The sequence below is a fragment of the Littorina saxatilis genome, linkage group LG6 (assembly GCF_037325665.1).
Source record: "Littorina saxatilis isolate snail1 linkage group LG6, US_GU_Lsax_2.0, whole genome shotgun sequence".
In the NCBI taxonomy this organism is placed as follows: domain Eukaryota; kingdom Metazoa; phylum Mollusca; class Gastropoda; order Littorinimorpha; family Littorinidae; genus Littorina; species Littorina saxatilis.
The window spans coordinates 27229187-27356352 of record NC_090250.1 but is presented as its reverse complement, the minus strand read 5'-3'; the positions used below and the strand labels follow the sequence as shown (position 1 = coordinate 27356352).

The following is a 127166-nucleotide window of genomic DNA, read 5'->3' as shown; positions in this document are numbered from 1 at the left end:
ATTGAGAATGGACATTGTTTTGCATTCAGTGACATTCGACTAACAATCAGGGGGAGGAATACCCGAATGAGAGAGCCTCGTTTTCGCAACGATTTCAAAGACACTATGTATGACTGATAATACATAACATGCTTTGGGTGATTTTTGGCTCACGTAAGTGTAGCCCGCTATGCGATGCTAACTTTTGTCTGTCTGTGCGTGCGTGCGTGCGTGCGTGCGTGCGTATGTATGTATGTATGTATGTCTGTGGTAGAAACTTTAACATTTGAAGACGTCACAACATTTGAAGACGTCACATTATGACGTAAGAGGGTTAGACGTCACGCGAAGGAATTACTGAAAGACTCGGTCATTGTTATCATGAGCGGGCCGAGACTAGTTTTTTCTTCGAAATCGGCCATTCAGATCTAGATCTAGTGTCTCGCTTTCTTGCACAGTGTCACCTATGCCGCTTACTGTGTGTGTGTGTGTGTGTGTGTGTGTGTGTGTGTGTGTGTGCAGGGCCGGACTAGGCGAAGAGGAGGGGGGGGGTTGCCAGTGGTGGCCCAGGGGGATGTCCCCCCTGGCGGCAGGGGCGGATCAGTTCATTGGCTCACGTAAGTGTAGCCTATGCGATCGTAACTTTGTCTGTCTGTGCGTGTGTGCGTGTGTGCGTGTGTGTGTATGTCTGTGGTAGAAACTTTAACATTTCCGAGTCTATGTGTGAGTGGTTATCCAAGACTATGGATAAAGCCAAACACTGTACATAAGGTCCCATTGTAGTTTCTTTGATAAAGCTCGCAAAAGATTACGTCACGGTCAAAAGTGTTTGACGTCAATTAATGCATCATGACGGCATGCCTCCCTGTAGTCTTTCTCTCTCGCGTGGTGTGTGTGGTCTCGGTCAGTGTTATTTTGAGCGGGCCGAGACTATTTGGCAGTCGTGTCCCTGTAAGTAGGCTACATGCAGACACAGACAGATCTAGATCTAGTGTCTCTCTTTCTTGCACAGTCGTCACCTAAGCTTACTGTGTGTGTGGGTGTGTATGTTATGGAACGCCAAAAGGCCCACAGTATCGAGACTGAGTCTCGATACTCCGAGTATCGAGACTCGTTCATTTCATTGGTCTTCCCTCGATACTGCGAGTATCGAGTATGGAAATGAACCAATCCGTGGTATCGAGTATGGTTGCCATGCCGCCCTAGTTCAGTATCGAGTGTCTACAAAACGATTGGTTAAATTCTGATCTCGAGTGTGAACAGCACCCTGGTGCGCCAAAAGGCCCACAGTATCGAGACTGAGTATCGATACTCAAAGTCTCGATACTCAAAGTCTCGATACTCCGAGTATCGAGACTCGTTCATTTCATTGGTCTTCCCTCGATACTGCGAGTATCGAGACTTTGAGTATCGATACTCTGTAATTTCATTGGTCGGACTCGAATTTCAAGAGTATCGCTACTGCGCATCTCGATACTGGTTGCTATGCCAATCGATCTGATCAAGAACGTAACAAGACAAGCGATTGGTTCAGTATATACTGACTTGAACTCCAAAAGGAACTGGTAAATTAAAAAGTGAAACCAATTTTTTCTGCTTTTATTGCCTTCAGTGGAATAAGGTTAGTTCATGCTTTGCCGGCAAGGTTATTTCTTTTATTTCCTGTGTGTGTTTGCGTGCGCGACAGATCATCGAGTATTTTCTATGGCATCAGTATTACAAAAATGAAATTGACGTTCATCGGCGCTTCAGTTTCTTTCATCGGCATGGCCCCTGATGTCATGTTTGAAGAGATCGAACCTGAACTTGATTATTGTATTGAGTGAAAATGCAACCAGAAGTATTCAACTGGTAGGTAAAATACGATGTTCCATAATGACTAACATAAGCTTACCCTTCTCTTCTCCCAATGCCACCCAGCCAGGTCAAGTTGTTGCATTGTTGATCTGTTCGGTATTTTAAAGCCAAGTTGTATCCCAACACTCACTAGATCTACCTCTTCTGTATTTTGGGGGGTATTCATCGTGCTCCTTCGGGTACTATATAGGAGATATTTCTTTAGCCTATAAGTCTCATGCTTTTGGTATTAGATCTAATCAGCATTTTCAAAATCTTCAAGCCACAAACAATTGTCCTCCTGTTGATACACTTGTTTAGATTTTTTCATTTTAAATTCCGATCTGGATTGCTTGCTTTCGAAGATGACAACTGTTGGACGTCAGCCAGGCTTCTGACAAAATTAACTCTAGACTCACGTACTGCTTCCCTGACAATTTCAAGGGGCACAATGATTTGAGGTAGAAAAGATCGAATGTCAAGTTCATATATATGTCAAGCGGATTTGGAATAAATTCGACCCAAAAAATTCGATTTATTCGAACACGCTGAGCTAGATTACGTCCCTTGAATGAAAAAAAAGAAGATTTTGCGACGAAGCGCTTACCTAAGTCAAAATACATTTGTTCACCACAAATTAGATAAATGAGTGGAATACATGGTCCAAAGTTCGATTGGCAGTACTTTGGCGGGTAAGGGGATAGTCAGTATGGAGTTTATGCGACAATGTTCAACTAAAATGTATAAATTTGTTTTTGTAGCCCCACTCCAACAAAGAAGCAAAATAGTGTTTGCAGATCTGTGTGTGTGTGTGTGTGTTTGTGTGTGTGTGTGCGAGTGTCTTAGGGTTGTTGTGGTTAGCTTAGCTTCTTTGGTTGATCGATCGGTACTTTGTGCTCCGATTTATTCTTCAGGAAAATGAGTTTTCAACTGTCCAGCACACCAGTGATATCTGGAAGGATGCGAGCGACATTGTTAAAAAAAAGGTCAGACGTAACTCATACAGTTGGGCCCTTCTGAGTTGTTTCACCAATCCATGTGAAGTAATCTTTATTTTCCAAATCAAAGAACATGTACATGAATTTACAACGATAAGTCCATTATTGTACGCCAGCTAATCATAAATGGGTATTTGAAATACGACTCACATATTTGTTAGATTCAGCTGTATATTTTCAAAACTCTATGAACAACAATAAAAGACAGATGAAGTCTGGCAGGAATGTCAAAAGTTGAAAACTAATGTTCAACAGTGCCTCAACTGTAACCATGCGTGCGCCTGTGCACGGACCAGACATAATCATGTTCTGTACTAGTGCCAGTCATGCAACACTGCAGCAAGACTGGTTCTGTGCAGAATTAAAGTCGTAATCCCACCCCTCCTGTTTAATACTTGCTTCTTGGTATTTTACTTTTTATTGTACACTTATTATTTTGGGTGGTTGTAAGCTTTGAACGTTTACGTTTTATGATGGATTGAATTTGATGAATAAACATTTGGTGCTGGTAGGTCTGTTTGGTTGTTAATCGCGTGCTTGTGTTCGAAATGTTGTGTCCAATGCAGCGCTATGAGACCACAGTCTGGTGGGGAACAGGGCTAGAGAACATTTTTAGTATCACTTTTACAAGGCTGCTAACAGAATAATACTGAGTGTCTCTTGCATGACACCCAAAAAACAAAACAAAAAAGCATACCAACTAACATGTATAGCAGACTGGCACAAATCATCAGATGACCTTTTTGGGGGCGTTGGTTCAGGTAATAAAAGAATTATTTATTTAAGTAAGTGAATTAAATGTATTTAACGCATTGCCATAGAAACTGATTTTACAAACACAATGCAGACACACACAGAGACAACCAGGCAAACAAATATTAGGTTTATTCCATGACATTTTTGTTAAAGACTACACATACAAATTATACATTTGCCCACCATCTCACTAAACAGATACATGTAAAAATAGGTACACATTAAAAAAATAATACTAAGTCGTGTGAATCATGATAGTTCAATGATAATAAATGTGAATATTTGCCCAGATTTGCTCAAGAGGTGTGCAACCTGACCATGGAGAGTGCAGCCATGGAGAACTGATGGCAGAACAGCTGAAACCTTCGCTGAAGTATACCAATCCTGCCCTACATGTTCCTTATGCTGCCTTGCTGAACACATTGATTTTTGGGTAAACACACACAAAAATTGAGAGTCCATGAGTGATAATCTGCAGTCTGAAATGATTCGCTTTGCTTTTTTATCAGACGCGTATCATTGTGATGGTTTAATATATATAATATATATAAGATATATTTCAGCGAACAAAACATAAACTGAAACAGTAAGTTCAGACTTGATCCAAACACACATTTTCCTTAACAATAGTCCAATGCAAATATGTTGTGGATGTGTCCTTAAATCATTTATAGAATCAAAGAGACACAGGAATTGCTTGCTCGAATGGTTGAAACTGTAAATTTAGACAAATAAAGAGTCTGATCAAAAATACTGTGTGGAAATGTTTAGGTAATTCTGTTATGGTCATATATGTAACTAATCAGTTGATCAATTTGCAGACGATTTGTCTTCAGTCAAAGGTAAGTAGCAAAGGGCTTTATGTTGCCTGAATGGCGGGGTAAAAATAGTCATACAGGTAAAAACCCACTCGTGCTAAAAACATGAGAGAACGTGGGAGTCTAAGCCCAAGAACGAAGAAGAAGAAGAACAAGTCGCGTAAGGCGAAAATACAATATTTAGTCAAGTAGCTGTCGAACTCACAGAATGAAACTGAACGCAATGCAACGCAGCAAGACCGTATACTCGTGGTCCACCGCTCACGGCATAGGCAGTGAAATTGACAAGAAGAGCGGGGTAGTGGTTACGCTATGCTGCATAGCACGCTTTTCTGTACCTCTCTTCGTTTTAACTTTCTGAGCGTGTTTTTAATCCAAACATATCATATCTATATATGTTTTTGGAATCAGGAACCGACAAGGAATAAGATGAAAGTGTTTTTAAAACGATTTCGAAAAAAAAAATTTGATAATAATTTTTATATATTTAATTTTCAGAGCTTGTTTTTAATCCGAATATAACATATTTATATGTTTTTGGAATCAGCAAATGATGGAGAATAAGATAAACGTAAATTTGGATCGTTTTATAAATTTTTATTTTTTTTTACAATTTTCAGATTTTTAATGACCAAAGTCATTAATTAATTTTTAAGCCACCAAGCTGAAATGCAATACCGAAGTCCGGGCTTCGTCGAAGATTACTTGACCAAAATTTCAACCAATTTGGTTGAAAAATGAGGGCGTGACAGTGCCGCCTCAACTTTCACGAAAAGCCGGATATGACGTCATCAAAGACATTTATCAAAAAAATGAAAAAAAAGTATGGGGATTTCATACCCAGGAACTCTCATGTCAAATTTCATAAAGATCGGTCCAGTAGTTTAGTCTGAATCGCTCTACACACACACACAGACACACACACACACGCACACACGCACATACACCACGACCCTCGTTTCGATTCCCCCTCGATGTTAAAATATTTAGTCAAAACTTGACTAAATATAACAAACATTTTAAAGTAACTTAAAACAACTGAGTCAAATTAGCAGGAAAACATAAAATACTCACACAGATAATCAAACTTTATTTCCTCGATTATAATGATCCTGTGAATTATGAGTCAGTCACACACACACATACTTGTACAGAGTGCAACACATACATCACAATTAATTCACATTCACACGCATAAAGTGACAAGTGTGTGGAACTTTACTAGTTGTACATGCCTTGACCTTGTGACACTGACACCATCGGCAAGGGCCACTGCCAACAGCACACCGTATTCAGTTGCCTTTAGAAGCTATGCATACTTACGTTGTGAAATATGATGAATACTTACCATTCTGGTCACTGACAATTCCAAGCAAAATGTTCCCATGGTGATACTGGTCGTCATTTGCGAACATCCGCAGTTTGCATGTAGCTGGCGTCCAAAAGACTTTTACAGCGCAAGGAATAAGGGAAAAGACATAGAAGTACTTGTCGAATCCACATTACCAGATATAATCATCGGTACCGAGACATGGCTACACGACGGAATAAACTCAGAGGAACTATTTCCAGCAAAATTAGGCTACAAAGTAGACAGAAGAGACCGGCCAACACAAGCTTATGGAGGAGTCCTAATAGCATCCAAAGTTGAATTAGAACTACACAACATCTACAAAGCAAAAGACGTAGAACTCATTACTGGAACTTTCAAGACCTCCGGCCGACACAAAAAAGTAACAGTGGCAGCGTATTACCGACCACCAAATAGAACAGACACTGAGTACATGAAATCAAGTGAAGACGAATTCAAAAAATTAAAGAAAGCTAACAAAAACAATGTCCTCCTCGTCGCCGGCGATTTCAACGCTCCTGATATTAACTGGTCCTCCAACACCATCGAAGGACACCGATACCCATCAAGAGTAAACAAGAGCATTCTTGACATTGCCGCAGACAATGATCTTGAACAAATAGTAAATTTTCCCACAAGAGAAAACAACACCCTGGATATACTGATGACATCACATCCCACATTTTCAATACGCTGCAAACCCCTACCACCAATAGGCAAAAGTGATCACGACATCGTACTGTACGACACCCTACTTCGCCCAATAAGAAAGAGACCCCCACGACGCAAGATCTACCAGTGGAAGAAGGCGAACGTTGACGCAATTAGAAAGGACCTACGCGAACATGCAGAGGAAGTAAAGGCCAACCCTGCCTTCATCGCAACGATAGAAAGCTTCTGGGCCCACTTCAAACAAAAAATAGCCCAAGTTATTGAAAAACACGTTCCGACCAAACTCACGCCGCGCAAGCACACTCATCCTTGGATTGACACCGAGATTCGCCGAGCAATTCGAAGGAAGCAGAGAGCGCATAAGAAGGCTAGAAAATCCGGGAAGAAGAAAGATAAGGACAGATACAAACGATTGCAAGCCCAAGCTAGATATGAAATAAGAAGAGCAAGCAAGAGTTACCTTGAGGACATTGTAAGCGAAGACTTCACTAAGGCACCCAAGAAATTCTGGTCGCATGTACGAAGCAAAGGTCAAGACTCATCGGGTATAGCCCCTCTGAAGAGCAAGGATGGCTTCTTAAAGAGCGACAGTGTGAGCAAGGCTGAAATCTTAAACTCTCAATTTCAGTCTGTCTTCACAAATGAGGACACACAAAATATTCCCAACAAAGGCGTGAGCAAGTACCCAGCCATGAAGAATATCCTCGTTGCTGAAGCCGGGGTACTGAAGCTGCTGAGAAACCTCAATCCCCACAAGGCGACTGGACCAGATGAAATACCTGCTTTTCTACTGAAGACAGCAGCTGAAGAAATAGCACCTATCTTAACAAGGATGTTCCAAATGTCGATTGATGGAGGAAAAACACCCCAGGACTGGAAGGAGGCCCTAGTCGTCCCTATATTTAAAAAAGGAGACAAACACCATCCCGCGAATTACCGTCCTGTATCACTCACATCAATCACATGCAAGATCCTCGAACATATAGTCCATAGCACCATAATGCAACATCTTCAAAAGAACAACATCCTTACTGACGTCCAGCACGGTTTCCGGAAGCAACGTTCCTGTGAATCCCAGCTCATAGTGACAGTGCACGACATCGCACAAAACCTTGCCAAGAAAAATCAAGTGGACACTGTCCTACTGGATTTTTCGAAAGCTTTCGACAAGGTTCCTCACCAGCGCCTTCAGCACAAACTCCACTATTACGGAGTTCGGGGTTCCACTCTAAACTGGATTCAATCTTTCCTGTCCGACAGAACACAAAGGGTGGCAATCGAGGGCGTCCAATCAACACCAGCACCAGTAACATCAGGCGTGCCCCAAGGCACAGTGCTAGGACCCCTCCTATTCCTGCTATATATTAACGACATGCCAGACGTCGTGAAAAATTCCAAAGTAAAACTGTTTGCTGACGACAGCCTCCTGTTTAGAAACATCTCAAATCAACAAGACCAGATGCTGCTCCAACAAGACCTGGAAGCGCTAGAGAAATGGGAGCAAGAATGGCAAATGGAGTTCAACCCAAGCAAATGTGTGGTAATGAACATCATGCCAAACAAGAATAAGATACTTCTTCCATCCAACTACCACCTCCATGGACAGACTCTTGAAACAACGACAGAGAGTAAATATCTAGGTGTTACTATTACAAGTAACCTTTCTTGGGGCAGGCACGTAGAAACAGCTGCAGCGAAGGGAAACAGGACAGTCGGCTTCCTCCGAAGGAACTTCAAGGAGTGCACTCCAAAAGTGAAAGCGGCAACCTACATCACAATGGTCCGCCCCACCCTTGAGTATGCCTCGACTGTCTGGAATCCGCACGAACAACAGCACAACAACCTGCTCGAGTCAGTCCAAAAAAGAGCGGCCAGATATGTCCACAATAACTACAGGGAAAAAGAGCCTGGCACCGTCACCAACATGCTGACAAACTTAGGATGGAAGAGCCTCGAAGAACGAAGACATAACAGTCGACTAGCGATGATGTTTAAAATTAAAAATGACATGGTCGGCATTGACAAGACCGCGTTTCTCAAACCATCAGACACGAGAACGAGAGGGAATAGGATCCACCAAGAACAGGACTACCACCCTTCACTGTCCCACTCCTTTTTTCCGCAGACAACATCAGAGTGGAACAAGCTCCCGATCTCCACCACATCCGCCCCCTCCCTTGAGTCGTTCATGTCACGACTCGGTGGCAGCAGAGCCCTGCAGCCATCCACCTCCCTCCCATAGCCGTTGATGGATTGTACAAAGTTTTAATAACCCCAAAACCTAGCCAAGCTCCTCTCCACTGCCCTCCTGCACCCCCCATACCCCCCCCCCCCCCCCCTCCCCCAGCTTTGGCTTTTTAACTTCCTTACACGACTGGCACAGACCGCAATGGGGGCCAACAGTGTATGGACATCACCGCGGGACCTTCAACATCCAAGAAATTGGATCCGGTCCCCCACGGGAAGAAGAAGAAGAAGAAACGCTGAGTTGTGTCTCCATCGGAGAACAGAAATTCCGAAGGATCACTTCAAAGGGAACTAGAGTTGTTTCCCCTAAGCTAGAAAAGCTAATGGCTGCCTCAGTGTAAACAATCTTCAAGTTGTTTTTACTTTTGCTTTTTGTCAAACTGCGTCAAGATTGACGGATTACAGTGCTTCTAGATTGTTACATCGACCGCAACATCTTCCAGGTTGGAATGCTAAGATGAAACTCAAAATTTTCTTCCGCGCGAAATGTTCTTTCAATGTCTATCGCCGTTCTTTCGCTCCGGTGACCGGCCTTCTTCCTGTTTTGCAGCTGACATTGTTGGCATTGAAGAGATTTGAAGGTGCAAAACGAAACAAAGCACAGGAAGTTGTAGATCTATGTCTGTTATGGTTTCTTGTTAGTGTCCTAGTTTTAACCCCGGGGATGTTTCAACTTTCAATCATAGCAGGCGGTAGCAGAAGGAGAAAAAAAAATTCTCATGTCAACATGAGGTTATTGAGATTGTGAACAAGGCAAGAATGGAATAGGCCTATTCCAGTCAAATTGCAAACTCTAAATTGACAGTAATGATAGAATTCTGATTGGCATTGGCACTAGCATTCATTATTGAATTTTACTGCCACTCTTCAAAGAATGAACATAACAACTAAGTTATACTTAGGCCTAAAAAAAAAATAGGTGTGGTTACGGTAACCCGACCTACCCTATTTTTAGGGGCCGATCCTATAACTTTTTATTACATTTGTCAAAAAAACAACAAAAAAAACGAGTGCAAAAAACGCAATGAAAGCGAAAGCGCCCGTGTCGCACACTTATTTCCCTGTCAAGTAGGTTTAATTTGTACACATTAGAAAAAAAAGTTTAAAAAAAAAAAAGTGATTGCCTACCTACCTACCCTATTTTTTTTGGCTATGTTACCGTAACCACACCTATTTTTTTTTTTGGCCTTATACCCTCAGGGATGTCGTTAGGCATCGGACATAGGCATCGGACATAGACCGATTACAAGGCTCAAATGTCCGATTCACATTGCCGCATTGCAGTCAGATGTCCTATCGTTTTTAACTGAGCGCGGTCATGGTCCGATAAGAACTCCATTCCTTCGGACAGCGCGATATTTGATAATATTCTTTTCGTGATAGTGCTGAAGTTTTTGGTCTTTTTTTCGTTTGTTTGTTTCTCTTTTGTGTGTGTCCTGCACACAATCTTGGTGCATGTACTGATTATGATATGTGTGTTTGCACATGATAATTTTGTGTTTTGCACACAATTATAATGTCCTATTAAAATGTCTGAAAGCAGTCAAATGTCCTATTGATGCCGAAGAGCTCAGGACATTTGTCCTATAGGTATGAATTTGTGGCAACATCCCTGTACCCTTTATAGATCTGAAATTGAAAAGGCTTTGGCTTTAAAAACAAATCTACCATTGTATGTTGACATTTGTTTAGGCTGATTGAACACATAAACCCATTGGTGCATGTGGTTGTAGCAGCATGTATAAATTCAACAGAAAACGGAAGAAAAAAATCCTGTAACTCTACTGACCCTATTTTGATTTTTAATTTTATGCTGCTGAACCAATAACTGTTTTCCTGCTGTCAAAACAAAAAGACAAAATGATTGAAGTATATGACGAAAGACAAACTTTGTACTTCGTGTACACCTGAGCATTAATTCTTTTAACGTGATATGGTCTTTGCACTAAAACAAAGTAAAAGGAGAAATAAAGAAAATCACCTAAGGCAAGAGTGCAAACTGCAAGCGTTGACATTTGTTTGTCTATTTGCAGACTTAAAGCTGACAAAACATCAGGCCTCTGATCACCATGGCAAACATAGCAGCTGTATGGCTCCTGACAATAAGCCTGGTTGCCTGGCACTGCAGTTGTCTGGACAACGGTTTGGCGCTCACGCCTCCCATGGGCTGGTTGTCATGGGTACGGTACAGATGTGTCACAGACTGCAAGACATATCCAAAGGACTGCATAAGGTAAGATATCGTAAACTACATTGTGAGCGCCCAGTATGGAGCGAACGCCCTCTCCTTACTTTGGGTCAAAATTTACGGGGTACAGTACCAAGAAAACGCCCACACCTTACTTTCCATTGAAAGTGGTGCATACGGAAGTAGGGCGATTACAAGGTAGTTTACGGTAATTTCTGAGCTGCTCCATTCTGACATGTTTTTGAAAGTTTTGTTGTTATTTCTCTGTACATACTGGTTGTTGAAGCTTGAAACTGTCGGTGAGTTTTAGATACATTGATGGCCTATTAAGTGAGGTGTTGAGGATACATAGGTTCCCCAAAATAACGACTTGACACACAGTTAACAAGTCATAGTGCAAACTCTAATCTGGTCACCAAATGCCTTTATCACTGCTCATTTTAATTTGGATCTCAAACTGAATAAATTAATGCATTTGTTCACTTTCAGTGAAAAACTATACATGGAGATGGCTGACCACCTGGTTTCCGATGGTTACCGGGATGCAGGCTATGTGTACGTCAACATTGATGACTGTTGGTCCGCCCTGGAGAGAGATAAGGATGGCACACTACAGGCAGACCCTGAACGATTCCCTTCTGGAATTAAATTCTTGGCTGACTATGTGAGGCACTGATTACTGTTGAAGTTTTTCTGGTGCACCTTGATACAATGAAACCCCTCTGATAAGACCCTATAAACATCTGAGACAATCAGTTCTGGGTAGTGAGGGAGTCTTATTTGAACACTTCACACAAAAATAATTGACTGTATTTGTAACTGCTGACTGAATACATTGGTCCAGAAATGCAAAACATATAGACTGTTCATGTTCCAGAATTAAGAATTTAAAAACAAAACGGGTTAATTTTTATGACATTCAATAATGTTTACTTAATTGTCAATTACTAAATGTTCCATAAAACAACCCGTCTTGGGTTTTTTATTCAGCTTTTCTTGTCAAGAAGCTTAAGCAGCTGTAACTATTTTCATTATTTTTACCATGTCATGGTCTGTTCCAGATGCATAAGCGAGGATTAAAACTTGGAATCTATGGAGATATGGGCACTAAAACCTGCGGCGGTTACCCTGGCAGCAAGTTCTTCATGGAAAGCGATGCCATGAGTTTTGCAGAGTGGGGGGTGGACTCCTTTAAAATGGATGGATGTTTCTCCACAGCCACAGAATTCCCTATCTGTGAGTACTCAGCTAGGTTTAAGTAAAACTAAACAATGTTCTTCTTTGTGTTGACTGACATGAAGAGTGTACCTTGCAGATGACAGGGATATTTATACAGTGAAACCTCTGTTTCAAGATCGTCACGTTGTAGATTTTGTTTTGTCAGATTATTTTGAATGAAATCTTTCAAGAATTAAAAAACAAAACAAATAAGGGGAGTTGTTAGGTTACATTCATTCATTAAAGGTCCTTGTCTACATTTTTATACCGAAATTGCCATTTGACCATTAAAATGCAGAGTCTATTATCTACAAATATCAACAATACACCCCCTTTCGATCAGGAAAGACGAAGCCAGTGTAGCCGTTTGAAAATTCATTGTATTATTCCAGCGTAGTACTCATAGTAGGATATCCTTATTTGGAAAATGCCAAGCGCAAAACTCCTCTCAAATCCCGTGCATTTCGTGCGTTTAAAAAAAAGCTTGGACAGCGCTCCAGTGTCAAACTGTTGCTGCACTTGTTTGGGCGTGGCTATAAGCATAGTGACATGAATTTGATTGGCCAGTATTTTTAGGCAAAGCACACGTTCTCAGCAAACAGAAAACAAAATATTGGAAGTGTGAGTCACGCTACCCAAAAATAAAATCTTTTTTTACATATATTATTTTTTCTATAACTTTTTTCCCCATGGTTCATTCATCATGTAATTGACATATTTTTTTTATCGAAAATCTAACCATAAGATTATTGAAAAAAAGCAAAAATGTAGACGACCACCTTTAAGAAAATAAAACATTTACCACTAAGTCAACATAGTGGTATTTATAGTGGACGGACATACAAATGATAAAGAGACAATCACAAGAAAAAGAACCTAGCCCAGTTCATGAATTCTTGAATGTGCATTAAGGCTCCTTTTTGTTGTGAACCACAGCAGCTGTTTTTAATACATAAACACAACAAGCTGACTGTTTGTATTTTCCAGCCTACCCAATAATGGGTCAGTGGCTGAATCGTACAGGGAGGCCGATTCTCTATTCCTGCAGCTGGCCGGTTTACATGTCTCATCTTCATCCATCGGTCAGTATGAAATCATTTAAAGTCATAACTCTTTCATTCCCCCTCTCCCCCACCTCTTTCACCCCAAAAGGAACCTTCAATGAATGGACATTGAATGCATTGTACAGACCTGGGAACCCATTTGATTTTGCTGTATTTTGTACGCTTGATTGGCTAGAATACGATCAGTTTGGTCAGTGGGATAAAAATACGATGAGAACAATTCCTAGACTATTTTTCTTTACAAGCGCATCCCGAAGACGACCCAGTATGTTGACACATGATTAAAATTTTTGTCAGTAAACATTGAAAGAAGCATTTGTTTTAAATAAATTGATAAACGTAATTAACGGACGCGTGCAAAGCATGGTTAAATCATGGATGTTCAAATGCTGTGTAGAGTACGCTCATTTTTCTGTAAATACACCAAGTTTGTTTGAAGGCAAATAAAATACAAGGAATATTGCTACGTAGCAAAGCACGATGGGCAGCAGAAGGTGAAAAAATAACAAAATACTTTTGCAACTTAGAAAAAAGACATTATGTTAGTAAACAAATGTTTAAACTAATATCAAATACAGGACAAAATTTGACAAAAACCAATGATATGCTAGAAGAAACAAAAGACTTCTACAAACATCTATACTCTGAAAGAGAAGTTCAAAATATCGATCTGGATAACTATGCACAATCACTGCCTAAACTCTCAGCAGATGAAGCTGCAAATCTAGAGGGTGTAATAACATTACAAGAAGCATCAATTGCACTAAAGAACATGACAAATGGAAAAAGTCCTGGGACTGACGGCATGACTGTTGAGTTTTTCAAATATTTTTGGAAACAACTAGGCAGTTTTGTGGTTAGATCTTTAAATGAAGGTTTTGAAAAAAAGGAAATGTCTATAACGCAAAAAGAGGGGATTATTGTGTGTATTCCTAAGGGAGATAAATCCAGAGACTACTTGAAAAATTGGCGGCCTATTTCTTTACTGAATGTTACTTACAAAATCGGGTCTTCCTGTATAGCTAATCGCATAAAGAAAATATTACCAAAAATGATCAATGAAGACCAAACGGGATTTATTGCTGGTCGATACATAGGTGATAATCTAAGGCTTTTGTACGATATCATTGATTATTTAAAAGAAAGCGATTTACCAGGGCTGTTAGTCTCAATTGACTTTGAGAAAGCCTTCGATAGTGTTAACTGGCAATACATGCACGGTGTTTTAAAATGTTTTGGATTTGGAGAGGATATACAACGATGGATACAAGCATTTTACACTAATATTAAGTCTTCAGTAATAGTTAATGGGAAAGCTTCTAGATGTTTCTCAGTAGAGCGCGGCTGTCGCCAGGGTGATCCCATCTCACCTTACCTTTTTATTTTGTGTGCTGAACTTCTCGCTTGTAGAATTCGGGATAATGATAACATTAAAGGCTTACTCATCTCGGGAACAGAACATAAAGTGAGTCAGTTTGCAGACGATACCTCATTGATGTTAAAGGGTGATGAAGAATCCTATGAAGAACTCTTTTCTGAACTAGATTTCTTTGAAAATATATCTGGATTAAAACTTAACTACGAGAAAACTTGCAACGTTTGGCTTGGACGAATGAGAAACTCAAATTTAAAATACTTAGAAAACCTAAACATGACTTGGAATCCAACACAGTTTAAAATCCTTGGGCTCTGGTTCACTAATGACTTAAGACAAATGGCAGAACTCAACATAACAGATAAATTCAATGAGGCAAAAAAACTATTTAATATTTGGTCAAAGCGGTCAATTACTCCCCTTGGTCGTGTGGCTATACTCAAATCATTGATTTTGTCAAAACTCATATATTTGTGGATTTTGCTACCTAATCCACCAGACCATATTATCCAACAACTACAAAAACGATGTTTTGAATTCGTGTGGAACAAAAAAAATGACAAAGTGAAAAGAACCGTAGCTGTGCAAACAGTTCAAAATGGTGGCATTAACATCCCCCACATTGGGAATTACATAAAATCACTGAAAATTATCTGGATGAAAAAACTCTTGTCACAAACCGAGAATCCAAAATGGAAACAGATATTACAAATCTTATGTCCTGAGGTTGGGTTGTTAACTAATTATGGTCCAGCATTATTGCTTAGAAACAAAACTGTGAATCCGTTTTGGAAAGATGTTTTTAATGCTACATTGGAATTTTTTGACAAGGTAAAAATTGATAATTCAGATGAATTTTTGATGGAACCAATTTTTTTCAATAATAAGTTTAAGATTGGTAACTCATTTTTTCACTTTGTTGATTGGTCATACAATGGAGTGTATTTTGTAAAAGATATTTTACATGATAATGGGGAATTTATAACACTTCAAGAGCTACAGGAAAAGCTTGATGTCCATGTTCCAATTTTAGATTTTTATGGCTGTATTAGCTCTGTGAAAAGTGCGCTGCGTAAACGACATCTTACTATTGTTGATCTTAATGGTGCTTTAACAACGAAAGCGTACTCGTTAATAATAAAAGCTGACAGAGGAGCAAAATCATTTTACAACATTTTAATGGGTGACCCACTTATTCCAAATGCATGTAAAAACTGGGAAAGGATCCTGGCAACAGACATTGTTTGGCCTAAAGTGTTTGCCAAAACAAGGAAAATTACAGAGATAAAACTAAAGTGCAGGCATGAAAATTCTCCGTATTTTCCGTATTTTCCGTATTTTTGAAAAAAATAAACCGTATATTTTTTTTCTTCCGTATTTTTCCTTTTTTTAAATTTTTTTTTCTTTATTTTTTTTTTTTTTTTTTTTTTTTTTTTTTTTTCCTAGTCACAGTTATAGTAAAATAGTTTTAGGGCCATGTTTGAATCCAATTTTAAGGCTCAGATAGCCCCAGATTGCACCAAATTGCACCCTTGAAAAAAAAAAATTCCGGGGGAGCATGCCCCCGGACCCCCCTAGAAGTCTTGGCGCTTCGCGCCTGCGAAACTTGGCGCTATGCGCCTGCAAAACTTGGCGCTACGCGCCTTCGAATTTTTTTTTCAGTATTTTTTTTTTTTTCAGTTTTCATGCCTGTAAAGTGGTTTCAGATGAAAATAAACTATAGAGTTCTTGTAACAAACTCAGTCCTTAGGGACATGGGTGTGCTTGCTAGTAACGTTTGCAGTTTTTGCAAAACGGAAAGAGACACTGTTTTTCATTACTTATGGCAATGTGAGCACGCTCGCGCCTTCTGGGCTGATTTTGAGAACTGTTTAAAAGATAACTGTCAAAATTGTTCCAGGCTATCGCTTAACCCTATACTTGTATTATTTGGTTGGGATGACAAAATTAAAACTGACGACGGTTTTGATCATATCTTATTGATTGCCAAATTTCACGTATATAAATGTAGAATTTTAAACATGAAACCAAGATTGAATACATTTTTGCATGATCTTTCGTACGCTTATAAAGTAGATAAATGTACGCATTTTATGTCCATGTCATCTGCCAAACATACCACAAAATGGATCTCTTACATGTCTTTAATTAATGTCTGATGTGCATTGTTTCATTATCATAATTGCATGTGCTGAATAAAAATCTATGAAGAAAAAAAAAAGTTTGTTTCAAGGCTGTATACATTATACTCCAAATGCAAAACAGGGGTTCCCAGGTCTGATTGTACTAACTTCTTAGTTGTCTGGTGCGACTGTATGGACTAAGTTTTTTAATTGTTCTTCAAGTAAAACGTGGCTAAGTATGTAATTTGTAGTGCTTACACAGGGGCGGGGAAATAGCTTAGTCGGTAGCGGTGCTGGCTTCAAAACCAGTTGTCGCTTATCAGCGGGGGTTCAATCCCCATGTTCGGCGAGGGATTTAATTCCCAGAGTCATTTTTGTGCAGACTCTCCTCAGTGGCCGAACACCCCTGTGTGCACCCATGCGCACAAAAAAGAACTCTGAAATTTCACAGTGAAAGTCTCAGGGATTAAAAACATGAATAGACACATGCAGGAACAAAATAAAGGGTAGCGCCGTATACTGTATGGCAGCTTGCTTTCCCCATGGAGAAAGCAGCCTGAATTTCCATGAGGGTAACCTCACATAACTATATGAAATCATATCCTTATCATTATTCTTTATTGTATGCTAAGTTGTGTTATAGGGAGAGTTGCTTGTTTACTGTTTGTGCTGGCCAGTATATATATACAGGGTTCGTACAGGTCATGGAAAACCTGGAAAGTCATGGAATTTGATTTTTAATTTTCCAGGCCTGGAAAGTCATGGAATTTCAATTCAAGTCATGGAAAGTCATGGAATTTAACAAAAATAAGAAAGCAAGATTAAATTAACCTTTAGCACGCCAGCGGTGATTTTCGTTGCCCAGCCATTCCCCCCCCCCTCTTTGACAACCAGCAGCGATTTGTGTCGCCAGCACAAGGCTTGTTCGTATGACCAACTTCTCGTTCGTATTTGTGACCCGTTCTCACAAACGAGGGCCTAAGTCGCAGCGAGCCGTTCCGAGCTATCGGCTGAGAAAGGCAGCGAGGGCCTACTTGGGTGATTTTCATTTTTTTGCATTTATGACCTCTTTATACCCTAATCTTTCATATTCCGAAATATTTTGTTGAGTTTTATTATTTAAATGTGTTAATTATGTCTTCAAAGACACAAATTCGCTCACAACACTATAATTAGGGAAGGAAAAAATCGCGATTTTCTCAAAATGGCGTCCTTGAACATGGTCCGGTTGTAACTTACTTAACTTCCGCAATTTTTTTCACACAAACTTCTTTTTGGTATCAAATTAAAGCTTATTAAATGCAGTTTCCAGTGATATGCATAACTCCAAATATCCAAATTCCGACTTAGGCCCCCTTTTGTGAGAACGGGTCACATTTGCATACGAGAATAACGGTATTTTTAACGGCTCTTGAGCCAAAGCGAGGCACACTTTCTTCCGTTATCTCGTCGTGTCGTCTGCGCTGCATTTGAGTCGGTTTCGTCAAAGTTTTCTGCTTTTGTTTTTGCATTGATAAAGTACTTTAGCGCTTCGACAAGCAAGATGAAGGATGATGAGTTTGAAACTTTCTTTCGAGTTGTTTCTTGACAACAAAAAGTATGCGGAATTGGAACGAATTACCGAGGAAGATCTTCGCAATGAACTGTGTATCGCGGTGAAAAAAATGACAGTTCGTCAAGTCACAGTGACGGTTACGAAACGGAATTTACGAAAGTGCAGATGGATACAAACAGTGGCAGGTCCAGTTTAATGAAATACCAGCAAACATTACCGATAATATGATTGCGTAGCAAATGCTTGACTTGCTTGTCGAAGAGACACTGCGTAGAAACTGACTCAAATTCAGTGCAAAGCAAGCCAGGGTCAAAACTGGTAGTGACAAGACGTAAAAAGTTTGCGTGTTCGGAAATGGCGACCTGTGGATCTAGTCATGGAAAATGTTATTGAGGCTCATGGAAAGTCATGGAAAAGTCATGGAATTTTGTTTCTAAAAACCAGTGGGGACCCTGTATATAATAAGAATAAATTTGTCAAAGTGATACAGCATTAATTTTGTTTGTATATTATGGGACGTTTGGACAAGAGAGGACGTACTTTTTAAAGAACGAAATGTCAAACGGATCATTTTTTTCCAGAGAAAATACTGTTCTTTTGTGTCTTTGCAGGCCAACTATACTCAGATCGCGGAGGTGTGCAACATTTGGCGCAACTCTCGGGACATTGAGGACTCGTGGGCCATCGTGCAGGATATTATGTCATTCTTTGGCAAAAACGCCGTCAACCTGAGTGCCATTGCACATCCAGGGGCATTCAACGATCCTGATCAGGTTTGCACTTGCTTTATAAGCTACAAGGATTCTGTTTCCCTGATAATTTTGTCCCCTTCTTGTCTGTATTTCTGTCTGTCTCTCTCTCTTCCTCTTTTATTCCCGTTTAACCCCTCCCTCCCTCTCTCCCTCTATTTTTTCATCCTTTCTCTTTCCGAAGTTCTTCTCTTTCTCTGTTTAGCATGTGTTTGCTCATCCTAATTAGGTGGTAAACATTGACTCAAAACAAGTTTTTGCATGTGTCTGAACTGATCTTAAAAAGTTGGTTTAACATCCTGCTGACCATTGAATAAAACCTTTTTGATTTGAGCCATATAGTCAGGCATATCACTGTATTCCATTCCATGCACGGTCAGCTGGAGTTAAAAATAGCTCGCCAAAGCAACCTCCATCCCTCCTATTAGCTCTCTCCCTTCCCCCTTCCCTGTCTTTCCCACACACTGCCACTGGCGCTTGAACTGAGAAATGCTGAATATGCCGCGGGCAGCCAGCAAACACAGCGGTAAGCTGATGCCGACAAGGCTGGCTCGCTGGCTGTGTACTGGTAATCAGTCTGTGAGCTGCTGATAATAAACACCTGCTTGCGCTTAACACCCGGAACTCCCGCGAAGCGCCATAATATTTAGCAAAAGACAACACAGTGGATACTACTTGTCAGTTATATAAAATAAAACATGCCACAATTTACAAGACAGAAAAAAGGATAAATGAGAAAATTAAAAAAGGTGTTTGCTCTTCAAGTAAATAATTATACCACACCTTACAGATCTGAAAAACACATGCATGCTACAGTTAAATCAACAGGAAACCCAACATCTCAAAGCACGGCACAATCTATAAGAGGACAGAAGACAACACAGTAAACAAAACATCATAATCAATGTGCCACAATAAAAGAACACAAAATATTGGAAAAAAAGACAAAGGTAATCCCTAAGTACACTGATATATACATGTACAACACTTTGCAAAATATATATACAAACAACAGAGTATATACAGTCGTATTTACAAAACATATTATAGGCATGCGTATGGTGCGCATGTGAAATTTGTTTTGCGTTTATATAATTCAAAATAGTGCAATTAATGCCTGTAATATAAAAGAAAGAAAAAACGGTCTTTCAATACATGTTCATGCAAATTGTTAGCTGCATGTGACGAAAACAAAAAGCCTACCTGACGGCCACTCCTCTACACGACTTTTGACTAGTATCATTGCAGCGCCATACATCAGTAATCCAATAGCAGCACACAAGTCGATTTGAACGTTTTTCAACACAGGCTGTGTTTTCACTATTGTTCTCACAAACTTGTATATATGTTCTGCGCGTTCTTAGAATCCGGTTTCATTCTAGAATGGACCGGGTCCAGGTTGGAATTCTAACCCTGCGCAAGTACAGGGGTGCCATTCTAGAATGAAACCCTTGTTGCTGGTCCATTCTAGAATCGGCCCTGCGCAAGGTTGGAATTTGGGTCCAAGTTGGAATAGTCATTTCAGTTAGACTATCACACAGCCAAAGCCACAAATGTGGATTTTCTGTTTGTTTTTGTTTTTTGTGTGTTTAGTTGGGGTTTTTTTCCGGGTTTTTTACACTTTACTCAAAGACATCGTGAATTGGGATTGTGATGTTCTGAAAGTGATTACGATTTTGAGAGACACTCAGCACTGATCGCTACGAACGGAAATTTCCGGACTGACAGTGTTTTGACGATCTCGCTTGTAACTGGATTTTCTGTTTGTTTTTGTTTTTTGTGTGTTTGGTTGGGTTTTTTTTCGGGTTTTTTACACTTTACTCAAAGACATCGTGAATTGGGATTGTGATGTGATGTTCTGAAAGTGATTACGATTTTGAGAGACACTCAGCACTGATCGCTACGAACGGAAATTTCCGGACTGACTTAATCTTATTCATATACATGAAGAGTTTGAAACGTGGGCATATCACAGTTTGGAAGGTAGGGATTCTGATAGATTAAATAAAAACTGTCAAACTTTTAGGCATGGAATTCCCCTTTGAGAGTATTTGTTGTGGTAGTACTACTACTATGAATTGCTTTCAATGTTTTTCCCATAATATTATAAAACCAGACAAAAGTTGTTGTTGATTTCTGTTTTTGTTAATGTCAACTTTTTTTTAAACCTGTGACAACAGCTCTATAACTCACTCTGTCCTTCTGTTGGTCTGTCTGTCGGTTAGTCGGTCTGACCGTCTGTCTGTCTGTCTGTCTGTCTGTGAAAAAAATTGTCAAAAAACCAGACATTTCCGAGAGGGAGACAGCGCTGACATTGCAAGCGGCCGCAACCGGCTCTCATCACAAAAACAACTGCCCTGCAAACAATACCGCCCTGGTAGTCCCCCTTGCTATGGTCTGCCTTTGTTTATTGCGTACTCAGGAGTGTCAACTTTCTTGACATGACATGACATCGCAAGATCGCCAAAGGATTTTTTTCAGGGGTAGACAAATCAGCCCCATCTTATCAAAGGGAAGGTGCAGGTGGAGATAATTCAAGGGAAGACAACTCTGTCTTACCTACAAACATTACGGCCCCCTTTATTCAAGGGTTTCATTCTAGAATGGCACCCCTGTACTTGCGCAGGGTTAGAATTCCAACCTGGACCCGGTCCATTCTAGAATGAAACCGGATTCTAAGTTCGCGCAGAACATATATACCACAGGAAACAAAACTCGTCGATCCGACGACAATTTAACGTTTCTTTCATTATCGCAAACAAAACAGAACAGACAAAACGAAACAAAGCAACACAGCACAACAGTTGGGGTTGTTATTTCTCTGAGATGCTTAAGAAAAGAAAAGATGACGTGCATTGTAATGGAATAGAGTGGGTGTAATTTCAAGCCTAAATATGTGGAGATCTTCCGTATGTTGCACTGCCGCCATTCTTAACTGAGACACCTTAAATCAATAAATAGAGCGACTACAAATCGAAAGAAATTGACACCAATAAACAAGCAAAACCATGTACACACATACAGACAGGCAAGAATATAAGCACAATTACAATCACAATTAAGTCAGGAATAAATACGTCATATGCTGAAGAACAAAAAAGAAGGGGGGAAACGCAAAACAAAACAAGCAATAAAAAAACAGAAAAGATGAAATGCACTAGAGTCTACAGCCACAGTGATTGTCGTACTGCATAAAACAAGTGTCTTGTATCGAGTGCCTGTTCCGAGCACCGTGCAGCGCGTGAGTTAACAAAAATTACGGCACAAAACTGCTCCAGAAATCAAACACAAACACCCTGCACGCAACCTTATTCTCACTCTATCACACAGTTTACACTAAGTACTTACTGACGGCAACATAAAAAACACAGTTGGTGGCTGCTATCAACATTGAGTGTGGTTAGAAAATGGTACACAACGCGCACATTCTGGTTTTTTCAAGAGGAACAAAGAAGCACGTGTTAGTATGAGTGATTTCAGTATTGCTACAAAATCAAACAAAACGAGTCAGAAGAAAACCTCTACTTTGCACAAACACAAAGCCTGTATATCAGAGTAACCAAATAGACAAGATGAACGTAATCCACGGCTCAAGTCACGGAAACGATCCCATTTTCACACAAAGAATCACGTATTTTCAGCAGACCGCCATTTTCCCTGACAGATTCCAGACTGACTAACTGAGAGGCAAGCCGCTTCGCGGCTCGGCTCGCGGCGCGGAAGAAAGAGTCCGACTATAATTAGCCCGCCAGCAGCAAGGCCACCTCGCTGAACTGACAAAAATCCCAGTACGATAGAATACAGTGATATGTACAGATGGCCATGACATGAGCTACCTAAACCACTACATGTTTTCTTTTTAAGCTGTTTTCGACAACATTTTTGTCATGTAATTGATCCTTTTCAGATAATTGTGGGCAACTATGGTCTGAGCTATGACCAAGAGCGAGTACAGATGGCCATATGGGCGATCCTGGCCGGTCCCCTTCTCATGTCCAACGACCTGCGCAACATCAGAGAGGAGTCGAGGGAACTGCTGCTCAACAAAAACATCATTGCAATCAACCAGGACCCACTGGGCATTCCTGGCACTCAGCTCTTGGTAAGTGCAAGTTTGTGTGTGTGTGTGTGTGCATGCATGCATGTGTGAGAGAGAGAGAAAGAGAGTGAGTGTGTGTGAAGACCTTAAGAAATAAGGGTAAGCAGAAAGAACGTGTTTGAAGGGAATTAGCCATCCAGCCTGTCAGATTTTTTTTCTCCTGTTCTTTCTTTCTGTCTTTCTATCAGCTCCCTTTAAACAAAATTAAACTTTACCCTTTTTGTGAATATTCTTGAGAATGTGTCTTGAATACCTTTTCATGTCAATGCACAAACGAAGCTCCTGGGTGCCGTTTATATTTTACTTCTTCCTATATCTTTCTTTCTTTAATACAGGTTTTAGCATTATATTTGTTCACACATAAGCTCTATACACTCTTCTGTTGCAGGCAGGAGACATGCAAGTATGGATGAGGCCTATCTCACCCAAAGGCAGCTTTGCCCTGGCTTTCCTCAACTTTCTCATCAACGGCGGAGGACCCAAACAAGTTGAAACAAAACTCACGGAGCTTGGACTGACCGGTGCCGGTTCTTACAACATCACAGAGGGTTTTACAGGAAAGTTCATAGGCCTGTTCAAACCCTCGTCAACTCTCACTGTGAGGGTCAACCCATCCGGTGTGTTCCTTGTTGTGGCACGACCAGTGTAGAACTGATTTCAGGCTGAATTCAGATTTTTGTGTGTTTTGTTGTTGCTGTCCTTACACCTGTTTCTTGTCCCGGTGTGCTCTCACACCACATCTGAATTTTGTTCGGCTGCTGAATTCAGATTTTTGATGTACAAGAAAAAGACCCCCCAAATAATACCGCACTCACGTATGAACGAAGCATATGGAAACAAATAACAGCAACGTTTTAACTTTGTCTATGATTGTGCCTGAAGAAGACCTTAGGGTTTGAAACGTTGCTGTTGTTTGTTTCGTATTCTTCATTCCCACGTGAGTAAAGTATATTTTTATGTATGGCTCTCATGCGCAGTCACCATTGTTCTTCTTCTTTGATGTACACTTGATAATGACCACCCAGGGGCGCGCGGATCCAGGGGGGGTTTCCGGAAACCTCCCCTAGCCTAAAAAAAAATTGAAAATAAAGAAAAACGTGCTCAAATTGCACCAGATTGCTCCATTTTCCTTGATTTTCATACACATTTTCCCTAAAAGAAGTTTGGAAACCCCCCCTTGAAAAGGCTGTGATCCGCCCCTACCACCTGACCGTCAGAAGAATTCCATGACAATCATTTTCTATATAATTCACCGTTCCATGGCAATCACCTGTCTATAACAACCACTTTTAGTGGGTCCCTGGGGTGGTCGTTATAAACAGGTTTGACTTCTTCTTCTTCTTCATGCATGGGCTGAAAACTCCCACATTCACTCATGTTTTTGCACCAGTTGATTTTTAGGTGTATGACCGTTTTAACCCGGCCATACAGGCATCATATGCCGAGTTCGGGGTAAAATAACAGGTTTGACTATACTTGTTTACTGCTGATGCCAAAACATTGCACTTTTAGTGGTTTTGTTTTGTTTGTGTTGAAATGTGTTTTAAAACTGCTGTAAGCTTTGGACATATTTTACAACTGTGGTAAGCTTTTGATGTGTAGCTGTATGATAGGCATGAGCATTCAGGTGCTCAGTCTTTTACAGTTTGGGTGCTTTTGATTCTTTTGTATTGGCGAATGTTCCAACACTGCGGATAGGAGTTTCATGTTTTGCTGTGTAACACGAATGGCCATGGGTTCATGAGCATAAAGGCAGTCCTTAATTGAGCCCGAAGAAACCCCCCGCGGGTTAGGGGGAAGAATTTACCCGATGCTCCCCAGCATGTCTTAAGAGGCGACTAACGGATTCTGTTTCTCCTTTTACCCTTGTTAAGTGTTTCTTGTATAGAATATAGTCAATGTTTGTAAAGATTTTAGTCAAGCAGTATGTAAGAAATGTTAAGTTCTTTGTACTGGAAACTTGCATTCTCCCAGTAAGGTAATATATTGTACTACGTTGCAAGCCCCTGGAGCAATTTTTTGATTAGTGCTTTTGTGAACAAGAAACAATTAACAAGTGGCTCTATCCCATCTCCCCCCCTTTCCCCGTCGCGATATAACCTTCGTGGTTGAAAACGACGTTAAACACCAAATAAAGAAAGAAAGAAAGAAAGTTTTGCTGTGTAACACGAATGGCCATGGGTTCATGAGCATAAAGGCAGTCCTTGATTGAGCCCGAAGTTGACTTCGCAAAGTCTTTTTTCCGAAAACTCAGTGCTAAAGCTCCGTGCGGCCAGCTTGGCAAAGCATATACTTCGCGTAGTCGACTTTGCGCAATTTTTTGTTTGTTTGTTTGTTTGCTTAACGCCCAGCCGACCACGAAGGGCCATATCAGGGCGGTGCTGCTTTGACATTTAACGTGTGCCACACACAAGACAGAAGTCGCAGCACAGGCTTCATGTCTCACCCAGTCACATTATTCTGACACCGGACCAACCAGTCCTAGCACTAACCCCATAATGCCAGACGCCAGGCGGAGCAGCCACTAGATTGCTAATTTTAAAGTCTTGGGTATGACCCGGCCGGGGTTCGAACCCACGACCTCCCGATCACAGGGCGGACGCCTTACCACTAGGCCACCGTGCCGGTCTTTCGCTCAATTAAGGACAGGCTTTACCTTACTTGTTGTGCGGAGCAATGTTTTGCTGTAATATAAGGTATGAGGCTATTGCTACTTCTTGTACATCATGTACATCCCTGCAACAGGGTTTTTTAAAGTATTTTTAAACTTTTTGGATATTGATTTTTTTTTAAGTATTAACAAGCCTTTTGCCATTTTAACTTACTGGCCAGAGCAAGAGAAAAATGGAGCAGGGAAAAAGGTACAATGCCCTAATTAATTTTGCTCATCATAAACAAAATGCTGGCGCTGCTTAATTCACTGCTTTTTGGTTATTATTACATTCTTACTATTGAAGAGGCACTTTACAGCTGAGACGAGTGGGTTGCATAATTATTTTCCTGTTCAAAATTGTGGTTGTCAAGTGGTTATGAACCAAAAATGGTTGCATTTTCATTTGAGGAGGCTACTGTGGTTATTGCACTTTTTGTATAGTCCAGGGGAAATAACTCACCTCCCAGGTGTTGATATGGATAGACACATTATTCCTAGTTACGCAAGTCGTTTCTTGAACCTCATGAAGCAGAATTCCAGTTCATGATACAGTAAACCCTATCACCCCCCCCCCCCCCCCCCAACCCAACCCAAGTCTCAGTATTGCATATACAGTTAGGTTTTTGTACACCGTTGTAACTGGCAATTTTGTTATCTTCAAGTCAAATATGACAGTATTTCTCATTCACGGATTTTGTACCACAACTTGCAATTGGCAATCATATTTTAACACCAAGCATAATACAGATGCACACTTCACAAATTGATCTTACCATATTTACTATTTTAACCAGGAACTCTCATGTGAAATTTCACGAAGATCAGTCTAGCAGTTTTTTTCATTTTTTTTTTCATTTTCATTACTTTATTGTCCCATCGCTGGGAAATTCGGGTCGCTTCCTCCCAGTGGAAAGCTAGCAGCAACGGAGTCGCGCTACCCAGGTGTCTGCGTGTTTAGGTGTATTCAGCCACCTGCACTTATGGCAGAATGACCAAGGTCTTTTACGTGCCATTGTGATGACACGGGGGTGGGACATGGCTTCCGTCTCTGGGTCTGCACATAAAGTTGACCCGTGTCCGTCCCGGCCCGAATTCGAACCTGCGACCTTTCGATCACAAGTCCAGTGCTCTACCAACTGAGCTACCGGGCCCCGGAGTTTTCTCGGAATCGATGTATACACACACACACACGTTGAAGAAAACAAGGCCAGGTTTGTTCCAGAAGAAACTTACTTACTGCCTTTCATGCCTGGTGGCGTGTAGGGCAGCGATCCAGAAGAAACACATTCCTGTAAATGTTATCCCAGCTTTTACCAAAGTTTTTGCATAATCGAATTATTGATTTTTGTATAATCAACAGCTCAATCAAAATGCAATAATTATGCGCAAATATGAGTGTTTACACATATGTAAATTGTAATGAGATTTAAAAAAAAATTGCTTATCCTGTTGGTACTTAATTGTGGTGATGTGGCTGTAACTTATATGAATTGTTAAGCATGTCACCAGACATACATTTTTGTTGATCAATCACTACTTAATTGCTGTGCTTTGGTCAGGACTTGCTTGCTCTGGTCTCTATACTCACGATACCTTTGTGATGCTAATGTGATACAAGACTTATTAACCTTCGCCGTAGGTCGCTAAAAACATTCTTTGCAGCACGTCGTGAGTACTTATGTAACCATACTTCTCAAAGAAGGAAAAACATGCATGGGTAAACAAAAAAAGGAAAAAATACAGAAATCAGGCTTTTCATTGAATTAGATTATCAAACTAAATATATTTCCGATTTTGTACTTACATTTATCTTTTACGTGTGTAATTACGCACCAAGTTAATTCTTACCTGAAATAAACAGGAACCATAACTCAGCTTTTATTTTGACATCGAACCCACAATTATCTCCCTTACACTGTTAGAAGTATGGTTACATAAGTACTCACGACGTGCTGCGAAGATAGTCGATGTTTGACCTTTGTTTATTTAATTACCTGTCAATCAATTTTAATGCGGGTTTAGGAGATAATAGATTTTTAGGTGTTTGAGGCATTTCCAAAAGCTCATTACAGAATTCCACCTAGTTTTCGAGATATTCGCAATTAAAGTCCGGACTGTTACTAAAGTACTCACGACCTACGGCGAAGGTTAAAGCTGTTGACAATCACCAGCTAGTGCTTTATAATAAATGATGTTCGGAATTAACTCTATTGGGTTTGTATTGGTTGTAAGAGTTGATTCTCTTCAAAACAGTGAGGCACGATTTCCTACATAACATAGGCCCCTGACTATCGAGCAGTTAGTCTCCTCGCGTGTGTGCTGACCATGTGGGGAGACAAGCTGCTTGCTATTGACTGTTTTTAAGAGAAGCATCCCATTGCAAACCTGACAACAAAATTATTTTCCAACATTGTCTATTAAATATGCACCCCGTGGCACACTTCAAACATTTGCAATTGTGAACTGTGTAATAATTCTCCTTCGCCTGTGATGAATTTTGCAATCACACATAAGATAGAGTACGCTGTGAAGGTTGCGTTTGTTCAACAAAAAGAAATCAAGCTCATCTGGTATTTCAAATTCTTAATAAATGGAGGGAAACAATGATCTGTTGTGTTCATGCTGTAATGTTTGGAACTATGTGTATCCAGCCTAGCTCAAAGTCAAAGCTGAGAAGTCAAGTGTTGGGTTTCGAAGGTAACCATGTTATTCTGAAAACCAGTTTTCCAAAACCGTTAAGTAGCCAGAAATAAACAAGCGATCAATATTTTCATAGCAAAAAGGCCTGTCAACTTTTCATTGCATTTGATTTATCATGAGTGACACAACACTAAAGAAGAAAGAAGATTTATCATAATGCACAGATGTTATCAGTATATCAACAGTGTTTCTGCAATCATGTTTTGTTTGAAGCTGTCTACAGTATTTTTCACACAAAGACACACACACACACACACACACATCCACATCCACTAAGGCATACAAGAAACATTAGATAGTTCTTCAGCTTTTATTGCACAATCTGTCAGATCTTTTGCATGATTGTCATAAATGATCCAACGCTCACAAAAAAAAACATGTCAGGGAAGACAAAACAGAGATTCATACAAATTAGCTAACGTATATGCCTGTGGTCAAACAACAACCAGCACAGAACATGAACCACCAATGCATACACAACCAGAATGTGTGAATAGAGTTGCGTTTTAGGCGAATTAGTGTCTTAGAGGGTTGGTATGTGTACAGAAACACTGCATCTTAGTGTTCACTGACTGGTTACAGCTGATTCATGCCTGCAGACTGATTGCTGAAAGCTTCCACATCTTAGTACTCCGGAATGATCGAGTGTCTTAGAGGGGCTGATGGGGTCTATGTCGACCAAAAGAGTGGGATTTTTCTGTAGGTGGAGTTCCTGTAGAGTTAGAGTTTTTCAATAAAACTTGCAAACCATACTCGAATTTCTAAGAATTATCACAAAAGATCGAAAAACATCAAATTCTACCCATGTTGCTAAGCATCACGTGACTTTCAGCGATATCAGCAAAACACTACTGGAACTAGACCCTGTGTGATTCCCTGTATACAGGAACTCCACCTACAGGGAATCCCACTCTTTTGGTCGACATAGACCCCATCAGCCTTAGAGGGTTGGTATGTGTACAGAAACACTGCATAATGTTCACTGGTTACAGCTGATTCATACCTGCAGACTTATTGCTGAAAGTTTTCACTGATCTAAGTACTCCTCTCCTTCTTCATCACCCTCGGCCTCAGCAGAGTCGACACCGGTCGACCTCCTCGTAGTCCTTCTCCAGGGCCGCCAGATCCTCACGGGCCTCGAAGAACTCACCCTCCTCCATGCCCTCCCCCACGTACCAGTGGACGCCGGCGCTTGGCGTACATGAGGTCGAACTTGTGGTCGAGACGGGCCTCGGCGATGGCGGTGGTGTTGCTCAACATGCACACGGCAAGCTGCAACTTGGCCAGGTCACCGCCGTCACTGAGGAACCACGGTGGGGGGCTGGTAGTTGATCCTGGGCACACAGTGACGGTAAAAGAATTATTTTGTGTTGTAACAATGTTTGTCTTACAAGCTGTCCATAAGTTTTATTCTCTAGATTTAAAAAAAAAAAAAAAAAAAAAAGAGTTAATTAATTCTAACTTGATAACAAGGCTTCCAATCTATACCTGTACGTCCATGCGAAATATATTGTTTGACAAATTATGCTCGCTCTCTGTGGAGAGCACTTGGGATGTTCCCATGCGGTAAGCGTATATATACATAAAGAAGCTATAGGTATAAGAAATCGAGTTTTGTGCGGCCAACAAATACAACCCTCAACAAAAAAAGTAAATATAACGAAGACAGAGCGAAAGGAATATAACGTTTGCCAACAGATTCTACCTTGAACCACCCCGTATATAAGGCTATATACCGAGCGTACGTACGCTGCCGTACCGCCAAGCGTTTGTTGGCTAGGATGTGTTGATGCATGCTATAAGGTTTTCAACGCGCGAAGTCAATTTTTTTCCGATTTAGACGTTGCGGCGGTGCGTTACCACACAATTTTGACTGCTTCATCTCTTTTTGAATGTTTGCACAATACAGACCGCTTTGAATGTTGATATTTCACATATCAACGCAGGACACATCAATGAACATAATAGTTTGGCTTGTCAGGCTATTTATTGACAAAGAGGCGTGTAAGATGGAATGAAACTGGGCGAACATGCTTGAGTGAGGACAGATCTACAGCGGCAAATCGGTTTGTATATGTTCGTTAACGTGTATATTTCTCGAAAAACAAACATTACTAAATACAAACCTTACTCATTCCCACAATTATGAATTTAAGCTGTACGTCAGTGGTTTCAAAGAGACACATTTTGTTTTGAATGGGGGACACTTTCCGTGAAGTTGGTGACAACGCTTTGTTTACACCTGGCGTCAGCGCGCTATCAGTAGCCTATAGCCGAATATACGGCGTTGAAACTAGCCTACTCACAGTCAAAAGGTTTAAACCTGCAAACGATATTAAGATGCTCTTTTTAATTTGCTTTACTTATTCTTTTAAATTTAACATGTGTATGTTTCATTTCTTGGAACTGTTCAAATGTTTTACACTGAAAACCAAAGCCGATTACTTGCCCCATGATGATTTTTCAGTTAAGCCTACTGAATTACGTCAAAACTTGTCCTGTCTCATGTCTCCCACACTCTGACATACAGGTAAGTGTCACCCAATGAACAGACGTTTTTCATTTCTTTAATTCGTCTATTCGTTACAACCGTTAGTACCCAACATTGGTACTTGATCGTTATGGTGAAATTCTGAAAAAACAAACAAAAACCATACTCAGAACATTTGTAAAACAAAATACTTTTCCAACTCAAGGGAAGTAATCAAAATCACACTCACTAAACCACCTTGAAGTGGAGTACATCAAAAATGAAATGAACAAATATCCAAAAAATAGAACAGTGTACGATTTCCAACAATTGAGAGGTTTTAGGCAGTAACTTTTCTGCAAACTCTTGTTAGAGCGTCTTTGCTATTAAATAAACTTTTCTCAACGAAAAAGAGATCTACAAACAGTACAATAATGTCAAACTGTCCTCAGTCAGTCGCTGACGTAACCACAACCAAACTGGCACTTCGAGTCACGAAATCTAAATACAAATGAAAGGCATCAAAACCAACCTAAATCAAAGTCTTGGTCATATAAAACCTAGAATATAATAATACTGAGTTGTTATCCTCATATATAAAGAATAAGATTGCTTACTTGTTGTGTTTTACGGGTTTTGCCGACAGAGCTAGGAGCTAGCTGCTGCCCGGTTTGGCAGACGACACTTGCGAAAGCGAGGTCAGAACATTACAATTTGCGGATCGTAGCACAATAGGAACGAAACGAAAGTAAAGATAAATTCTGGTTACAGTACACTCCCCGTCTGATATTCAAATAATATCACTATAAAACAAGTGAAAGAAAAAGCTTTTCAAACAGACATAAAAAATACCATCGTGTATGTTGATTTAACACACTTCATCTCTAAACACTAACCAGTTTCTAATTTCTTTTCGCAAACAGGATATAAAGAGATTACCAACTTTCTGAAAGTAAATCAGCACAATGTCACACATGGAACTGTCACGGTTGCAGTTTTACAAACGAACCAATTGAGTTATTGGTCGAACATATGTGACAGGTTGGTTATCTTTTATGATTCGAACTTCTGCTGAACGCACCAAGGAGTCTGAGTTACTACGGAATGCACGAACAATCAACCCAACAGGCCAATTATTTCGATGGGATCCAGAATCACATAGTAGCACAATGTCTCCTTCTTTAAAGTTTGTTTCAACATGTTGCCACTTTTGTCTCTCTTGCAATGACTGAAGATATTCAGCTTTCCAGCGATTCCAGAAAATGTTGGAGAGAACCTGTACATGCTTCCACTGGGACTTGTACATTTCCTTCAAGTTCAAGTTACTCATCTCAAGTGGTATCTGTTCTTCTTCACCTTTCATTGTGAGCAGTATGGATGGAGTGAGAACAGACGGTGAATCTGGATCATGAGAAATTGCGGTGATAGGTCTTGAATTCACAATCGCACAAACTTCCGCCATCAAAGTACACAACACCTCATGAGTCAGCGGCCTACGACGTAAGTCAAGGAGCATCGAGTCCAAGATTTTTCTCACTACCCCTATCATTCTTTCCCAGGCACCACCCATGTGTGAAGCATGTGGAGGGTTAAACCTCCATCTGACGCCAACCTTGGCAAGATGTCTGCTCACAGGGCCATCTTCTTTGAGAAGCGCATGCAGTCCTAACTCCCTTGCAGCTCCAATGAAGTTGGTTCCTCGGTCTGAACGTATTTCTTTGACCGGTCCTCTCAAAGAGACAAACCTCCTAAGAGCGTTAATGAAAGAAGAGCTGCTCATGTCCTCTACAACTTCTATGTGTACTGCACGAATTGCCAAACAAGTGAAGACAACCGCCCATCGTTTAGAATTTGCGACTCCTCCTCTTGTTCTTCTTGTCTCCACCGACCAAGGACCAAACACATCTACACCCACATGAGAGAAGGGGGCAGTAGGGGTCACTCTGTCAGCTGGTAGGTTTGACATGAACTGCTGTCCTAGCTTTCCTCGTAGTCTTCGGCACAGAAAACAGCATTGTATTACAGAAGCTACAAGTCTTTTCGCACCCACAATCCAAAGACCATGGGATCGAAGGGCACCCTCTGTAAAGTGTCGACCTTGATGTTTCACCTCTTCATGGTAATGCCGCACCAGTAAGGTTGACACATGATGACCTTTAGGAAGGATGACAGGATGAACATTGGGAAAGCCTGCCGTTTCTTTCGCCTCATGAATTCTTCCCCCAACTCTGAGTAGACCATCTTCATCCAAATAGGGGGAAAGGGAAATGATGGGACTCTTCTTTGATAGGGAAGAACCTTTCCGAAGACACTGTATTTCAGCAGCGAATGCGTCATTTTGTACCGTTTGTAGAATGAATGTTTCAGTGTTCTTTTTGTTATCAACATCAAGAGCGTGTGAACACTGATGCCACCCTTGGCAGACATCTGTAGGGACGCGAAAGCTTTGACAGATGTGTCTGAGTCGACTGAAGGTGTTCAGCAAAGCGTTCCAAGTCGAGAACTTCTCGAAACGAACGTGAACGGGCGAGAGATTGTCGTCGATCTCCGTTTTGCGAACGTTGGGCCTGATTTCTCTGTCTTCTTCAGGAGATATCAATGAGAAGGAGAGAAGTGGTTCTGGATGACGATGATCTGTCAACAACTCTTTCGGACCTTGTAACCAGACGTTTTGTTTTAGACTCAGGTCCGCGTCAGAACCTCTTGTCGCGACATCTGCAGGATTCATTTCTGAAGTAACATACTTCCACTGAGTGGGATCTGATACGTGTCTGATGCGTTCTACTCTGTTACTGACGTATGTGTGGAATCTGCGTTTCTCGTTGTTGATGTACCCGAGTACTACTTTACTGTCAGAGTAAAAAGTCACATTCTTCGGGTTCACACCAAGCTGCTCAGAGATAGTTTGCCACACTTCGGTAGCGAGAACGGCACTGCACAACTCTAGACGCGGTATAGTATGTCCGCTCGACGGCGCTACTTTGGCTTTTCCCATCACAAAACCAATGTCAGTGTTGCACTTGTCTCTCGTAGTGACCGTCACATAGGCTACGGCGGCGATAGCTTTTTCAGAGGCATCACAGAATATGTGAAAGTTTGCGTCTCCAGTCTGACTGAGAGAGAACGGCACATACATGCGTGGGACTTGCTGCCCGTCGACGGATTTCAAAGAGCGTTTCCATGACTCCCACTGCTTCAAGTGAACTTCTGAGAGCGGTTCATCCCAAGATTTCCCGTTTGGAGAGATTTCACGCAGAAGGATCTTTCCTGCTATCGTTGCTGGCGCTAAAAACCCTAGAGGATCGTAAATGCTGTTCAGAGCAGACAAAATGCCTCTACGGGTGAAAGGACCACTGCCACTGGCTACAGCGGGGTTGAGCACAAAGGAATCAGAGTTTAAATCCCACATCAAACCTAAGCAACTGTGTACCGGAAGAGGCACTGAAGTATCGGAGAGATCGATTGACTGAAGTTCCTCGCTGAGGTCTCCAGTGTCGAACGCTTTTAGAAACTCTCTATCAGAAGAAGCTATTTTGTGAAGCTTCAGTCCTCCCTTCTCCAGCAAGTCAGTTTTTGTGCGTTGCATGAGGTTGACGGCCGTTTCGCTGTCAGGTACAGAGGTTACGCCGTCGTCGATGTAAAAATCATCTGAAACGTACTTTTTCACATCCTTTGCGCTTGACTCTACAGTTTTTCTCAGACCGTACGCGGCGACAGCTGGCGAGGGGCTATTGCCGAAAACGTGAACGCACATGCGGTATTCTATCAATGGCTTGTCAAAGTCATTATCTTTATGCCAGAAAAACCTCAAGTAGTCTCTGTGCGATTCATCGACGAAAAACTGGTAGAACATTTGCTCAATATCCGCTGTCATGGGGCAAGCGTTTTGGCGGAATCGCAGTAGAATTCCAATCAAGCTGTTTGTCAGGTCCGGTCCTGAGTACATCATGTCATTCAGGCAGACGCCTTCAAAGGTTGCTGATGAGTCAAAAACTCCCCTGATTTTATCAGGTTTCTTTGGGTGGTACACACCAAATAGTGGCAAATACCAGGCTTTGGTTTCATCCTCGACAGAAGGGGCCACCTCTGTAGCACCAGTGTCCAAGATTTTGGCCATGAATTTGAAGAAGTGTTCTCTTTTTGTCGGGTCTTTTTGCAGAGACTTCTTCAAGGCGTGAGCGCGTCTAACAGCTTGCTCTCTGTTGTTTATGACAGCATTGTTCTCAGAACGTAGCGGAAGAGGAGCTGACCAGCGTCCATCGGCGTTTTTCTGAAATCGTTTGTCCATCATGGCCACGAACTTGTTGTCTTCAACAGACAGGCCGATTTTCTCGTCATCTTTGGTTCTTCTGAACACTGTAGAACCTAGTTCATCTTCTTCACTCACTTTCAAATTATGAGTGCAAGGCTCGAAAATTGTCTCTCTTGAACTGTGTGTGACGTATAGGTCTTGTTGACACGGACGTGCGAAGGTTTGTGAACTTTCCCAAAACAAACATCTCCAACTACTGTCCAACCAAGAGGAAGACGTTGAGCAAACGGTGCTGATGGTGCTCCAAGAATCTGGTCCAACACATGATGCGCCATAAGGAGATCTCGACCTATGAGCAAGCCAATTTTGATCTCAGGGTGGAGAGGAGGGATACTCGCCGCGATTGGCTGTAGATGAGCATGACTGTGTGCTACATCTGGGGTGGGGATCTCCGACATGTCTTGCGGGATGCTTTCACATTCTATCACAACAGGAAGGGCTAGCGTCATCTGCTTGTCATGGGACTGGACACACAAACCTGACGCTTTGCGACCACTCATAGACTGCGTTCCGGAACAGGAAGACAATGTGTATGTGTGCTGTTCGGTGTCAACTCCAAGTTGATCTAGCAAATCTGGTGAAGCCAGTGTTCTGTTGCTCTGATCGTCTATCACAGCATACACTTCTACACTCTTCTGAGAACAGTTTTCGGAGAAGACTCGCGTTAAGACGACTTTGCCGCAAGATCTACTGCCGAATGCACCACAGATAGATGTACACTTAGCTCCCACTCCGCTTGAGATTCCGGTTCCTGCACTATCTCTCTCCCCGCCATGACCTTTAGTATCTGAAGGGCCACGGTGCATCACTGCAAGGTGTGGCTTTCCACATTTTTCGCATTTGATAGTTGCTGTACACTTGTTGGCTCTGTGCTCAGACGAAACCAAACACCGAAAGCACAAACTTTTCTCCCTGAGGAACTGTTGTTTTTCTTCAAACGACTTTGATTGAAAGGCTTTGCATGCGGTCAAGGAATGACTGGCATTGTGAATAGGGCATTTATCTGTGTGATTACTGCCGGCTTCATCGTTAGACACTTCAACCCTACGATTCACAACCGTTGATCTTCCTAAGTCAGTTTTTGACTTGCCAACATTGTCGTTGTCAAAATAGAAAGCGGGATCATTTTGCACTTTCGCCATGTTCTGCAGGAATTCCACGAAAAATGTAAATGGAGGGAACACGACCCCGTGTCTCTGTTTGTAACTGGAGGCTCGTTCTGTCCATTTGTGTTTCAAGTTGGGAGGCAGTTTTGCAACGATTTTGTTCGTGCCGATGGATGTGTCGTACACTTTTAGGAGGGGCCCTAAATTTTCATCATCTTTTGCAGAGTTGATTTCATCACACAAGTCGCAAAGATCATAGAGTTTTCTCGAGTCTTTTTTGGTGATCTGAGGGAAACTCTCTATCCTCTCTCTGAGTCGAGCTTCTACCAGTTCTGGAGATCCGAAACGTTCATCTAGACGTCTCCAGAGGAGCCTCAATCCCCTGGCGGGATCAGCGGCGTTGGATGCTCTTATGCTCTGAGCGTACTTCGAAGATTCGAAACCAAGATGTTTGACGAGTAAGTCCAGCTCTTCTTGTGGTGATACACTCAACTCTGTCATGACCGAGATGAAACTACTTTTCCACACTGCGAAACACTCTGCTTGTTCGTTGAACACAGCTAGTCTTGACAGATGAAGATCCTTTTTCAGCAAGAATTTTGCTAAATCACCCTCTGCAGACTGTACAAATCTGTTTTGCCGAGGCGTGAATTGGCATGCCGAGTGAATGTCGTGTTCACGTTCTGACGGGGGAGTTGAGTTTGCTTCCTTTTCACGTACGTGTGTGAACTCTCCAAGACCCGCCACATACTTATCGGTTCTGTCCCTCGGGTGCTCACTCTTCACACTGAGCAATGAACCATCATGTTCTACAAAAGCGTCAGCCTCTGCCTCCGCCGATGCAGCATCTTTTTGCTGTGCAACCAAGCAAAGCTCCGCTTCATATTCCGACCTCAGGCGCTCCGCCTTCGCAGCAGCCACCTTCACTTCTTCCTCGACTTTCGCAAGTGATGCTTTCAAGTCATACTCCTTATGAGCGAAGTCAGCCCGTGCTCTGGCTGCAAGTGCTTTGGCCCGAGCCATTGAAGATGCGTTGCTTCCTGAACTACTATGAGTACGACCACTGCGTCCTCGGCTACTAGTCGATTTGGTTTCATCCAACAGGAATTGCAAGCTTTGCTGAGCGTCGCGCGATTTTATTAATCTTTGCGCGAACGTATCTTTGAACGTGTTTGACTCGCTGACACTTTCCTTCGTTTTCTGCCTGAACAAAAAGTCTGTGTAAATGTTTGCTTGCATTTCGGAACTATCACGAGCCTCTTGTAGATCGCGTAGTAGAGATGAAGCAGCATTTTTGTCGTTTGCAGCGTTGCATTTAGAAGTAACGTTGTCTAATTGATCAAGAGAACGTTGCACTTTGCTTACCAGAAAGTTTCTGGTATCCTCATACTGAAGTTGCCCTTTTTCTGTTAGAGTACGAAGTCGTGTGGTATCCTCAGTTGTGTCTTGAACTGAGGAAGCCATGATGAAGGTTGATGCGATGGAAATTCACTCTGCACCGAAGATCAGAGTGCTTGGTCCATGTGTGCACCGTAGATCCGACAGCTACATGGATGTGTGGATCTGGATTTCACTCTGCACCGAAGATCAGAGCGCTGCACCCATGCGTTTAACAAAATTTCACTGTCCTGTCTCATGTCTCCCACACTCTTACATACAGGTAAGTGTCACCCAATGAACAGACGTTTTTCATTTCTTTAATTCGTCTATTCGTTACAACCGTTAGTACCCAACATTGGTACTTGATCGTTATGGTGAAATTCTGAAAGAACAAACAAAAACCATACTCAGAACATTTGTAAAACAAAATACTTTTCCAACTCAAGGGAAGTAATCAAAATCACACTCACTAAACCACCTTGAAGTGGAGTACATCAAAAATGAAATGAACAAATATCCAAAAAATAGAACAGTGGACGATTTCCAACAATTGAGAGGTTTTAGGCAGTAACTTTTCTGCAAACTCTTGTTAGAGCGTCTTTGCTATTAAATAAACTTTTCTCAACGAAAAAGAGATCTACAAACAGTACAATAATGTCAAACTGTCCACAGTCAGTCGCTGACGTAACCACAACCAAACTGGCACTTCGAATCACGAAATCTAAATACAAATGAAAGGCATCAAAACCAACCTAAATCAAAGTCTTGGTCATATAAAACCTAGAATATAATAATACTGAGTTGTTATCCTCATATATAGCTATTCTGATGGACACGTGGGGGGATTCGGGGGCTGTGATTGGATGGTCTCACACATCCCTTTTCCGATCATCAAAGCATAACGCTACGAAAGTTGGCCATTTTTGCCGATATCCAAACGATATCGGCAATAACAAAGACGCATGGTTCCGGTTTCTTCCACGTGTATAAAGTACACGCATACCTCGCCAGGCTTGTGTCTGTGGCTAGTCGACAGACGATGCAATTTGCTTTGTGTGTGTTTTTGTTGTTGCTTACTGTACATGACATACATTACGTGTAAAATCCAGTTCTTTAACTGGCAGCAAACCTTGCAAATTTCCAGAAGCTGCAATCTGAAGCGACCTATCTCTGATTTTTGCAGACGATCTCTCCAATCACCAATGTTTAACACTAAATCAGCAAACTCTCCTGTCACATAGAACGTCCATTGTGTAGTGCAATGTTGAAATGAAGTTACCGGTCTGAAACATTTCGTCGTTTCTTCTGAGACAATCCTTGTTCTCTTATCATCTACAGATTTACCGCAGTCTTCACCACGCGAATTCCCAACAGAAGTCAGACTTTCGAACATACAATCTACGTAGGCAAGCATGATACGTCATAACGTCATATGATTCCTAAGATATTGACGTAATGCTAAGCATCCGGTTATCTTGAGTTTTCTCCGTAATACATGTCCGTGGGTTTTTCAATGTTCGGTTATTTCCGTGGCTTCATGCAGAAAGGGAACCGTCGTCTGCAATCAATGACATGGACCATTCTGGTCCTTGTTGCTGACAAAAACATGATTTTAACACAGAATTTAATGTCAGAATAGCTATATAAACGCTATTGTGTTTTCATCGTAGCAATAGGGTCCGATATTTAGACTCGAACAAGTATAATGCGACTCGTCTTCGACTCGTCGGCATTATACTTGTCTCGTCTAAATATCGGGCCCTATTGCTACGCTGAAAACACAATAGCTGTTAATATAAAGAATAAGATTGCTTACTTGTTGTGTTTTACGGGTTTTGCCGACAGAGCTAGGAACTAGCTGCTGCCCGGTTTGGCAGACGACACTTGCGAAAGCGAGGTCAGAACATTACAATTTGCGGATCGTAGCACAATAGGAACGAAACGAAAGTAAAGATAAATTCTGGTTACAGTACAAAACTACAGGCACAAACAGATAATGACGTCATTTTAAGTGGCACAAACATGTACATGAATGCCTTCCCTTTCGAATGATTTACAGTTATAGAATTTCTGTCAAGCGGTTTAAGTTTTATGTCCGTTTTATTAACCCAACCCGGCCTCTAAACGAGAATAGTAACGCCAAAGAAGGAAAACATACACACAAACCAACGTTTTTCTCACCGGTGGTTTGGAATATTGCCCCACGACTTCAGATTTAGTGGTGTGGTGTTAAAATCTATCAGAAAAATGTGTTTGCTAACGTGACGCCAAAAAGTAACCAAAACGGTCCTCAGCGGCCGACTGACTATAGTAATTAACGCGTGAAAATGACTAATTCTTAGTTTGACATTTAACCTTCACAATAGCATATATACAAAGATTTGTTGCTCTAAGACAAAATGTTAGAAAGTTATCCCAAAAGAATGCAAACTGGTCATAGATGTAACATGGAAACATCACTTTTGTAACAAAGAAACGGTCATGCTTTTTCCCACAAACTTTACTAAATGAAGCTGATTTTGCAACCAGATTCTTCTTAGGTAAAATGCCAAACACTAAAACAGGAACAGAAAGAAAAAAAGCTGGACAAAATCAAGCAAACTTTGCCCCAAAAAAGAGAAACATTAATGAAAAGTTCATCACCGACGTAACTCGGAAACGAACAACCAGACATGTATTATAAGGTTTGACATGAAGAATGCAAATGTTCAAAAGTGGTTCATTCAATTGTTAAGACAATAAACCAAAGGCATTGGTTACATATAGAACAGTTGCCACTTGCAGTTAATTAATTTATTTCAAAAGAAATAATGCCCCCTGGCATTGAAGGTGGGGTCACGAATCATGGTTGCATCAGATGTAGGGACTAAGGAAATATCATCGATCCCTGGAAAGCAATAGTAGTTCCCCTCCGGTTTCCTTCGAAGGAACTTTACCACCAGTTCATCAGGTCGAATCTCTTGCACCTGAAACATGCAAGTACCTGCGATTTCAACCAAAGATTGATGCAATATGTGTACTAGTTTCACTAACATGAATTTGTTTAATGTCTATCAAGATTTTGATGCATCCACATTCACTGGCTAAAAACAAAATAAAGTAATTATTTTGTTCAGACTTACCATTCCATTGAACATACAACTTTTACAATTAAAGAAAACATTGACACTTACCGTTCCTTTAAATCGATTTCGGAAATTTAATTTTGATCATAATTTTTAATTTTTTTTAATTTTCAGAGCTTGTTTTTAATCCAAATATAACATATATATATGTTTTTGGAATCAGGAAATGATGTAAAATAAGATGAACGTAAATTTGGATCGTTTTATATATAAAAAAAAAATTATTACAATTTTCAGATTTGTAATGGCCAAAGTCATTAATTAATTTTTAAGCCACCAAGCTGAAATGCAATACCGAAGTCCGGCCTTCGTCGAAGATTGCTTTACAAAAATTTCAATCAATTTAATTGAAAAATGAGGGTGTGACAGTGCCGCCTCAACTTTTACAAAAAGCCGGATATGACGTCATCAAAAGTATTTGTCGAAAAAAAGAAAAAAACGTCCGGGGATATCATACCCAGGAACTCTCATGTCAAATTTCATAAAGATCGGTCAAGTAGTTTAGTCTGAATCGCTCTACACACACACACGCACAGACAGACAGACACACACACACACACACACATACACCACGACCCTCGTTTCGATTCCCCCTCTATGTTAAAACATTTAGTCAAGTTTTGACTAGGTGAAATCGAAAGAAAAACTATTATTAACAAATGTTTAGCCTAATTTTTCACTTCATAGAATATCATAGCAGCAAAAACTCACCTTTTCTCAAGAACCTTGGGTGTTGATCACTGTCGTAACAAAATCACAGACTTCGGAAACATTCTCGAAATCTTTCCTCGCTGCTGGAAGCTGAACTATTTCTCTCTGTAACTGCGCAGTCACCCGCACCTCTAAGTCACTACGCGCAAAATAGTTCTAATCTTTCTTCAAAACTCTGAACATTATTTGCAAAACCGTTCACCATCGTAACTGAATTTTGAAGAAGCATGTCATATTGCGCAACTTTCAACTTAGTTTGCAGATGCAATTTTGAGAAAATAATACTTAAATAACATTTAGCTTAGCGATTTTCTATGCCCTTTCATGTCAAGATCGTGTTGAAGATGAATATGCAAATTCTAAAGTTCAAATTTAGGACTTGTTGCTGTTGCACGCGTGTGGAAACCTATGTTACGACAGTGATGGGCAAACTTTCAAGCGATTAATTTCGTTTAAAAAACAATTCTGTGGACAAAATAACATTTCAACTGTCAAGTACACTTACACCAAACACACATAACAAGACTGAATAGCAGTCCTTGGACATTCTAAACGATTCTTGTAGTGAGGTGCAAAACTAGTTGATGGTTCATGTCACAGATCAGACCTCCCTTTTTCACGCATCCAATCATTTCTTTCGCAAAACAACCTTCATAATAATCATGCAAAATACTCAGTTTTGTTTGTACTATTTCTTTATTCATTTTACTTCTCAAAAATACCAATATCATGATTTAAAATTCAGTATGTTTCAATTGTGGGCTAATTTGATTATGGCACACACAAAAGGTTCAGTTTCTGAGACGCACCCAGACACACTGACACACGCACACCGGCACACACACTGACACACACACCTGCACACACACACACACACACACACACACTGACACACACACCGTGCACACACACACACACCTGCACACACACACACACACACACACACACATACTGACACACACACCGTGCACACACACACACACACACACACGCACGCACACAAACACAAACACACACACACACACTTCATCAGTCACGAGTCAGTTTCCATCAAGTGCGAATATTCCACAACTCTGTGCTACTCGGTGTAAAGCCTGAACACGTACACGTGCACTCCTCAGGTGAGAGCGATAGCCCATTTCCCATGTCTGCCGTGCCAGCCAATCAGAAGGTAGGGATGGGAATGGTGCCAGAGGAGCGCCTGAAAAAGTTCCAGAGTTTCTGCAAACAAAGCGCTGGGGCTGCAGCTGCTTTCTCCGCCCTGTGCCGGGTGCCACTGGTTGCCAAATGGATAAGGACCGAGGGCTGATGATCCTACCCCAGACATCCCAACTACTGTTCAGTACACGCGGGCACAAGATTTAATCAGCAACCGCTCGTTCAGCATTGCTTTTGGTTTAAACAGAACTTTATTCAAAATAACAGGAACCAATTAATAACAAGAAATAAGGACACGTGACCCAAGCAAAACAAAATTACACAAATGTTCACGATGGCGGACACTGTGACAGCATGATAACCCAAGAAGACTGATCAAGTCGAGGAGGAGCATTGTTTTTGACTACTTCAAGCGAACATAAAACAGAAAAGTTAATTCCTGTCCCATGTCCAATGCTATAGATTTCAAGAATTTCACCTACAGTTTCATTCCCTTCAAAATCTGGAAAGAAAAAGAAAAGATGTGAACTTTGTTTGAGAATCCTTTGCCTGTGTCTTTTTCAGTCTTGATCGTCTACCTGTATACGAAAGTCAAAGCAAAAACTAACTGCACGAAAGTAAAAGTTTTTGAAGTCAGTCTGCAGCCCGGCAGAATAAAGTTGGGCTCTGGAAGCATCTGGCACTTCCTCACCCTGACTCCTTGTTGTCGGTGGCGAGTTGTCTACGATTCCAGACAAAAAAAGTCTGAAAGTTCACAAAGTTTGAAAGGTTGTAGCTGCAAAAGCCCTCGTTACAGCTTGAATTTCTCCTGCATTCTTCTGTGGACAAACGTTCTTACCATCAAGCAAAATGGTAAGTGACTGTTGTTGGTTGTTGTTCAGTGTTGCCGGTGGCGAGTTGTCTACGATTCCAGACAAAAAGTCTGAAAGCTCACAAAGTTTGAAAGGTTGTAGCCGCAAAAGCCCTCGTTACACTTGAATTTCTCCTGCATTCTTCTGTGGACAAACCCTAGCATCAAGCAAAATGGTACGGTGACTGTTGTTGTTGTTGTTGAAATCTCAGTGTATGATGCGAAGCTTTGGGGGTTCTTTGGGACTGTCTTCGTAGTAGAGAGAAGTTGATGGACCGGTGTCACGAAATTTTCTTTCGCCGAAATATTTTTTCTCCCCCACCAACACGTTTCACTCATTTTTGTACAAAAAACAATTCTTATGCAAAACCATCCTCTGACTACGGGTTAGGGGTAAGTTTGGGAATGGGTTAGGTATGTAAACAGTTTTAAAATGCGTCAATTTCTGGCGATGTTTGTGAACGAAGATTTCGGGTATGTCTTAATACCGAATTCCCGCGGACGGCGTCGATTGAATTCTTAGTTCACAAACATTGCCAGAAATTGACGCATTTTAAAACTGTTTACATACCTAACCCATTCCCAAACTTACCCCTAACCCGAAGTCAGAGGATGGTTTTGCAGAAGAATTGTTTTTGGTACAAAAATGAGTGAAACGTGTTGGTGGGGGAGAAAAAATACTTCGGCGAAAGAAAATTTCGTGACACCGGTTCCAGTGAAAAATGCAGGAAGCGCTACGGCATCTTCTGTGTTGCTGGAAAAGACATCAACTGCTTCTTTTTAGACAAGAAAGCTCGGTTTTCTACTATGGGTTGTAAAAGTGAAGTTGATATTGCGTAAGCCTATTTCAAAGCTCTCTCCGTGTACTTTTGAAAAGTTCTCAAAATCAGTTGCGTGTTTTTCTTTGATTATACACAATGTGTGTTAGTTGACTGCAGAACTGCGCCGTTTCCTACAGGATGATTTATTTTTGTATGCAAAATGTAGACCTATTCAATCCTGATTTTGCTGTTTCAGTCATTGACTTTAAGAAGGAGACTAGTGTTCCGAAGATTAAAACCTTCGCACTCAGGTTAAATCTATATATTAGATATAATATTTCCATCAGCATGATGCTACTACATTTTACTTCATGAATCATCGCTCAAGGCTGATGGTTTATCGGCAGACGCCAAAGATCGCAAAAGCAAAACTGACGCAGTCACAGACAGTGTTACAATTCCTAGCCTGACATGGTCAATCCGTAATTATCCGGCAATTGAAAGCGTGAATGTCTATCTACATCAAGGCTTACATTTTCTTTCGATTGGAATCCGGTAACAGCTAACTCTTCGTTATCAAGCAAGTTAACAGACTCAGTCAGTTTTCACATTTTAAAAATAGTAAAATTTTGTTAAAATTTTTTTATGATGAAGCAAAAGGTCACTTGCACTGCGAATCTTCATCATTACTCACGTGAATATAACGGGTTATTTTGGAACATTAAAACTTGTACTTGTTAATTAAAGAAAATCGGCAAAGATTATCTACAACCTAACACACGTACTTGTCATCGTGTGACTGGCAGTGTTACATGATGACAACACCTGAATTCCATTAAGTCAAAGGGGAAGAAAACTTTCTTTCTTTACTTGGTGTTTAACGTCGTTTTCAACCACGAAGGTTATATCGCGACGGGGAAAGGGGGGAGATGGGATAGAGCCACTTGTCAATTGTTTCTTGTTCACAAAAGCACTAATCAAAAAATTGCTCCAGGGGCTTGCAACGTAGTACAATATATTACCTTACTGGGAGAATGCAAGTTTCCAGTACAAAGGACATAACATTTCTTACATACTGCTTAACTAAAATCTTTACAAAAATTGACTATATTCTATACAAGAAACACTTAACAAGGGCAGGGATCTACTAATATAGGTCTATAACAAGGGTAAAAGGAGAAACAGAATCTGTTAGTCGCCTCTTACGACATGCTGGGGAGCATCGGGTAAATTCTTCCCTCTAACCCGCGGGGGGTCAAGGGGAAGAAAAGCAGTGCTTCCGAATCTTCCATCACTGAGTTGACACGCGCCGATAAGACTGCTGATAACAACACAAAGAAAGTAGAAACAGACTTGCAGGATAATAAATAAGCGGTGAAGGAGAGAGATGCCAATAGTGTGCCGTGTAATGGTGGAGAGGAGGAGGGAGATCGGGGGGGTGGGGGGGGGGGGGAGCACTGAACGTCTTTTGTCCAGCTAGTTTTAGTATTCACCGTGCATTATGTTTGCACTCGATCAATACAAACAAACACACAAACGAACAAATAAAGAAAAAAATCAAGAAATGTTAAATTATTGGAACGTTTAATTCATTAGCAAAATATTCATAAAAGCAGACAACAAACCCTGGTTCTCGTGCACGATTTGAGGTTATATAGGTTAGCGTGCAAGTCAATTTCTTGTCTCGTTCAACGTGATTTCAAAAACCTAGTCAACTTTCTTTTATGACTAGAGCCCCCCCCCCCCCCCCCCTCCTTCCTCCTATATAATCTCCACTGAGGGGATGCGTCTACCTTTGTATACTGACAAGGAACCTCAATCAGACACATAGGTGAACGACCACTAAATGGCAAAATTGCCTGCACCTGATCCTGCAACAGAGATGCAGTGGAACTCCCTTTTAAGACCTCCAAAATGTTGAGTAAATTAGGTCTTCCGGATTATTAAATGGAGTTAAATTTATAGAGGTCATGAACAGAAAATCTATCAAAAAAAATAATAATGTCCTAAAACAAACAACGAAGGGAGGTGTCTGAAATCGGGGGTCTTCAAGGGAGGGTGGGGAGGGGGGGGGTTCCACTCAATCAATCAATCAATCAATCAATAAATCAATATGAGGCTTATATCGCGCGTACTATTCCGTGGGTACAGTTCTAAGCGCAGGGATTTTTATTTTGTTAAATTTTTTTGTTAAATTTTTTATGCAATTTATATCGCGCACATATTCAAGGCGTAGGGATTTATTTATGCCGTGTGAGATGGAATTTCTTTTACACAATACATCACGCATTCACATCGGCCAGCAGATCGCAGCCATTTCGGCGCATATCCTCTGCCTAGCTACTTGCAAACAAGACACTTAGTCATTCTTTCCAACGTTTACTGTTCTCTGTTCACGCTGGGTCAGTGAGAGAAGGAACAGTATGACTCACTGCGCAAGTTCTGTGTTTCTGCCGGTGCTACCCAGACAGACAGAGAAGCAACACTCATTGCCATGAGAGAGAGAGAGAGAGAGAGAGAGAGAGAGAGAGAGAGAGAGAGAGAGAGTTTGTCAGTATAACTCAGAAATGCCAAGCATTCAGTCCGGCAACAGGCGAGAAGTGATGCACGATGTGCATAAAGCTGTCAAGTGATGCAGAAAATCCACAACTCTACCCCCCCGCCCCCCCTATTACTCTTGGCTCATAAAAATAAACTGTATAGGCATCTGTTTTACACGGGAAATTGTCTAGTAAGCAAGTCAAGCAGGATTACCAATGCACAGACACATGGCACTAGGACTGATGTGTTTGTGAATGTGGGGGGTTAGGGGGTGTTATTAGGCAAGAGCTAGAGACCACGCCCACCCCCCAGCTGTCCTCCAACAACTCAGTTGAATTGTGTCCAATCTAATACATTTTGCCTTTCATCCTAGACTTACAAAGTCTTGTTCCTGCGCGCTTGTGTACATTCTGTCGTGAAAGTCAGTTTCCATTGAGCGGCTTTGTATTTGCAGTTATACTCCAGGGACCGCTTATTATTTCAAGTGAGCATAATATAAATCAGTGCATCAGATTAAGTGCGGACATCTTTGTGCGTGATTAGACTGCCCAAATCAGAAATAATTAGTACCCCCTCCTCGAAACTAATAATCTTAAAAAGAACAACACTCAAACTGTATTATAACATTCTGTCATTGCTACATAAAATCAAGTTAACACAATTGTGTATATAAAATAACAACCTTATTATATTGGTAAAAAAAAACCCACCACTGCAGGTAGTACTGCTACAGTTAATCTAGCTTGAACTTTGTTCTATCAGTTCATCGTGAGTGTATCTCAGTGCCCGTGGTTCTGCTTTACTCTACCTAACATTAACCATCACTTCTTGAAGTAAACTTGCCCCGATTTGTCCGACCATTTCAACGTGAATGCATCTCCGAGCACTGGAGCTTTACTCTCTACTCAGTACTGTTGGCATCATCTCATACTGTGTCCAATTTTCTGTGCCATTTCAGCGTGCATTATTCGCTGCATTTTACATGAGGCTCATCATTTTTGAGTAATTTTAGCTTGCATTATTCGCTGCTTTAATTAGTTATCACGTCTTATTACATGAGGTCACCATTTTATGTCATTTCAGCATGCATTTTTCGCTGCTTTAGTTCCGAAAATCCTCATCATTTTCTGTGTCATTTCAGCGTGTATTTACGCTGCTTTAGTTATCAACTCTCATAAAATCCTCAACAATTTCTGTCATTTCATCTTGGCCATCATCTCATCAAATGTTTCCATCGTTCTCTGTTTCTTTTATTAGTTTATTTCGATGTGTACAATTATTTGACTTGGCTGAATGTGAGTTAAAACTTTGTCAAGTGTATAAGTATACTTCGATGTGTATTTCTATTGATTTGTAATTGTGTACATGGGCCCTAATCAATTATTTATGGATGTTTTTGTGAGGCACTCAGAACAATTTTAGGATTTGCGCCATATACATATCCTCATTATTATTATTATTGTTTTCAGCGTGAATGTATCTCGGTGCACGTGGGCCAGGCTGGCGTCCAGATGGGCAATGCATGCTGGGAGCTGTACTGCCTGGAGCACGGCATCTACCCTGACGGCAAGATGCCCTCGGACAAGACCATGGGTGGAAGCGACGACTCCTTCAACACTTTCTTCAAGGAGACGGGGTCCGGGAAGCACGTACCCAGGGCCATCTTCGTCGACCTCGAGCCCACAGTCGTAGGTGAGTCAAGTCAGAGATACAGAATGGTGTATCTAGGCTGCTGGGCGATCTGGATCTGTAACTGGGTGAAAAAAGTTGCAGGAGTTGATGGTCAACTTTGTTCTCAATCGGGTTTAATAGAACTGTGAATTGTTGACGGCTTGCAACTGCTGGACCCTTTCAGTGTTGCACATTGAACGGTCACTGTTGTGTACCAGCGAGGTTGCGCGCGTGCATATGACTTTCGGTTCCTTTTCTCAGCCAAGATCAGTGACCCATTTGACACCAATATACACAGAGAACTTCACACTGCGTGCTTCCTCCTAGTTTTTAGAACTCTGAACTGTCTTTTTTACTAACCTCAGCTTCGAACCTGTTTTCAGTCAGTCTGTTGACTCTCCTGTCATTTCTTGTGCAGACGAGGTACGGACAGGGCAGTACAGACAGCTGTTCCACCCAGAGCAACTCATCACAGGCAAAGAGGACGCGGCCAACAACTATGCCCGCGGACATTACACTATCGGCAAGGAAATCGTGGATCTGGTTCTGGACCGCATCAGGAAGCTGGCTGACCAGTGCACAGGACTGCAGGGTTTCCTCATCTTCCACTCATTTGGCGGCGGCACGGGCTCTGGCTTCACCTCCCTGCTGATGGAGCGTCTGTCTGTGGACTACGGCAAGAAGTCCAAGCTGGAGTTCGCCGTCTACCCTGCTCCTCAGGTACGTCGAAAGCGTTTTGTTTCACATATTCTGAATTGTTTCCTTTAGACGGTTATTTCTCCGTCTACCCTGCTCCTCAGGTATGTCGAAAGCGTTTTGTTTCACATATTCTGAATTGTTTCCTTTAGACGGTTATTTCTCCGTCTACCCTGCTCCTCAGGCCAATGGACAATGACCATTTCGTTTCCAATATTCTGAGTGACTCCCTTTAATTATTTCTTTTTAATTTACACAATTGGAACCCTAGGTTTACTTGGTGAAATGATATCTGTTTAAGCCTCACATTAATTGGACGATGTTGACTTTGCGAAGTTGGCTGCATGAAGCTTTGGCAATGAATGTTCCAATAAAAAGACTTCACGAAGTCGACTTCTGGCTCAAAAAGGACAGCCTTTATACACAGTCTTCAGTGTTCTGTCCTGTAATTGCTAGTGTTCACAGCAGTGGTAGAGCCGTACAACACTTATTTCAGCATGATTTAATGGTTACATTTCTATACGTTGGAAGGGGATATTTTCAGTCACAGAAGGCATTTGGAAACTGAGATGAGTGCTTCAAAGGCATTCTGTTTTGTCAAACATTGTCCCAGTCAAGGAACGAGATGTTTTTTTTTGCCAAGTTGGCCGGTTTTTCTTCTTCTTCTTCTGCGTTCGACGGTTGTGTCTGGGGTCGTAGTTCCGCTGCTGTCGTGAACTGGAACGTCGCTTTCAGGTCTTCTGACGTTCCCCAGAGCTTGGTCTCCAGTGTAGCTCCTTCTGGCCAGATGGCCAGTTTTTAAATTGTTGTATGTTTGGTTTGGTTTTCATAACTGTTGTGCTCGATTGCAGGTGTCGACAGCAGTGGTGGAGCCGTACAACTCCATCCTGACCACGCACACCACCCTGGAGCACTCGGACTGTGCCTTTATGGTGGACAACGAGGCCATCTACGACATCTGCCGCCGTAACCTGGACATCGAGCGTCCCTCCTACACCAACCTCAACCGTCTGATCGGCCAGATCGTGTCCTCCATCACGGCCTCTCTCAGGTTTGACGGCGCCCTCAACGTGGATCTGACCGAGTTCCAGACCAACCTGGTGCCCTACCCCCGTATCCACTTCCCCCTCGCCACATACGCTCCTGTCATCTCTGGTGAGTGGTGAATGAGTCAGACTTTGGGTTTTTTTTCAACCTATTTTTTCCACTACTTTGTCACTGGTGTGACTTACTAAGGCAACCTACCAATTTCAAAAATTGCATATCGGGTAAGCTGCCGTGAATGATTGAAAACTTTGAGGTTTTTGACATGTTTGCACAAGCTATACTTTATTGTAAGAAACATGAAAATAAAAGACTTAGAGGCTAGATTGTTGATGATGCCCAAGAACAAGAAAAACCTTCATTGTTACATGACATTAGAAAGTTTATCTTATGAAGTGTTACAATGTCTTTGTCTTGCTCAAACCAATTCTCATCATTGTTTGAACAGCGGAGAAAGCCTACCACGAGCAGCTGTCAGTGGCTGAGATCACCAACGCCTGCTTCGACCCTGCCAACCAGCTGGTGAAATGCGACCCCCGGCACGGCAAGTACATGGCCTGCTGCATGCTGTACCGTGGTGACGTCGTGCCCAAGGACGTCAACGCCGCTATTGCTAGCATCAAGACCAAGCGCACCATCCAGTTTGTGGACTGGTGTCCTACTGGTTTCAAGGTTAGTACTGGTGGTCTTTCTGTCACATGACCCCCAAATCTAAAGAAGTGAGATCTTGTCTGAAAATGGAGGTCAAGTTCCAGGATTGCTAAATTTAAAATAAAAAAATCTGAGAAACGTTGCCTTCATCGGTGATTTAGGGGTAAATTCGCAGGCTTACAGAAGATAATAAAACAATACAAGAAAGGTTAGTTATTGGAATGGTTAATGTTTTTACAAAACGAAGCATTCACAAGTACGTCTATCTATCTTTATAGCGGACAGACATACTAATACTTATGAGACAAATAAATAAGGTCCTATAAAAAGAGGCGGGGTTTCTTAAACCAGATTTGTTACAAAACTGTTTGGTCCTATTGTGTGATTAATGTGCTTGTCTGCTGCTCTTTTCAAGAGTCTTTAATTGTAGTAAAGATAAACATGTAATAAAGAGACTGAGATAAAATTAATGTTATTTCAGTGCTCTCTAAATGAGGTGCAACCTTGATCAGAGACATAGATAGAAGAGATGCGAAGCGCTGTCTTCCCGCTCGCGTTATCTTCGCCTACGGCAGGGGCAAGTAATCCTCCCACTGGCGCCAAGCTCGCGGTATCTTCGCCTACGGCAGGGGCAAGTAATCCTCCCACCGTGGCGCCAAGCTGGCAATTGTTGTGTTTTTAAAGAGTTATAACTGTTTCATAGAAAATCATAGATAATAAAACATGCAATTTGTTAATTATTTGCACTCAAGAGAAACAGAAAATCACAAGAAGAAGATTATTGCATCATTTGGTGATTAGAAGATGAATCCTAAAGTAAGCAATTTCGCTCATTTCTCCTTAAAAACTTTTTATCCACACGCCAGTGTAAGTGCGAGAACCACTTGAGTGAGACTTGAAAGCATCACAATTTAATTACAGCGCGTCAAAAATTATACAAACAGATTAATGTCTACACCAGTAATGCATTTGCCAGTTAAGGGAAAGCAAAGTTGCGCACAAAAGAAAATATTAGCTCCCAAACATTGCCTCCACGCACAATGGACTTAGAAACAATGGCCGCAAGAACCGAAGGAACCGTTTTTGACTCACATCGGGAACCCAATCCTCTCAAATGCGTTCGTGTGCACACTATTGAAGCTACAGAATATGAATCAAGTTTACTTACCACTGATATCTCTTGTCTGAAGCTGGATATATCCAAAGAAATATGACAGAAAAGCACTTCAAATCGGTGTCAGAGAGCAAGCGAACAACAACGTAGTACGGGATGATGGCTAACAATCGCGCGAGGTCACGTTGACCGAGCGCTGTACCCCAAGAGTTCACGCGAGCGGCCCTCGCTTCGCATCTCTGTATGTATGTCTCTGCCTTGATATAAATCACACCCAGGATATGTGTTCCTTTGCCCAAATATCCTGGGTTTGATTCAAGTCAAGGATATTTGTTCCTTTGCCCTCCTCCAAAATCGGCGTATGCTGCCTGAATGGCATGGAAAAAACCGCTCATACACGTGAAAGTCCACTCGTGCAAAAACATGAGTGAACGTGGGAGTTTCAGCCCATGAACAAAGAAGAAGAAGGAGAGTTCCTTTGCCCATGTAGTTTAGCTTGTTCCAATGCATGAAAGTTGTAAACGTTCTTTACTATTTCAGGTGGGCATCAACTACCAGCCCCCCACCGTGGTGCCTGGCGGTGACTTGGCCAAGGTGCAGCGTGCCGTGTGCATGTTGAGCAACACCACCGCCATCGCCGAGGCCTGGGCCCGTCTCGACCACAAGTTCGACCTCATGTACGCCAAGCGCGCCTTCGTGCACTGGTACGTGGGGGAGGGCATGGAAGAGGGCGAGTTCTCAGAGGCCCGTGAGGATCTGGCCGCCCTGGAGAAGGACTACGAGGAGGTGGGAGAGGACGCTGTGGAGGCTGAAGACGAGGAAGGAGAAGAATATTAAAGAGACATTAATAAAGCGCCTTCTTCATTCCCCAGATCAGACACTTTTTTCATGAAATGGTTTTCACAAAAATGTCAGACTTCATGGGATATTTAACAAGACACTGTTATGATAAAATGGCTCACACACAGATTTGATTGGATATTTAGCAAGACACTGTTATGATAAAATGGTTCTCACAAAAATGTCAGACTTGATGGGATATTTAGGCCAACAAAAAAAAGTCTGTTTACGGTAACATAGGCCAAAAAAATAGGGTCGGTAGGTCGGGATTTTTTTTCTTCCCAAAAAACCCTATTTTTAAGTTATTTTGCCAAAAAACAGACTTTTTTTTTACATTTTTATTCTTTTTTTTCCCAAATGCCAAAAAAAAGTCTAGGGTCGTGCGAAAAAATAGGGTCCGTCGGGATACCGTAAACAGACTATTTTTTTTTCCTTAACATGAGGAAACAGAATATTAGAAACACTAACCTTGGCAGAAACCAAAGATATCTTTATCCCTGTTTTTCCGTTTCTAACGATGAAGAGGTTCATATTAGCTTGATAAAAAAGTAAGTGGTAGACAAAAAAGGAGCACTAGAAAGAACTGATTCTAAATTCTTGAATTCAAAATTACCGGTACCTCCCTGAAACTAACAACCGTCTCATAAAAGCAGAGTGAAGAAAACATTTTCTTTTAGAAACCCTTTTGCAATACATTTCAAGACTGTAGTGTTTATCAGGGACATAAGTTCCTATTGAGCATTTTCACATATTTAAAAAAAAAATTGAAATCCTACTGCAATAAAACAAGAAGAAAAAGTACATGTACATCTGAATAATTTACAATCTGCTGATGACTTTCCATTTAACAATGTTTTTTTTCTTGTGTGCGGTTTTGTACAAGATAAGGCCATTGTTAAATCTCTGTCAAGCGGTGCAATACTTTCAGTAAGCTCAGAACAGCATTGTCTAATGTGCCTTTGAACACTTTACATTTTTGGCTAATTAGCCGGACAACGCCCACAGAACTTTTTTAAGTATTAAAGATGGGGAAATCCGTCTGATGTTTGTTGTTTTCATGTGAAAGCATGGTGTGTGTGTGTGTGTGTGTGTGTGTGTGTGTGTGTGTGTGTGTGTGTGTGTGCATGTGTGTGTGTTTAATCAGATAGAAAGAAAGAGCTGATAAAGAAAATCAGAAGTGTATCAAATGACATCACACACACACACAAATGACATCACACACACACACACAAAGACACATTCAATTTAAAATCATTTTTATCCACACACAAACATCAACCACTCATGTTACAAACAAGCACAATTAATTGCAGTACACGTTCTTACAAAAGCAGTTATCACATTTCTCCAAAGTTATTATTATATTCGATAAAGTGCTCACTGTATCCCAAAATTTTGTCTATGCATGAGGCAATTGCCCAATAACTTATTGTGCAATTTGTCACTAGTTGAACTACATGCACACCTAAACAGTGTTACTTTCTACAAACCTTTGAATCTGAAAGCCCATACTAAAGATGAAAAAAGTACATGTACTCAAAAAGAAGAAGACAGGGTAAAAGAGTTTCAAAATTGTACACAATCTCCAAATTTCATTGATCTTCTCATGCATCCCTGGTTGAAAAGAAGAAAATGATTCACACATGACCAAGTTGTGATTTACTGATTCACAACCAACAAAATGTGTCCAACGTTTAATATTAGAGAGGAGTACCTTGAGGAATTAAAGAGGAGGAAGTCCTCCAAAAAGAGGAAGAATCTCACCTCTGCCGTTTATATTTTTAGGAATTATGGATATGAATAATATAGTATAGGGCCATGGCAATGGTGGATCTGAGTCATTACTGGTCAATCGTCCTGCTAGATCCTTCAAGGAGATTACAACAAGACCAAAAGGGCCATGTCAGAGGAAAAAAATCAATGCACAAGCATATAAACCCATATTTCATAACCCTGCGCACACATGTGAGCTGAGAATGCTAAGTCTAGCACTGGATCTTCAATACACAGACAAGACACCTCGATCATGGCATCCATATGGTTTGGGATCAGAAATCACAGAGCATCATTCATTCAAAGTTTATCATAGGTAAGTACTTTCTGATTTCTCTGTACACATACCAATGATTCTGATACAACACCGCACAAATACAAAATCAAAGTCATATACAGAAATCCACTGGGAACTCTATTTGATAGTGTTTTCCAAAGCTAATGTTACGCCCAAACTTTCTATATCTCCTTTAAATGACTTTCAATAACGTAAGCAGTAAACAATTCGGCCTCCATTACCAGCTGAATGTTCTCAGACGAAAGTTGATGTTTAGGCCAAACTTTTTCAATAGTTCAAATGTCTTTCTGCAGCGTAAGCAGTACGCACATCGGTCACTTTTCACCAGCTGAAAGTTATAAGTCAAAAGTTGATGTTTTGGCCTTCAAAATGTCTTCCCTTAACATAAACAGGAAGCGCATATTAAGTCTCTTTTTACAAGCAAAAAGTTCTCAGTGACGGGAGATGTCACAGAACTAGTCCTCTAAAGACAGAGTACGATTACCCACATGACAGGGTGATAAAAAACTTTCTTTCTTTCTTTATTTGGTGTTTAACGTCGTTTTCAACCACGAAGGTTATATCGCGACGGGGAAAGGGGGGGAGATGGGATAGAGCCACCTGTTAATTGTTTCTTGTTCACAAAAGCACTAATCAAAAAATTGCTCCAGGGGCTTGCAACGTAGTACAATATATGACCTTACTGGGAGAATGCAAGTTTCCAGTACAAAGGGTGATAAAAAACGTGAACGCAATTTTCCTCTTGGGATGACAGAATCACCTTATATGCACAATGTATCAAGTGTTCCCGCAAGTGATAATTAAGGTACGCTCAACAACGACAACAACAGCTAGTCCAGACCGGGGAACCCCTGTTTTGCACTAAGAGTATTCTCAAACAAATTTGGCGTATTTTTAGAAAAATAGGTGTACTCCACACAACATTTCAACATCGATGATTCAAACGTCTGTTGCATCGTTAATTACACATTAACATGCTTCCATTTGAAACTTCGAGGTCTTCATCGGGGATTGACGCCCGACAAAAGCTAATTGAAGCCCGACGGAGCGAAGCGACGGAGGGCTTCAAATAGACTTTGGGAGGGCGTCAATCCACGATGAAGACCTCGAAGTTTTAAATGGAAGCATGTTAATGTTATTGTAATTCAATCTGACGACGATCTCTTTCCTGCTTTCATGCGGTTGTAAACAGACAGAATTGGTTCTGTTCTGTTCACACACTACTTTCAGTCCACCTACATACCTGCAAGGGTCAAGTCCCAAGAAATATGTCTCTGTATTCCTATCGTATCACTCTGCTCCTGTTTTGTTTTCTTTCACACACATTTTCCCTTCTTTTTTGACGGGTTTCTGGACAGCAAACTCTAAAACAAATTCTTTTCATTACAAAAGCTATCTTTGGAATTGACTGACGTAGTCCGGAAGAATTCATGCATCAACTTACGTCACGTATTCGTGGTCATCACTTCGCATACCTTATGGTCTCAGTATTTCGTTGGCCTTCATATTTCCTACTTGTAAAATGACCCTCAAAGCTAACCGAGACAAGTTGAGGATGTATCAATGCGCCTCGCCAGCAGGTCGTTAATGGATTTTTTAGCGAGTGGTTATCGACAATTAATGACCGGTAAATTTTAATGAGTTGGGGCATTCTGACCAATCACAGGATCTGTTTCATTAAAACGCAAACTTGATTGAATTACAATTAAGTTTACCAAAACATTTAAAACAAATACTCCTTTCAATGTGTAATGACAAAAGCTGTTATTGATCAAATGCAGAGTTATTTGTTTGTTTATTTGTTGCTTAACGTCCAGCCGACTACGCAGAGCCATATCAGGACGAGGAAGGGGGGGATGAAGGGGGCCACTTGTCAAGCGATTCCTGTTTACAAATGCACTAACCCATTACTTGTGTCCCAGCAGGCTTTAGTAAAACTAAATTAATACCTACTGGAAGATTACCAGTTTCCAGTATGTTAAAATAGGCTTAACCTATCTACTGCTGGACTTACATCAGAACACTAACAGATTAAACTATACATGAATCGCGAGACAAGCGGCAAGAGAAGAGATTTTTGGAAAAAATACAGGTGAATGAGCAAGAAGGCAGAAAAAAGAAAAGAATTCATGAAGAAAAAGAGAGCATGACAGGAAAGAGGAACCAAAAATCTACCTAACAGCAAACTAGAAAGCTCCTGCGGTTCCAAAAACAGGAGGGGCTTTTAATTTCATAACCGCAGTGCCCCACTGCGGGAAAATGCAGAGTTATAAAGTTATTTTAATCATTAAAAGAAACAGAAGAAAAACAGTCTTAAGAATTTTTCTCGTCATATCTTTTTTTCCACTGACCGTACTGATAGTATTTTAAACAATCAAGCGTACAAAATATGGCAAAATTGTATGGGTTCCCAGGTCTGCTAGTCCATCATTTAGACGACTCTCTCCAGCATAAACTGCACTGCCTCTTTCTTCTTCAGCACTCTGGGAACTTTGTACTGGTTGGAAGACGCTGAACTGTTCTTGATCATGAATTCCCTCAGCTGCTGGAAAGTTCCGGGCTGCACGAGATGAACCTGCATCTCCCCGATGCTGGCTTTCTTCCGGAACGAAGAGTATGGGTAGGACTTGGCGCTCAAAGCTTCATCAATCTTGAACAAAACAAAGGGAGAAAACCATGAAGCATATCTAGAAATATCTACGAGAGCAAGACGTTCAATTTCGCGTGCGCAGTTGCCCCTTTTTTGAGGATGTAAAAATAAAAATAAATAAATGCATATATATATCTTGAGATCAAAGAAATGACACATAACTGAGCTGTGTCCATTTTCCGTTCACTGTCTTATTCTTATTTGCTTGTCCATCCACTGCAAAGAACCGCCCTGATATGGCCCTTCGTGGTCGGCTGGGCGTTAAGCAATTTGTTTGTTTGTTTGCTTAACGCCCAGCCGACCACGAAGGGCCATATCAGGGCGGTGCTGCTTTGACATTTAACGTGCGCCACACACAAGACAGAAGTCGCAGCACAGGCTTCATGTCTCACCCAGTCACATTATTCTGACACCGGACCAACCAGTCCTAGCACTAACCCCATAATGCCAGACGCCAGGCGGAGGGCGTTAAGCAAAACAAAACACACACAAAAAAACACTACAAAGACCACTAGGTCAACTGCCTAATGTTTCATGCTGTCTATACTAACTGTTCCAATAACTAACCTTTCTTGCTTGTTTTTTTAATTCTTGATTTTGGAACATAAGCAGTCTATCTGTTTTGGATTTGTCAAAAATATCTTGCAAAATGAGGTCTTGAAAGAGAGAAGTTCCCAAAATAAAGGTAATTTTACAGGATTCATGAAAAGAAAAAACACTTTCAAGGCGGAGATTTCGCTTTATGTATAAAGGGAGGCAATAATGCAGGTGCCTGAAGGTCTAAGGATCATAAGAAAATCTATGCTCTGTTCAATACTGACTGCTTACTTTTTCATTCCCAAATATTCATATATTCAGTGCTACAGTGGAACCCCCCTTTAAAACACCCAAATTTAAGGATTCCTCTTTTAGAAGACCTTGCTTTTTCAGTTTTTCTGTTCAAAACCTCTGATAATTTACCTCTATTTTAAGACTTCCCCCCTTTAAAAGACCTGATTTCTTCAGATTTGTGGAGGTCTTAAAAGGGGGTTTCACTGTTCTGGTGTTGCGGGTAAAGAAGCAGGGATGGCCAAATCGTCTGCCCGGACACCAGGGGCGAGTAAAAAATCCGCCGGGTAGAAACCGCTTGGCAACTCGCCCGGCTGGCCATTGGAAATTCTGGTCAAATGCGACCCTTTTGGTTGTATTATCCCGTTTTAAAGCCATATAAACACTGCAGATCAACTGTGGTATGTACCCGGCCAGCAAAATTTCTGCCGGGCTAGTGACTTTCTTGAAGTTACTCGCCCAACTGGCGAGTTCCAATTTTGAGATTTGGCCATCCCTGAGAAGGAAAGGAGGGTTGATGTTTTTGCTACTCACGAGCTTTGTCTGTGCGCTGGAGACGGTTGGCGTTCCCTTGTCACCCTCCACCTCCAGAAACACATGGTAGCAGGGGAGCTTACTCCTGTACTCTAAAATGATAAAATCAATAGACATATTATAACATGTACATGGACAATGTTTTCCCGGCATTTATTCTATTTTGATTGTAAAAAATCCTTAAATTTCTCACTAACACATACATTTCTGCATGAAAATCAAAGCCAACCTAAAGGTATATATACATGTTGTGCTCATAAATTCACTCAGTGGCACCATCACTGTCCATGAATGTGCTAGAAATAATGCTCCTGGAACAACCTGACATAGTAGCCATTGAAACAATGGTCAAGACTAAGAAGTGACCAATTCTACCCGTAATGGGCCCTCCTGCAGCTGTTCTAGTGCATAGATAATTGCTGAATATTCCTGAATCAACTTGAACCTTCATCTTGTGTTTCGCACAACACTCTCCTCAACCAATTCATTACAGTCTACTGGGCTATCCTAAAAAAAACATACACTGCCATTCAAGGATATATGCACGCCAAGTACACTGCTGGTAGCAGTGAACAAATCAGACTCCAACAGCGCAACTTAAAATGGCAACCAGAAAAGTTAACAGGTTCAAATGATTTAAACCTACTCACAGATAAGACTTTCACACACACACACACACTTTATTACTTTTTATGTCTGTGTCCTCCACCACAATACTCTCGGCACAGCAGTAGTCAGCCAGCTTGATTCCTTCCCACTGTGCCACTGTTGACGTAAGTGTCTCATAGAACAAAGACTCTGGTGTTTTTTCTCCTCTCACATTCAAGAGCTGGCCCTGCCTATACAAGAAAAGAAGAAAAACAAGAACACTTTCAACAAGAGGTGAAGCCTTCAAGGCTCACGTAAGAAATCGACAAACAGTAACACAAACTCAATCACTCCGTCACACATACACACACACACACACACACACACACACAGTAAGCATAGGTGAAACTGTGCAAGAAAGCGAGACACTGGATCTGCCAACTAGTCTCGGCCCGCTCACAATAACAATGACCGAGACTTTCAGTAATTCCTTCGCGTGACGTCTAACCCTCTTACGTCATAATGTGACGTCTTCAAATGTTAAAGTTTCTATCACACACGTCAAACACTTTTGACCGAGACGTAATCTTCTTATGCGAGCTTTATCCATAGACTCGGAAATGTTAAAGTTTCTATCACACACACACACACACGCACGCACGCACAGACAGACAAAAGTTAGCATCGCATAGGCTACACTTACGTGAGCCAAAAACAGCAATATATCCTCATTACTTATATTTCATTGTTTCACTGACAAGAAAAATAACAAGACCTACTGCATGATTACATTTGTGTATAACAATCCACAGAATTCAAAATTAGCACATAAACTGAAGTTTATTGTGGCAGCACAAGTGGTATTTACTTAAGCTCTTCTGCTGCTTCTTCTTCTTAATTGTTTTAACCCTTGCAGCTCCAATGTTGCAAGTTACTGATAGCATGCATATCTCAGACCTGACATCACTAACATTTTCTTGTCAAGCGAAAGAATTACTTTTTAGCTATAATTTTACACACAAAAAGGAAAGTCAATTGGGTAGCAGTAAAAGACCAAACATTTTATCCCCGAGTACGCAGTACTAGGGTCCAACAGACTTTAATTGTGTGTGTGTCTGTCTGTCTATCTGTCTGTCTGGACTTAACAGCTTATTGCTGGGAAACTACTGGGCGCAGTTCGTTCAAAAGTTGATACACTAACTTGATAATAGGTCCGATTGATCGTATTAAAACTTCATAATGTTACCTGGGACCTAAATGCCCCAAAAAACACAAAAGTTCTTGACGGTTGGACGAATTCAATCGGAGCGACAGCCAGCCATTGAGCTGATAGAACAGCCGAACGCGTGCGTCATGAAAAGCATGCGTATCGCTCAAGGGCTCATAGAACCGCCCAGTCAGCCAGCGACAACCAGGCTTTGCGTGCGTGCGTGCTTTGCGTGCGTGTGCCACTGTGCGACCTAATTTTATGAAGCAGCAACGTTAGCAGTCTAGTCATTTGAGTTCACTGCCAATGGCTTGATGGAAAGCGCGTCCGACTATGGCCAAAGTGATCCGGGTTCGATTCCCGGCATGAGCGGTCTAATTTTTTTAATTTTTTTAATTCTTGTTTACTATTGTTTATTATGAACGTTTTAATGTTTTATTTTACTCTAATAATTTTTTTAATTGTGTAAAATAAATTAAAAAAAATTATTTTTTTTTTTTTTAAATCCACGTGCACAAGACAACAACTTTCATACTGGGTGACGAGCCATTCTGAAGAGTACTCGGGTCCAGCGCCAGCGTTTTTTATGAGGCTGGTAGTACACTAGTTCCTGCAATGAAAGGAAACCCATGGGACCAACCAAAAGTGTCCCTAAATTGCAAGTGCATGGCCTGTCATGACCGGAATATTTTAAGTCAAGATAATAGACAACAGGACAACAGAAAGTGTCCTTTTACAGGAGGTGTCCTGTCATCGGAGAGGCCCCACATTGTAGGTACCACTGTAGTACAAATGTGTTGTAGAAATCTAGAAGCAGAATGAATGGGGCTGACATAGTTTACACAAATAACATACCTGTACATGAACTCGATGATGGGACACTCATGGTGGAAGCCTACGACTTTCACCACATCCCCAAAGCGATAGCGATACACACAGGACGGGTTGGTGATCACAACTTCATACAGCTCACCAATTTCAGCCTGCAAAGGAAAAAGATTACGGTAAGTTGGGTACAAACAATGTCAGGATTAGCGGCCTTTGGTTTTGTACATGTAGCTCTCCTTTCAAAACATTTTCATCGCAGATCTTTCCCTGTCTAGGTGAAAATGAAGTCTGTCACTGTTTCAGCCATACCTACATATAATATTGAACAGCAAGTAATTCTAACAACAGCAAAGAAATATTCTCCTGAAGATAGTTCTTGGAAAAAAAAAAGAAACAGACATAAATCTAACAGGGATATATATATATATTACAAATAACTGATGACAGATTTTTACAAGACAGGGAGCAAAAGCTGCACTTTTAGTGAAGAAATCAAAGACCTGCAGATCTTCTAATCGGCAAGCAAAAAATCTATCTCAATTTCAACATGTAAGTTCTACACACCTAGACACTACTTATTTTTTCAAAGAAAGTCTGCACAGTTCCAAACACTGTCTGTCTGTCTTGTCTGTCTGTCGAGAGATCTACCTCATTCAGCATGAGTGTCGTGGGCTGGTCCTCCTCACAGCGATTGACAGGGATCAGCTCAAAGAACTGTGCGCAGGGGTGAAGCAGGTATTTGGACGGCAGGTCGTCAGGCCAGATGTTCACACCAATCAGACCCTCTGTGGCCCCGTAGATTGGCGAGTACAGGGGCACCCCTCTCAGGTACGTTTCCCTCAGCTTTTCTCCGTACAGAGTGAAGGTCCCTGTGTCCGTGCAGAGCACAACATGGAGGTCTGGCCACACTCGCCTTCCCACGCCGTCTATTCCTTCTTCAAAGGCTTTCTGAATTTCTGCAGCACGTTTAGCGTCAGGCGTCAGCAAGGCCTCCAGCTTTTGTCTTACGTCAGCTTCAATTTTCAGCTCAGGGTTTAAAGTTCCATTGGCTATATCTCTTACTAGGTTAGGCAGTTCATGTTCCAATGCTTTGAAGGCGTTGAACACGAGGGAAGCAAAGTTTGCCTCTATCATTCCCATGTGTTTGTCTCTTAACGCAAAGAGCAGGTGAACATACAGCAGTTCTGGTTCACTGAGAATCTCAAAAGCAGGCTCTGGAGTAGAGTAGATGTGAAGGAGGCTTTTGGTTTCTGAAGGGGTGGAAGAATTGGGACCAACTTTGATGCCAGCTTCGGACATTCTCCAAGCTGGGTTGAAAAAAATCTTGAAGTCCTTGTTGAGATAGGTCGAGTCAGGGAAAGCGTCCACCATACACCTGTACAGCACAGAAATCCCTTCTAGGAAGAATAGCCCTCTCTGCTTGTTGACCATGGGGATAATGCTTCCTGTCCCAGAGGTACCCGATGTGACAGCAAAGACCACAGGTTTGTCTTTCGTGAGAATGTTCTCTTCTCCAGCCATCATTCTGTCCACATAGGGCTTGTAGTGGTCATACCTTGTCAGAGGGTGGGCGCGGATGAAATCTTGTGCATTCTTGATGGCAGCAAAGTTGTAGAGCCGTCCGTACTCTGTGTCTGCATTGTCCCTGAGCTGCTTCAGCAGAAACTCTTCCTGTGCTTTGGGAACATTCTTTGTTGCCATCTCCAATTTTCCCTGCAAGCAGAAAACAATTTTAAAGTCAATCACAGAGTCAAACAATAAACTTATCAAGGAAGCAAGCCAGCAAGTCACCAACAAGCCACCCAACCATTCAGCAAGCAAGCAAGTAACCAACCAGCCACCGAACCATTCAGTGAAATGTTACAAAAACAGGTAAGAAGCAAAGAAACACTTACAAATAATAAGAAAATTAGGACTTACAGTTATACAGCAGCCTGTCCAATTCAGGCAAAATATTACAAATTTACCCATACAAAAAAGTGTAATAAACTTTCTGTAGATATATCTTTAATTGCTGTTTTTGTTAAGTGTGTGTGTGTGTGATTGGGTGTGTTTGCATGTATATGTGGATTTCTGTGTGTGTATGTGTCTGTCTTTCTGTTCAGATGTGTGTGTGTGTGTGTTTGAGTATGTGTGTGTGTGTATGTGTGTGTGCATGCTTGTGTGTTTGCACATGTAGGTACTGAAGTTTAGCAGCAATTCACCATTGTATTTAAAACAATACACATGCATACCTTCAAAATGTACCCCAACCAAGCCAAACTGTTGACAGTCATATAATGCCTGCAAGCATCAGAGAATTTCTGGTCCTTGTAAACCCGCTTGCGTTGCACATCATACAGCACCAGTCCTGTTCCTACAGCTGTCACAGCTCCTGTGCCTGTTAACAATAGAAATAGAAAAATAATTTTGGGGAACAACGAGAATATGAAGTACAAGCATTACTTTCATACCGTCTTCTTCTTCTTTTGCGTTCGACTGACTGCACGATCAATGTCTCTCTCCGAGGGATGCCGCAAAGCTGGCTGTGTGGCGAAGTTCATCTGCCGTTCCCCAGAGTTTGGTCCGAAGGTCCGTTCGGTCTGGCCACTGCTCTTGGCGCCTTGCTTCGTGGGAGGGACAGTGCTTTCATACCCTTACCAAACATTTTGGAGTCGAGCATGTTTCATGCAATATGGTGCTCCTCTTTTAAGCCCCCCTCCCTCCCCCATCCCTTCTCAATGATAGATTTTAAGGTTGTCTTTCTTTTGAGGCCTAATTTTCTGATTTTTGGCAAGCTTAAAATGGGGGCTCCACTTTTTATCAACCCTATCAGACGCCAACATGTGAAACACACAACTGTGCTAGGGAAGTGCCCGCTTCTCTGAAACCCAAATTCAACCCCTGCTCAAATATATATGCAGTGTTGTTGCCAGCCTAAGGCCTAAAAAAAAAAATAGGTGTGGTTACGGTAACCCGACCTACCCTATTTTTAGGGGCCGACCCTATAACTTTTTATTACATTTGTCCACACACACAAAAACCCCAAGAAAACGAGTGCAGAAAACGCAATGAAAGCGAAAGCACTCGAGTCGCACACTTATTTCCCTGTCAAGTAGGTTTAATTTGTACACATTCAGGGGTGTTGCCAGACATTTTCATGTTGGGACATTTGGCCGAAACTGTCAGAAAGCTTTAGGACATCTTGGAAAATGTTCGGCTATTATTTTGGCTCATACAAAGTCACCGCAACATTGTCATTGAAGCACAAGACTCAAGAGGGGAACACCAATACATACAATCATTGTCTTAGGAACACAGATTACAGGGGCGGAGTAGTTAAGCCAGAGGGGGGAGGGGGTACAACCTGGTGTCCAGGGTCTCGTTGGGGGGTCTGGGGGGGCAAAGCCCCCCTGAAGCTGAAGAATGTTAGCTATTCTATAAACAATTTGTGGCTTATCCTTGATTTTAAACATGATCAACTGGTGTCAGCAGCCACTCATTATTTCTTTTAACGTTACTATTAAATAATGGCAATTTATCTTCACTGATATCTGCTCTCGACATCATATAGTATGGTTAGAAGGAAGACGTGTCGCATACTGTGACAACTAAACAATTAACTCTTCCCCCGGCTTTACAGACAGAACAAAAAAATTCAGACAAAACTGATTTTTTTTTTATGGGGGGGGGGACCCCTGTAACACCCCCTGGATTATAGGTTGCTGATTTAATTACATCAGACACCTGAAACTTTTTCAAACCTTTAACTTTAATTTCTTGAAAGTAAACCTCTTCCAATCTTGTGCAAATCTTGACAAACCTTGGGAAACATGACAATAAAAGACCGTGTAGGGTGAGCCATTTTGCTTGAAAACCACGATTTGGAGGACGCTTTTCATTCTCTGGCTCAGCAGATTTTGATTCGCGGTGACTATCGTCTGCTATGTCGTCTGCTACACTACTACCACTCACACTGACACTGTCCACATTCGCGGTGATCCTGTCATTTTCTCCGGAATCACTTAACTTGGCGAAGAGTAGCAAACCTTGGCCAATTTAGTTTTTTTTCTTTTTTGGTTGCGACATGATGTTCAAATCCAAATCGAAAGCACTGACTGATCGCGAACCGGCGAACGCAAACGCTGAGAGTGTAGTTTCCCTTGTCCAAGGGAAACCACTCTGGCATCTATATTTTGTTGCAATGGTTTCCGTTCAAAACATTGATGTTTCGTTTTTGGTATTCGCGAAGGAAATAAACGCCAGTCAGTTGACTAAGTACATCGGCAGCAGTTTTAGCAATCAAAGCCTGACCAATACAAAAAACTGGACAAACTTTGGCCGATTTAGGCGAATACTCTTCGGACATTTGGCCGATAGGGACATGAAAGTTTCGGCCAAAGTAAAAACAAATCGGCGATTGGCCGAAGGGCCGACCCAAACGACACCCCTGCACACTAGAAAAAAAAGTTTAAAAAAAAAAGTGATTGCCTACCTTCCTACCCTATTTTTTTGTGGCTATGTTACTGTAACCACACCTTTTTTTGTTTTGCCTAAGAAGACAATAGGTCATTTGGACATCATAAAAAAAACAATAGGTCCAAATGTCCTGGCTTTAAAAAAACAATAGGTCCAAATTGTACCGCCATACCTTTGATACATGCAATGCAAAATAACTTACAGTCCGGAGTTAAATCTATCTTTTTACGCAAAAATGACAATAAAGCCATTGAACAATGATAACACTTTATTATCTGATGTCACTTCCTAGTTCTAATTGTTCATAAACTTTGCGAGGAGAAAGAGCCTGACATTCCTGGCCTACCCTTTCCAATACAGTGCCCGGTGAGCAAATGTAGGGATCCTGCCTGATCTTCGCATTACCATGCCGTAGTATTATATTGATGAACTTTCCGCTGTTTGCGCCGTTTTCGGTAAATAGGTACACCGGCTGGATTGGGTATTTCCGTAAGAGCAGCCTCGCGTGTCAATGACGACAAACACGGACTCGGCACCGAGTGCATTTTCACTCGTAGCGAACATGAGCATTTCGATTGGGATTTGTTTTCCGACTTTGCAACTCCCATTCCATTCATTGCAGACCTTGTCCGCCTTGTACGAATATGTATCGGTCAGTTGACCACCAAAACGTAAAAACTATCGGTCCATCGACCGGACAAGGCTAGGTCCAATGCGTCAAATCAGAAAGGAATGCGTCAGAGACCGAAGAACGAGGCCTGGCAACAACACTGATATGTGTGTGTGTGTGTGTGTGTTGTAGTGTTGTAAGTGGAACACGTAATTAAGAACAAAACACAGCTGGTGTGTTTTAACAAGGAGGTTTTAATGAGACGCTGTGGTAGGCATGTGTAACTCATCAGTTCCAATATGGCGTCTGCCCAGAGCGAGGCTGGGCTATGACGCGTACATGACGCGTACATGTATCAATGACGTAGTCGATCTGATGTTATCAGGACATCACATGTATATATAATGTGTGTGTGTGTGTGTGTGTGTGTGTGTGTGTGTGTGTGTGTGTGTTTTACATGCCATACTATACCTTTTAACAAAGTCTTGAAAATCCCCATCACTGAAGGATGTTGATGACAGCCCGACTGCAGTTTTCAGTGAGCTTGAAGACCCCTCCTTCTTCAAGGACTGGAGGATTAAGAACAGCTGACCACTCCACCTTTGGCACACATTCTGAAAATACAAATAATCAGAGAAGTTAGACAAGCCTGGAATCTTACTTTTAAGTTGGGTTTTTAAGGAAGTTATTGAAGCAAGACGGCAGCTCTTATTTAACAGTCAACAGCTTTCTTCTCTGCAATGCAATATCTGTAACTATCCAAAACCTTTCCTGTACCATGGAGGGGGGGGGGGCATAATACCAACAATTCTGTCTGCACTTTCTCTTTTGCAAACGTAGCCTGCCTCCAGGCTTTGGATGTACGGCCCATCTGTTTTCTGACAAACATTTTGTGCATAAAAACTGCAAAAGAAAATGTGTCTTAGACAAATTTTCATGCAGCCAGAAAGTGAAAAGACAATGCTAATGCCCTTTGCAAAGAGTTATAAAAACAATTTTTAAAAAAACCCGTGTACGGTGTAGACATCAGCAGAGCTGCTAGCAGACAATCACCATGATCACGTTTTGCTTGCAACCGACTCGGTTTTAACGAGGGAAGTAACCGAGGGCAAAAACCGCGTGAGGTAAAACACGCTGGATACATCTGCACTAATAAATCAAAATATTATGCCTATTTTCAAAGACACACCAAAGACATCTTGCATGTCGGGCATTACCTTACACTTTGTGCATCACCCAAACACCACCTGATTGCATAAAAGAGGTTATGTTGGAGTAATCTCCCTTCAACTATCTCTGTACAGCCACGGCACAGGCACATGACAACGCTTTTTTGTCACCCTATACAATTTTTTCAAGATGATATCCCGACACGTGTTTTTATCTTTTTTTGTCTCGATAAATGTCTTTGATCGTGTTATTTATTACTTTTTAAGGATTTTCTTGATAATTAGTTGATCAGTTGGAATGATGGTACCTCATGTGACATACTTCCGGTTGTTAATAACAATGGCGGTGTAGCAGCTGGACAGTGGCACGCACACATTTCTCTGTGATTTACATGCTGTGCATTCACTGCCTGCAAATACGATCTGGAAGAGCGACATCTTCATCAATGTCCAGTCTTGTCTCTTCATCTTTTGGCAGTTCTGGCGGAATGTTACGAGGTTTTTGTCAGTGTTGACTATTCAAGGGAATGGCAGGTCTTCTTTCCGGTAAGAATGCCCACGATCTTGAGGATGATCATTCTGGCATGAAAAGGGGGGTGTTTTAGAATCCATTTGCGTGCTCTGGTCATTGTCATTTTCATTGTCCGTAAAACATTGCCAAAAGTTCGTATCCGTAAGGGCCTAGTTTTGTCAGGAACTGTAACTTAATGTGCGGAGGCTCGGAACACAAAATGACAAAAGGTAGCAAGGTCAGGCCATTTTTAAAATAAAATCAAAATAAGCTTTTATATATACCATTGGAAAGATCTTTTAAAGACAAAAACAATTAATAGTATATGAACCAATTAAGGAAGGAGTTATAGTCAATTCAAAATGGTGAACGTTTAACATTCCTGATCTGATCACAGGCGGAAGGTATCGTCCATTGGACTACTACTATCACAGAAAGACTACAAGGTACGTCACTCACCTTCGAGTCTTCTGTGTGCTTGGAGTCGCTTCCTGGGGAAAAATATTGTTCAAGACGGTTTGCCTCTTCCTACAGTCTGTGTATCGGTCCCACATAACCATAGGTTGAAGGGACGTAAAGAAACAACCAACCAACCATTCCTCTGTGACTTGCATCGGTCCTACATAACCATTTAGGTTGAAGGGACGTTAAGAAACAACCAACCAACCATTCCTCTGTGACTGGTATCGGTCCCACATAACCATATAGGTTGAAGGGACGTTAAGAAACAACCAACCAACCATTCCTCTGTGACTGGTATCGGTCCCACATAACCATATAGGTTGAAGGGACGTTAAGAAACAACCAACCAACCATTCCTCTGTGACTTGCATCAGTCCCACATAACCATATAGGTTGAAGGGACGTTAAGAAACAACCAACCAACCATTCCTCTGTGACTTGCATCAGTCCCACATAACCATATCTGTTGAAGGGACGTTAAGAAATAACCAACCATTCCTCTGTGACTGGTATCGGTCCCACATAACCATATCTGTTGAAGGGACGTTAAGAAACAACCAACCATTCCTCTGTGACTGGTATCGGTCCCACATAACCATATCTGTTGAAGGGACGTTAAGAAACAACCAACCAACCATTCCTCTGTGACTGGCATCGGTCCCACATAACCATATAGGTTGAAGGGACGTTAAGAAACAACCAACCAACCATTCCTCTGTGACTGGCATCGGTCCCACATAACCATATCTGTTGAAGGGACGTTAAGAAACAACCAACCATTCCTCTGTGACTGGCATCGGTCCCACATAACCATTTCTGTTGAAGGGACGTTAAGAAACAACCAACCAACCATTCCTCTGTGACTTGCATCGGTCCCACATAACCATATCTGTTGAAGGGATGTTAAGAAACAACCAACCATTCCTCTGTGACTTGCATCGGTCCCACATAACCATATCTGTTGAAGGGACGTTAAGAAACAACCAACCAACCATTCCTCTGTGACTTGCATCGGTCCCACATAACCATATCTGTTGAAGGGACGTTAAGAAACAACCAACCAACCATTCCTCTGTGACTTGCATCGGTCCCACATAACCATATAGGTTGAAGGGATGTTAAGAAACAACCAACCAACCATTCCTCTGTGACTTGTATCGGTCCCACATAACCATATACACTAGTCACAAAAAGTCAAGGAACAAAAATTCAAAAAGTCATATCTCCGAAACGATTTCACCAATTTATTAATCGTTTACACCAAAGTACACCTTCTGGGCCACACATTGAATGTGGTAAATTTCATTGGTATCCAATAACGGAATGATGAGTTTAACTCAGTTCACTGCAAGCGTGTTGAATTTCAAAAGTCACAACTGTCTCATGTCAACAAAACAATGTCAGTAATGGGTATGGGCACCCCACCTGGCCAAGCATTCGTTGCAGCGTCGACGCATGGACTGCACATGTCTTCTGAGGAGCTGCTGGTCCAGGTTTTGCCATTCATGTTGGAGGTATGCCAGCAGGTCCTGAAGGGTGTTTGGGGGAGGGTGATTGTCTCGCAGCTGCCTGTCAAGATGATCCCAGACATTTTCGATTGGGTTTAAGTCTGGGCTGCAGGCTGGCCATTCCATTCTGTGAACTCCCTGCTGCTGCAGGAAGGCCCCAACCACCCTGGCGCGATGCGGTGTGGCGTTGTCGTCCTGCAAAGTGGCCTGGGGTCCCAGCTGTTGCAGGAAAGGGATGACAATCGGACCCAGGATCTCGTCCCTGTAGCGTGCCCCGGTCAGATTCCCCTGGATGTGGTACAGGGGGGTCTTATGGTTGGCAGAGAAGCCTCCCCATACCATCACGGAGCCTCCACCATACGCGAGGACCTCCTGGACACAGTCCTGGTTAAACCGTTCGCCTTCTCGTCGCCATACGGACAGCCGCTTGTCCGGATGCATCAGATTAAACCTGCTTTCGTCGCTGAAGAGAACAGTGGCCCATTGATGACGTGTCCATCTCGAATGACGAGCAGACCAGTCTCGGCGGGCTCGTTTGTGGACTGGAGTCAGCTTGGGCTTCTTGGCTGGTACTCTGGAACGGAGCCGCACGTTGTGGAGACGGTTCCTGATGGTCTGCGTGCTGACTTGAATGTTGGTAGCCACCCTTAGCTGCCCCCTGATGCGCTCTGCAGTGATGGTGCGTGACGCCAGAGCCTGGCGGACGATGTAACGATCAGCCCTTGCATCAGTCTTTTTTGGTCTCCCAGATCTTGGCCTGTCCTGGATCCGTCCAGTCGCTCTCCAGCATTCTTGTAGCCTCCAGACAACCGATGGAGACACCCCAAGTCGGTGGGCAACAGCTCGGTAGGTGGCGCCGCGCTGAAGCCAGGCAAGGGCTCGTCCTTTGTCGACATCTGGCAGCGATCGTCTCTGGACCATGGTGTTGGAATGGACCATAGCTGTGAAACGCTGGCTTATAAAGGCTTTCAGTGCGGTGAGTTTCACAGCCCAGACGTCCGCCTAGCACGTGCCATGATCAGTTCCGATGTTCAGTACCAATGTTCATTCTGCTGAGCCAGTGAATTTAGGCGCATTTTTGACGTGGAGGGCCTGCACTTTCCGCCTGCCTAGCACCGCGTCCGTGCATCACATGCGGCCAATGATGCTGTCTAGACAATTTGCGAGTTGTTGTCAGTGCATTAGCCAAGTTTGGTTGATTTCGTTTTTCGGGTTATGAAGATATTGCTGTTTGCTTTTTCCATGTGAATATGTCAGTTGTTCCTTGACTTTTTGTTCATAAGATCGTCCCCCAGCTGTCGGACAGCCTACCCCAATGTCGCCTCAACAGGAAAGAAGAGACAGTTCTCTGTCGCTTACACATTGGGCACAGTCACATTACACATTCGTATCTGCTGAAAGGTGAAGATCCACCATACTGTTTTGGATGTGACGAACCATGGACATTAGAACATGTTCTCACAAAATGTGTAGACGTTCAAGAATTTCGAGACAAACACTACAATGCGGAAACACTGAAGGTTTTATTCCGGGATGTTCCCCCGGACAAGATTTTTAACTTTTTAAAAGAGATCAAGATTTTTTACAAGATTTAAAGTACCAGAAGTGAAAATTATTAATTTTTAGAACCTTCTTTTACAGTGATAGATTTGAATGTAAATAGTCTGAAACGTAGAACTTGCCATATGAAGGGAAAAGAAAATAACTGCATCGGTCTCGAATAGCAGCTAGCATCTGCTGAAGAGACATTAAACCCCAAAAACCAACCAACCAACCTTGACTTTTTGTGACAAGTGTAGGTTGAAGGGACGTTAAGAAATAACCAACCATTCCTCTGTGATTTGAACCTCTCTAGCGGGTTGTGTCAACTGCTGTAGTCTCGGCTCGCTGCTAAGGTACATCTGCACCATTGTCAGTCAGGTATGCTAATGTTCCTAATTTTTTGGGAAATTTCTCCTTTTGAACCTCTCTAGCGGGTTGTATCAACTGCTGTAGTCTCGGCTCGCTGCTAAGGTATAGCTGTACTGTTGTCTGTTAGGTATGCTAATGTTCCTAATTTTGGGGGAAATTTCTCCTTTTGAACCTCTCTAGCGGGTTGTGTCAACTGCTGTAGTCTTGGCTGGCTGCTAAGGTATAGCTGTACTGTTGTCAGTCAGGTATGCTAATGTTCCTAATTTTTGGGGAAATTTCTCCTTTTGAACCTCTCTAGCGGGTTGTGTCAACTGCTGTAGTCTTGGCTCTCTGCTAAGGTATAGCTGTACTGTTGTCTGTTAGGTATGCTAATGTTCTGGGATTTCTCCCTTTGTGCCTCATCTGCTGAAGGGACATTAAACCCCAAAAACTAACTAACCCTTTGTGCCTCACTAGCTGTTTATGTCAACTGCTGTAGTCTCGGTTTGCTGCTAAGGTACATCTGCACTGTTGTCAGTCAGGTATGCTAATGTTCCTCATTTGAGGTAAATTTCTCCTTTTGAACCTCTCTAGCTGGTTGTGTCAACTGCTGTAGTCTCGGCTTGCTGCTAATGTACATGTGCACCGTTGTCAGTCAGGTATGCTAATGTTCCTCATTTGGGGGGAATTTCTCCTTTTGAACCTCTCTAGTGGGTTGTATCAACTGCTGTAGTCTCGGCTCGCTGCTAAGGTACATCTGCACCTTTGTCAGTCAGGTATGCTAATGTTCCTAATTTTGGGGGAAATTTCTCCTTTTGAACCTCTCTAGCGGGTTGTATCAACTGCTGTGGTCTCGGCTCGCTGCTAAGGTATAGCTGTCTGTTAGGTATGCTAATGTTCCTAATTTTGGGGGGAGTTTCTCCTTTTGAACCTCTCTAGCGGGTTGTGTCAACTGCTGTAGTCTTGGCTGGCTGCTAAGGTATAGCTGTACTGTTGTCAGTCAGGTATGCTAATGTTCCTAATTTTTGGGGAAATTTCTCCTTTTGAACCTCTCTAGCGGGTTGTGTCAACTGTTGTAGTCTTGGCTGGCTGCTAAGGTATAGCTGTACTGTTGTCTGTTAGGTATGCTAATGTTCCTAATTTTGGTGGGAATTTCTCCTTTTGAACCTCTCTAGCGGGTTGTGTCAACTGTTGTAGTCTTGGCTGGCTGCTAAGGTATAGCTGTACTGTTTTCTGTTAGGTATGCTAATGTTCTGGGATTTCTCCCTTTGTGCCTCACTAGCTGTTTATGTCAACTGCTGTAGTCTCGGCTGGCTGCTAAGGTACATCTGCACTGTTGTCAGTCAGGTATGCTAATGTTCCTCGTTTGGGGGGAATTTCTCCTTTTGAACCTCTCCAGCGGGTTGTGTCAACTGCTGTAGTCTTGGCTGGCTGCTAAGGTATAGCTGTACTGTTGTCTGTTAGGTATGCTAATGTTCTGGGATTTCTCCCTTTGTGCCTCACTAGCTGTTTATGTCAAATGATGTAGTCTCGTATAACCTTGAACGGTTGAAAACGACGTTAAACACCAAATAAAGAAAGAAAGATGTAGTCTCGGCTTGCTGCTAAGGTACATCTGCACCGTTGTCTGTCGGGTATGCTAATGTTCCTAATTTGAGGGGAATTTCTCCTTTTGAACCTCTCCAGCGGGTTGTTGTCAACTGCTGTAGTCTTGGCTCTCTGCTAAGGTATATCTGCACCGTTGTCAGTCAGGTATGCTAATGTTCCTAATTTTGGTGGGAATTTCTCCTTTTGAACCTCTCTAGCGGGTTGTATCAACTGTTGTAGTCTTGGCTGGCTGCTAAGGTATAGCTGTACTGTTGTCAGTCAGGTATGCTAATGTTCCTAATTTTGGGGGGAATTTCTCCTTTTGAACCTCTCTAGCGGGTTGTGTCAACTGTTGTAGTCTTGGCTGTCTGCTAAGGTATAGCTGTACTGTTGTCTGTTAGGTATGCTAATGTTCTGGGATTTCTCCCTTTGTGCCTCACTAGCTGTTAATGTCAACTGCTGTAGTCTCGGCTTGCTGCTAAGGTACATCTGTACCGTTGTCAGTCAGGTATGCTAATGTTCCTCATTTGGGGGGAATTTCTCCTTTTGAACCTCTCCAGCGGGTTGTGTCAACTGCTGTAGTCTTGGCTGACTGCTAAGGTATAGCTGTACTGTTGTCTGTTAGGTATGCTAATGTTCTGGGATTTCTCCCTTTGTGCCTCACTAGCTGTTTATGTCAAATGATGTAGTCTCGTATAACCTTGAACGGTTGAAAACGACGTTAAACACCAAATAAAGAAAGAAAGATGTAGTCTCGGCTTGCTGCTAAGGTACATCTGCACCGTTGTCTGTCGGGTATGCTAATGTTCCTAATTTGAGGGGAATTTCTCCTTTTGAACCTCTCCAGCGGGTTGTTGTCAACTGCTGTAGTCTTGGCTCTCTGCTAAGGTATATCTGCACCGTTGTCAGTCAGGTATGCTAATGTTCCTAATTTTGGTGGGAATTTCTCCTTTTGAACCTCTCTAGCGGGTTGTATCAACTGTTGTAGTCTTGGCTGGCTGCTAAGGTATAGCTGTACTGTTGTCAGTCAGGTATGCTAATGTTCCTAATTTTGGGGGGAATTTCTCCTTTTGAACCTCTCTAGCGGGTTGTGTCAACTGTTGTAGTCTTGGCTGGCTGCTAAGGTATAGCTGTACTGTTGTCTGTTAGGTATGCTAATGTTCTGGGATTTCTCCCTTTGTGCCTCACTACCTGTTAATGTCAACTGCTGCAGTCTCGGCTTGCGGCTACGGTACATCTGTACCGTTGTCAGTCAGGTATGCTAATGTTCCTCATTTGGGAGGAATTTCTCCTTTTGAACCTCTCCAGCGGGTTGTGTCAACTGCTGTAGTCTTGGCTCGCTGCTAAGGTATATCTGTACTATTGTCAGTCAGGTATGCTAATGTTCCTAATTTTGGGAGAATTTCTCCTTTTGAACCTCTCTAGCGGGTTGTGTCAACTGCTGTAGTCTTGGCTGGCTGCTCAGGTATAGCTGTACTGTTGTCTGTTAGGTATGCTAATGTTCTGGGATTTCTCCCTTTGTGCCTCACTACCTGTTTATGTCAACTGTTGTAGTCTCGGCTTGCTGCTAAGGTACATCTGCACTGTTGTCAGTCAGGTATGCTAATGTTCCTCGTTTGAGGGAAATTTCTCCTTTTGAACCTCTCTAGCAGGTTGTGTCAACTGCTGTAGTCTTGGCTGGCTGCTAAGGTATAGCTGTACTGTTGTCTGTTAGGTATGCTAATGTTCTGGGATTTCTCCCTTTGTGCCTCACTAGCTGTTTATGTCAACTGATGTAGTCTCGTATAACCTTGAACGGTTGAAAACGACGTTAAACACCAAATAAAGAAAGAAAGATGTAGTCTCAGCTTACTGCTAAGGTACATCTGCACCGTTGTCTGTCAGGTATGCTAATGTTCCTCATTTGAGGGGAATTTCTCCTTTTGAACCTCTCCAGCGGGTTGTATCAACTGCTGTAGTCTCGGCTCGCTGCTAAGGTACATCTGCACCGTTGTCAGTCAGGTATGCTAATGTTCCTAATTTTGGGGGAATTTCTCCTTTTGAACCTCTCTGGCGGGTTGTGTCAACTGCTGTAGTCTCGGTTTTTGAATTTTCTGATGGACTTTTCAACTTGTGCGTGCACAGAGTCCGCTGACATAAAGGTATGCCCCTTCTCCAGATACCGAAGTTCGATCTCCCGGAGGCGGAGGTTCGGGGCATTCATGATTTTGGCCAGTGTGCTGTACAGGGACCAGTTTATGTTTTGTGCGCCGCAGTTGTCACACCAAATACACAGAGTTTCTGCATTCTCCACGTAGTGGTGTATGGCAGCTTTGTACTCACTAGCGACGTCAGACGCCTGTCGTCCGGCAATGGCCTCGTGCCAAATGCATGCCAGCGCTTAGTGTTCTCCGTGTCTGGATGAGAATTTGCCAATGGGCGAAAATGTCTGATGAAACACGACAAGTCTTCTTGTGAACATGCAAATCTTGACACCAGGGATCGATGGCAAAAGCCGTCGCGATATAACCTTGAATGGTTGAAAACGACGTTAAACACCAAATAAATAAATAAAGAAACAAAAGATGGCAAAAGTAGAACTTTTTGCATGTCAGTTGACAGATATACCATCTGACCGTTGGTCAACGCTTCTTTCGCATCTTGGTAAGGCGTCCGCCCCGTGATCGGGAGGTCATGGGTTCGAACCCCGGCCGGGTCATACCTAAGACTTTAAAATTGGCAATCTAGTGGCTGCTCTGCCTGGCGTCTGGCATTATGGGGTTAGTGCTAGGACTGGTTGGTCCGGTGTCAGAATAATGTGACTGGGTGAGACATGAAGCCTGTGCTGTAACTTCTGTCTTGTGTGTGGCGCACGTTAAATGTCAAAGCAGCACCGCTCTGATATGGCCCTTCGTGGTCGGCTGGGCGTTAAGCAAACAAACAAACCAAACTTTCGCATCTTCATGATACTGTCTACGCGCCTGACTTGCATTTTCAATGTGTATCTTCCATTCTTTGCATTTTATGCATGATCCGCCCGATTGGTAGCTATGTTTGTGCATCGCGTACGTCATACAGGCTTCACATTCTTCCTCACCGATCTTCGCAAAACTGATGTTCTTCTGTCTGAGCTGTCTCCGGTATGATTATAAGCTGATAACAGCACCGTTCTTTTCTTTGAAATCCTTCCACATGTACGTAATTGTTAGTTCAGATGGCAAATACCGCCGGTTTGGTGCATGGGCTCGCCTGTAATGTGGTACACATGGGTGGAATGATTCAATGTGGCTTGAAATGTTGTCGATTAACTTCTTATCACCGGCACGGTTGGCCTAGTGGTAAGGCGCCCGCCCCGTGATCGGGAGGTCGTGGGTTCGAACCCCGGCCGGGTCATACCTAAGACTTTAAAATTGGCAATCTACTGGCTGCTCCGCTTGGCGTCTGGCATTATGGGGTTAGTGCTAGGACTGGTTGGTCTGGTGTCAGAATAATGTGACTGGGTGAGACATGAAGCCAGGTGTGCTGTGATTTCTGTCTTGTGTGTGGCGCACGTTATATGTCAAAGCAGCCGTCGCGATATAACCTTCGTGGTTGAAAACGACGTTAAACACCAAATAAAGAAAGAATGTCAAAGCAGCACCGCCCTGATATGGCCCTTCGTGGTCGGCTGGGCGTTAAGCAAACAAACAAACTAGTGGCAAGGTGTAAGACCTGTGCTGCTCCTGCCGAGTCCTTACCCACTCCGCTAGGCGATCCATGTGGAAGTGGGAGTCCACAGCGTACAGCACCTCCGGTCCTGACTTCCGTGGGCTGCGTCGGCACTGCACGGTAGGTGTTGTTTCGCCCAGCAACGCCCCTTCCTCCTCGGTCTCCGGTGAGGGACAGGGTTCCTCCGCGCCGCCCAACAAAGAGACATCCATGGGTACGGCTGTTGTCTCCTTTGGGGCCCCTGGCGTGAGGGACGCTGACGAAGCGTGGACCTCGGCGGTGATCACCATAGTCTGAGAGGTGACCGTAGCGCTGGCCCTACTGCTGCTGAAGGGCACGAGTCCTGAAGGATCTTTTCTCAAGGCCTCTTGAGTGGAGAGTGGGACGGCCATCGGGGGAACTGAGAGAGCACACGGGTCTTCCAGCTCCAGTCCTTGCAACAAGTGCGAAGGACTAGGTGGTTCTTATATGTTCTCCCGAAACTCATCGACTCCTGGCCGTCCCGAGACGTCTTGCGGAATATTGGTGGCGCCGCTCTCCACACGTGCGCCACAGTAGTTCAGCACGTTATGGGTTCGCCGCCACCTCCTCCGATCACCTAGTGTCATCCTTGCCCAGATCTCTGCTGGGACCCACCCAGGCTGAGGGGGAGCTGCAGATTCTTTTTGGGAAATCCCCGAGCCAGGATCAGAACCTATGGGGTTCCTGACTTCAGTTCTCCAAAAAGTTTCCACATGTCTGCGCTTCCGGCCTCTCCCTTTGTCCTCGCCTGTGTGCCTCTCTTTCATTCCTTGGCTCTTTGGAGACCGCTCCCGGCGTCGCAACCCTGCGTCCTGCCAGGAGCTCGTAAGACGTGGTGGCCCAGCGGAGTGCTGCGTCAGGGAGAGGTCATCCCTGCGGTCTTCCGTCCTGGGTGCTTGGTCCTGGCGTCGCAACCCTGCATCCTGCCAGGAGCTCGTAAGACGTGGTGGCCCAGCGGAGCGCTGCGTCAGGGAGAGGTCATCCCTGCGGTCTTCCGTCCTGGGTGCTTGGTCTTGGTTACTGTGATTGGAAGACCTCTCACGGTGTCGCGCTCCCGCGTCCTGCCTGGGGCTCCAACGTTCCTTGAATGCCTCCGCCCTGGTGGGGGACCAGTCTGAGGAATGTTTTCTCCTTTGCGGTTCCTCCCCTACATGTCGGGGCCTCTTCCTACATTGGCCGTCCTCCCAGCTGTGCCCATAGTGTATGAGAGACGAGGTGTTCGATCGACCTCCCGGCGACATCTCCCGGAACTCCCTCTGTACCCGCACTCCTGCCGTGTACAACACCCGGATAAGCACCGCCCAGTGTGCGAGCGCTACCAGGGTGTTCGGCGGGGCAAGCGTTAGATGACTCGGTAGACGTATCCCGAGATGATCGCCCAAACGCCAACAGAAATCCTCGTCCTCCTGCCGCAGCTCCTCCTGGATGAGTAGTCGTTCTGCACCTGAAGTTTCCCAGAGCGCTTCCAAGGTGGACTGTTGCGCCATGGCGGTTGCCACTAGCGTTAAGGCGATCGTCACATCCTGAGCGCTCCAAAGAAACCATCCCTCCGGAAAGTGTTCCCGTAGCACGTGGGCCCTTACATCACTCACCCGGGCATCGCAGGCAGGCAAGATGCAGGGCCTCATCGGCTCAAAACCAGGGGGCGGTCTCACCGTGGGCATAGTACCCCATCCCCTTACCGGGACCTCTCCTGATAAGGCCTCCTCTTTGGCTGCCCTGTACTCTCTTGATTTCTTTGGGGAGTCCTCCCGGTTCTGGGGGTCCCTTTGAGAATGATCTCGCATTCTTCCCTGATGACCGGCACCAGGGGGTCCATCCTCCTCCCTCCGGCTGACCCTACTTTCCCGTTGATGCTCTGGGGAGTCCTCCCGGTCCCGGGGGTCCCTTTGAGCATAGAGCCACCTTCTCCCTGGATAATGGGCACCAGGAGGTCCATCCCCCTCCCTCCGCTATCTTCTCCACGCTCTCGACGCCCTCGTCGACGTGACGTCTTGTCAGGGGGGCCTCTGTCCCGTCTGCCCTGATCCATACTGTCAAAACAAAAAAAAAACGAATAAGGGACCCCCTCTATTTTGCACAATCAGGGCAACGATACAATTCAATGGCTTCCGCTCTCTGTGGGGTGACCCCTACACACGAACCGTAAAACCATTCATTGCACTCTTCACACATAATCATGAAGGAACCGTCATCCGGCCGCCTGCAATGACAGAAAATAGGAACAGATGTCAGTGGTGTAACCAGCAGCTCGTCTTCAGTATCCAGGTCCTGGAACTCTCCGTCTATACCTAGATTGTGGCGTCGTTTTCTCAGCCACAATGGCAAAGGGGAGTCAAAACACCTCCGGAGTCTGTCGTGATGTACGACCCATTCCCTCCGTACACTGGCTACCTGAAAAAGGATAAGCGATAAAACCTTTGTCACAAGAAGTGGACCCACCCACAAGGGAGACAGCTTCCGGCTCTGGCCAATCGCTGTAGCAGAGTTAGTCAACAAAACTGCGTCTCCTACCTCATACTTCGTTGCCATCTGCCGAAGGTCATACGTTTCTTTCCGCCTTCTCTGTTCTTCCTTCAGGTTTTGTCGGGCGCTGGCGTGCGCCTCATGAGCATCTTCCTCCAGGTGTCTCACGAAACCATGGGTAGTGTCGGTTGTCACTTCAACACCCGTCATCAACTGCAAAGGCTGGCGCGTCTCCCGTCCCAGCATAAGTCGGTTTGGGGTAAACCCCGTGGACCGGTTCACTGTGCTCCTGACGGCAGACATGAGCAACTGTAGCTTCTCATCTCAACTACCCTGCCCCGAGCGAAGCGTACACCTGATCATCTGTAGAAGAGTGCGATTCAAGCGTTCTACCTGGCCATTGGCACTCGGGTGATAGGGCGTGGTTCAAGTCTTGGCCACCTCCAGAAGTTCACACAGTTGACAGACAAGCTTACTCATGAAATTCGCTCCCTGGTCAGTGCATACCTCCAAAGGGCACCCGAATCGTGTAAAGAACTGATCCACCGCAGCCGTGGCAACTGTTTCCGTTGCTTGGCAGCCTGGTTGGCATACCCTTGGCACTGCTTGGCAGCCTGGTTGGGGTTAAGGTGGCTTATGCTTGGGAGCCAAGTTAGCTCCAGCCTGGGAATTATATCAGATTCACTGTTACATATCAGTGCGGTCTTTTACAAGTGAGAACAGCATCTTTTCTTACATGCAGTCCTGGAATTCAAGTATGCTGTTTTGTTCAAAATGAATTAGAAATTGTAAGGCTGATTAAATCAGACTGGTAGATTTATAATGTGATGAAGTGAGATGCATAATAATTTTATTCACTTGTTAAAAACTATAGGCTGATATGTGACAGTAAAACAAAGATCTAGTGTGGCCAATTGGCCTTTTAAAATTAATCCTTTCGATCTCACACATACAGCAATGACGGTATTCTGAATCAAAAGGTAAAGACAGCTCAGTTTGGAAGGGTTTTGTGAAAAGTAGAAAAAAAGAAGAAAAAAGATCCAAGGAACAAATATACACTATTCAAATTCAGTCAACAAAGCACAAAATCCAAAAAGTACTCTCGCTCACTGTTTTATTTTGTTTTGATCTGTCTGCTATTTTCTTCTGTAAAACAAGCCAGGCATACATATGAATCAACCATACAAGACAGATCTAAAAAATTAACAAACGAACAAAGAAAAGCAAACTAGCAGAACAAGATTCTTTCACACACGCAAAAAGAACTGACCATTAATAACTTCTGTTGACCTAGAATAAATGGAAACTAAACATTACATTAGGTTTTCTACAAGAACCAAAAAAAGATTTAACAAAATGGTTATGAAGAATCTTTTTGCTGCCCCCCAACCCTGTTATTTTTTTTCCCCTGACAGCCTGTCCCTCCAGGTGCTCAGCCAGTCCCCAAGGTAGGAGTTAAATGTATCCTTTGGAGTCTGGTAGCGCTCATGAACTGCATCTGCAAAACAAATGAATTGAGTCTTTTTTACTTTCATACAGATTACCCCAATTAAATTTTGATTCAAGCGAACTTTTCGCCAAATATCGCAATATACCTATGTAAAGAGCTCCTCCTTCGCTTAGTTATGAGCAACTATTCGATTGAATGGAGGTTCTTTGGGGGTGGGTAAGAAAGATAGAAAATAAAATAATACACTCAAAACAAAAGTGAACGACTTTAATTGTTTGGTTGTAGCAGTGGCTGGTGAGGGTGAAGATGTTGCTGGAGGTACTAGTGTACAGGTAGTAGAAAGGCGTCGAATGGTGAGTTTCAGTTCTTTAATTTGTACATAGTCTTGGCTAGCCTTCTTCTTAATGCCGGACATTCGTTTGATGAGGTGTTGTACATTCTGAGTGTGTTGTTTTCTCTGTTGGGGGTTCGTCAATGGCCTGTCGAATATCGCCGTCTTGCAGGCATACCTGTGTGAACGCAAAGTCTTTTGCTGTTGTTTTCTGGAGTTGTTGCAGTTGTTCCATCACACTGTTGATCTCACAATGCGTTGGTGGCTGGGACACCATATCTGAAAATAAATAATAAGTTGTACGCTTTTGGCGCTTGTAGTCTTTGAGACCATAAAACGCCTCAAAAATGTCCCTCTGCTGCTCTGTACTAATTTGAGGTTTCAACATTCTTCATTGCCTTTGCTGCTCCCATGGGGTCGCCTTCTCGCGGCGGGAGTGTTTCCACTAAGCTACCCCACTCCTTTACTTCTCTTCTTTTGTCTTATTTCTGCCTTACCAGTCCTTTCACCTATATTTCCCTCCAAAAAACTCTCCCTACTATTCCCTGCAGTTTTCTGATTCCTTTCTTGTCTTATTTCTACCTGACTGGATCCGTCACCTTTATTTCACTTCCCAAAAGTCTTCTTTTCCACATCCTTATTTCTCTGTGGTCTTCTTAAGACCCAGCGTGTTTGCCGTGCGCTGCGACCTGTACCGGTTTGGGCTGGTGACCTGATGATTGAGGGGTTTACTTAGTTGCGACTTTGTAGCGCCAACACATCATTTTGGCCCAGTCTTTATCTAAGACAGGAGGTTGAAAAAGGCTTACCCGCTTCAATCAATCGGCTGGTCAAGTCTGGGTATATGTCTTGAGCATATTGCATCGGACCTTTGGCTAAAGGAGCAAGCGGCGGTAGGAGGGGGCGGCGGTAGTCGGGACAAACACTATGCCAAGTTGTTACCTAACCCGTTTCTGCTTGGAAAGAGTTGACGAACATTATGCCAAGTTGTTACCTAACCCGTTTCCGCTTGGAAAGAGTTAAATCTCCTATTACAGATTGATACCATATGTTTCCTCTTATCGCTGCGTATATCCATCTGTATCCTTGGCGCTCTGGAGTTGGATAACCGCTCCACCTAAGCGTCCCCTTGTTGGGCTCCGTGGTGGGTGGGGATCAGATGCGACGAAGATAAAGGCCTCAAACATGGCCACCTCTTCTTTTTCTTCTTTTTTTTCAAGCACCCGAAACGGAAACAAACGAAGATACTGCGTTGACTCTGACTCTGACGATGAAGTCCGAGTCAGAGCAACAAAGAACAACATCAGCGAGGCCTGGCCCCGTTTCATTGTTGTTGAGACAGCAGATGAGGCACAGCCCATCTCCAAACTTTCGCCTTTTGCGATACAGAAGGTTATTGCAGGAGTATCATCAACGATAGACAACATTAAGAGGCTTCGTAATGGTTCTCTACTGATTGAATGTCCTTCAAAAAAGGCATCAGATGGTCTTCTCCGTCTGAATGGTCAGAAATTTGTTGATAGACCGGTCAAGGTCAGTCCTCACAGAGGCCTGAACACCAGCAAAGGAGTCATCCGATGCCGAGAGCTGGAGGGCCTCAGTGAGGCTGAAATAAAAGAAGGTCTAAAGGATCAAGGTGTCATTGATGTGTACCGGGTGTTGATCAGGAAGGGCGATATCAGAGTACCCACCAACACCCTTTTCGTCACTTTTTGTACCCCAACCATCCCTGAGAAAATAAAAGTGGGATTTGTTCAAATAAGAGTGACTTTGTATATTCCATCACCAATGAGATGTTTCCAATGCCAAAGATTTGGACATTCAAAGGCTGGATGTAAACAGAAGGCAGTGTGCGAGAGGTGTGGCGGAGATCCTCACGAAGGTCCCTGCACATCACCACCCACCTGCACAAACTGTAAGGGAAACCATTCCCCGTCCTCCAGAGAATGTCCAAAATACAAGTTTGAACAGGCCATTCAAAAAACAAAAACGGAGAAAAAGATGTCTTTCTCAGACGCCAGGAAGGAGGTTGAAAAAACGAATGTTTTTTCCTTCCAGAAAAGTTTTGCGGCAGCAGTCAGTCAAAGACCTGCAACAAAGTCAACACCCACCCAGACCAGTATTTCATATAGGTCTGTGGGTGTCCAGGCAGGCCCGTCCATGTTGAAAAGGACAGAGCTCACAAGAAACAAAAGTATTTGTACACAGACAGATGAAAGCACAGGTGGGGCTATCCCCACTGGAGACTCTATGGGGTCTCCTGGTGAGGTTTGCTTCACCGCCCCAACTGGAGACCCTGTGGGGGCTCCTGGTGAGGTTCGCTTCACCACCCCAATTGAGGACCCTATGGGGTCTCCTGGTGAGGTTCGCTTCACCACCCCAACCCAGAAGCCCGTTCACAGGGCAACTCACAGGAAGGGGGCCGTCGAGGTAGTGGAGGTAGTGGACCTTACTCAATCCACACCACGAACACCTCCGGACAAGGGAAAAGTTACTCTGCCCCAAAGATCGCCTCGCACCCCAAAAATGGAGAAAAATCCCATCACACTATACAATCATTTTGGGAGTTTATCCGACGAAGAGGGTATGGAGGCAGAAACTTCTTAAAACTAAACAAACATAGCCAATTTTATTCAATGGAATTGTAGAGGGGCCCAAGCTAACTATGAAGAATTATGTCTACTTTTACACAAATTTCAACCTGTTGCTACAGCATTACAGGAAACAATGCTGAAACCAAACAAAGATTTTAATGTATCTGGATACAATGTTTTTAGAAACCATTCAGACAATAACACGTCTGGGGGAGTTGCTCTTTTGATTAAGAAAAGTGTACTTTGTAGTGAGATCAACCTATGTACAAACATTCAAGCCGTCGCAGCACGAGTGACATTAGATAAAACCATCACTCTCTGCAGTGTATATCTGTCACCATCAAAATGTTACACGAAGCACGATCTTGAAAATCTTATTGATCAGCTTCCAGCTCCCTTTGTTTTAATGGGAGATTTTAACGCTCATTCCCCTTTATGGGGCAGCAACTCTCTAAGTACGAGAGGACGAATTCTAGAAGATTTTTTAGACAATCGTAATCTATGCGTTTTAAACGATGGAGTACCAACATATCTCCATCCAGCAACAGGATGCAAGTCCATACTAGATCTAGTTATTTGCGACACCTCTCTTGTTCTAGACTTTGAATTTAAAGTCTATGATGACACATGTGGTAGCGATCATTTCCCTATCTTGATGTCTCAAATAGATGGATTGGAAGAAGCTTCCCCCCAGAGATGGAACCTGAACAAGGCAAACTGGCTGTCTTTTACTGCCGAATGTTCTGTCCAACTCACAGAAGACACTGTCTTTGATGGAAGTGACGACCCATCATCTATTTTTACAAACACTCTACAAGACATTGCCACTGAGTACATCCCAAAAACATCTTCAAACAACCGCATTAAAGTGCCATGGTTTAATAAAGAATGCCAAGAAGCCCGATCTGAGCGAAAGAGAAGTCTACACAGGTTCTACAGATGCCCGACCCTTAGCAAGAAGTTGACTTTCTTCAGATTTCGCGCTAAGAGTCGCACTGTCATAAAACATTCTAAAAGAACATCCTGGAGGTCTTTTTGCTCAAACTTAAACTCTAAGGTATCATCAAGTAAAGTTTGGAATGCTATTCGTAAAATCAAAGGGAAAAAAGGATCTGCATCAATTAACCACCTTGTGGTAAATGGATCCCTTATAACCCAAAAGAATGAAGTAGCAAACGTTCTGGCTTCAACAATGGAAAAAAACTCATCAACAGAAAATTACTGCACAGATTTTCAAAAAATCAAAGCCACCCAAGAACGTAAACCCATAAACTTCTCATCTCAGAATGAGGAGAACTACAACAAGTTGTTCAGTATAACTGAACTCAAACAAGCCTTACAAAAATGCAACAACTCAGCAACGGGGCTGGACGGAATACATTATCAGTTCCTCACACACCTACCAGAAAGTTGTCTTCTGGTCTTGCTGAAGGTTTTTAACCACATATGGGAGAGTGGATCCTTTCCACCTTCATGGCAAGAAGCGATGATTGTCCCCATTCCAAAACCAGGTAAAGATCATACAAACCCCAGCAACTACCGTCCGATAGCCTTGACCAGCTGTCTGTGTAAAACCATGGAGCGATTGGTCAACGCTAGGATGGTGTGGTACCTAGAAAAACAAAACCTCTTAAGTGATGTGCAATGTGGCTTCCGAAAGGGACACAGCACCACTGATCATTTGGTACGTTTTGAGACCTTCGTTCGAGAGGCCTTTGCGAGATCTGAACATGTACTAGCTATATTTTTTGATCTCGAGAAGGCTTACGACACGACCTGGAAACACGGTATTTTAGCTGATTTGCATGAAATGGGTTTTCGTGGACGTCTCCCTGTTTTTGTGGAAGGATTTCTAAGTAATCGATTTTTTACAGTACGGGTCGGTCCCAACCTATCAGAGTTCTGTCAACAAGAGATGGGTGTTCCTCAAGGAAGCATTCTATCACCCATGTTGTTCAACATCAAAATCAATAACATAGTAAAGGCAGTACTGAAAGGATCCGAGTCATCCTTGTTTGTTGATGACTTTGCACTTTGTGTGCGTGGCAAATCCCTACATAGAGTGGAAAGGCAGCTTCAATTATGTATAGACAAGGTGCAAAAATGGGTAACAGAGAACGGTTTCAAATTTTCCACCAGCAAAACTGTCTGTATGCATCTTTGCAAACAAAGGGGAGCCATGCCAGAACCCTCTCTGGTCCTGAATGGTAATCCTGTCAAGGTTGTTGAAGAATTTAAATTCCTAGGACTGACCTTTGACCGTCGACTAACATTCCTTAAACATATCCAGTATCTGAGAACATCATGTCTGAAAGCTCTGGATGTATTGAAAGTGGTTTCTCATACGGACTGGGGTGCTGACCGCACAGTCCTACTCAGACTTTACCGTGCTTTAATCCGATCCAAGTTGGACTATGGTTGTGTCGTCTATGGTGGAGCCGCAAAATCCAACCTAAGGCTATTAGACACAATACACCACCAGGGTATACGTCTTTGTCTGGGAGCTTTCAGGACGTCTCCAGTACAGTCCTTATATTTTGAGGCCAAAGAACCCTCTCTGAGGCTGCGACGCCTGAAACTCACCCTAAATTATGTGTTGAAACTGAAAGCTATGCCTACAAATCCAGCCTACCAATGCGTATTTCAACCACAATGCTCTGAATTTTTTGAAAGTCACCCAAATGATCGAGCACCTCTGTCTTCTCGGATTCAGTCACATCTGGCCGAATCAAAGATAAAACTCGATCATGTTAGTGAAAATCGATGGACAGAAACACCTCCATGGACATTGCCAGATCCAGTTGTTCGACTCGATCTGACAAGGTTAAAGAAGTCAGAGACAAATGATTTGATTTTTAAACAGTGTTTTAGCCAGTTCTGTACCGAGTTTCCTTCCCATCAACGAATATACACTGATGGGTCCAAAGCTGAAAGTAAAGTGGCATCAGCTTCTGTCACTGGTCCTAAACTCGATAGGGCCTTTTCGGCCCGTCTTCCGGATGACAGTTCTGTATTTTCTGCAGAGTTGAAAGCTTTACAGCTAGCTCTGAAACAGGTATATCAGTCAAAAAAGAAAGACTTCCTGATTCTGTCGGATTCCCTATCGGCTCTTACCGCCGTGAAGAGAACTCAGCTAGATCACCCACTGTTGGTCGAAATCCAAGAGCTACATGCATCTCTGATTGAAGAAGGCAAAAGGATTGTGTTTGCATGGGTGCCATCCCATGTTGGAATTAGAGGCAACTCTGCAGCTGATCAAGCTGCTAAAGAAGCCAGAGAAAGACTCATCACTGACAAACACACAAAGCATTCAGATTTCAGAACTCGCACCAACATGTACATAAAGTACCTATGGCAGAGTGAATGGGACGAATGTGAAGAAAATAAACTTCATAAGATCGTCCCCCAGCTGTCGGACAGCCTACCCCAATGTCGCCTCAACAGGAAAGAAGAGACAGTTCTCTGTCGCTTACACATTGGGCACAGTCACATTACACATTCGTATCTGCTGAAAGGTGAAGATCCACCATACTGTTTTGGATGTGACGAACCATGGACATTAGAACATGTTCTCACAAAATGTGTAGACGTTCAAGAATTTCGAGACAAACACTACAATGCGGAAACACTGAAGGTTTTATTCCGGGATGTTCCCCCGGACAAGATTTTTAACTTTTTAAAAGAGATCAAGATTTTTTACAAGATTTAAAGTACCAGAAGTGAAAACTAATAATTTTTAGAACCTTCTTTTACAGTGATAGATTTGAATGTAAATAGTCTGAAACGTAGAACTTGCCATATGAAGGGAAAAGAAAATAACTGCATCGGTCTCGAATAGCAGCTAGCATCTGCTGAAGAGACATTAAACCCCAAAAACCAACCAACTTGTACAATGTGGATGTTGAATATGGAGGAGGGGTTCCCTCACGGGATGTGGTGTTTGACTGGGAAGCGTTGTCATCAAGGGATGTGGTGTTTGACTGGGAAGCGTTGTCATCAAGGGATGTGGTGTTTGACTGGGAAGCGTTGTCATCAAGGGATGTGGTGTTTGACTGGGTAGTGTTGTCATCAAGGGATGTGGTGTTTGACTGGGAAGCGTTGTCATCAAGGGATGTGGTGTTTGACTGGGAAGCGTTGTCATCACGAGATGTGGCGTTTGACTGGGTAGTGTTGTCATCAAGGGATCTGGTGTTTGACTGGGAAGCGTTGTCATCAAGGGATGTGGTGTTTGACTGGGTAGTGTTGTCATCAAGGGATGTGGTGTTTGACTGGGAAGCGTTGTCATCAAGGGATGTGGTGTTTGACTGGGTAGTGTTGTCATCAAGGGATCTGGTGTTTGACTGGGAAGCGTTGTCATCAAGGGATGTGGTGTTTGACTGGGAAGCGTTGTCATCAAGGGATGTGGTGTTTGACTGGGAAGCGTTGTCATCAAGGGATGTGGTGTTTGACTGGGAAGCGTTGTCATCACGAGATGTGCTGGTCGATGGTGATGTTCTTTCATCGACTACAAATGGAGAATCCGAAGTGCTCTGAGAACGCTCAGTGCACTCGGAGGAACCAAACATGGAATAGATATGTGTTTTGGTTGCCAGACACCCATCATAATGTTCCGCCATGCCAGTGGCAGCCAGCAATGCCATGTAGATTGGCTGGAAGGCGCTGCAGGTCACGGAGGGCATTGATGGTGTTATGCACACAATAGGCTGCTGCTTTTTACTGGTGAAAATTTTCACCCGCCTTCCAGTAAAATGTGCAAGTGCCAATGGCACTACGTCATTTGCAATGGTATTCCAAACCTCAGGTGTTTTCATGGAAGATATTGCTTTTCTAGCCTGGTTTGCTGAATGGCAGTTGCTGAAAAATTCCAGGTAGAAAAGAACGGTTTTTTTCATGTGGCCACACAGTGCCTGCCTTAGAGTACAGTGATCGCGAGTGGCAAGGTATAAGCTTGCTGCCCTGAAAAAAGCAATTGCCATCCCCGTATACTTGTTGTCGTTCCATGCCATTGACTTCCAGCAATCTAGTCGTTTGTTATGGATATTCATGGCAACTTGATGCAAGCTTTCTTGTTGTCTGCTAGCATTGACAACCTCTGTCAAGTCTTGATCTCCACGTGCACACACACACCAATAAGTCATGGTTAGTGCACATGTTTGCTATTTTTCATTCATATGTGTCATGTTTTACCCCCTTTTATTTGATTATGCAATTCTCTACACATTACTTTCACTACTGTCATATGAAATCAACACTCTCTCTCTGTCTCTCTCTGTCTGTCTGTTTGTCTCTCCCTCTCTCTCTCTCTCTCTCTCTCTCTCTCTCTCTCTCTCTCTCTCTCTCTCTGTCTCACACACACACACACACACAAACAGTCCAAAACACACACACTAAAACACACACATACTAAAACACTCACACACACTCGCACAAACACCCACACGCACAAACACCCACACGCACACACACACACACACACACACCACACACACACATGCACACACACACACACACACACACGTGTGTAAGTTCATGATAGATTTGTACTCACAGCCCCGATCAAGACGTGGTTGTTCTCCTTCGCAATCCATCCAATCTATGTTTTCATCCATAACCAGTAGCAGGTCTTCATCACAACCCGACCATTCTGCGTTTTCATCCATGTTATTCTGAAAAACGAAATACACTTTAATTAATGTGTATGTTTTACTCTTAGAACCACTGTAGACTGAAACCATATCAGCCTTGCAATGCAGTCCCAGAGATGCGGAGCCCATTTCCCGCCTTGATCAGTGCATAGCCATATATCACATCGCCCATAACCATTGTTCTTGCAGACCCATTCTTTATCAGACTCCCCTATCTCTCTTTCTCTCTGATACCAACGGCATTTAACCCATCCCCACCCAACCCCCCTCAATGAGCATTCACTGTCTAAACGCAAGTTACCTTTCCAGATAACCTCTATTCTGTACTTTAATTATCTAAATTTACAACATATCTAATTATGTACGCACTGCTGTTTAATTTACTTGCTTTAAAAACTGCATTTCACTGTGACACTGAGTAAGAAGCAATGACAAAGGCCAAAACTGTATACCATTTCTGGGTAATTGTTCAATACACAGGTTTTATGATAAGTGTCGTGTAACTGCCCGACTTTAAAAAAATAATTTTATTTAATTTTTTTTACATGTGACCAATGTGGAATTTTGACGTTGAATATACTATGTAAAATGCCATATGACTACAAAGTACAACATAAGTGTGAACAGCGCTGTTAAAACAATTTGTGAGTACCAGTGCTATTTGTTTATGATAATAATTTATTAGCTGTAACAAACATTATTTTAATAATCATAAAACATATGGCCCTTCGTGGTCGGCTGGGCGTTAAGCAAACAAACAAACAAACAAACAAAATTGGCACCACATATTGCTGTAACCAAGGATAGTAATCCCACTACTTGCTGGGACCGGCACGGTTGGCCTAGTGGTAAGGCGTCGGCCCCGTGATCGGGAGGTCGTGGGTTCGAACCCCGGCCGGGTCATACCTAAGACTTTAAAATTGGCAATCTAGTGGCTGCTCCGCCTGGCGTCTGGCATTATGGGGTTAGTGCTAGGACTGGTTGGTCCGGTGTCAGAATAATGTGACTGGGTGAGACATGAAGCCTGTGCTGCGACTTCTGTCTTGTGTGTGGCGCACGTTATATGTCAAAGCAGCACCGCCCTGATATGGCCCTTCGTGGTCGGCTGGGCGTAAAGCAAATAAACAAACAAAAAACTACTTGCTGGTGTATCTGAGGGCCTATTGGCCCTCTCAACTAGGCAATTATCACATAATGGTGTATCTAAGGGCCTAGTGGCCCTCTCCTGTCGCGATATAACCTTGAACGGTTGAAAACGACGTTAAACACCAAATAAAGAAAGAAAGTGGCCCTCTCAACCGGCTCCCATGGGGTCGCCTTCACGCGGCGGGAGTGTTTCCACTAAGCTACCCCACCCCTTTACTTCTCTTCTTTTGTCTTATTTCTGCCTTACCAGTCCTTTCACCTATATTTCCTTCCAAAAAACTCTCCCTACTATTCCCTGCAGTTTTCTGATTCCTTTCTTGTCTTATTTCTACCTGACTGGATCCGTCACCTTTATTTCACTTCCCAAAAGTCTTCTTTTCCACATCCTTATTTCTCTGTGGTCTTCTTAAGACCCAGCGTGTTTGCCGTGCGCTGCGACCTGTACCGGTTTGGGCTGGTGACCTGATGATTGAGGGGTTTACTTAGTTGCGACTTTGTAGCGCCAACACATCATTTTGGCCCAGTCTTTATCTAAGACAGGAGGTTGAAAAAGGCTTACCCGCTTCAATCAATCGGCTGGTCAAGTCTGGGTATATGTCTTGAGCATATTGCATCGGACCTTTGGCTAAAGGAGCAAGCGGCGGTAGGAGGGGGCGGCGGTAGTCGGGACAAACACTATGCCAAGTTGTTACCTAATCCGTTTCCGCTTGGAAAGAGTTGACGAACATTATGCCAAGTTGTTACCTAACCCGTTTCCGCTTGGAAAGAGTTAAATCTCCTATTACAGATTGATACCATATGTTTCCTCTTATCGCTGCGTATATCCATCTGTATCCTTGGCGCTCTGGAGTTGGATAACCGCTCCACCTAAGCGTCCCCTTGTTGGGCTCCGTGGTGGGTGGGGATCAGATGCGACGAAGATAAAGGCCCCAAACATGGCCACCTCTTCTTTTTCTTCTTTTTTTTCAAGCACCCGAAACGGAAACAAACGAAGATACTGCGTTGACTCTGACTCTGACGATGAAGTCCGAGTCAGAGCAACAAAGAACATCAGCGAGGCCTGGCCCCGTTTCATTGTTGTTGAGACAGCAGATGAGGCACAGCCCATCTCCAAACTTTCGCCTTTTGCGATACAGAAGGTTATTGCAGGAGTATCATCAACGATAGACAACATTAAGAGACTTCGTAATGGTTCTCTACTGGTTGAATGTCCTTCAAAAAAGGCATCAGATGGTCTTCTCCGTCTGAATGGTCAGAAATTTGTTGATAGACCGGTCAAGGTCAGTCCTCACAGAGGCCTGAACACCAGCAAAGGAGTCATCCGATGCCGAGAGCTGGAGGGCCTCAGTGAGGCTGAAATAAAGGAAGGTCTAAAGGATCAAGGTGTCATTGATGTGTACCGGGTGTTGATCAGGAAGGGCGATATCAGAGTACCCACCAACACCCTTTTCGTCACTTTTTGTACCCCAACCATCCCTGAGAAAATCAAAGTGGGATTTGTTCAAATAAGAGTGACTCTGTATATTCCATCACCAATGAGATGTTTCCAATGCCAAAGATTTGGACATTCAAAGGCTGGATGTAAACAGAAGGCAGTGTGCGAGAGGTGTGGCGGAGATCCTCACGAAGGTCCCTGCACATCACCACCCACCTGCACAAACTGTAAGGGAAACCATTCCCCGTCCTCCAGAGAATGTCCAAAATACAAGTTTGAACAGGCCATTCAAAAAACAAAAACGGAGAAAAAGATGTCTTTCTCAGACGCCAGGAAGGAGGTTGAAAAAACGAATGTTTTTTCCTTCCAGAAAAGTTTTGCGGCAGCAGTCAGTCAAAGACCTGCAACAAAGTCAACACCCACCCAGACCAGTATTTCGTATAGGTCTGTGGGTGTCCAGGCAGGCCCGTCCATGTTGAAAAGGACAGAGCCCACAAGAAACAAAAGTATTTGTACACAGACAGATGAAAGCACAGGTGGGGCTATCCCCACTGGAGACTCTATGGGGTCTCCTGGTGAGGTTTGCTTCACCGCCCCAACTGGAGACCCTGTGGGGGCTCCTGGTGAGGTTCGCTTCACCACCCCAATTGAGGACCCTATGGGGTCTCCTGGTGAGGTTCGCTTCACCACCCCAACCCAGAAGCCCGTTCACAGGGCAACTCACAGGAAGGGGGCCGTCGAGGTTGTGGAGGTAGTGGACCTTACTAAATCCACACCACGAACACCTCCGGACAAGGGAAAAGTTACTCTGCCCCAAAGATCGCCTCGCACCCCAAAAATGGAGAGAAATCCCATCACATTATACAATCATTTTGGGAGTTTATCCGACGAAGAGGGTATGGAGGCAGAAACTTCTTAAAACTAAACAAACATAGCCAATTTTATTCAATGGAATTGTAGAGGGGTCCAAGCTAACTATGAAGAATTATGTCTACTTTTACACAAATTTCATCCTGTTGCTACAGCATTACAGGAAACAATGCTGAAACCAAACAAAGATTTTAATGTATCTGGATACAATGTTTTTAGAAACCATTCAGACAATAATACGTCTGGGGGAGTTGCTCTTTTGATTAAGAAAAGTGTACTTTGTAGTGAGATCAACCTATGTACAAACATTCAAGCTGTCGCAGCACGAGTGACATTAGATAAAACCATCACTCTCTGCAGTGTATATCTGTCACCATCAAAATGTTACACGAAGCACGATCTTGAAAATCTTATTGATCAGCTTCCAGCTCCCTTTGTTTTAATGGGAGATTTTAACGCTCATTCCCCTTTATGGGGCAGCAACTCTCTAAGTACGAGAGGACGAATTCTAGAAGATTTTTTAGACAATCGTAATCTATGCGTTTTAAACGATGGAGTACCAACCTATCTCCATCCAGCAACAGGATGCAAGTCCATACTAGATCTAGTTATTTGCGACACCTCTCTTGTTCTAGACTTTGAATTTAAAGTCTATGATGACACATGTGGTAGCGATCATTTCCCTATCTTGATGTCTCAAATAGATGGATTGGAAGAAGCTTCCCCCCAGAGATGGAACCTGAACAAGGCAAACTGGCTGTCTTTTACTGCCGAATGTTCTGTCCAACTCACAGAAGACACTGTCTTTGATGGAAGTGACGACCCATCATCTATTTTTACAAACACTCTACAAGACATTGCCACTGAGTACATCCCAAAAACATCTTCAAACAACCGCATTAAAGTGCCATGGTTTAATCAAGAATGCCAAGAAGCCCGATCTGAGCGAAAGAGAAGTCTACACAGGTTCTACAGATGCCCGACCCTTAGCAAGAAGTTGACTTTCTTCAGATTTCGCGCTAAGAGTCGCACTGTCATAAAACATTCTAAAAGAACATCCTGGAGGTCTTTTTGCTCAAACTTAAACTCTAAGGTATCATCAAGTAAAGTTTGGAATGCTATTCGTAAAATCAAAGGGAAAAAAGGATCTGCATCAATTAACCACCTTGTGGTAAATGGATCCCTTATAACCCAGAAGAATGAAGTAGCAAACGTTCTGGCTTCAACAATGGAAAAAAACTCATCAATAGAAAATTACTGCACAGATTTTCAAAAAATCAAAGCCACCCAAGAACGTAAACCCATAAACTTCTCATCTCAGAATGAGGAGAACTACAACAAGTTGTTCAGTATAACTGAACTCAAACAAGCCTTACAAAAATGCAACAACTCAGCAATGGGGCTGGACGGAATACATTATCAGTTCCTCACACACCTACCAGAAAGTTGTCTTCTGGTCTTGCTGAAGGTTTTTAACCACATATGGGAGAGTGGATCCTTTCCACCTTCATGGCAAGAAGCGATGATTGTCCCCATTCCAAAACCAGGTAAAGATCATACAAACCCCAGCAACTACCGTCCGATAGCCTTGACCAGCTGTCTGTGTAAAACCATGGAGAGATTGGTCAACGCTAGGATGGTGTGGTACCTAGAAAAACAAAACCTCTTAAGTGATGTGCAATGTGGCTTCCGAAAGGGACACAGCACCACTGATCATTTGGTACGTTTTGAGACCTTCGTTCGAGAGGCCTTTGCGAGATCTGAACATGTACTAGCTATATTTTTTGACCTCGAGAAGGCTTACGACACGACCTGGAAACACGGTATTTTAGCTGATTTGCATGAAATGGGTTTTCGTGGACGTCTCCCTGTTTTTGTGGAAGGATTTCTAAGTAATCGATTGTTTACAGTACGGGTTGGTCCCAACCTATCAGAGTTCTGTCAACAAGAGATGGGTGTTCCTCAAGGAAGCATTCTATCACCCATGTTGTTCAACATCAAAATCAATAACATAGTAAAGGCAGTACTGAAAGGATCCGAGTCATCCTTGTTTGTTGATGACTTTGCACTTTGTGTGCGTGGCAAATCCCTACATAGAGTGGAAAGGCAGCTTCAATTATGTATAGACAAGGTGCAAAAATGGGTAACGGAGAACGGTTTCAAATTTTCCACCAGCAAAACTGTCTGTATGCATCTTTGCAAACAAAGGGGAGCCATGCCAGAACCCTCTCTGGTCCTGAATGGTAATCCTGTCAAGGTTGTTGAAGAATTTAAATTCCTAGGACTGACCTTTGACCGTCGATTAACATTCCTTAAACATATCCAGTATCTAAGAACATCATGTCTGAAAGCTCTGGATGTATTGAAAGTGGTTTCTCATACGGACTGGGGTGCTGACCGCACAGTCCTACTCAGACTTTACCGTGCTTTAATCCGATCCAAGTTGGACTATGGTTGTGTCGTCTATGGTGGAGCCGCAAAATCCAACCTAAGGCTATTAGACACAATACACCACCAGGGTATACGTCTTTGTCTGGGAGCTTTCAGGACGTCTCCAGTACAGTCCTTATATTTTGAGGCCAAAGAACCCTCTCTGAGGCTGCGACGCCTGAAACTCACCCTAAATTATGTGTTGAAACTGAAAGCTATGCCTACAAATCCAGCCTACCAATGCGTATTTCAACCACAATGCTCTGAATTTTTTGAAAGTCACCCAAATGATCGAGCACCTCTGTCTTCTCGGATTCAGTCACATCTGGCCGAATCAAAGATAAAACTCGATCATGTTAGTGAAAATCGATGGACAGAAACACCACCATGGACATTGCCAGATCCAGTTGTTCGACTCGATCTGACAAGGTTAAAGAAGTCAGAGACAAATGATTTGATTTTTAAACAGTGTTTTAGCCAGTTCTGTACCGAGTTTCCTTCCCATCAACGAATATACACTGATGGGTCCAAAGCTGAAAGTAAAGTGGCATCAGCTTCTGTCACAGGTCCTAAACTCGATAGGGCCTTTTCGGCCCGTCTTCCGGATGACAGTTCTGTATTTTCTGCAGAGTTGAAAGCTTTACAGCTAGCTCTGAAACAGGTATATCAGTCAAAAAAGAAAGACTTCCTGATTCTGTCGGATTCCCTATCGGCTCTTACCGCCGTGAAGAGAACTCAGCTAGATCACCCACTGTTGGTCGAAATCCAAGAGCTACATGCATCTCTGATTGAAGAAGGCAAAAGGATTGTGTTTGCATGGGTGCCATCCCATGTTGGAATTAGAGGCAACTCTGCAGCTGATCAAGCTGCTAAAGAAGCCAGAGAAAGACTCATCACTGACAAACACACAAAGCATTCAGATTTCAGAACTCGCACCAACATGTACATAAAGTACCTATGGCAGAGTGAATGGGACGAATGTGAAGAAAATAAACTTCATAAGATCGTCCCCCAGCTGTCGGACAGCCTACCCCAATGTCGCCTCAACAGGAAAGAAGAGACAGTTCTCTGTCGCTTACACATTGGGCACAGTCACATTACACATTCGTATCTGCTGAAAGGTGAAGATCCACCATACTGTTTTGGATGTGACGAACCATGGACATTAGAACATGTTCTCACAAAATGTGTAGACGTTCAAGAATTTCGAGACAAACACTACAATGCGGAAACATTGAAGGTTTTATTCCGGGATGTTCCCCCGGACAAGATTTTTAACTTTTTAAAAGAGATCAAGATTTTTTACAAGATTTAAAGTACCAGAAGTGAAAATGATTAATTTTTAGAACCTTCTTTTACAGTGATAGATTTGAATGTAAATAGTCTGAAACGTAGAACTTGCCATATGAAGGGAAAAGAAAATAACTGCATCGGTCTCGAATAGCAGCTAGCATCTGCTGAAGAGACATTAAACCCCAAAAACCAAACCAAAAACCAACCCTCTCAACCCTGTTACACATATTGATATCATGACGTACTGGTGTATCTAACGGCCTAGAAGCCCTCTCAACCCTGTTAAGATGATATACTGGTGTATCTAAGGGCCTAGAAGCCCTCTCAACCCTGTTAAGATGATATACTGGTGTATCTAAGGGCATAGCACTCCGTCATAGCAGCCCTCTCAACTCTATTATAATATTGTACTGGTGTATCCAAGGGCAGATACGCGCTCTCAACCGTGTACCAATCACTGGTGTATCCGAGGGCTTAGTTACTGGCCCTCTCAACCAATTAACACAACTGTGTCTCATTCAGTCATTGTCTGTAACAGTCATCAATAAAACAAGGCATTTAAACACATATACCATGGCACATTCAGCGCTCTCTGCCATGTGTTAATCACTGGTGTATATAAGGGCTTAGTTACTGGCCCTCTCAACCAATTAACATAACTGTGTCTCATTCAGTCATTGTCTGTAACAGTCATCAATAAAACAAGGCATTTAACCATATACCAAGGCACGTTCAGCATCAACCTCCCACTACGACTGCCGTGCATTGCCAGTTCATCTGCACGTCCCTGAGGATTCGGTTTTCACATATAAATCATTCTGCACTCAGAGCTGCAACAGCTCGAATGACAACGGATCGGAAAACTTTGTATATTTTGTAGTAGCCCTCATCAGTCAAGTGCACGCCATCCCTGTAGTACTTGGACAGTGTAGCAAAACGCATTGGGTTTTCATGTTCAAAACGTGCAAAATCAAACTGTACAAAATGCATATAATCTATGTCTTTGATCAGGGTTTTCATCTCTGCATTGGCGAGAAAAGAATTCCTGTCATACAGTACGCATGATCGGTCGTTCGTACGTCTAGGTAACAGTTGTGTCGCACAAACTCGGGGTGCTCTTCTGTTTCATAAGCTAGCAGGGAGCAACACCGTGGCAGACAATTGCCATCTCCATAGATGGAAAATGGGGTGAAGTTATGGCCATCTGAAGGATACAAGTCTTTGGATAATGCATCTACCCTCAAGCTGTGACCATGCAGCTGTCGCATGGTAACTGGTCTCAACTTGTTATGAAGGCCTATGGCAGCATGTTCCAGGGTTTCAAAATCTCTGAATGACTGCAGCGTTGCCAAAAATTGCAGGTGAATCCATAGGCTCAGGTGCTGGGCCAGCAGTGGTGGTCTCAGGTGCTGGGCCAGCAGTGGTGGTCTCAGGTGCTGGGCCAGCAGTGGGGGGGGCTCGGGTGCTGGGTCAGCAGTGGGAGGCTCGGGTGCTGGGTCAGCAGTGGGAGGCTCGGGTGCTGGGTCAGCAGTGGGAGGCTCGGGTGCTGGGTCAGCAGTGGGCGGCTCGGGTGCTGGGCCATGTGGCAGATTGATCCTGACATTGAAGGTGTGTGTTTTCCATGCTCCTTGAGGAAGTTTGGACATAACCTCACAGCTTGAACCACTGAGGCAGGTGAAGCAGGAGCAGGACAGGCGTCTGTGGGCGATTGTGTTGCCTTCTCCTGTTGAGCGCACACAGTGGATCTGGCGTGTCCCATGGACAGGGTTGTTAATGTTAGGCCTCCGGTCTGATCGATTTCTTCACACGCTCTTTCTCTTGGTTGCGGAAGTCTGCGAAAGCAGTGCCGCCCTTTTCTCTCAGATTCTCCAGCTTCATCTCCCACTGACCCCTTTTCTTATTTAACACATCCTCCTCAAATGAGTAGTTGTAGGCCCTCTTTGCCCGTAGGACATATCCCAGAATATCTGCCACAACAGAATGGAATGCTGTCAATTACAGGTTTTTTTTTAGACATGTCATCAGACATGCTTTCTAAACATACATTTACCGGCACGGTTGGCCTAGTGGTAAGGCGTCCGCCCCGTGATCGGGAGGTCGTGGGTTCGAACCCCGGCCGGGTCATACTTAAGACTTTAAAATTGGCAATCTAGTGGCTGCTCCGCCTGGCGTCTGGCATTATGGGGTTAGTGCTAGGACTGGGTGGTCCGGTGTCAGAATAATGTGACTGGGTGAGACACGAAGCCTGTGCTGCGACTTCTGTCTTGTGTGTGGCGCACGATATATGTCAAAGCAGCACCGCCCTGATATGGCCCTTTGTGGTCGGCTGGGCGTTAAGCAAACAAACAAACAAAATCTAAACATACATTTAACTGTATACAGGGTTCGTACAGAATTTGTGTCTCAGAAATTAAAGACTTTTAAAAGCCCTCAAAATAAAAATGAAAGACCAAAATTTACGTGGACTAGTGTTGAACAGCAATATTATCATAGTAATACTTATGCGTTTTCATCTGGATTTGTCTGACTTTTCAGTTTCCGGAAAATAAAAATACACACACACACACACACACACACACAAAAACAGACATGCAGACACACATGTAATTTAGATGGAGGGATGGGAGGTTAAAGGAACATTAGTGGCATGCGATGACTTGAGGGCATCAATGGCTCTGTCCAGTTTCACCAAGGATGCAGCTTTCTCTTGGACTCCTTTTCTGATGGCATTAGACTCCGCTAAAAGTGGAAGACGACCAAGTTTCTCCGCGTCCAACGCCTTCTTGTCAGCCGATTTACTCATGGCGTCAATGTCAGTTTGCAGTCTGCGGCGTTTGGCCAGTAGATCGTCAACTTCTTTGTCCTGGGCTTTCCTCTTGGCTGCTGCCTTCGCCTTCTCTTCGTCACTTTTCTGCTGCTGAAGATGCTCCTCATACTTCTTCCTGGCACTTGACGCACACACCAAAAGCTCTTTCATGATGGGCACAGCTGTCGGCCCTCCACACAACCTCAGAACCTGGTGTATGAGTCGTTTGGCTATCAGGCTTTCACGTTTCAGGTTCTCCACTGTCAACTGTTTGTGAATGCTGAATCCCCGTTCAACCATTGCCTGGCTGTGTGACAGAATCAATATTTGTTGACACACCATCCACAACTCTTTAAAATCCTTGTTGTCGCTGAGCTGTGCATGAACTTACTTACTTTCTGCCTTTCACGCCTGGTGGCGTGTAGGGCAGCGGCTGTGCATGAAGGAGATGGTCAACTCTGTCCTCCTTGTAGTTGAACGATGTGAACGTGTCGTGGTGACTTTCCAGAACTTTGTCACTGAATTTGTTGAACTGTCTTTTGATGTCGTCACAAATCTCCTTCTTCACCCGCCCTGCATCGCACAGAATGTGAAGGGTCTGTTCCAGCTGTTTTGATGCTTTGGTCCGCACCTTTTTGTCTTCAGTATACAGTATATGATATGTTTTCCCTGGAATGTGTTGTGATGATGGATGTAGCATACATGTGTGCACATCCACAGTACTGGGTTACAACCTGGGGACATGGACACCAGGAAAAAAAGTAGGACTGAATTGAGTGAAATACTCTTTTTTAAGTGCAAAAGACATGCCTGTATCTTTTTCTGTCAAAGAGATGACCTTCCATATCGGGGTTTCTTTAGAAATGACAATTAGACACATGCAATACGCTCTATGGCGTGGGTTACATGGTTTCCACTTTAGGCTTCAATATCGACAGGAAAGAACTTTAGCTCAGTTATTGCATGTGGTATGTGGACAACATTGATAAATAAATATGCAAACATGAAAGTTTGAAATTACAAGTTTCCATAAGTTAACTAGATCGAAGTAGAAAGTGGAAACCGTAACCCACGCAATTTCCAGGCGCAAAAGTTTTTCTTGTAGGTCAAATGTAGCAACTAGCCTTTTGGGCACCCTTTTGGGTTTTAATACATGATAGAAACATTTAAGTGAGCAAAAAGTTTTTGATCTGTGCTCTCTGGGTGTATGTGTATAGAGACATGGGTGCAACCTGGAAAATTCCCAAAACCAGCATAGAAAAAATCACTAGGTACACCTCTAGAATATATGTAAAAAAAATAAGTTTAACATCATAACATGTATATTAGGAATACTTACATAGTTTTAACATCAAATAATCTATAGGACAGAAAGCAAAAAATATAAAATAAAATATACGAAAACACCAAGAAATTAAAAAAATCACATGGTAGAACAAAATAATTGTAATAATAAATTACTTTGAATCAGTTTGATTATGATTTTTTTTTAAAGTGTCACAGGCCAAGCAATACCTAAACTCTTCTTTTTAAAAAGCATTTACATATGACCAGTTTGCGAGGAAGACAACATAATAATAAATGTGACGGTAAATGAAACAATGATGTAGGCATGAGGGAGGAAAAAATACTATTTGATAGGATGGAATGGATATCTATGAAGGAACAAATGTTTCATTTCTTTCATAACCTATATAACAAAGAAAATCAATCAAACATACCCTGCTGTGGTCTCTGCACGAGTGCATTGATGTTGGTGACCTTGTTGCCACGCACAGCATATATAGGCTGCTGTCGAGCACGGGAACTCGCATTGGCAGTCGAGGAACTCGCGACAGGCGAGGAACTTGCGACAGGCGAGGAGACGGAAAACTGACGCAGCACACCTGCATCAATTGTTTCTAGCTGCCTAACATTCACCCTCACCGGCATCCTGCATGGCTTTTTGGATGGCGGTTGCGGCACTGAAGCCGAGGGGGTTGTCAGCGACACGTCACTGCCAGGCAAATCCTGTAATTCACTCTCATCGCTGGATGAAAAATGGGACCTAAAATTGGGAAACAAATAAAAAAAAATATTTACTCAAATTTGTTTAACTTTAATAATGTCTGAACGGCAAGCTAGTCAATGACATACTCATAACAAAACAGACTGCGCCAGCCTCCCTTTCGAATGGTATTAATTACTGTTTTCATGCTCTGAAATATTTATGAAAAATACCTCCAGTTAAATGAATAAATATTCATCAAAAACAAACCAATAATTATGATTCATAAAATTCTAAAAAATACCGCTTTTGGTTTTTTTGTCGCATTCCTCTGCCACAGGTGTGATCAGCTTCTGACGCAGACACCTTGACGTCGGTCTCAATGCTCATCGAGGCCTGCTTTACCTTTTTGTAGGAACCTGCACACATGTACAAGAGTTTTTGCATCCCTTTTGAACACGCACGCAATGGCATGACGGCATCAGAGAAGACTGATTAATGAATAGTCATATTATACTGACACCGGTCCAACGTGTCCCATCAGTAGCACGGTTTCCGATATGTCAGGCGCCCGATAGGCCAGGTGCCATTACCATTTTGTTAAGTCTTTGGTGTGACTCGGCCGCGATGCGAACCCACAACTTCCCACTCTCAAGGCCGACGCCTAACCACCTAGTGGTCACGCGTAAAGGATTAGTCCTCAAAACACTTCATTAGTCATGGACCATGATTGGACCAATTTAGCCGCAAATTTGGACAGTCAACCCACAGCTTGTGAAAAGTCTCATTTTAAAATTTAGTTTGTCTCCCATCACCTGGCAAATTAAATTACAAGCAGCTTTAGTGGAAATCAATTATTTTAAGGTGATAAATAAATAACATGCAACTACTTACTGCTGTGTGCCACAATTTTGGCTGAAAGCCTGGTCCACGTGGCTTTGTTGGGAGACATTGTCTTGATGATGAAGTCCTCTGGGACAATTTTCATTGTCGGCCACCAGACTCCTACAGTGACCCCTTTCAGGTCGGAAAAATTGCCTATTTCCAGTTGCCCCATTTCAACCCAGGCACTGGGAATAACCGCCAAAGATCGGATGGTTTGCTGATCGTCATTGGGATCAGCATCAGCAAACTCGCACAGGACATACCTCTTGAATACAAACGCCATCTTGAAAATCTTTTTTTGTGTGTAGAAACAAGCAATTGAACATTCAAATAAGCACTGCCACATCATGATACCAGCCTGCAAAAATAGTTTAGAAATCCAGCAATTCTAAACAAACCCGAATTAGGTCTGATCAAGCCAAGTTCAGCCGTGCTATTTATAAGTGTATCGCACAATTCGTTTTAAGCAGCCATCTTTGAAATGGGGTTAATTTGTTTGTGTTTGTGTGTTTTTTTTGCTCGGAGATGCTTTCATGCAGCTGGGTTTTTTTTATGAGAAAATTAATGTAAATTACCATGTGATAACCAAACAGTGTGTAATCCTAGCTGGAATATTAGTTTTATTACCAATATTAATATTATGCACAGAACATGATGTTAGCTGCCTTTGTGGTCTGGTATTGGATTTTCCATGCACAGGATGTACCCTTTCATGCACTCTCACATTTTCACACGCTATCGCACACACGCATGTGGGATGATGACAACACGCACTCAAAACAAGAAACACAACACAAACCAAATGAGCATTTCAAACATTTCACAATTGAATCAAATCAATCATTTCAAAACCACATCACATCACAGAAAACAAATATGTATAAGACAAAATCGTAAACCCACAAACAACCAAGATGTTCAATGTAATGGCAATTTGCGAGAGTACCAGCTTGGTTCACCTTGCAGACGAATACCAGTGGGTTTTCCCTCTTTTCTACACCAATGGCAAAGAGGGCAGTGAAGGAACATATTATTATTATTCTGTATGTTCAAATGGGCCTTCGAACTTGTTAATATCACATAGTGATAGTATACTGTCCGGATTGTCAACGTTCAGCTCTTGAAAAATACTCTTAATGAGCCAAGGGAATGAGTACAAATGTATCTTTGTACGGCAGCATAAAGCACTTGCAAGTTACATCAGACAGTCTGAATGTTTGAATCCGCCTTGATAGATCACGCAAAGAGACTTTGACAATTCCTAAATCAGAAGATTTCATGGGGTGATCAAAAAAATCTGACACATGATGGAAACGTTGGACTACTACCAAATGTTCATCAGCAACACCATCCTGTTTCAATATGTTTTGTAACAAAAAGTAAGCATCTTCTATCAAGACACAATTATCCCCTTTAGAATCGGCATAAAAGGAACCGTTAAAATGTATTTGACGAAACTGACGAACATTATGGTAGTTCCCTTCCAATGCCAATGGCCCACGAAAGTGCTCCCCTAGTGGAGTATTTTCCTTGTGGGTTTTCCCTCTTTTCTGGCTTAAACCGGCGTATTGACCCTCAAACAATCTTCGCACAATCTGCTCCAGTGGACGACTGCCTGAAGCAGATGATCGTTTTAAGCCACCCAGATAATTTTCAAACGGGAAAGCTGAAAAACTGTCAAGATTACCATATGCGAGTACATCGTCTGCAAGGTGAACCAAGTTGTGGACATTGTAAGAAAGAAACTCTCTGCCAGCTTGAGTTACAAATAAACGCAGCAAGTCTTTTGCATAATTAACCCACCGGACACTGCGTACAAAACTTGGAGTTGCAAGAATATACATGGCAACATACAACAAAAGAAAGTGCTTGTATAAAACATCTTTCAAACGTCCTTTCATGGCAACAACACCACTGTAAAGCATAAACTGACGGAATTCGGTTGCTTTCCATCTATCTAGTTCATCTAAAGAACGACACTTCCTGTTAAATTCTCTGGGCACATATTCCCTGATAGACTTTAAACACTGTGAAATCTCAACAATGACGGCTGATCCTAGTCTCAACCCTTTCTGAACAGGACTTTTTATCAAGTAGCTAAGAAGCCTTTTTACAACTCCCAAGCACACTAAATGCATGTAATCTAAAGGGAACTGGGATACCATTCCAAGAGATAAACGCAGAAGAGGTGACACGCCTATCTGATGATTAGTATCTCGAAGTTCTGCACGAACACGGAAATCTTCATTTTCCCGTTTTGGAGCATCTATACTAGTACATGTAAAAACAACTCTACCTTCCCACGACCCTTTTTGCTTACACTTTTCGCACCCATAATAGCCAGAATGTCCTTTAACCTGTTTTATAAATGCACGGGCAGGAGCGTCACAAATGAAACATGAAATATCCACATTTACTGGATCCCCCAAACCCACATCAATCGGTCCCCGTTGCAGTTGGCCCATTTCAGAGACAAAATCATCTAAATATTCGCCCAAAATTAGAAACATAAACGAGTACTTACCTGTAAGTCGAAGTTTGTGTAGAATTCCATGATGTAGTTTACAGGAACGGAGGGATATGTTCTATAGATGATCTATTTTGATGTAATCCTCAGTCTATTAATATACGGGATTACATATCAATAGCAAAACACCATAACAATGTTTACCAAGGGTGGGTAGAAACAGAGGGTGGGCACATATCCCTCCGTTCCTGTAAACTACATCATGGAATTCTACACAAACTTCGACTTACAGGTAAGTACTCGTTTATGTTTCTAATTCCATTTCTCGTAGTTTCCAGAAACTGCGAGATCTGTGAGATTTTAAAGTTGGCTGTTTTGCTATTGACTATACTCATTCGTACATATTTCTGACACTTCACACTGTGAATTTATGTTCGCCTTGCGTGATTTGATGTTTATTTAACATTTGCAAAGCATCAAACATCGGTCAAAAACTTTTGACCGTTAATAAAGAACAAAAAACACCAACATGATACTAATTGTACTGACTTTCTGTTGTCTTTGTACGTTTGTGTATTAATTTAAAAAACAACAAAATTCGCTCCTGCAAAGTTCCAATAATCATACATTTTCACACACAAAATTAACCACAACATGAATAATGAACTTGTCCAACTCCAGATGAGTCTGACTTGACTCTTAGACAATATATGCATGATGTACAAAGATTCATGTCTGATCACTCCCTGATTACTCTTCAGGCGTTTTCTTTTACATACTTTAGAATACTGGTTTGGTCCATTCTACTCGACTTGTCAGCATTTTGCTTCTGCTGCACAGGTCTGTTGTAGAATTTATTAAATGTGGTGGCATTGGACCATCCTGCCGTATTCATTATATCCGTTAATGTCATTCCTGTCTTCAGCATAGCCGAAGAGGCTGCCCCCCTGAAGCTGTGGGGTGCAAACTGTTCTATCCCAGCTTTTCTCAACACTGTTTTTAACCACCTTGCCACTGTGTCTTTTGAGGCAGGACCATAAGGACGAGAGTAACACAACAATAGTTTGTCAGCATTGTCATTGACTGACCGAAGTGAGGATGTTTTTTCAATGTAATCTTTCAGACAAGCAACAACACAAATTTGTTCATTTTCATTTTTTGGAAAATTCCAGCGGCTGTTGAAAATGTCCTGGCTTTGTGTGTCTTAATTTTTCTTCTATGAAGATGGTAATTCCTTTTTTATGAAAAGAAATTGCTCCCAACTTTATGAGATGAATAGTTTGCACTCTTTGAGCTGAAGCAATTAAAAGTAAAGCACACAACTTCATAGTCAAATCTTTCAGGGAAAGACTTTTGTTATTTTCCTGATTTCTAAAGTATGTCAGAAGAATATCTACATCCCAGGTCTGCTTGTAACGGGGAATATGAGTTCTTTCTTCAAATACACCTTTCATGAACCTAACAACTTTTGAATGACTTCCTACTGGTCTGTCATCATCAGTTATTATAATCGCAGAAACTGCACTTCTTGCCGTGTTCATAGCACTGTACCCAAGTCCAGACTTGTACAGTTGAGTTAAGAACTCCAGAACAGTTTTCACAGATGCTCGAAAAGGATCTTGCTTCCGTTCAACACAAAACAGTTTCCACCTGGTAAGGTATGAGGAATATTGTTTCTTCGTTGAATCTCTCCAGGAAGCACACAATATGTCGCAAGTGTCTGCAGAAAATCCCTGTGCTTCCAAGGCTTCCCTGAGCATTGGACCGCCAACAGCTGAAGCTTCCTGTGTAGAGGGTGTGGCTGACTGGTGTGGGGCTGCAACAGGACCTTCTTTCCTCGAGGCAGCAGAAGAGGAGGTTGACTCGTCAAACGTAGCATCTGTGGAAACCAAACTGCTGTTGGCCTGTGGGGAACCACCAGAATACCGTCTGCTTGATCTCTCTCGATCTTCGCCAGGACTCGTATCACACTGAAAGGCGGAAATGCGTAAATGAACCATTTGTTCCAGTTTATGGTAAACGCATCAATTGCAATTGCCTCTGGATCTGGTTGCCAAGCAACATACGGTTTCAACTGATAATTCAGCCTTGAAGCAAACAAATCAATCTCTGGTTTTCCACAATTTTCAACAATTTTCTAGAATATGTTTGCTTCTAGCTTCCACTCTGTTGAGTCGTTAAATGTTCTTGAATGTAAATCTGCTTTTACATTTAATTTTCCAGGTATATGGGCTGTGAGCCACACATTTTTGTCTCTGCACCACATCCAAATTCGATTTGCAACAGCATTGCACTCTTTAGACTGAGAGCCTCCCATACTTTTGATATATGCAACAGCACAAGTGTTATCAGTGAGGATTTTAATATGTTTGCCACTTACATCCTCTTTAAAACTCTTCAGTGCATACTCAATGGCTAACAATTCCAACACATTTATGCGCAACGCCTTCTCCTGTTCTGTCCATCTACCACCTGTTGGTTTTGACTTGCACACAGCACCCCAACCACCAGAGGTTGAAGCATCAGTTGTTATTTCCACTGAGGGCTCAGACTGCTCTAGGCTTTTTGATACTGTGCCTATGTTTTGAATCCACCAATTCAGTTCTTTTTGTCCTTCTTCTGAAACTACCATTAAAGCTTCAAATTTTCCTCCATTTTGTTTTAAAGCTGCAGCTTTATCACATTCCAATTTTCTGTAGAACAAAGGACCCCACTGAGCTGCAGGAAAGGCTGCAACTAGCTGTCCAATAACTTGTGCTAGTTCTCGAATTGTGCATCTTTTCTTACTTCTCAGCCCCACACAGGCTTTTTTGATTTTCAGCGCCCTTTCTTCTGGTAATGTGACTATCATTTTCTCAGAATTCAAACAAAATCCCAAGTACCTCAGCTTTGTTGTTGGTACTAAAACAGATTTTTCATCATGTACCACAAACCCCAGTGATTCAAACAAATGTACAGTATTGTCAATGTTATTTTGACAATCATCCACACTACACCCTTGTAGGTAACAATCATCAACAAATGCTGCAGACAGAAAACCTTGTGATCTCAGGCAAGCATATATAGGTTTCAGCAGTTTAGTGAAAAACCGAGGACAACATGCCATACCATTTGGCAAACAAGTATACTCGTAGAGCTGACCCTTCCATTCAAACTTGAGATATTTTCTGAATTCATGTGCCACTGATACTGAGTAATAGGCATGCCTCAAGTCTACTGATGCCATGTAGCACCCTTTTTTCATCATTTCCGTTGCAGAATTTAAATTTTCCATTTTAAAATGTTCGTAAGAAACGTTCTCATTGAACTTCTTCAAATTGAGAATAACTATGTGTACCGTCTGGTTTTGGAACAAGGAATATAGGTGAAAGAATCTGTTCTTTTTCATGATGCGACTTTTCAATTACTCCCATTTTTAGGAGTTTTTCTATTTCCTTGTCTGTTTCTTTCAATAAATTTCCCTGAACCTGGTTTTGTGGTTTAGAGTATTGTTTTGGAATTTCCTCTAAAGGAATCTGAACTCCTTGAATCATACTCAGAATGAATGTATCTGACGTCAGCTTTTTCCACTCACAAAGAAAATGTTTCAGTCTACCTGCTTGAAATTCTATTTCTTTTTCAATGCTTACCTGAGTGTTTTCTTCAAGGTGAGTATTTACACCTGATATGTTGATCTCTGTTGTCCTGGCCCCCGGCCCCTGTAGTGACCACGACCTCGCGTTGGCCTGTTCCGGGGCCAGCTTTGACCTCTTCCTCGGCTCTTCCAGTTTTCTCTGTACCCGTTTTTTGACGCCGGGAAGAATTTTCTACCTCTGACCGACTGTGTGAAATCATTGCCAAGTTTTGAAGATGAATCAATGGCTGCCAGAGTTGCCTTTAACTCATTGCCGAAGAGGAGATCTGTGATTGGAATGTCATTTGAGTTGAGTTTGCGGTATTTCTTGTTGACGTTTTGAGCATTGACAATTCTAGATCTCCGATCTACTGAAAGTTCATGTACCGTTTTCAAAATCAGTGCAACTGCGTCCATGACCGTTTTTAGCATTGCTTTGCTTTGAGTAGATGCACTTTGCACCAAGTCATCACTTATTTTTGTCAAGGCAAAAGTCAATTTTAGAAGCATTTTCTGCTCCTGTTGGACACGAAGATCTCTGGACCGTGCCTCATGCTCAATTTTGTCCCAAATTTCTGGGTTGACTCGTGGAACGGTGATGTCACAATTTCCTGGCTTTTTATACTTTTCAAACTTTTCCTGCAGTTTGTCTTCGGACAACAGTCCTTTTTTCATTCGCTCTACTATCTGTGCCAATTTTTCCGAAATGTTTGGCCCCACGTCTTCTGCTAAATCGAATTCCTGTTCGATCTCGTTTAGAGCATCATTTGAGCACGATTCCATTTCTTGAAAAAGATCTTCAATCTCATCATCTTCATCAGATATCTCATCTGTTCTCTTTCGTTTACGGGTAGATCGACATGTACTTTCATCATCGGATGTGTCATCCTTTTGCTTACCTCCCCTTGCCAGAGAAGATAAAATTCGTAAATTTTGCTTTTTGATCTTGTATGGGTATTTTTACACAGTCACTCTCGTGTCGAGAGGTTTTGGAATGGGCGGGGATATAGCTCAGTTGGTAGCGCGCTGGATTTGTATTCAGTTGGCCGCTGTCAGCGTGAGTTCGATCCCAGGTTCGGCGGAAATTTATTTCACAGTCAACTTTGTGTGCAGACTCTCTTCGGTGTCCGAACCTCCCCCCGTGTACACTACATTGGGTGTGCACGTTAAAGATCCCACGATTGACAAAAGGGTCTTTCCTGGCAAAATTGCTTAGGCACAGTTAATAATTGTCTACCTATACCCGTGTGACTTGGAATAATAGGCCGTGAAAGGTAAATATGCGCCAAAATGGCTGCAATCTACTGGCCGTATAAAATTTCATCTCACACGGCATCACTGCAGAGCGCCTAGAACTGTACCCACGGAATATGCGCGATATAAGACTCATTGATTGATTGATTGATTGATTGTGTCGAGAGGTTTTGGAATCACTCTCGTGTCGAGAGATTTTTGAATCGCATAAAATTTGTTTACCAGCAAAATAGATGGTTTCAGCAGCAAATAGGAAGGAGTGAGCAGCGAATGTGAAGCAGCAAATTGGATGAATTCAACAGCAGAATAGATTAATTGAACAGCCAAGCAGATTTCTTTAACAGTAAAAATGGGGCAGAAATAGGTCGTCCCCTCTTTCGCTTCTCTCCCAGGGGGACGGTCTTTGCCTGCGCTGGTGGTTCAGAAATGGACAGCCGGATTTCCATGCCAAGTGGGTGTTTACATATGTTGGACTTCATGTAGACAGGGCAATTGCAGTCAATTCTGTTGTCCTCCACGGTCAGACTCCAAACCGAGTTCCGGCTCTCCTTGTACTGGTCAAACGATTCCCAAGAGGCTCTCTGGAACTGGTCTTGCTGAATCCTGACAGCTGTCTTCAGGTCCATGTTCTGAAGCGACTCCGAGGCCACGAACACTTTCTGGTTCCTCTTGATGGACTTTGCGTTTGAAGATGCCCACTGATAGGCAGCCGTCCAGCCGGGCAAGGTTCTGTCTGGTTCTTGGGCCACTGGGATATGATCAGGCTGAGCGTTGTCTCTCTCTCTGGACCAGTTCAGGACAATGTCTCTTTCAACAAGGGTTAGGAATCTGGACAAGTCAAGTCTCTTACGAAATGTGTTCTGACGTTTGATGGTCTGGATTATTGCCTCCAGTCCATTGTTTGTGAAAGGAATTCCCGGGGCGTAGCCTTCGTACCAGGTGTCATTGCGGTCGATTCATGACCCCTTGAAGTACTCCACGAAAGACAACAATCCGTGATCGTCGGAATCTTCCCAAAATATATATCGCAGCTAATTTGCTGTTGAAACCCATCTTTTTTGCTGCTGGTCCATCTAATTTGCTGGTCCATTAAATCCCTGCCTTTTTGAATCATCACGAAGTAATTCTTCTTCGTCCATGTGCTCTTTGACCGGTTCGGTCTTCAAATTGGAAAACACAACCACAATTTATGAAATATAGTCCTTTCTTTTGTTTAATTTACATTAACTTAATTGCAGAATCAATATTCTCAAACTTAAAGACTAACACTCTCCCACCTGTTAGCACGGATGGTTTGGATAAAAATCTAAAGGAAGAGCGAGGAGAGAAACGTCTGCATGGCTGCCGGAACAAACACGATATGGTTGTTCCGGTCATGCGCATCTCACAGATCTCGCAGTTTCTGGAAACTACGAGAAATGGAATGGTAGGTTTTTGTTTCCCACAAAAAAGACCGATGACAAATGGTTCTGACTGAAATGGCTGACAAACCCGTCCCAAAATAGGCCATAACTGAATGCCAGATGACTTAAAAAGTGGAAGACCATCAATGTTTACTTGAATTAGGAGACGATCGAGTTCCTCTCAAAACAAGGTGAGAAAAGGCAGGGACAATGTTAGTCAGCATGGCAACAATTCCAAAATGAAAATAGGAACCCCCTCCAATTTCTTTTACATCAAGGCTGCGAGGAGTTTTCATGACAGTCCTTGAATCTTTAGGCAAACAGGGAAAGAACACATTGAGCAAAGTTAAGAGTGCAGTGAAGGCATTTGCTTTGACTTTCCACTTACTGAAGACCATGCTGCAAGCTCTCAGCGAAGTTTTTCTGTCTTATCCACAGGATCAAATACAGATTCAATATCACTGTCAGTGTCAGACTTGTAACGTTAGTGCATGTCTGTAACAAATCTCTCACATTGGACAATGCCAACAAAGACGGTATTGGAGTTTCTCTTGACTCTGGTTTATTCCACGACACAGCGTCGCCATGCTCCTCGCATGCGCCCCCTATGCATGACGGTCACACAACGTCTTATTAGCCAAAACCAAGCCAATATCGTATCATCTCCCTTTCCTTAAACAAACGAATTTGAATAAACAAAATGAAAGAACATTGGACACTGAATTGAAATAAGAAATGACTAAAACAGTAGGCATCCACCTCTTACTTAAGTATGAACAGTTACGAAATAAACATTTACTCCATTTGATTACATTCAGACTTTCGGTGCCGATTGTCCTTCATTGTCTCTTCACAGAGGCACAACCCCCTCCATCTCTTCAATTGTTCAAGTTTCAGAATGTAACAGGCAAAGTTCACCTCCCTGTGCTTAACTTAAATACTTCCTGTTTTAATTGTTCAACTAACACAATTCTCACACTCAATCCTTTTTCTGCTTCATACATCCTTCAATAAGTAAAATTCAAACATAAAAACTTAAACTTGATGATGGTTTGTCTGTTTTAAGTGGTGTACTCTTGCAGGTAGCTTGGTTTCTTGATCACCCTACCTCTGGATGTGCATGTTTGGGTGGCTGCACAGTCAGTCTGTGGTGTTTGTGTCTTTGTACATGTGGCTGCTTTGTTCTGTATATTAAGTTTGATACATGTGGACTTCTTCGGAGACTGAACATGAGTTTCTGTATTCCGAGTGTCTACTCTTGTGTTTATATCATGGGTTGGCACCTGAGTGTCTGTATTTTCTTCAGGAATGTTGAACTCATGTGTTTTTCCTGTTTGTTTTTCCTGCTCTCTGTACTGTCTATGTCTGTTGCACAGAGATTGTGATTGTCTGTCCATTTGGTCTCTGTCCATTGTGCTGTATTCAGCATCAGTGTGTACACATCTTGGTTGTACATGTACTGTGAACTTGTGTGATGCCTGTCTCAGATCTTTTCTGTTTCTCCTGTATTCTTTGCCATCAGCCGTCCTGATTTTGTATGATCTTACATCAACTTGACTGTCTACTGTTGCTTTTATCCACCGATTTGTTCTTGGAGCTTTGAACCTAACTTCCTGGCCTGGCTTTAGATCACTCAGCTCTGTGGAGCTTCTGTTGTAGTACTGTTGTTGTGTGAACTTTTTCTGTTCTAGTTTTTGTTTCACCCCTGTGCATGTTTTTGGCTTCAGCAGTGTTTTAGCTGTCGGCAACAGCGTTCTCGTTCTGCGGCCAAATAGTCTCTGTGATGGAGATGTTTGCACTTTCTCTGATGGTATGTTTCTAAGTTCCAGCAGTGCTAAGTATGCATCTGACTGATCTTCAGCACACTTTTTCATGAGATCTTTGACTGTTTTGACAGTGTTTTCAGCTTTACCGTTTGACTGTGGGTAACCTGGAGAACTCGTGACATGTTCAAATCCCCACTGATTAGCAAATGTCCTGAACTCTGAACCCTGGAAAGGCGGTCCATTGTCAGAAACAAGCCGCTCTGGTATGCCATGCCTGGCAAAGTGTGCTTTCGCCTTGTAAATCACCTCCTTGCCCGTCTTCTTGTCAAGACGATCAACTTCAAAGAAGTCAGAGTAGTAGTCTACTACCACAAGATAGTCATTCCCCCTGCATTCCATGAGATCAGTAGCCACATATTGCCATGGGCGTTCTGGAATGGGATGACTGATGCTTGGTTCCTTGGGCTGCGCCTTTTGGAACGTTTGACACGGTTCACACTGTGAGAGAAACCGTTCCATGTCCTTCGCCATGTTGACCCAATACACCACCTCTCGAGCTCTCCTCAAACAACCTTGTAGGCCTGTATGACTCTTATGAAGCAACTGCATGATTCTCTGCTTCATGCCCTCAGGAACAACAATCCTTTCAGCTTTGAATACGAGGCCGTTCTGAACTGACAACTCCTCTCGGAAGGGAAAATACACCTGTAGCCTCAATGGAACACTCCTTTTGTCCTCTGGCCATCCCCCTTGTATCACTCTCTTGAGATGACACAGATTTTCATCTTCTGTTGTCATCTTCTGAAGTTCCTGCAATGTTGACTCACACACTGAAATGTATGAAGCCATCTGAATGTCTTCCACCTCTTTTTCAAGGTCTGTCTGAAAAATTGCCTCCTTTTCCACCTTGCCTTTGCCCCCACTGGACTTGTGAACCGCCCTACTGAGAGCATCAGCTAACCACATCTCTGAGCCCTTCTTGTAGACTACCGTGTAGTCAAACCTTTGAGTTCTCATCAGCATGCGTTGTAGCCGCTTCGGCGCGCTCAGCAGACTTTTCTGGTGTATCGGAATCAATGGTTTGTGGTCTGACTCGCCCTCCACCTGTCGTCCAAAACAATTGCGTTCGAAACGCTCCAAACCAAACACTATCGCCAACATCTCCTTTTCAATCTGCGCATAGTGCCGTTCTGTTTCAGTCAACGCTCGTGACGCAAAATGTACCGGTTGACCATCGGTCATCAGGCAAGCACCAAGACCAAACTCTGAAGCATCACACTGAAGAGTCGTCTTCCCCTCAGAACTGAAATATCTGAGAACTGGTGGTTCAGACAGCATTGCTTTGATCTCGTCAAGTGCTTTGGTGTGGTCCTCATTCCATCTGAACAGGACGTTCTTTTTGACTAGTTCTCGCAATGGCGCGGCTTTCTCAGACAACTGCGGCGCAAACTTTTGCAGATAGCCAACCATACCCAACAGACGCTGAACATCAGCCTTGTCCTCGGGTTGTCGAAATGAGTTGATTGCATCAACTTTCTTCGGATCAACTTTCAACCCCTCTTTCGAGATCACGTGACCCAGGTACGATATCTCTGTCTTCTTCAATTCAACCTTCTGCTTGTTCAGCTTGACGTTCTTCTCACGACAACGCTGCAACAGACTTTGGACGTTTCGATCATGATCAACTGAGGCCTCTTCATCTGTATCACCCTTGCCCCAGACAATGATGTCATCATGTACGGCAAAAACTCCGGGCAAACCCTGAACTGCCTCGTCCATTCGACGTTGGAATTCTTCTGGCGCCACTGAAATTCCGAAAGGCATGCGCAGCCAACGAAATTTTCCTTCAGGTGTCTCAAACGTAGTGAGCAAACTGCTCTCTTCATCCAGGTGAACATGCCAAAACCCATTCCGTGCGTCAAAATGACTGAAATAACGCGCACCCTGAAGCTCACCAAGTACGTCGTCTATCGTTTTCATGGGGTAGTCATTGCGTTTGAGCGCTTTGTTCAATGGCTTTGGGTCAAGGCAGAGACGTACTGACCCATTGGGTTTCATGGTAACAACAACGCTACTAACCCAGTCTGTTGGACTGTGTACTGGTGTTATGACCCCTAGTGCTTGCAGCCTGTCAAGCTCTTTTTTGACTTCTTCTTCTTCTTCTTCCATATTGTGACCACGGTCATTTTGGCTGACCATTATGTCACATTGTGGAGGGTTGCAGATTCCAAAGAGTGAAGCTCCCATGGGGTCGCCTTCACGCGGCGGGAGTGTTTCCACCAAGCTACCCCACCCCTTTACTTCTCTTCTTTTGTCTTATTTCTGCCTTACCAGTCCTTTCACCTATATTTCCTTCCAAAAAACTCTCCCTACTATTCCCTGCAGTTTTCTGATTCCTTTCTTGTCTTATTTCTACCTGACTGGATCCGTCACCTTTATTTCACTTCCCAAAAGTCTTCTTTTCCACATCCTTATTTCTCTGTGGTCTTCTTAAGACCCAGCGTGTTTGCCGTGCGCTGCGACCTGTACCGGTTTGGGCTGGTGACCTGATGATTGAGGGGTTTACTTAGTTGCGACTTTGTAGCGCCAACACATCATTTTGGCCCAGTTTTTATCTAAGACAGGAGGTTGAAGAAGGCTTACCCGTTTCAATCAATCGGCTGGTCAAGTCTGGGTATATGTATTGAGCATATTGCATCGGACCTTTGGCTAAAGGAGCAAGCGGCGGTAGGAGGGGGCGGCGGTAGTCGGGACAAACACTATGCCAAGTTGTTACCTAATCCGTTTCCGCTTGGAAAGAGTTGACGAACATTATGCCAAGTTGTTACCTAACCCGTTTCCGCTTGGAAAGAGTTAAATCTCCTATTACAGATTGATACCATATGTTTCCTCTTATCGCTGCGTATATCCATCTGTATCCTTGGCGCTCTGGAGTTGGATAACCGCTCCACCTAAGCGTCCCCTTGTTGGGCTCCGTGGTGGGTGGGGATCAGATGCGACGAAGATAAAGGCCTCAAACATGGCCACCTCTTCTTTTTCTTCTTTTTTTTCAAACACCCAAAACCGAAACAAACGAAGATACTGCGTTGACTCTGACTCTGACGATGAAGTCCGAGTCAGAGCAACAAAGAACAACATCAGCGAGGCCTGGCCCCGTTTCATTGTTGTTGAGACAGCAGATGAGGCACAGCCCATCTCCAAACTTTCGCCTTTTGCGATACAGAAGGTTATTGCAGGAGTATCATCAACGATAGACAACATTAAGAGGCTTCGAAATGGTTCTCTACTGATTGAATGTCCTTCAAAAAAGGCATCAGATGGTCTTCTCCGTCTGAATGGTCAGAAATTTGTTGATAGACCGGTCAAGGTCAGTCCTCACAGAGGCCTGAACACCAGCAAAGGAGTCATCCGATGCCGAGAGCTGGAGGGCCTCAGTGAGGCTGAAATAAAAGAAGGCCTAAAGGATCAAGGTGTCATTGATGTGTACCGGGTGCTGATCAGGAAGGGCGATATCAGAGTACCCACCAACACCCTTTTCGTCACTTTTTGTACACCAACCATCCCTGAGAAAATAAAAGTGGGATTTGTTCAAATAAGAGTGACTTTGTATATTCCATCACCAATGAGATGTTTCCAATGCCAAAGATTTGGACATTCAAAGGCTGGATGTAAACAGAAGGCAGTGTGCGAGAGGTGTGGCGGAGATCCTCACGAAGGTCCCTGCACATCACCACCCACCTGCACAAACTGTAAGGGAAACCATTCCCCGTCCTCCAGAGAATGTCCAAAATACAAGTTTGAACAGGCCATTCAAAAAACAAAAACGGAGAAAAAGATGTCTTTCTCAGACGCCAGGAAGGAGGTTGAAAAAACTAATGTTTTTTCCTTCCAGAAAAGTTTTGCGGCAGCAGTCAGTCAAAGACCTGCAACAAAGTCAACACCCACCCAGACCAGTATTTCATATAGGTCTGTGGGTGTCCAGGCAGGCCCGTCCATGTTGAAAAGGACAGAGCCCACAAGAAACAAAAGTATTTGTACACAGACAGATGAAAGCACAGGTGGGGCTATCCCCACTGGAGACTCTATGGGGTCTCCTGGTGAGGTTTGCTTCACCGCCCCAACTGGAGACCCTGTGGGGGCTCCTGGTGAGGTTCGCTTCACCACCCCAATTGAGGACCCTATGGGGTCTCCTGGTGAGGTTCGCTTCACCACCCCAACCCAGAAGCCCGTTCACAGGGCAACTCACAGGAAGGGGGCCGTCGAGGTAGTGGACCTTACTCAATCCACACCACGAACACCTCCGGACAAGGGAAAAGTTACTCTGCCCCAAAGATCGCCTCGCACCCCAAAAATGGAGAAAAATCCCATCACACTATACAATCATTTTGGGAGTTTATCCGACGAAGAGGGTATGGAGGCAGAAACTTCTTAAAACTAAACAAACATAGCCAATTTTATTCAATGGAATTGTAGAGGGGTCCAAGCTAACTATGAAGAATTATGTCTACTTTTACACAAATTTCATCCTGTTGCTACAGCATTACAGGAAACAATGCTGAAACCAAACAAAGATTTTAATGTATCTGGATACAATGTTTTTAGAAACCATTCAGACAATAACACGTCTGGGGGAGTTGCTCTTTTGATTAAGAAAAGTGTACTTTGTAGTGAGATCAACCTATGTACAAACATTCAAGCCGTCGCAGCACGAGTGACATTAGATAAAACCATCACTCTCTGCAGTGTATATCTGTCACCATCCAAATGTTACACGAAGCACGATCTTGAAAATCTTATTGATCAGCTTCCAGCTCCCTTTGTTTTAATGGGAGATTTTAACGCTCATTCCCCTTTATGGGGCAGCAACTCTCTAAGTACGAGAGGACGAATTCTAGAAGATTTTTTAGACAATCGTAATCTATGCGTTTTAAACGATGGAGTACCAACATATCTCCATCCAGCAACAGGATGTAAGTCCATACTAGATCTAGTTATTTGCGACACCTCTCTTGTTCTAGACTTTGAATTTAAAGTCTATGATGACACATGTGGTAGCGATCATTTCCCTATCTTGATGTCTCAAATAGATGGATTGGAAGAAGCTTCCCCCCAGAGATGGAACCTGAACAAGGCAAACTGGCTGTCTTTTACTGCCGAATGTTCTGTCCAACTCACAGAAGACACTGTCTTTGATGGAAGTGACGACCCATCATCTATTTTTACAAACACTCTACAAGACATTGCCACTGAGTACATCCCAAAAACATCTTCAAACAACCGCTTTAAAGTGCCATGGTTTAATAAAGAATGCCAAGAAGCCCGATCTGAGCGAAAGAGAAGTCTACACAGGTTCTACAGATGCCCGACCCTTAGCAAGAAGTTGACTTTCTTCAGATTTCGCGCTAAGAGTCGCACTGTCATAAAACATTCTAAAAGAACATCCTGGAGGTCTTTTTGCTCAAACTTAAACTCTAAGGTATCATCAAGTAAAGTTTGGAATGCTATTCGTAAAATCAAAGGGAAAAAAGGATCTGCATCAATTAACCACCTTGTGATAAATGGATCCCTTATAACCCAAAAGAATGAAGTAGCAAACGTTCTGGCTTCAACAATGGAAAAAAACTCATCAACAGAAAATTACTGCACAGATTTTCAAAAAATCAAAGCCACCCAAGAACGTAAACCCATAAACTTCTCATCTCAGAATGAGGAGAACTACAACAAGTTGTTCAGTATAACTGAACTCAAACAAGCCTTACAAAAATGCAACAACTCAGCAACGGGGCTGGACGGAATACATTATCAGTTCCTCACACACCTACCAGAAAGTTGTCTTCTGGTCTTGCTGAAGGTTTTTAACCACATATGGGAGAGTGGATCCTTTCCACCTTCATGGCAAGAAGCGATGATTGTCCCCATTCCAAAACCAGGTAAAGATCATACAAACCCCAGCAACTACCGTCCGATAGCCTTGACCAGCTGTCTGTGTAAAACCATGGAGAGATTGGTCAACGCTAGGATGGTGTGGTACCTAGAAAAACAAAACCTCTTAAGTGATGTGCAATGTGGCTTCCGAAAGGGACACAGCACCACTGATCATTTGGTACGTTTTGAGACCTTCGTTCGAGAGGCCTTTGCGAGATCTGAACATGTACTAGCTATATTTTTTGACCTCGAGAAGGCTTACGACACGACCTGGAAACACGGTATTTTAGCTGATTTGCATGAAATGGGTTTTCGTGGACGTCTCCCTGTTTTTGTGGAAGGATTTCTAAGTAATCGATTTTTTACAGTACGGGTCGGTCCCAACCTATCAGAGTTCTGTCAACAAGAGATGGGTGTTCCTCAAGGAAGCATTCTATCACCCATGTTGTTCAACATCAAAATCAATAACATAGTAAAGGCAGTACTGAAAGGATCCGAGTCATCCTTGTTTGTTGATGACTTTGCACTTTGTGTGCGTGGCAAATCCCTACATAGAGTGGAAAGGCAGCTTCAATTATGTATAGACAAGGTGCAAAAATGGGTAACGGAGAACGGTTTCAAATTTTCCACCAGCAAAACTGTCTGTATGCATCTTTGCAAACAAAGGGGAGCCATGCCAGAACCCTCTCTGGTCCTGAATGGTAATCCTGTCAAGGTTGTTGAAGAATTTAAATTCCTAGGACTGACCTTTGACCGTCGACTAACATTCCTTAAACATATCCAGTATCTGAGAACATCATGTCTGAAAGCTCTGGATGTATTGAAAGTGGTTTCTCATACGGACTGGGGTGCTGACCGCACAGTCCTACTCAGACTTTACCGTGCTTTAATCCGATCCAAGTTGGACTATGGTTGTGTCGTCTATGGTGGAGCCGCAAAATCCAACCTAAGGCTATTAGACACAATACACCACCAGGGTATACGTCTTTGTCTGGGAGCTTTCAGGACGTCTCCAGTACAGTCCTTATATTTTGAGGCCAAAGAACCCTCTCTGAGGCTGCGACGCCTGAAACTCACCCTAAATTATGTGTTGAAACTGAAAGCTATGCCTACAAATCCAGCCTACCAATGCGTATTTCAACCACAATGCTCTGAATTTTTTGAAAGTCACCCAAATGATCGAGCACCTCTGTCTTCTCGGATTCAGTCACATCTGGCCGAATCAAAGATAAAACTCGATCATGTTAGTGAAAATCGATGGACAGAAACACCACCATGGACATTGCCAGATCCAGTTGTTCGACTCGATCTGACAAGGTTAAAGAAGTCAGAGACAAATGATTTGATTTTTAAACAGTGTTTTAGCCAGTTCTGTACCGAGTTTCCTTCCCATCAACGAATATACACTGATGGGTCCAAAGCTGAAAGTAAAGTGGCATCAGCTTCTGTCACAGGTCCTAAACTCGATAGGGCCTTTTCGGCCCGTCTTCCGGATGACAGTTCTGTATTTTCTGCAGAGTTGAAAGCTTTACAGCTAGCTCTGAAACAGGTATATCAGTCAAAAAAGAAAGACTTCCTGATTCTGTCGGATTCCCTATCGGCTCTTACCGCCGTGAAGAGAACTCAGCTAGATCACCCACTGTTGGTCGAAATCCAAGAGCTACATGCATCTCTGATTGAAGAAGGCAAAAGGATTGTGTTTGCATGGGTGCCATCCCATGTTGGAATTAGAGGCAACTCTGCAGCTGATCAAGCTGCTAAAGAAGCCAGAGAAAGACTCATCACTGACAAACACACAAAGCATTCAGATTTCAGAACTCGCACCAACATGTACATAAAGTACCTATGGCAGAGTGAATGGGACGAATGTGAAGAAAATAAACTTCATAAGATCGTCCCCCAGCTGTCGGACAGCCTACCCCAATGTCGCCTCAACAGGAAAGAAGAGACAGTTCTCTGTCGCTTACACATTGGGCACAGTCACATTACACATTCGTATCTGCTGAAAGGTGAAGATCCACCATACTGTTTTGGATGTGACGAACCATGGACATTAGAACATGTTCTCACAAAATGTGTAGACGTTCAAGAATTTCGAGACAAACACTACAATGCGGAAACATTGAAGGTTTTATTCCGGGATGTTCCCCCGGACAAGATTTTTAACTTTTTAAAAGAGATCAAGATTTTTTACAAGATTTAAAGTACCAGAAGTGAAAATGATTAATTTTTAGAACCTTCTTTTACAGTGATAGATTTGAATGTAAATAGTCTGAAACGTAGAACTTGCCATATGAAGGGAAAAGAAAATAACTGCATCGGTCTCGAATAGCAGCTAGCATCTGCTGAAGAGACATTAAACCCCAAAAACCAACCAACCAACCGTCCGATAGCCTTGACCAGCTGTCTGTGTAAAACCATGGAGAGATTGGTCAACGCTAGGATGGTGTGGTACCTAGAAAAACAAAACCTCTTAAGTGATGTGCAATGTGGCTTCCGAAAGGGACACAGCACCACTGATCATTTGGTACGTTTTGAGACCTTCGTTCGAGAGGCCTTTGCGAGATCTGAACATGTACTAGCTATATTTTTTGATCTCGAGAAGGCTTACGACACGACCTGGAAACACGGTATTTTAGCTGATTTGCATGAAATGGGTTTTCGTGGACGTCTCCCTGTTTTTGTGGAAGGATTTCTAAGTAATCGATTTTTTACAGTACGGGTTGGTCCCAACCTATCAGAGTTCTGTCAACAAGAGATGGGTGTTCCTCAAGGAAGCATTCTATCACCCATGTTGTTCAACATCAAAATCAATAACATAGTAAAGGCAGTACTGAAAGGATCCGAGTCATCCTTGTTTGTTGATGACTTTGCACTTTGTGTGCGTGGCAAATCCCTACATAGAGTGGAAAGGCAGCTTCAATTATGTATCGACAAGGTGCAAAAATGGGTAACAGAGAACGGTTTCAAATTTTCCACCAGCAAAACTGTCTGTATGCATCTTTGCAAACAAAGGGGAGCCATGCCAGAACCCTCTCTGGTCCTGAATGGTAATCCTGTCAAGGTTGTTGAAGAATTTAAATTCCTAGGACTGACCTTTGACCGTCGACTAACATTCCTTAAACATATCCAGTATCTGAGAACATCATGTCTGAAAGCTCTGGATGTATTGAAAGTGGTTTCTCATACGGACTGGGGTGCTGACCGCACAGTCCTACTCAGACTTTACCGTGCTTTAATCCGATCCAAGTTGGACTATGGTTGTGTCGTCTATGGTGGAGCCGCAAAATCCAATCTAAGGCTATTAGACACAATACACCACCAGGGTATACGTCTTTGTCTGGGAGCTTTCAGGACGTCTCCAGTACAGTCCTTATATTTTGAGGCCAAAGAACCCTCTCTGAGGCTGCGACGCCTGAAACTCACCCTAAATTATGTGTTGAAACTGAAAGCTATGCCTACAAATCCAGCCTACCAATGCGTATTTCAACCACAATGCTCTGAATTTTTTGAAAGTCACCCAAATGATCGAGCACCTCTGTCTTCTCGGATTCAGTCACATCTGGCCGAATCAAAGATAAAACTCGATCATGTTAGTGAAAATCGATGGACAGAAACACCTCCATGGACATTGCCAGATCCAGTTGTTCGACTCGATCTGACAAGGTTAAAGAAGTCAGAGACAAATGATTTGATTTTTAAACAGTGTTTTAGCCAGTTCTGTACCGAGTTTCCTTCCCATCAACGAATATACACTGATGGGTCCAAAGCTGAAAGTAAAGTGGCATCAGCTTCTGTCACAGGTCCTAAACTCGATAGGGCCTTTTCGGCCCGTCTTCCGGATGACAGTTCTGTATTTTCTGCAGAGTTGAAAGCTTTACAGCTAGCTCTGAAACAGGTATATCAGTCAAAAAAGAAAGACTTCCTGATTCTGTCGGATTCCCTATCGGCTCTTACCGCCGTGAAGAGAACTCAGCTAGACCACCCACTGTTGGTCGAAATCCAAGAGCTACATGCATCTCTGATTGAAGAAGGCAAAAGGATTGTGTTTGCATGGGTGCCATCCCATGTTGGAATTAGAGGCAACTCTGCAGCTGATCAAGCTGCTAAAGAAGCCAGAGAAAGACTCATCACTGACAAACACACAAAGCATTCAGATTTCAGAACTCGCACCAACATGTACATAAAGTACCTATGGCAGAGTGAATGGGACGAATGTGAAGAAAATAAACTTCATAAGATCGTCCCCCAGCTGTCGGACAGCCTACCCCAATGTCGCCTCAATAGGAAAGAAGAGACAGTTCTCTGTCGCTTACACATTGGGCACAGTCACATTACACATTCGTATCTGCTGAAAGGTGAAGATCCACCATACTGTTTTGGATGTGACGAACCATGGACATTAGAACATGTTCTCACAAAATGTGTAGACGTTCAAGAATTTCGAGACAAACACTACAATGCGGAAACACTGAAGGTTTTATTCCGGGATGTTCCCCCGGACAAGATTTTTAACTTTTTAAAAGAGATCAAGATTTTTTACAAGATTTAAAGTACCAGAAGTGAAAATTATTAATTTTTAGAACCTTCTTTTACAGTGATAGATTTGAATGTAAATAGTCTGAAAAGTAGAACTTGCCATATGAAGGGAAAAGAAAATAACTGCATCGGTCTCGAATAGCAGCTAGCATCTGCTGAAGAGACATTAAACCCCAAAAACCAACCAACCATTTAGCAACAACAATATAGAGAAAGACACACTTAACTAATAATCTGCATTCAAAATTATTACAACACTTCTTTCGACACACACACAAACACATACTGTTTGGAATCATACTGCTAAAGTTGAACGAACACATTTAACAGCAACATGCAAGCATTCATTCTTGTATTCAAGAAACATGCAAGTATACACTCTTCGTTCGTCTTTCAATAGACATTTTCCGAAAAAGACTGTGTTTGAGTGTTTATGGAGTAGTTTTATTTCTGGATGGTGAGCCGAGATAAAAAAATTAAAGAAACACACACACATGTTGATCGTATAATAGTGAACAATAATCATAAAGTGCATATTTTGTGAAAGTGTTGGTGTCGGAAATATGCACGAGGTAGCCCACATTCACTGCCAGCATGATAGTTTGACTGCTGATTGAAAAAGTTAACACATGATGGTAGTACTCATAAGCTTGGATGTGCAGGTTTTGGAAAGAACAGTGCGTCATATTTATTTGCAGAAAATGTGTATCGGGACTGTGAGGCTTTTCATCACTTGCCTGAACATTATTATCCCTTGGCATAATTAAGGTTCATAAGGTTTATAAGGGTCGGCGGTCAAAAAACCCTCAGTAGATTTGTTTCCAAACATCGTCAACTGCAGTGTTGCTCTTAGGCCTAAGTTTTTTTTTCTCACTGGTCCACACTTTTTTATATTTAGTCAAGTTTTGACTAAATATTTTAACATCGAGGGGGAATCGAAACGAGGGTCGTGGTGTATGTGCGTGTGTGTGTGTGTGTGTGTGTGTGTGTAGAGCGATTCAGACTAAACTACTGGACCGATCTTTATGAAATTTGACATGAGAGTTCCTGGGTATGAAATCCCCGAACGTTTTTTTCATTTTTTTGATAAATGTCTTTGATGACGTCATATCCGGCTTTTCGTGAAAGTTGAGGCGGCACTGTCACGCCCTCATTTTTCAACCAAATTGGTTGAAATTTTGGTCAAGTAATCTTCGACGAAGCCCGGACTTCGGTATTGCATTTCAGCTTGGTGGCTTAAAAATTAATTAATGACTTTGGTCATTAAAAATCTGAAAATTGTAAAAAAAAATAAAAATTTATAAAACGATCCAAATTTACGTTTATCTTATTCTCCATCATTTGCTGATTCTAAAAACATATAAATATGTTATATTCGGATTAAAAACAAGCTCTGAAAATTAAATATATAAAAATTATTATCAAAATTAAATTGTCCAAATCAATTCAAAAACACTTTCATCTTATTCCTTGTTGGTTCCTGATTCCAAAAACATATAGATATGATATGTTTGGATTAAAAACACGCTCAGAAAGTTAAAACAAAGAGAGGTACAGAAAAGCGTGCTATCCTTCTTAGCGCAACTACTACCCCGCTCTTCTTGTCAATTTCACTGCCTTTGCGACTGACGATGCTACGAGTATACGGTCTTGCTGAAAAATGGCATTGCGTTCAGTTTCATTCTGTGACTTCGACAGCTACTTGACTAAATATTGTATTTTCGCCTTACGCGACTTGTTTTCTGATTTGAAGCACTGTTGTGACCACTGGCTAATCAGCCTGCTGTCCGGTACATTTTGACATGTTGGAGGCCCTCTGATTGAAAATTTTGTGTGATAAATCTTGAAAAAGTTGGCCGCTAAGGTAAATCCACTTCCTCTCCACTGTATAGTTCTTGTCCATCAGACTGTTACTGAAACAAACAGTTCAGAATATCATTAGTGCGTATAGTCCTTAAGCCAAAACACTGCAGCTTTTTTCGTTCACCTCTCCATCTACTTATTTGTTTTGCTTTTGTACGTAGTACACTCACTCTCTTATCACACAGAGTTTCTCAAATAAAAAAAGAAACAAAACTAAAAACAGAGGAAACAAGCAAACAAACACCACCACAACCAAGAAGAAGAACAACCTAGCTGAAGACAAGCTGTTTTGCATAAACGCAAACATGTGCATAACTCAAAATGGTAATTAGACAGGTAATTAATCATGTCTAAAAGCCAATTCCTAGAAGTGTGTAAATAGTCAAAGCTCTAACTAAAAATGTAAAATAAAAATGTATCACTAGAAAACACACACACACACACACACACACACAAACACACACACACACACACACACACACACACACACACACACACACACACACACACACACACGCGCGCGCACACACACACACACACACACACACACACACACACACACACACAGATGATCTTGTATTTTCTGATAACATGTCCTAATTAAACCATTGAAGAATAGGTGTCTGAACTTACTCAGAGATGAAGAGTTGACCTTCTGTTGTTATTCCTCAAGAGATTAGTTCTGCTCAAGCATGTCGCCTCGGGTTTTCCGTGTTCGGCCTGCATGCAGTTCCCCAAGCATCCGCTGTGTAAACGGATGTCTCTTTGTCACGTCTGTAGCTCCACTGGATATGAGGCTTCTTGTAAAGTTCTTCTGCAATTTGCTGTTCCAGCACTATCAGTCATCAATGTAGAATACTCCACCTGCAAAAGTGTCAATACCCCTAATAATTATGTGTCAAATAACTTCTGATTCATAATGTAGATCTACACCCGATAGCCGAAATTGTGTGACTGGACAACTGATGTGTAAACCTGATGAAATATAATCTGTATTTGGTATCACTCGAAAATTGCTGCTTCCATATTCAGCTATGAATCTTTAAATTACAATTTGAAACTGATTTACCCCTCCCTTCGCTTTCAAAAATCACATCAATCTGAGAGAGGAAACATAAAATCCCCTAACTTGTCATTTGCTTCTGGTCGTTAGATCTAAATTACGACTGAACTAGGTGCACAGACTGAGTTTGAGAGATCTACTTGAATGAGTGAGCTGCCATACCCACGCTACCCAATCTCTCTCTCTCTCTCTCTCTCTCTGTCTCTGTCTCTGTCTCTCTCTCTCTCTCTCTCTCTCTCTCTCTCTCTCTCTCTCTTTCAAATAACCTGCTGAAGGGTTGGGGCATAGATGTATTGTCAAGGGATATCTATGGGTTGGGGATACATGTGTTTGGGATTATCTATTCAAAAATTCGCTCACCTTCAAATGTGGACTCCGTTGCGTCTTCAGCAGAACATGGTCAAAACCATGGGTCATATGTTTCGTGACGTTCAACAACAGGCTTTGAATGAGTTCATCGGCAGTAAACAAACAATTCTCTCATCTCTGCTCGTGGTTGAAACACAACCACAATC

The 127166-nt window shown here is 42.7% G+C and overlaps 5 protein-coding genes and 2 long non-coding RNA genes across 7 annotated transcripts in view; 2 read left to right on the top strand and 5 right to left on the bottom strand.

Annotated features, from left to right (window-relative positions):
* The first annotated feature begins 8962 nt into the window (after window positions 1–8962).
* LOC138968888 (alpha-N-acetylgalactosaminidase-like) lies at window positions 8963–28288 on the top strand. The gene is made up of 8 exons (XM_070341559.1): window positions 8963–9100; window positions 10691–10890; window positions 11335–11509; window positions 11907–12081; window positions 13051–13145; window positions 18792–18953; window positions 22837–23031; window positions 23417–28288. The coding sequence occupies exons 2-8, from the start codon at window positions 10727–10729 to the stop codon at window positions 23675–23677; spliced, it is 1227 nt and encodes a 408-aa protein (XP_070197660.1). The 5' UTR covers window positions 8963–9100; window positions 10691–10726; the 3' UTR covers window positions 23678–28288.
* A 373-nt stretch (window positions 28289–28661) lies between these two features.
* Window positions 28662–30176, bottom strand: LOC138967967 (tubulin alpha chain-like). Its single transcript, XM_070340529.1, is given in 5 exon segments — window positions 28662–29471; window positions 29473–29566; window positions 29568–29683; window positions 29685–29715; window positions 30118–30176. Coding segments are annotated over 5 exon segments (363 nt in total). The 3' UTR covers window positions 28662–29408.
* Window positions 30177–30932: 756 nt separating this feature from the next.
* On the bottom strand, window positions 30933–37292 carry LOC138967966 (uncharacterized). Its single transcript, XM_070340528.1, has 4 exons — window positions 36254–37292; window positions 35369–35584; window positions 31469–35237; window positions 30933–31013 (listed from the first exon to the last, which is right to left on the bottom strand). Exons 1-3 carry the CDS (start codon window positions 37290–37292, stop codon window positions 31849–31851), a joined length of 4644 nt encoding a protein of 1547 aa, XP_070196629.1. The 3' UTR covers window positions 30933–31013; window positions 31469–31848.
* A 5951-nt stretch (window positions 37293–43243) lies between these two features.
* Window positions 43244–53849, top strand: LOC138968886 (tubulin alpha-3 chain-like). Its single transcript, XM_070341558.1, has 6 exons — window positions 43244–43495; window positions 48265–48487; window positions 48885–49186; window positions 50014–50317; window positions 50655–50878; window positions 52512–53849. The coding sequence occupies exons 1-6, from the start codon at window positions 43493–43495 to the stop codon at window positions 52806–52808; spliced, it is 1353 nt and encodes a 450-aa protein (XP_070197659.1). The 5' UTR covers window positions 43244–43492; the 3' UTR covers window positions 52809–53849.
* A 201-nt stretch (window positions 53850–54050) lies between these two features.
* On the bottom strand, window positions 54051–67855 carry LOC138968885 (GH3 domain-containing protein-like). Its single transcript, XM_070341557.1, has 8 exons — window positions 67803–67855; window positions 67057–67199; window positions 63752–63897; window positions 62166–63230; window positions 61545–61672; window positions 59582–59733; window positions 58895–58986; window positions 54051–57532 (listed from the first exon to the last, which is right to left on the bottom strand). Exons 2-8 carry the CDS (start codon window positions 67082–67084, stop codon window positions 57314–57316), a joined length of 1830 nt encoding a protein of 609 aa, XP_070197658.1. The 5' UTR covers window positions 67085–67199; window positions 67803–67855; the 3' UTR covers window positions 54051–57313.
* Window positions 67856–80874: 13019 nt separating this feature from the next.
* LOC138968152 (uncharacterized) lies at window positions 80875–90065 on the bottom strand. The gene is made up of 3 exons (XR_011456089.1): window positions 89810–90065; window positions 81846–81946; window positions 80875–81384 (listed from the first exon to the last, which is right to left on the bottom strand). It is a non-coding gene; the product is annotated as an uncharacterized lncRNA (long non-coding RNA).
* Window positions 90066–125470: 35405 nt separating this feature from the next.
* The window catches only part of LOC138968884 (uncharacterized), a 2142-nt gene continuing 446 nt past the window's right edge, over window positions 125471–127166 (bottom strand). Inside the window, exons 1-3 of the long non-coding RNA XR_011456311.1 lie at window positions 127012–127166; window positions 126222–126452; window positions 125471–125638 (exon numbers count right to left, since the gene is read on the bottom strand). The exon at window positions 127012–127166 is cut by the window's right edge and continues 446 nt beyond it. This is a non-coding gene — a long non-coding RNA (uncharacterized lncRNA). The remainder of the gene's footprint in view (window positions 125639–126221; window positions 126453–127011) is intronic.

Bases quoted from the DNA above. Each gene is read 5' to 3' on its own strand.
- LOC138968885 (XM_070341557.1), bottom strand. From the start codon at position 67,084: ATGGGGATTTTCAAGACTTTGTTAAAAG. The intron at 63,898-67,056 runs GTATAGTATGGC...TATTGTTAACAG, and splicing joins TTTCAAGACTTTGTTAAAAG to GCACAGGAGCTGTGACAGCT. The intron at 61,673-62,165 runs GTAGATCTCTCG...TTTCCTTTGCAG, and splicing joins CGACACTCATGCTGAATGAG to GCTGAAATTGGTGAGCTGTA.
- LOC138968888 (XM_070341559.1), top strand. From the start codon at position 10,727: ATGGCAAACATAGCAGCTGTATGGCTCCTGACAATAAGCCTGGTTGCC. The intron at 10,891-11,334 runs GTAAGATATCGT...GTTCACTTTCAG, and splicing joins TATCCAAAGGACTGCATAAG to TGAAAAACTATACATGGAGA. The intron at 12,082-13,050 runs GTGAGTACTCAG...TGTATTTTCCAG, and splicing joins AGCCACAGAATTCCCTATCT to CCTACCCAATAATGGGTCAG.
- LOC138967966 (XM_070340528.1), bottom strand. From the start codon at position 37,292: ATGGCTCGGGCCAAAGCACTTGCAGCCAGAGCACGGGCTGACTTCGCT. The intron at 35,585-36,253 runs GCAAGTCAAAAA...CTGTTGTGATAG, and splicing joins TTTTGACAACGACAATGTTG to AATGTGAAAGCATCCCGCAA. The intron at 35,238-35,368 runs GTTGGACAGTAG...ATAATTTGAAAG, and splicing joins TGCTCAACGTCTTCCTCTTG to TGAGTGAAGAAGATGAACTA.
- LOC138968886 (XM_070341558.1), top strand. The intron at 48,488-48,884 runs GTGAGTCAAGTC...TTTCTTGTGCAG, and splicing joins CCTCGAGCCCACAGTCGTAG to ACGAGGTACGGACAGGGCAG. The intron at 49,187-50,013 runs GTACGTCGAAAG...GCTCGATTGCAG, and splicing joins CCGTCTACCCTGCTCCTCAG to GTGTCGACAGCAGTGGTGGA.